This window comes from Centruroides vittatus, unplaced genomic scaffold (assembly GCF_030686945.1).
Source record: "Centruroides vittatus isolate TY-2023 unplaced genomic scaffold, ASM3068694v2 contig_799, whole genome shotgun sequence".
Taxonomy (NCBI): Eukaryota; Metazoa; Arthropoda; class Arachnida; order Scorpiones; family Buthidae; genus Centruroides; species Centruroides vittatus.
This window is the reverse complement of record NW_027122516.1, coordinates 1,141,318-1,250,076: the sequence shown is the minus strand read 5'-3', so window position 1 is coordinate 1,250,076 and position 108,759 is coordinate 1,141,318. Positions and strand designations below refer to the sequence as shown.

Here is a 108,759-nt window from a genome sequence, read left to right as displayed (position 1 = left end):
TGATATTGAGAAAGTATGCAGAATTTCTACTTTTCCAGTTTACTTCGACTGCTGCAATGAGAATAGTAAAGTTTACTTCTTTGTTGTTCACGCTTTAAAGCCTTTGGAGTTCGTTTACATTTGTTGGTTTTTTGATATTTTCATATTTTTCCAAGAAACGTTTTTGACGACCTACTCGAAGACGACAGTACTCAGGCAGAAACATTAGCTATATATATGAGTTTGGTCCACATTAGGCGTATTGTTTCTAGGCTCCATTGCAATAGGTACACAAGCATAAGGGATAGTTTAATGAATGGCGATTCTGGAGGGGTACAACTGATCTTGCACACCGCATCAACCTATCCAGACACAATGTACTAACACTTACTTTTATTCTCATCCCAGAGCTTCTTAGGGTTTGCTAGCTATGACTGGTATAATGTATTAGTTTTAAGCTTTCGTTAACAGTCGTTGGCATTCATCACTTTTCTTTTTTCTCACTTTTATGTAGCTGTACTACATATTGGCAGTGGCGTAACGTGGGTGTCAGCCGCCTGGGGCAAAGGAAAATTTCGCCGTCCCCTTATTTAGGTATTATTATTATTTATTGTGAAATTTTGCCGCTCGCTTAAAGTGCCGCCCCCACTACGCTACGCCACTGCATATTGGTGTATGCTATAACTAAGGTTCCTTTTAATTTGGGACAATGGCCTTGCAGCCTAAATACTGCAAGCCAACATTATATGTAATGGGAATCCTTCTTTTCTCTTCATCTTCCTTCTTCCCTTCCTCTTTCTTTCCCATAAACACTTCGTGTACGGCCGTAGTCTATCGTAATGTAATGTAATGTATGTGTACGTACAGTACATTATAGGAAGGTGTACTGTAGAGTTTCGGAGTTCTGGCAGATGGAACAATTATCCGTAGAAATTAAACGTTTATTTCATTACACCACTCACCCTTTTCACATCGTTGGGGTCGGATTTCGGGTTGGGGAATACAATAACTGCAAATGAAAGAATTACAAGCATTTAAAACAAGCCAAGTTGTGTTTATGTAAATATGACTTCAATACGACCGTTGATGACCGCTAACTATGCAACTAGTTAATTAAGCTTACATATGGCCTGTATTTAAATAAGCCTATTTTTGACAAGTCGGCCCCACTGCAATACCGAAGATACACGTATTCCGAGACTTAACCTGAACAATAAAGCAGTCAACCGATAGCAGGATCGCAGTTTACATTCGTGTAACAGCGGGAAAAGATTTAGCCTATAACCAGTTTTACAATGGAGTTAATCATATGACCAATTGTTCTTTTGTGGAAATCGGAGTCGATAAATTGTGATTTGACACATTTGTAAATCGAGAGAAAAGGGGGTGTCAAGTAATCAAGAATGCTCTCCGAAAAGAAATCTGAGATTTAGACTGAGAAAAGCGAAGTGAAAACATACGAATTCTCCATCTTTGTTGTAAAGTGCTCTCATAGTCTAATTAATTACATCCCATCGAATCTCCTTCGAAGGAAAACAGGAGAAATGAATGTTTTTGAAATTCTGGCAATTCAGGTAATGAACTCTCTTTCGACTTATGGAATTAGTAGCAACACTTAAGGTACGCTTAAACTGAATAATGGCTTAACTTTCCGTCCTGTGGGCAATAAGGCCTTTTTTTAGCAAGCCCTTTACGAGTTAGACCAGGCCTACAATGGGGCCCGACATATCCAGACGTACAGTACGTACCATCTCCCGAAAATTCCCGCGATTGGTACGGATCGGCTTAAACTTTCGGGGGAGGGGTTGATCCGAATAACTGAGCCCCGATCAATAACTATGTAGGCTTGGCCGAAGGGGCCTTTTAGTGCCCGGGTGGAGGCGTTAAAAGTAAACTGCTCGAATTTTTAAATCGTCAATAAGCTTATGGTTCTCGAATTTGAAAGAAAAACGCCTTTACGCTTAAAAACGTTGGAAATGATATTGATACTTTAACTGTTATGAAGATCGTATTAAAAATAGAACTTGATCCGGCCATTTTTTTTCTTGTCATTTATTAAATTCTCGTTAAGTAACGCGCAAGAAATAAATATAAATTATTTTCTAGTTATTTACTTCTTAAATAAAAAGTTCATCAATAATAATCATAAGCGTTTATATATATATATAATAAAAAAAAATTCACAAACCTAAAACGGACAATTATCATATACAACATCTAATGACAGGACATTTATTAAAATATTTACAGCCATTTTGTAGAAAAAAAGCGTATCCAAGATGCAGTCGTTCTGTACACCATCTGCAGGAAATTCTCTTTTCTAGCCCTGAGTTACATCAGCCACTATTTTACACCACATATTCCTTCTGATTCATCATTATCGTTCGGATTTGAGCTGTTTTTTTTTTTTAATATATCACATTCCTACCCACCAACCACACAGTCTACGGTTTACACATCTACTAGCATTGTGTTCCACATATGAACTGAAAGACAACAATACAGTGGCACCAAGAAGGATATTATTATTTTTTTTTTCTCTCGTACGTTCATCACAGTAGATTTATGTGCTGTGTACAGCCAGTGGAAAGGCCCTGGAACAGTAATGTTTATCACAATGAGACAAATAAATGTCACCAGAAAAGATAACTTAAGGGTGTTTCCTGCTGTAGTGTAAAATTTCTTTTCTTTTTAGATTCCTATCTTTTGAAGTGCCATTAATTTTAAGGAATTTTACCATTTTGGCCTTCATATATTTAAACAGGCTCGGGTATTAAAAAATGTACTAAGTACAAGTGCCCACTAATTTCATTATTATTTTGTTTGTTTTTTTTTTGTGTGAGCCTGTTAAGCCACTTTCTTAAACATTATCAATAATAATATTATTACTAAAAATTATTATTATTGTTATTATTTATATATATGTATGTATATATATATATATATGTATGTATGTATGTATAGACAAATTATGCAGTTTGACTGCATCCTTTTAAAAATTGCAAAAACTTTTTTCTTTCTGGATACTTCAATGATAAATTTCTTGAACTGAAAAATGAATTTAATTATTATTCTAAACTGACGGGATGATTCCATGAACAAAAGTTCATAATTTTTCTTTAAAGTTTGTCATTTTAAAAATCATAATATGCATATAACAACTTCAAAATTGTTTTTTTTTTTCCCTTCGCTTCTTACTCCAATAAATAACCGTGTATATTTTCTCCTTTACTCTTTTTTAAAACTACATATTTATAACTGTCCATTACTGCAGGGGCATATATATTTTCTTTTTTTTTTCTTAAAGGAACTTGCACATAGCTTAGAATTAAATGTAGCCTTGTGAGGACGGAGGATAGGCTACGTCTCATAAAAATTTGACACTATCTGCTTGGCTGATGATGCTTTTCTCTTTTTTTTTTTTTCCTCTTCAAGATTTAATGTTAAAACAAAATATATATTTTTATGTATATGTATATATACATATAGATATGTATCTACATACATGCATATACAATATATTAACAAAATATCAACTAAGCATAGAAAATTATGTTTTGAATTAATTTTAAGCACAGAAGTATTGTAATAAACATTTAAGTACTATTTGCGAGAAATATATTTACAAGAAATCTACATTGTGCAGTTTTATCTTAAGTGCTTGTTGTTAAATTAAACTAAAGCGTAGCTTGCATAGAACCAGTTTTATATATATATATATATATATATATATATATATATATATAAATAAAATAATAATAATTAAGACTTTGATAAATGATATGGCAAATGTTGGAATGTATGGTAAATCTGCAAATTTTTAAAATTTCATTTAGTGAAGTCTTACTAATTGGAACTATAATAAAGTCCCAAGGAAGCATTAAATTTTTAGATAAGGTTATTGACTGATAACTACAATTGTTGTAGTTTGTGCGTTTCAATAATTTTTTGTACTATTTTACATATTTATTATCACTTCAAAAAGAAAAATCAGGCATTTAAATTGGCTATCCAAAAACTGTTAATTTACCGTTAGATATATTTTCCGTATAAAATTTTGATATCCGTTCTTATTACTCTTAAATCTCATAGAAAAACAGAAATGCCAATTTTGTATAGATTTGTGATGAGAAATCATAATTTATATGAATAATAGATTGAATTATTGCTTTTGTATCTTATTTATAATATAAAAAGATTTAAGGTCATCATCATGCTAGCAGATAGTTGTCAGATTTTAAATAACATTACTTTACAAGAGTATGCTTCTTACTGCTTCATTTAACGCTGCATCTACTACCGATTCACTGTCTGTATCAAGATTTTCTTCAAAGAATATAGGTGACTGATGATTTTCATGCCTTTCTAACTTATATATAGAAGATGTAAAATTTTCTTCTCCATCTGTATAACAGGAATTATTTTCTGTTTGCTGTAGTTCTAAAATACTTTTGATGGCACTTTGAACTTGAGCTGACTGCTCAAGTTCATTTGTTGAGTGATCACTGCAAATGTCAATTTTTGAAAATTTCTCTCTCTCTTTGTGTGTCCGTAATTTCTGATGATCGTATTCATTGTAATTTACGTAAGAATCTCTTGTTTCCTCTATCCCGTTATACAGCACCTGATGCCGTTCTAGAGTTTCGTCCAATTCTATTCCCGATAAATCGAGATCCGAATCGCCTTCTTGTCCTTCTAAAATGCTCTCCACCGCGGCTTCCGATTCTGACAGTGTTTTCCTATTGTGATTTGTATAGTCTCCTATCCATTCTGCAGTGTCACTTATGATATCAAAATCGTATTTCATTTTAACAGCCGTCCTTGATCCATTTGCATAGGATGACACTAAACTACTTTCTTCTGTCCTTGCCACTGGAGGCTCAAAATCGGCTAATCCTCCTGTATCATTTGGTGTTTCAAAATCTACTTGTGATACGTCTGGTTCATCATCTTCGAGAGGTGACATGTTTAATTCTCTCCGAAGAGTTGTCACAATATCTTCTTCTTTGCTATTATCATTTTTATTAGGTTCCTGTTTCATTTCAATATTTGGAGATATAAATAGGTTGCATTCACTTTCACTAAAACTTTCCGATTTCACTTTATTATATTCATTTTCTTCAAACACTGGCTTTTTGATGTTCTTTGGAAACTTGACTAAGTGTTTATTAGTAACATCATTTAATTCTTCATTATCACTAAATTTTCTTTTTGACGAAATTCCTTTAACTTCAATAAGTTTCAAACTTGTTTTTGATGTATCTTCTTGAGTAACTGTAACAGGAATTTCTTCTTTTGTAGGATTTTCAAATTTTATAATATCACATTTCACAGCTGGTTGAAGTAGTTTTTTCCAACTTTCTGGTGGTGGTGGTAAATTCAGAACTGTAAAATACAAATAAATATATATATTATAAACAAATAGATAAATATATATATAGTAATAAGTACAATTTCATTTATAGAGTTAATAATTAATATAATGCAAAATAATTTATTTTAATTATGTCTACTGGAATAAATTTTTAAGTGAAATAATGTTGACTATTCTTTAAGAACTCATTTTTATCACTTTCTTTAACAGAATAAACTTTGATTTATGCCAGAAAAATTGTATTTTCAATAAACAATGATCATGACTCAATTAAATATTCTTCATGAACTTAAAACAGGCCAAGTAATTCCTAGCAATTATATTAAAACACTTGCTTCTGGATCAAGCATTTGACAATAAGGTATTTTAAAAAAAATATGTCTGGATGATGAATGATCCTTTCTTAAGTGGCCCACTAATGCAAACATAATACAATGTATTCATAGCAATTGATCATAATTATTAAACTATTCTTTAAGTAAAATTATAATCTTATGTAAACCGTACATTTTACTTAAAAGTACTCATCTATGTGAATTTCACAGATGAATTTTTAAGTTTAATAGTATGTCTTATCAATTAAAAAATTCAATGATAAAGAATGCATTTTGGATTAAACAAAATCATCAATAATACTTTGAAAATTAGTTTATGGAGCTGAAATTAAAACTAAGGTACTACAAAAAAAATTTGTCAGTTAAATAAAGGCTTTTTAAATATAAGCTGATTTTTAAGTTTACTACTTTTGGTGAAAAATTTTATAATTGAATATATCATACAATTAGAACTATAAAATTTTTTACTAATGCTTAAATCATTTTAATAATTCTAAAAAATTATCATATTGAGCAAAATTATATTAAAATTATGACATTTCTATATATTACTTCTGTAATGTTTCGTTGAAGACAGAATATAATAAAAAAATTAAAAAAATACTTAACAAACAACATATTGCGCATCACATAGAAAAGTGACACAACTTAAAAAAAATGCAATTTTTCAGAAAAGCAACAAAACAAAATCAAGTGGCATTAATTGCAATGCAATGCAGAGATTGTCAGTTAAGAAACAATTTTAACTGTAAAGGTAGTTAAGTAACATTATTCCTGAGAATTTAAATAAAATTCAGGACAATTCAATCGTGGCATTAACTGAAATTTTAGTGATTTTGAGTTAACCTTTCAACCGTCGGATAGTCAGGTATGGTGCTGCCCCAAGGTAGCAGAGAATAAACGTGGGAAATTTTGAAAGTATTTTTTGACACGTTTTTTCTCATTACCGTTTCGGAAAAAGATTTTGTAAACAGTTATGTCCAGTAAAGAAAAGTCTTTTTTTATTGTTACATAATTCATTTTTTATTTGAATTTTTTTTGCAGTAGTTTTTGGCGATACCCCCAAAAAATTTAACGTATATATACGTCCCTCACCACTGCCACACGATCGCCCTCAATATATATATATGTCCCCCACTGCTGAGTGGTTAATATCATACTGGAATGATCACTTTTCTATGTGATATGTGATATATTGAATTATTGAAAAAATATTCTATTCTCTTTCAAAAAATTATTATTATTACTATAAAATGTGAAATATTTTACATTTATGTCATTACATTTTTTAATCTTGATTATGTTTTTTCAAAAAAATTTACATTATATAGTAACATTATTAAGAAAATAAAATCACCTTTGCCATTTTCAACTAAGCGTTTATCTTCTTTCAAAGCTTCTGTTTCCTCTTGAATAAAAAGTCTTTCAAGCATGACACTCTCTGGAGTTGGAGAACTTTTCTATAAAACAATTGAAAAATTAATTTCCTTGTTGATTTCTTTTCTTAAATATTATCACGAAATTGTAACCTTCTCCAAGAATAAGTTTATTCATTAAATATTTTGGAATTTCTTAGGCTTTAAAATCTTAAATAATGATGATAACTGAATACAGTTATGTCTTAATTTATTATTTATATATACAAGTAGTGTCTACCTTACAAAAGAGTATGGTCTGTGTGTGTGCAAATACAGTAGGATCTTGTTTCATGCAAGACTGATACATGTGAATTTGTGTTAGGGTAGAAGACAAATTTATGTGGAATTTTGTTTTATATGATATCTGTGGTAATTGCTGACATGCAATCTCTACATAAAACAAGACCATACAGTATATACAAGGGTTGGAATTTTAATAGTGGCAAATAGTAAAATTACAATCTGTACAAAAAACATACATGTTTCGGATTTTTACTGTCCTTCAATGTAGTCACCAGCAGTGTGGAAGTTGCAGAATGCCATTGGCAGAGCCTGTTTCATTGATCACCCAAATAGAGTGGTTTACTGCCTGAAAAACATCTGGAATAGTTCTGAACCACCTTCCATGCAGTGGTTCTTACATTTTAGGGATCAAGTCAAAAGGGTTTAAGTCTTGAGAATACGGTGGATGGTAGAGAACTTTCCAACCCCAGTGACTGAACAATGTGGCTACACATTATGCTACACGTACTTGATCATTGTCATTCAAGATGAGTGAATTCTGAAGAAAGTGTTTAATCTAAGCAGCATTAACTGGTTGCATTGCATTGGGTTTCTATAGCACTGATACCACTATGAAATTTCCAACCCACATATACAGTAAAACTTCTGTAACTTGAAGCTCCAAGGGGCAGGAAAGAACAGAAAGTTACAGATGATTCGAGTCAGAGGACTAGAGTAAAAAATTCCGATTCTGAATAGATTTATACTTTTACCTCTCTTGCATTACATAAAAAATCCTTGATAATTTTTTTTGTTTTAAACAGCCTGTGTAATGTCTTTCAGAAAAATGTTCAATGTAACCAATGAAATTGAAGAGTTTTGCAGATATATCTTGTTGAGATAAAGTGAAAAGACCTCTCTCTTTGGACTGAAACATTGTCAGAAAATTAATGTTGGAGAGTAGATACAACTAACTGTCTGAAAATTTCATGGAAATTCATAATTAGCATCACTTTGGATACAATAAACATTAAAATTTGAATTGAGGAAGTTGAAAGTAACACAAATCTGTGTCAAGGAAAAAACTTGAAGAAAATTCAAGCTAAGACATTCAAAGTTGAAGATGTTAAATCCCTGTGCTATTCCATTGAGACTTACCAAGTGAATTGCTTTGTTTTCTTTGAGTTAAAGAAATATTCGAGTTATAGATGTTTGAATTAGAGAAGTTTTACTGTATATATGTATCCATCCTTTATATGGACTCATAATGGATTCAATCCTCCAATTTTCATGAAGCAAATATTATACCATGCATAAAATTTGCTATAAGCAACACATATATGTAGATGCTGATTTTGCAGCCCAAATCAAATTAATTTAATTTTAATGTTTATTTAGTATCAGCTTGATAAGCATTGTAAACCTTCCTAATTTTAAATATGTTAAATTAAATAAAATACATTACAATTAGATTAAATTTATCAAAATTTCCTTTTTATCTTACCATGCCTTCTTTCAGCAGTAAATAATGATACTTGTTATGCAATCTTTTGATTCTTTCTAAGCATTTATGAGATATTGCTTCAAATGATTGATCAACTGTAAAGAAATATTATAATAAAATGTAAAATTCACATACTAGAAAAATTACATGTGAAAAATAGAAATTCAATTCTGTTTAAAACTAACTTTATTAATAAAACATATCATATATATAGTACATGTATAATAAAATTATCATACTCAATTATTTAATGTATACAAAGAAAGATAAAACATGTTGAGATAAGAAATACATTATACATTTGAAAATGTTGGATAATTTATAAATAAAATAAAATACATTTATGTTATTTTATTTATAAAATTGCTAAACCTTTCAATAAACTCTAACAAAACAAAAGTTATGATTTTTAGCCTTGTTAGAAACACTCCCATTAATAATTTTTTCCTTAATAGCCAATGTCTAGAGCTTGTTAATAGTGTTTATGATTTTGGTGTCATATTCGATAATAGACTTTCTTTTTACCTACATGTAGAAAATCTAATCAAAAAGAATTCCATCCATTGCAGAATGCTTTGGTGAAATTTTAAAAACATTTCAAATAAAAACACTGTGCTATTTTTTTTTCTTGCTAATTTCCAATCTTTAATTGATTATGTGTTACCAATATGGGCCTCAGCCTCTGCATTAAATAAACTTAATATAGAGCTGAACAAAAGTTTTTACCCTCAACAAACTATTGCATATGCCATCTACTAACTTTTCTGATGTGATGCAAATGTGTCTTGGCCCTCCTAACTTACTCCAATGTATAGATTACTTTGATCCCATTTACACACACAAATATTTTAACAGCCTTCTTCCTGCTAGTTATATCTACATCCACATTCCTACATTTAAGAGTAGATTATTAACTTGTATTCATATGCCCTACTGTCACCTGAATGTAACAATTAGATCTTTTATCTACCACTATTGAAAAACCGCTACAAAATCGAAGACATTGTTCCTTGACTTCTATAAATTTAAAGCCATTTATAAAAAGATAATATACTCCAAATAATTTTTCATTTGTTTTGTTACTGTTGTGTTGTTTTCTCATTTTAGTTTACCATGTATTCTTTTAATTAATTGGGATTGCTGTAATGGGGGTGGCAAATATTGTCTGGGAGACATCACCAAATTCAATGTAATAAATAAATAAATAACAAAAATATCTTTTTATATCAATTTAGATTAATGCTTGTAATTAAACAGTGTCTTGATTGAAAAGAAGAGTATTTTAAATAAAATAAAGCAATATAATAAATCAATTTATTTATTGTTTTTAAAATAGCTAAATTTATGTTTATATTCCATTTTCATTTCACACAATATGCATCTACTAAGACTGTACTGCATTCTTATTGATTGAAAATTAAATTTCTTTACATTACAGGCATAACATATGTATATAAATATAAAAATGTATATACATTTCAATAATCTCAAATTCAAACATTTTTCTTTTAGTATGCAATACTTACAATTAAGACAAACAATTGGAGATACGCGCAACAGTATACAAAGTATTAATGAACATTTTCATATCATGTATTCAAGTATGTTAATAATGCATATTTATAGTGAACATTTAAAAAACTTGAAATGATATTATCGGTCAAAGATTTATTGAATGTAGCCCTGAGTAATGATCTGTTATAACTAATGAAAGAAAAAAGCCAAATGCTTATTTACAGTACTTTTTTCAATGATTTGTTCAAGCAGACATCCACTGGTTGCAACAGAGAAGTTGAACCACCTGGTATAACAGCAATTTTAGTATTATTTTATGCCAATAGAGTTTTAATGTTATTGGTTACATGACTAAAACACATCCCAAACTAACAAACTATGTTTTTTAAACATACTGCCTGATCACTTGTTCCATACAGTATTTATAGCTCCAAAACCTTCTAAACTCCAACCAAATGCCGAATTCTATCAGGCTTGATATGGCTAAATACTAAATAAATTATGCAACCAATTTGGCACTAGAGGGAGGTGTTAGGCACCATCTCTTATTAGGCATTACTAAACTCCAACCAATTTGGCATTTGGTTGGAGTTTAGCTTTATAGTATATTGGGTCTAATGATGTTATTTATATCCAAACCTTCTTTGTAGTACCTTCTAAACAATTCTGCAGTAGCTTATTATCTTGATAATGACTAATGTTTTTGATCCTTCAGCCAGATCTTCTTCAGATTGAGCATAAACATTGTGTTTTTAAAAATGTTCTGTTAGTCAAATGTGTCTCCAGGTTAAATTCGCTGTGTGATGTCATTGTTATAAAGTTATTAAACACAAGATATTAAACCCATTTCAAACTGTTATTTCTTTAAATTTTTGAATTTTGATGTTATAAAAGGATATGGTTTAAAGTAATATCTTCCATGCATAGGAGAAGCATTTTTCATTCTTGAAATTGATGTTTCTTCCTTGTTTTTCAGCTTTATATATTTCCAGCGATTCCAAAGCTCTAATGTTTTGGCTCTCCAAATGATGGTGCCATTCTGTAGATCAGCTTCCTCACATCCACATTTACAAGATACATGGATGACATTTTGATCATCTGGAAAACTAAACCAAACATAGAAGCCTTTGTGGAGGCCATGAACAACAAACTGTTTGGCTTGAGTCTCAAACTGGACCAATCCAGCGATACATGGGCCCACTTCTTAGATCTATAACTATTCATTCAAGAAGACAACATCTATATGAACATTTATTACAAACCAGACCATCTGCAAATGTTTATACCAGCATCCTCCTGTGATCCATATTCATATAAAGTGGCAAAGAGGGTTTGTATGCACTGCACTCATCATAAGGACACATTGAGGGATATACATTGCCTGGAGTGTATTGTGACCAAACACGATTACAAAACAGATCTTATCCAAACATTGGCCAAAGCATATAACAAAAATACCAATGGAAGGGATAGCAGAAATAATGGGCGTGATGCCAATAATTGCCTTATAGTAGTGTACAATCATATTATGAAGAATGTATATAAAGGGATAGCAGAGTATAAGAATGCCAAAACAGTGTACATATGCAACCCTACTATATATAACTTGTTATGTAACAGCAAAGATGCGACCAATCAACCATGCTTACTGGGAGTATATTGTATTCCAGTGACAGACCACAGAGACCAATTGAAATTGGAGTATATAGGCTCCACCACATGCTCTCTGCAAAAGAAACTGACTAAACATAATTATGATATCAGCCACAAGTTGAGCCATAAGTGCCTTGGCTACTTATGCCTCAGACAATGACATCCAGGCTGATATACAGAATGCTACCATCATTAGGAGAGCCAAACAATTGGAAAACATCAAGGCTTTGGAATCACTGCAAATATATAAAGCTGAAAAACAAGGGAGAAGCATTGATTTCAAGAATAAAAAATGCTTCTCCTATGCATGGAAGATATTACCTTAAACCACACCCTTTTATAACATCAAAATTCAAAAATTAAAAAAAATAACAGTTTGAAATGGGTTTAATATCTTGTGCCCCGTTTTATAACGATGACGTAACACAGAAAGTTTAACCTGGAGATGCATTTGATGAATGATTGATTTATTTGATTAATTTTTAAAAACTTAATGTTTATGCTCAACCTAAAGAAAATCCAGCTGAAGGATCGAAAACATTAGTCAATATCAAGATAATAAGCTACTGTAGAATTGTTTAGAAGGTACTACAAAGAAGGTTTGGAGCTAATTTAACACCTTTTTCAACCATCTATTTTTTTGTGATACTGTACATCTAAGAGAAATTTTATTGGGCCACAATTTTCAAATTGCAGACCTATACTTTCCCACTGTTGTTCATCTGTCCTTTGTTAATCTCAAGAACACAATTAGATAGATGAAAATTGAGACCAGATATGGAAAGCTTAGGGCCTTAGGCCCCAATTTAATCACATATGACTTCCAATCCAGACCAGAAGTCATGTGATTTTTTAAATTAAAATAATAAAAAATTGCAGCCTAGCATTGTGATGTTGTAACAATAATATACAACTAGTTTAGGTTTAGTTTTACACTTGACAATGATCATGTTTTTTGTTTCATTGGCTAAGTGCAACACCATTGTAAATCTGGTTCTCTCGTGGTCTGTACTCTAGACGAGCAGAATTTTCGTATCCTTAGAGTCCACTGTTTTATTGCATTCCATGTCAAAGTTCACGGGTGTTTTGTCGATATTTCCAATATTTGATAATGGAAATTGATGTTTCTCTTCAATCAAATGATAAATTGGTGAAAATTGGTAACTTAACTTTATGGTCAAGATCTGCTTGTAGTTTCTAAACAACTTTTGTTCTTTGTTGCATTACTAGAGTTTTTCGTGTTCATAAACTGGCAGTACCATTCTGAGATTGCTTTAAATTCTCTACTCTGCTTTATTTAATTTTCTTGATCACTTCAGGGCATGTATATTGATTATATTTCTTGTGACAATGCAGTTTCAGCATCTATTCTTAAAACAACTTTGTGAACACGTGTTGCCAACCAACTCAGGTTAGGAAGTGTTGTCAGTCAGACTTCAAAATCTCTGGCCATCTTCTTTATATTCCTAGTCTCTTACTATCTTTCTGGTTATATCAAACTTTACTGCAGAAGCATTACTCAATTCCTTTGCCATTTTAATCATTTTTAATTTAAAAAGCACTTCATACTTTCTTCATTTAGTTTGTTTCTTGATTTCGAATAATAAAATTTTAAAAACTTATTTAACAAATTGAAGTAATTCAAAGTTTTTAAGCTGGCTTTTAGAAAAACAGGAATCTTCCAGAACAGTTAATTACTTGAAACTTCTTACAACTGAAATAATGGCACAAATAACTATGAGATAGCTAATGGTCAAAGTAAATAAATCCAAAATATTTTTATATCTATCATCCAACCAGCATTACACTACAGTTAATATATTATCACTTATTGATATTCTATTTTCATTTCATTTCCCTGCACTAGATAATAAACATTAATATTAGTAAATGCAATGTACTATGAATTTTTACGGTTCGTAGCAATATTTTTTGCAGGGAATGAATTTATAGCTTCCTGTTCTTAACATGTGAAGATTTTCTATTCTGAAATTTGGACTTCATATTATATGCCAGCATACAAATATTAGCTTAGATGTCAAAGTATTTCAGAAATTAAAAGAAAGTAACTCTAGCAACAACATAGTAACTATTTAATAAAAAATAATACCATTTGGAAAACTGTAAAAACATATATCATAATGGAAATACATAGATATATAACAAAAATAATAAATAAATTACAACAAATGCAGAACTTAATGACTGTTAATGCATTATGTTTGCTTTGTTATATTTACTCTGTATAACCATATGCATTCAAAGGAAGTTGAAGATGTTAATGAAGTATCTTCAAAATTTTCAATCATTATTAAAAAAAATTGCTTAATCTTAATGAAAAGATAATATACCTTTATTTAAATCTTCCTCATGAAAATTTTGTGAATTAAATACATGATATGGTAGGAGTCTTCTACATGCTTCTTCATATGAAGTAAAAGGCTGTTTACAATTTGGACGAAGTACTCCATTATGATCACATCTTAACTGTTGCTGAAATCTAAATAAAATTATATAATAAATATTTGATATTTTAAAACAAATTTTTTAAATATAATTTTCGATATATATTAATAGGTAAAAAAAAAATGCTTTAATGGAGCATGAAAATTCAAAGAAACATGGAATAAAAATGTTCTAGAACTTTGAGCTTACTGCTCATCTTAGAAAATGCAACCGAACAAATTAATTCTGTTGTTATGGAAGCAATGACATCAACAACACAATGAAGAAAATTGTGTTCAAACAACTCAAAATTACAGAAAATAAAAATTAAACTTTAATTCAATGTTTGAATTTTCATACTACATTAAATACTTTTTTTATTCTATTAAAATATTTTTGTGGAGTTGAATTTTGTATTATAAAATACTTTATTATGGAACATATATATTTTTGGATTTAAATAAAAAATGTAGAATATGCAGTAGTTTTATATAAATAAACTATCATTTTCTTGAAAAAGGTCTAAAAATTTTCAATTATCTAAATACATTTAGACTTATATAATTCATTTTCAGAGAAAATTAGTCATTTATATATTCTAGTTTTTTGTATTATTTATATAAATTACATATTCCTGACTCAAGTGACTAGAAGAGAAATTTTAGACTTTCTAATAACTTCTTTGAATATGGTTTTTACATTGTTCCCGAGAGAGTAAACCAGTTTAATTGACATGAAATATAATACATATGTAAATTTATGCTTCTCTCAGTTTATTCCAATAGAATATATAAGCATAGTAAATTTTTCTTTGTAAGGTTTGTTTATTGTTTCATGTACTATATAAAATGTAAGGAATGTACACAAAATTGTTGTAACAAAATAAAATTCGATTTTGCTAATAAAATCTGATCAATTTGTTATAAGTTCTGATAAAGTAAGCATTCCTAGCACTTTCAAATTTGTAAAAACAAAGATGTAAGAAAAAATGAAACAAAATTAATGTGTAAGGAGTCGATTATTCTATTTATTTTGGGGTGTTTTATTTTGTTGAGGATAGACACCTCACCTGGGCAAAATTCAAAATTAACTCACCTTATGATGACAACTGCTGGCAGCAACTTATGGTGTCATCAACCCAGAAATGACATCTCAGGGGAGACTTCCACAAGAAGTTAAAAGAATGATCTCCCACCCCAAATTGTCACCAGAAATGCAATAAAAAATTATAAAACTACTTGTAAGGGAGATGACATGAATTAACAAGACTGATTACTAGAATGAATGAAGTGTTAACGAGTAAGTATGTAAATAGGGTCAAGTGGTAGTATGTTTCTAAATGCCACCCCAACCACACTATAAGGAGATGAATTGAAGAATGAAATGAGGTAGTGCTAAGGGTAGAATGAAATTGATGAAAGGGGCTTTCCAGTTCCAGTGACAGAATTTCTTGATGACAGTTAGACAAATTAGCAAGATTCATTGTGCTTTTTTGATATTTTTTCCCTATTTTGCTTGTCAGTTTTTGTGGAGATAATTCTAAGATAGTTGTAGCTTAATTTGTAAGTCCCCAATTGTCAGGAAAGTTTTGTATATATTTGTTTTGGTTTTTAATAAATTATCTTTATTTGCAAGTTATTCTCTAATGTTATTTTCTTGATTGTAATATATTCAGGCTTTTACTAGTAAACAGAATTTTTTGTATAGTAATTATTTTGGGTTTTGACATTAATAACAATTTGCATTCATTTTATTGTCCGTGCAAAGTCCAGGCCTGGCACTTTCAAACCCTTTGTTTATGTAATGCACCATTAGAATATTATCGAGGCTTTTGATTCGATTAGATAAGACGTTACAAATGTGTGTTGAATTTTTTGTAATGTTATTTGACTACTGAAGACATAAAATGTTTCATTTTCAACATTTTAATAATGTATGAAATATAATTTTGAAATTCATATTACTTTGGGTTAATAACTTAGAAGTTATAAAAATAAAACAATTGATACATACTGACTTGCTTTGGATACTGGAACTCCTATCCTATTTAATTTATTCTGAAAAATGAAATAAATTTTAATTTCAGCGATAATTCCAATAGCCAAAATGTAAGAATGTAGAAATTTATTTAAGTATTATTTTATAAATACGATTTCTATTGACTAAAATATTATATTTTGGAATAGATGAAAACTTATTACAGAAAAAAACAAGAGAGAAAAATAATGAAAATATTAAAATTACTTCACAGTAGGTTCTTGATTAAATAAAAATATATTATATGTAAATATCGGAAATTTACATCCTGATTGTATAAAAAATTACTCATTTCTGATTAATATCTTTGAATTAATTAATTACACAGAACTGATAAAAGTTTTACATTCAAACAGCTATCACAATTAATACAACTGATCACATAATCATTCAAAAACTGTGATAAATTAATCAGTACATCATTATGAATTTTTCGTTTCAGCAATATAACCATATATTGAATATTGACAGTTATCTTTCAGCTATTATGTATTTTAATTTCCTTGAAATCTTTTATCATCTTTTCTATCCTTGATTGCAATTACAGTTAATAATGAAATTAAATTTGGTTGTAATAACATCTACCTGAATTTGTATAACACCAGGAACTGTAAGAGTGCTAACTGAAGACTGCTGTTTTTGCTGCAATTGTTGATTTTGCTGTATTCTTAAAACAACTTGCTGAGTTTGCTAAAAAAAATTATAGATATTTATTAAGTTTTTAATAAAATAAATTATAATATAAGTATAAACTGACTTCATAACCAGATATATATATATATGTCTGCTGTGAATTCAATATACATATTATATAATATATATCAAACTCCTAATATAACTTGTATTATGTTAATAGTACAAGTATTTACAGAAAACTATGTTCGAAGATAAGCATCTTCTGCAGCTACACACTTTTACCAATGTTCATATCACTTATCAAAACAGTCTTGCATCCCTTTCAGCATTACCTCCTTAAATGTAATCATTGAAATATTTTTCATCTTTTCTGCTGATTTGAATCTGCAGCCTTCGGTGAAAACAAAAATCTGTGAGAATGAGGTCTGATGAGTAAGGAGGCTGACAGTAAAGTATCTGATGTTTTTCCACATATTCACTAACTAGGAGAGTGCTGGGATATTGTAGTAATGACAAACACAGCTTTTTGCTTGCCAAAGAGAGGTTGTTTTCATCTTACTGGAAGTAACTGAATGTCAATTTCCTATGTCTCTGTATATAGATATAGATACAGAACCACTTTATGTCATTCATACACTTGTGTACAGGACATCATGTCAGTATCATATACTTCTTTAATGTTCATTACCATATGTAAATTTAATGTTTTGGTAAAGGTTTTTCCAAGTTTGACACAGAATTAAAATGTTGATTTTCTGCTCATGATACATCATTTCAGAATTCCAATGGGACATAACTACATATTTCAGTACTTTGACACTTTTACACTAACTTGTGTTAAAGTATTATGTTCTTACTTTTTCAAATACAAGCATCTATCACACATTGATCCAGTACTGGACATATCTAAAAAAAATGTTCAAATGCACATGTGCTCATAATTACAGCCATTGCTAGGTAACATCAAAAGTTTGGTTTATTTGTTCTCTACTCTTCTCTAAACAGTAGAACCCAGATTATCTGAGATAATCTACATCAGATATGGATAGCCACAATCATTTTAAATTAAAAATTTTGAACATAGAAGCATATTATACAGCTAATACATAAAATAATTTTAAGAATAAAAATGTGTATTATTGTAGTTACATTTTAATATCAATGATTTGCTTCACATTGAAGTTAAATATTAAAAGGTAACAGAAACAAATCATTTTCTAACATGTGTTATTGTTTTAAACTTTCTTTTATGAATTACAGTGTAAGAAAAGTAGTGTATTCATTTATTAGTTAGTCTCAGATAACAGGATCTACTATATATCTATTATATATACAAACTATATTTCCTCAATTCTAATAAGCGTCATAAGTTCTGAATCAAGATATTCTTCATTTTTGGAGAGAAAATTTCTAAATAATCAATTTCATTTATTTATAAGTTTAGGTAACAATAAGTTATAAAAATAATACAGATTCCCCGTAACAAGTAATGTTTAGTAACATTATTTCCAAGCCCTTTTTCATATACAATAACTTTTAATTCTGTACCATAATACTGTTTTGAAAGATGATTTGAAGCATTAAAACTTTTAATTAATTGTTTGTAACCAGCAAACTCATTTGAACCGATATAACTTAAAGTAGTATAACTGGAAACATCTGTTACTGGCACATAACACATCACATGGTCCACTTGCAATGACTTACTATTGTTTTGGAATGTGAATGTAGATGTGATTAATTCTAAGATACACCTCTATTTTAGAACAAGCAGAAATGGGTAAAATAGTGTATGTTATAATCAAGAAAATACGGCATATATGAATTTTTAATATTATTTCCAGAAATACAGCTAATTATGATTCACAATTATTGTAAGAAAAACATGTTTATAACAGTCAGCACAGTGAAAGAGTAGACACAGGTCAGTCTGATAGGGAAGAGTGTATGTCAGATGAAAGGGGTGAAAGAAAACATGTGGGAGTTGGTACATGGATCACAATAACAATGTTTGTAAAAAATAAAAAAATAAAATTATTTATGATAAAGATAGTATAAAAACGTTTAAAAATGTAAAAAACAAAACAACTGAAAGAGATCAGGGGCCGTATTCTGGTCACTTATCTCTCATCTCTTCTTTCACCAACAAATGATGTCAAAGCGAGAGATGAAATTCGTCTCTCATACACAGTGGCGATTCTGGTCGTTCGTAATGAACTCGTCTTTGTTGTTGACGTCACAATTCTATTCAGTTGATTATACATGTTTGGGTTATCTGCGTGTGCAACACGATACAGAATTTTAACCAATGAAATTGTAAAATTTTCAAAAATGCAGAGTACGTAATCATAAATCATGTGGCAAGGAAAGCACGTGTTCAAATAAAGCACGTAATTTCGATAGTTATGTTTTTTGTTTTATAATGTTTTTACAGATTGTAATGTCAATTTGTCTCTTAACAAATAAAAATTTTAATAACCTAAGTTAGAAAAGAGTGCATACTGAGATATTTTTTGAAATATTACCATCTAATTTCTCCTTAATTATCTAAAAAAGATTAACATCATATTCGCTAGTTCAGTAATTGATGTAGGATAATTAAAAAAAACAAAAGGAATCAGTGTAGGTACTGGAAAAAAATCAGAAGCGTTTTCTCTCTCGAAATATTTTTTCCCGAGATAGAGAACGTTCTCTAATACAATTGTACAGCACGAGTAGCATCGAGTCATCCATATTGGATATAACTAAATCGAGGCGAAAGACAAAAGACAACTATCCGCTCGTCTCTGATAAAAGAGAGAAACAAAGAGAGAAAAAGTTGTCCAGAATCGTGTTTAGAGAGGCGTGATGATCTCTCGAGATGTAAACAAATGATTAGCCAATCAGCGACTGGCTTGTGAGAGACGAGAGACAATGACCAGAATTGGGCCCCAGATCATGTCGACTTTCACACGTCCCCTTTATCTGACACAAATCCTTCCAGCTCAGGACTCGTGTCTACTCTTTTGCCATATCTGACTGTACTAATGATTAAAATAAACTTTAATTTTAAATTCTATAAAAAGTAACAATTATTAATATTTATTTATTCATTATTATTAAATTTAAATTTTATTTCATGTTAAATCTAACGTTATGTTTAAAAAATATAAATGACTTATTTTTTGAAATATTGTAAATTTGATTGCTTTCAATTAAACTTCATTTAAAGAAATTCAAATATTTTCAGATTACGTGTATCATAATTCATCTTCAAATGATCTTTTTTATAAACAAAATTTTTCAAATGTAAATCATTGCATTACAACAGAAAACAAAATAAAACAACAAAAAATAATAATAAATTCAAAGTATATAATAACCTGTTTTATAAACATTTATAAGCAATATAAATGAAAAAAATTTAATTACTAAATATATATTCATATTTAATTATAATTTTAAAAATATTAATATATAAATAGCTGCAATACATACAGGAAATTGTTGCTGATCGGCAGAAAAACTACGAAATTGATGTTGTATTCCTTGAACTGTATGGGCTTGACGAGTTGCTAATGTAAGTATCTGATTACCTACCTGTAAATTAATAAGTTCAATAAACTAAACTTTTTCAAAATGGAAAATTTTAAAATATTGTATATTTCTAATGGCAGAATAGTTGAAAATAAAGTTTCTGGTTTTTTTTATTTAATTATAACACTATATGTATATTAAATATAAATGCATTATTTCTTTAAAAAAAATAAAAATACAGTAGAGAGTCGAAAATTGGCACCCTGGTAATCGGAATCGCCCGATTATCGGCACGATTTTCAGTCGGACTGCGTCGTGCCGAATCGAACGTTTTTGATACTAAATTTACTTCTAAAGTATAATTTTCATGTTTTTATATTCTTCAATATATTTATTTTGTTTGTACAAAATAAAGAAATAATTTTTAACGATACGATAGCCTCAATTATTTTTAAAAAAATTTTCGTTATGCTTAAAATCGACGAAAATTCAATGCGAAGCGACATGCAACGGAGAAAAATTCAACAGGAAGCGACACGCAACGAAGAAAAATTTGAACATCGGACAGGTTAATATATTTTTTCGTACATAGACCGTAATCGGAACAAATCCCTAATCTGAACAACACCCAACTGATGCCGATTTTCGACTCTCTACTGTATTTATATTTATATAATAAAATGTTTATCTACAAATATCTTATAATATATTTATAACATTTATATAATACAACAGAAACCATTTATTGTAATCACACATTTAGTGTTATCAGAATAAGCACATCCCAAAACACACAAGTTAAAATACACTTATAAAACTTTGCATTTTGTATTCAGAGCTTCAATTATACTTATCATTATTAACTGCAAGTAAATAGATATTGTAATGTAGGGATAGTTTGCACCAATTTTTTCTGGTTTTTTTCTTTAGAAGCCTTTGCAGTCTCTTATATTGGAGTTCTAAATGTGTTCTATTGCACATGTACTAAGAAATATCTACTGAAACCAAATCTCATTATTGCAGCTTTCTTAATTTATTTTTTTTACAGAAAATGTGGTGTAAATAATCCTCATAGAGGGAGGATACTTTACACCACTTTAAATATTACATTGATAAAAAAAAAAAAGGTTAATGTTACCTATGGTTCCAAAATGGCGGCTCATCTCTGATTCCAGCAAATAGAAGAAAGGAAACAGTGGGGACACACGTTCTAACCTATTCTAATAATTTTGTTGGTAATAATTATGGTAATTTATTAGAATAGGTTAGGTTAGGTTAGAATGTGCGTCCACACTGTTTCCTTTCTTCTATTTGCTGGAATCAGAGACGGGCCGCCATTTTGGAACCATAGATAACATTAACCAAAAAAAACAAATGGACATAGAGCAATGTTTTCACTTGAGAATGTTACTTTAAACTGTACTCATGAAAGTAGACTATTTGAAATACGTGCAGTAATTTATTAACCGTATCTAAGTAACATATAAAAGAAATACAAAATGGGAAAATCACATAATTTAATCATGACTGATATACTTGCCTTAGAGGCACTGTAGACATTTTCTAGATACTTGACACCTTGTTTAGTTATAACTCTTTTGGATCCTAGGTCATTAGTTAGGTTAGTCTCATCATAATTCCAAATGTTTTCAGGGAGTACCCCTCCAAAGTTTATTTTAAATTTTCTATGTAATCTGTAAGTGTTTCCTTTTGTTATTGATACCCTAGCCTTCTTTATGTTTGCAGCAAAACGTAATGTTAATTGTGGTTTCATTTTTTATGGTATACAGAGACATTTTTGAATTATCCATGTTTTCTGATCTTTTTTGCACATCCATGCATTAATTACCACAGATAATCAGAAGTTCGATGTATTTTCACTGTACTCTTTGTGTCACTTCACATCTACCTCATATTTTTTGAAACGATAATCTCCTTCAGATTTTGTAGTAATCAAAATTAAATGTTTCCAAACTATCTTTACTTTTAATTTTATAAGAGTTTTGAAAATTATAATATTTTGTATAAATCTTTTCTATGTAAGTGGGGATATGTAAAATTGTCAATACACATAATGCAAGTGGAGTTTTTTGAAAAGATGAATTTTAACATATTTACATAAAAACAAGTGAATATATACTTACTCTGACTTGAGTTGGAACTGCTATATTTGTAACGGTACTTAAAGTTTCATTTGTGGAAGATGTTACAGAACATGGAGCAGGTGCAATAACTCTTAGTGGAATCTATAAAGAAAATAAAACAATATCATCATTAAAATTGAACAAACTGATTTAATTAACTGAATAATAATGCTGCATCAGTTATTTATTAAATAATGCATTTCTCAGACCTATATTTTTCATTTACAAATTTTTATTAATTTTAACAAGTAATTAAACTTAAATAAATTAGTGGTATTATATATAATTTCTGTCAATCTCTAATTTTTTGATGACTTTTGCAATGCCTTGCAACTGCTATCATGAATCAACTTAACAAGAAAACAGTAAATATTAAAATACTTGTACTTTGTTAGGAGAATTAATATTGAACAATTTATATAATAATTTTTATAATAAAAACACTGCTGGATTGAAATCCCTAGCCAGGTTGTGCAAATTGGGCAAGGATACAAATGAGTATGATGTATGTAAGTATGAAATTTTTCTTCATAAACCCGATTATTAAAGCCAAACGAACTGCCAAGTTATCAGGCTATAAGCTTGATGCCGCTATTAAAGGAGCCGAGGTGGACAAATCAAGAATACTAGACAGCAAAAGAAGCACTGCAACGCATCTTGAAAATGAACTAGAAATCTTTGAGGCTACAGGTGGAAAAAAAAAAAAAGAAACATAACAATTGTCTTCTCTTAAATGCATTAAAGACAATTCCACCCACATCAATTGAATTGGAAAGGGCATTCTCGGTAACAGGACTTTTCATTACTAAAATAAGAACTGAATTGAGTGATTGGAGTATTGACCATCTTTGCTTTTTAAAATCTTATTATAAAAATCCCGGGACAATGAGAAACCCTAATTCCAACAAAACCACATTATAATAATATTTAAATTATTAATTATTTAATAACATTTTAATTTCAGAATTGCATTATATCCTTTTATCATAACTAAGAACTAATATTACAAAATTCCAATCTGAAAAAAAAAACCTGTGGTTAAGTAATTTTCTTATCGTTTCAGTTTACCCAACACATTGAGAATAAGTTAACAGTTTGTTGTCAGACTCCTGTGGAGTGTCAAATATATTTTGTAAACAAATTTACTAGAAAGCAGTAATAGTATGTTTCTTTAAAAATTCTATAAATAAATTGAAAAAATTAAGTTTTCATTGATTTTACAATTACTGTTAAATACAATTTAATATCATCAGCACTTAAAATTTTCTAAAACAATTTTTTTATGTTTATTCAAGTCATTCTGTATTTAGGCAATCTAAAAGATGATTTCCAAAAAGCAAAAAAACATCTATAAATATGCATTTGTTTATATTTCTTCTCTTTTAAAGAATTTAAAAGCAGAGCTACATCTAGAAAATAGATATATGTTCCTTTATGTTTATAACATGATTATATTGAAATAAAATATACTTTTAAATGTGTGAAAGTGTTTTTAAAATATTGTTTAATCTTCATTGTGGGTAGAAAAGTAGCATTTGTCTAAAAGTGGCATGTATCCTTATAGCAGCCCTGCCCTTACAAAATCATGTTCACGTGAAACCATTAAATGCTGCCCATACTACGATTACCACCTGCAAATGGTCTCTTTCCACAATGTTCATAGAGCTGTATCAGTTTCTCACTCCCTCCAGATTCTAATCCAATGAAAATCATTCTGTACACTCCCACCTAAGAACTGGACAATTATGTTTATTTTTTGGACAAGTATAAAATGAATGGAATGACAAAGTCACAAATTTACAAGTTAAACCCAATGAATAAGCGATATTCTCAAATGACATAGTCTTAGTAGTTTTTGATATTTTTCATTAGTTGCATGACAATGTACATTCATATAAGGTGTATGAAAAAGCACAAGATATAATGTTGATATTCATTATCCAATCTGCTGAAACATTTCTTATGAATTATTTATTTATTTACTTCATTTTATTACACTAATGAAATGAAGCATTTCATATTACTTTGAAGTAAAAAACATTCCTGCCTTTTGAAGAATGCTTTATTTATGCCATCACAAAGCCATAATTTCCTTAGATTTATAATTAAAATTATTAACACCATCTATACTTACTGACTGAACTGGACCTTGTTTCAGTAGATTAACAAGACGTACATTCTGACTGGTAGAAGAATTTGGTTGTGACTGCACTGGAACTACTGATGTAGCGACAGATTGTAAGTGTAATTGTGATTGGGATATATTTCTATTTTCTGTTTCTATCTACAAAAATAAAATAAAATATTTTTTCTATATCAAAAATCTTTCATTTGATTTACTAAAATATTTGTCAAGTTATGAAAAAAAAACTTATTTATTTATTTATCTACTTTAATTTTTTATATAAGTTAAAATACATAAACAATAATTAAAAATAAATAAATAATAATAATAATACAGTGGCTCCTTGTTATATCACAGATTCAGATATATCACGTTTTTAGTCCTCCAAATATTAAAAGCACTCCAGTCGATAAATTTTAAATTATCAATTTCCATTGAATTTCTTTTTGCAACCAAATACCATATTTTATTTCTACCATTGTCCTTGAAACCATCACTGCAGGTGAAACGATAAATTCATCACGATCTAAACAAACAAAACAGGTGGACAGATGAATTATAATTTATGTTTCCTTTTGATATTAAAAGCTGTTTATTTATTGGTTTTAAGTACTGTGTCCTCATTTACAAGTTTCTGTGAACTGGAAATTTCACACTTTTGTGTTAATTTACGGTATTGCCTCAGTTCACATAAAGGTGTAAAATTTCATAATGAGTAAGAAAAAGATTTCCTTATTTCTGCAGAAAAGTTCTAAAATTTTTATACAGTAGTAACTTTATTTTGCTTTTTAGAGAATTTTTACTCTGTAATTTTATAAGTTTTGATATTCTGTTATATGTTCAATATTTATTTTTTAAATTTTCAATTACTGTATTTATAATTTCTATTGAAAAATATATTACAAGAATTTTTAATAAACAATTTATTATGAAATATAGTACTGTATAATAAAATCACAACTGATATTTTGTTTTTATATTGGCAGTATTTGTCTTTAAATGTCATTGTTAAAGAAAGAATAATGCAAAATGGGCATTCATGGTATCAATGTTTATGTAAATGTTACTTAATACAATATAACCACAAATAAAATTCAGTATTGAAAAACTAAACTTATTTTATATCAGAAACACTTGCTGATGAAAGAACAGAGGATAGATGTTCCATAGCATGTATAATCTGTTTAGTAAAAGCCCAGAATTTTTAGTACTCAAATATATTGTGCTTTTTCTTTGTTTCCTGAAAAGCATGATATAATGAGGGGCTATTGTATATTTTTAATGCATTTACTAATACAGTAGAATCCTCATTAACCAAGGTTCCACATTACTGAAGGTGATGTGAATGTGACCTGTTATGTGAATCCATTACTTTTTTATAATTCATAAAAACTTTGCTGTAATTGCTCCAAGCATGTAAATACTGCTTAATTCAACTGTACCACAAACTGGATGGCCAAGGCAGTTAAGACATCAGCCTATTACCTCTGGGAGACCGGGGATTGAATCTGAGCAGTCAAAAAACCCAAGAAAGTTTTCAAGGGTGGTCTGTCCCAGATATGTCAAGGCCCTGTGTCTTTCACCACCTGGTCACTCCCCATTGTGAATTTGGCTGAACCCATAAGCCTGAAAAAAGACTCTCTTAGAACCTACAAAGTGGACAGAATAGAAGAAATAACCTCAACTATACTGAGTAAGTAGCTGATGCTAAAATGCTGTTTGGAACATCAGTGAAATCATGCTTGATGTTCCAAATGCCTTTGCCAAACTTCTAGGCTTACAGGAAGGCGGTGTTGAACATCCAAGCGTTTGCATTTTCCTGATAAAAACATCATCCACAACCTCTCTAATGCATAGATTTCAAGCTAACTTCTGGCCAGTGACTTCTTGCAAAGAACATTTTCAAAAATTCATAAAATTCACTGAATGGCAATTTTAAGATTAATTAAAAATCAATAATTGACATTTCTTAAACTCTGTTCTGTGAATACTGTCAGGCAAATACATTTTTACTCTTAAAACTATTGTACACATTAATTGTATAATAAATGATCAAAATGTTCTACCTGTTACCGGTGTGACTTCTCAACGAAATCAACAACAATAGTTCGTTATAATACCAATGCCAATATAATAAATGATGTAAAAAAAATACTATTTTTATATGATTAAACTCATAAAGGCATAAAAAGCATTACCATATTAATCTTTTATATTTGTAATTTTTGATCTGAAATGATGTGGGTAGGGATATCAATCAAAGTCTTCAAAGCTTCAAAAATTTTGGCATTTTTAGGCTTCAAAACTTCAGGAAAAAATAAACCAATATTACAAAGATTTTGATTAATATTCAAACAATAGTAAAAGTAAACTTCAAAGCAGATTTTCAATTTTCTTCATAACTATATTACATTCTTGATTGAGTGGACATCTGATAAACATGGAACTTCAAAATAGGAAGTTATCAAATGTAAAAATTCTCAACCAAAAACAACAAAGCATTGTTGGATTTCTTCAAAAGGAGACATTATCTGAAATACTTGTGTCAAGTGGTGCAAGTTGGGAGTCAAACTGATATGTTCAGATACTGTTCATTGTTGATACCACTCCGTTTGTTGATGTTCATACTAAAGGCCAATTCATCTTTAAACAAAGACACATTTTCTTTTCATTTTACATCATAATAAGCCATTATGTTCTTAGTCACAGTAACTAGACTTTTGGGTACTTCATATCCTTTGGTCCTTGCAAAGCTGTTCATCAAACAGGATTTTGGAATGTGTTTTGAAGAGATACCATCTTCAACTGCAGTTGTGAGAAATTGTGCATCTCTCAAAAGATGCTACTGGTCAGCTCATTGTTGAAGCCATTAACTCAAACTTTATGATTTCAGAATTGATTCAAAGAAAATATTTGGAGTCACACATAATGCTGGTTCAAACATGCAATCTTTTTCTTCCATCATAAGCAATTATTCCAATTGGAAGGAACAGCTTTGCTACAATCATTGGATTCACTTGGCAACAAAATGTCTTTTCTCAAAAAATTATGCTACCATTTGGTATGATTGATTTCAATGTTGAACCATCGAGCTGTTCACATTTGACTTTTTTCAATGAGAACTTGGACAATAAAGACAAAGATGACCAAGAAAGGCGAGAACAATCTGCTGATAAACAAACAGATATCATGTCAGAGTCTGAAGAAGATGGATAAATAGTATAAACTGTGTTGACTGAAGATATATATTCATACCATGATGACCTCTTCAAGGTTATTGAATGATGTCACAAATTGATCAAAATTTTTGAATAAAGAAACTAAAGCAAATTCTAAAAAACTTTTCGCTTGAAATCATTGAAAAAAAAATCTGAAACTTTTTCTTGATTGCAATATGCATTGGAATTCATTGGTACTGATGTTTGAGTGGATTATTTTATTGGAAAAGCCAACCAAATTTGCTTTACTTGAGCTGGAAAAGCTGGAGCAATTCACCAAACAAAATTTTGCATGTATTAGGGAGTTGACTTCTTTGCTCAAATCAATTGAGATTGACAACAAGGCACTAAGTTCAAGCAGATTGAAAAGATTGACTCACATCTAAATCACAAATTAATTGATAGTCTTTCCAAGAACATTTCAAAGCATCAGGATATGTTGCTTGTTTCATCACTGTACTATTTGGAACACTTTAAATTACCAACACAAATACATTATCTATTGCAATGTTCAACAGAAGATAGTTATTTGTTTTTTGGATCAGCTTTATGCTCATTTGTTTTCTTCTGATATTAAATCCTTATTAAAAGATCTTTCTTTAAGCACTCAACTTGAAGAATCAATTGATGCAACACCAATTGTAATGTTGACTCAAAGGTGCAGGGCACCCAGCGAGACTAAAACTAATTTCATGTAAGAATTAAAGTCTTCCATTTACTTTGTTACAACTCCTTCAGAAAAAGGCAGTTTTTGTTTGGTTTTAAAAGAAATTAAAATGTCAGTATCAGCAGGTAAATGCAATGAAAATGTAGAGAAACTTTACTTGATGCTCAAAACCATCAATCGTATATCAAGCAATAGTGAAAGGGTTTTAAATCTTCAAAGTTTTGAAAATTATGTTTCAAAACTTTGAGGATTTAAAAAGCTGAAGATTTGTTAAAGTTCAGACTAGCTACTGCTTAAGATGCTGCTCTGCAGCACTACAGAAAATCTTCAACATAAGGCTTGCTTGCATTTCTCTTTAGTACAACACAGAAGCTAAAGGACAGCAAGATTGAGACTTTTCCACAGTGCTTAACAGTACTGCGGGGCAGCATCTTAAGGGGTAACTAGTTTGAACTTTAACCCTAGTGCTATCTAGGGTTAAAGTTAAAACTAGTTACCCCTTAAAATGCTGCCTAACAGTACTATCAAGAAAACAACTAACATATGCAGATATAATGAAAAAAATACCAAATCCAAGCTTGACAACAAAATGCATCAACAAAGTAATGGCTAATAGCGAGGGAACTGAAGGAGGTCCCGCCCTGATCTTATACCCAAACACCCAAGAGGAAGTGGATGTTGACATGAAAAACATCACAAAGGATATTATGAGAAAAATTGAACCTAGCAGATTGAAAATTAATGTAAGAGCCATCTGCCAGGTAAAAGGCGACGGGATATGTTTTAGAAATTAAATCTATTACACGCCTTTAAAGTATCCAGCATACTGTTAAATTATCATAAGAACGTTTTTGATCACTTTTAGAGATCTTCTTCAGTTACCCACTAAAAAGAACGAACAAAATTCGAATTAATGGATATGTTTTAGGGTGGAAAATTGGAGAGAAGGAGGAAACGCTGAAACAAGCAATAAAAGAAATCAAAGATATACAGCCAAATATTAAATATAAGATTTCTGAAGGACAGAAACCGAAAATGATCCTAGTCAATGTTCCTAACTTTATTGAAACAGACCAGGTCTTAAACATCCTATACAAACAGAACCAAACATTGCAAAACATTGACAAAGAGGAGTTCAATATAATGTAATTCAATATAATGTAAGAGGTAAAGTGAAAGAGAACTGCCGCCATCTGATACTTAGTGTTACCTCAAAAATTAGAAAGGAATTAATTAGCCTGAAACTCACAGCACTTTCATGGGCCCAAGTAAAGATAGACGATTTCCTGCCAACAGTTAGGTGCTACAACTGTTGTGGCTACCAACATTTTGCACGAGAATGCACAAAGAAACAAACATGTAGCCATTGTGCAAACGAACACAGTTTCCATGAATGTGAAAAAACAGGTAAACCAACATGCACCAACTGTGTACAGGAAAACAGAAAGTTACCGAAAGACAAGAAACTTAGAATTGACCATAATGCATTCAGTTTACAATGTCCCACGACTCAAAAAATCAGGTATCTACTCATACACCAAACCAACTATGGACCTTAATACAAACAGTAACTTCAATCAGAGTAGCAGCGAAAGCAACGCAAATAAGACACATCTTAGAATACTACAAATTAATACCCAAAGATGTAGAGCAGCGACATCCTTGACAGTCAAGATGGCCAATGATTTGAACATAAGCTTAATCACTGTACAGGAACCATATACAAAAAGTAAGAAAATTGTGGGATATGATGGATGGAGGGTAATGACCATAGGCAATGAGATAAAGCCAAAATGTGGGATCATTGTTAGAGAAGAAAATCTGGACACTGCGATAATACCCCACCTTACATCACAACGAATAACGACAATAGTACTGCATCAGGAACCACAGCTCTATATTCTTAGTTTGTACTTCACACCAGAGGATGAGGATAGTGAATGTATCGAAGAACTAGAAAAAGTAATTGAGCAAATTAACAGACAACTACCTTCTAATAGGTGACGCTAATGCTAAATCTCCCAATTGGTTCCACCCAAGAGAGGACAATAGAGGTCGACTAATCAACAGCCTGATGGACAGCCGGGACTTATACTCCGCCAATATAACGACTCACTCCACTTTCTTTACAGTCCATGCTGAGGGCTGGAGTGATATCTTCCTAGCCCCGATCGGTATGAGCAGTAAAATCACTACCTGCAAAACACTTCTCCAAGATTCTGTGAGTGATCATAGATACATTTATGCAGAAATTATTAGGACTGACAAGACTACAGGAAATTACTGATATATTAAGAAAACAAATTGGGACCTATACAAAAACCTCTTCGCAACCTACTGGAGAAATTACAAATTCCAAGAAATTGACAATGAAGAAAAAATGAACAAATATGCGGAACACATCATAAATGCTATGCAAGCAGCGGCTAGACAGTCAACCAGTATTAATAGAACGGAACAGAAAAGAACTATTTGGTGGACACACAGTCTAACAAAACAAAAGAAAATTGTAAGAAAGCTTAGGAAGAAAATTGCACGAGCCACTGATGAAGAAATGAGAAATATGCACAGAAACGAGTATAGGAAAGCCCTAAAAACATACAAAAAAAACATAAACAACACTTGCACAAGAGCCTGGAAGGAATTTTGCGGAAAAGAACTGAAGCGAACACCATGGGATGTACCGTACAGAGTGGTATTCAATAAAAAGAGAAAGTGTCAGATCCCAAATATAACTAAAGAAAATGGAAATAACTCGGAATTAAAAATCACAGAAAACATTAAAAGAATATTACAATACCACTTTCCACCAGATGACGAAACTAACGACTTAGAAATACACAGGGAAATGAGGAGGACAGCACAGAATCAATCCTCACAAGATCAAGACGAGCCTTTCACATTTCAAGAAGTTCAGGGAGCTATCCTCTCCTTGGCTAACAAGAAGTCCCCGGGTGTGGACGGTTTGACAGCAGAGTTAGTGAAAGCCGCCTTCAAAGAAGTACTCATGGCTTTTGTCTATTTATATAACGAAATTCTAAGAACGGGATTTTTCCCGAACGCACGAAAAATCACAAGTATTAAGCTAATTCCCAAAAATGGAAATGCCAGTGACCCAAAAGATTTCCACCCAATTAGTTTGCTTCCAGTTGCAGGTAAAGTTCTGGACGGACTTATCATCAAAAGGATAAATTGGCATCTTAACAAAATTAAAAGAAACAGTAGTAAACAATATGGATTTAAACCAGGCACATCGACAATACATGCCATCTTAAATGTCACTGACTTTATCTTCAAATCTTGGGAACGAGGCTGTCACGTCATGATGATAAGAATAGACTTCCGCAAGGCCTTCGATCATCTGTGGTGGACAAAGATAATAAATCGTCTAATAGCAACAAAATGCTCAAATAACATAACAAATTTAATAAAAAGCTACCTCTCTAATAGGAAGGCAGGTCTTTATACAAATAATATCAGAGTGGAAACAAATGTCACAAGAGGATGTCCACAGGGGTCCAGATGTGGACCCGGACTTTGGAATCTGGTCCTAGACGACCTTCTTGAACAACACGAGGACACAGAAGAAATAAAATTACAGGCATACGCGGATGATACCCTGGTTTTAGTGGCACACAAAAATTGCAACCGTGTGGCAGATATTGCAAATAAAACGTTGTCAAAAATTGGAGATTGGAGTAAAGTACACAAACTACCAATCAATCATGGGAAATGCGAGGCAATAGTTTTTACAAGGAAAAATAAAAGAGAGCAGTTGAAAAGAGCAATTAGGGTGAAAATAAATGGCCAAACTATTCGCAATGTACAACAAATGAAATATCTTGGCATTCACTTTGACAGAAGTCTAAACTGGCAGTTCCATGTGAATCAAACCTGTAACAAGGCCATTGAGAAAACCAACCTTTTAAACAGTACAACTAAGAATACCTGGGGTCTAAACCCAAAACATACAAAAATGATATACCTACAAGCTATCAAACCAGCTGCACTTTATGGGATGCAGGTATGGGAAACAGCATTAAAAAAGGTTCACATAAAAAGAAAATTACTTTCACTTCAAAGAAGATCAGCCATTAGGATCTGCAGGGCATACCGAACAGCACCGACAGATGCCCTGCTGGTTATAGCCAATCTAACACCGATACATCTGAAGGCCAAACAAACAACATGGAATTGGTTCTTGCTAAACAAAAACTTCACAAATGACTTGGCAGATGAATGGTGGACACAGGTGGCCAGGGAAATATGAAGGATTGCAAAGGAACTTCTGGGAGAAACAAAGTCAGTTAGGAAAATAGAGAAGGAGGTACGGTAGTGAAATGAAAAAGTAAAGAAAGGTATAAGAGAGAAGAAAGATGCTTTTAAAAGTTGGCAGGATGAGAAAGGAGATGATAGAAGGGAAGAGAAAAGAAATATCTATGTGCAGATAAAAAGAAGGCAAAGACAGCGGTTGCCATAGCTAAGGCCCAAGCCCAAGACAAAATGTATAGATCACTCATAGGAAAAGAAGGTAGAAAAGTCATATATAGACTTGTGAAAATGAGAGACAGAGAGAGTAAAGATATGACCTATATCAAGTGTATAAAGGACACAAATGGCAGAGTGCTAACTGAAAATGAAGAAATTAAGGCCCTTTAAAAACATACTTTAAAGACCTTATGAACATGGAGAATGACAGACAAACTAATACTGAAAATGTAGAGCCAAATATTGGCCTAGTAGGCATAATAGAGAAATGGGAGGTAAAGCTGGCATTGAGTAAAATAAAAAATGGGAAATCAGTGGGCCCGGATCAGATACTAATAAAGGTATGGAAAGTCCTAGGAGAGGAGGGAAGAGACTGGTTAACAGAGTTGTTTAACAAAGTATTGTTAGAGGGAACTATACCTAATGAATGGAAAAGCTATTTAGTACCCATCTTTAAGGAAAAAGGGGATGTGCAGGAATGTAATAATTATAGGGGGATAAAACTATTGGCTCACACAATGAAACTTTTTGTAAAGGTAATTGAACGGAGGATTAGAGAGGAAACTAGTGTCACTGAAGGCCAATTTGGATTTATGCCTAGGAGAAGTACTACGGACGCCATATTCGTGGTGAGACAGGTGATGGAAAAGTACTGATCCGTGAGGAGAAACCTGCATATGGTGTTCATAGACTTGGAAAAAGCATATGACAGAACCCTGAGAGAAGTCCTTTGGTGGTGCCTTAGGAAGAAAGGTGTGCCGCTTTAGTACATTGCAACAATTGAAGATATGTACTATAGAGCCAGTACGCAGGCTACAACTGCAGTCAGATTGACAGACATGTTTGGGCTTACATCAAGGGTCAGCACTCAGTCCACATACCTCTTCCTATTTGTTATGGATGCAATGACATCTGCTTTACAAGAGGATGTACCCTGGTGTGTGCTGTTTGCAGATAACATAGTCCTCATTGATGAGGGCAGGAAAGAACTACAGAGACAGCTAAACAAATGGCAGCACATGCTGGAAAATGAGGGCCTAAAAATCAGCCAAACCGAGACGGAGTACACGTTTTGTAATTTCAACGGTGTCCCTGGTACTGGTACGTTAAAACTAAATGGAATACCATTGCTGGAAAGTACTGAATTCCATTATCTGGGATCTCTGCTGCAGAACGATAGCAACATTGATAGGGAGGTTACTAGGAGGATCAATGCAGGGTGGTTAAAGTAGAAACAGGTGACAGGAATAACTTGTGACAAATGCATGCCACTTAAAATAAGAGGGCTAATATATAAAACTGTCATCAGACCCGTGCTTATGCATGGGTGCGAGTGCTGGTTGATGACAGCCACTGAAGAGAAGCAATTGCATGTGGCAGAGATGCGAATGCTGAAATGGATGTGCAGGGTTACGAGGATGGATAGGATTAGAAATGACTACATCAGAGGAAGTTTAAAGGTAGCACCTATCTCAGAAAAAATAAAAAGCCACAGACTGACATGGTTTGAACATGTGGTGAGAAGGAATGAGGAACATGTAACAAAAAAGGCACTAAATATAAAAGTACAGGGATATAGAGTCTAGAAGAAAGACTTAAGAAGAGATGGATTGAATGTGTAAAAAAGGATATGCTGGACTGTGGAGTGGATGAAGAAACAATTAGGGATAGCCAATGTGGCGTGAATTGACATTCCAAGCTGACCCCAAATAATTTAGAATATAGGCCAGGACGAAGAAGATTTAATTTTAAAATGGTTGCACCATTAACTTCTACTCTGATCATTTCCTGTATTCTTCTATTTATAATCTTGAATTACCTAACAAAATAAACATCTAGACCACTGCACTACCAGCACCATTTTTCTAAATGAATTACATTAGAATGTTTTAGCATCCTAGTTTTCATAAACAGCTGAACCTTACAGATAAAAAATATGGATCTTCTTATTTTTTCCAATATCAAATGATATATATTTTATTAAAATGTAAGACTGACATAAAAAAAGCATTCCTTGTTAGATCCCAGAAAAATAAAGTTTGGGTGCTTTCATTGTCCTCACTATTGACAGCCACTTACATTTATCCATCACCTGTTGTGGTCTTAATCTTTGTTTTCTTGATGTTAAGCCATAGTCCCATGTTTTTGATCTTTTTTTTGTACTTTTGAGATCATTTGTTGAGGTATTATTCTGTTTGATCAAGCAGGGTTAGTGCATAGTGCAAGTTGCTGATGGTTCTGCTGTCCCTACTGATACAAATTTATTTTGCATCTAGCTTGTGCATAATAGATTCAGCATACAAGTTAAAGAGGAAGGTTGGTGCAGAAACTTGAACGTTGAGATGAATTTTCTATATACAGTAGAGCGTCGTTTATCCGAAAGCCGATAAACCAAAACGTCGGTTAACCGAAAGCTTTCCAGTCAGATTGTGTTGTGCTGAATCGAACGTTTTTGATACTAGATTAACTTCTAAAGTATCATTTTTTTGTTTTTATATTTTTCAATATATTTATTTTGTTTGTACAAAATAAAGAAATAATTTTTAACGATACAATAGGCACAATTATTATTATAAAAATTCTCATTAGGCTTAAAATCGACGAAAATTCAACGTGAAGCAACATGCAATGACGAAAAATTTCAACATGGGATAGTTAATATATTTTTTCGTACATAATTGGTTATCTGAAAAATAAGTTATCCGAATAACCCCAGTCCCCAATTGATTCAAATAAATGATGCTCTACTGTATACAGATGACCATCACTCTGTTGTTGGTAGTGTCAAAACTTTCCACTGCTTTTGCTAATTTTTTGCATGGATAGCATTTTTTAAATGCTATCCATTTTGTCATGGCCAGAGCAGTAAAGTATAAAATAGGTTGAGTGAAAAAGCTGTCACCAATCCAATGTAATTTGCTTATTCTGAGGACATCAGCATTAAGCCTTGTCATTTCATACTTGACAATTCTTTCTTACACGAAAAACCTTGACGATCCAGTGTTTTTATATACAACTGCTAACGTTTTCAACCCCTTCGGGGTCTTCATCAGGCACAGCACAAAGGTAGTTTCAAATGCCCGTGAATGGAACCAAGAAACCAAAGCGAGTTCTATTCCAATTTTTGAAATCAAAGAAATTGGAAGATAAAAAATGTTAGCAGTTGTATATAAAAACACTGGATCGTCAAGGTTTTTCGTGTAAGAAAGAATTAAGTTTCATCCAGTCTACAGGAAGAAGTATAGTTGTTATACTTGACAATATTGTCTTCTTTGATTAATGCCCTAAACATTCCACATTCCAATCTTATAAAAATTTGTGAAGTGCAAATTGTTTCTTTGTTGGTAATGTCAGCTGATAAAATTACTGAGATTTGCCCTATCTGTGTCATAAATATCTCAACTACTCAAAACAGGTTGTTGTTCTACCTCAGCACATCCAGTTCGGGGACTCTACCTTCCAATACAGTAATACCTCAACTTACGTGAACCCGGAGTTACGCGATTTTCAAATCTCGTCGATTCGTCTTTTGTTTGAGTGCCACGCAACTCTTGATTACTCACTCCCCCACACTAATATTGTTCAGCTTACATGTTTGGACATGTCGTGCGGAATTGACGAATAGCTACAATTTATTTTGTGTTATTTATTTCTGTGTTTGTTATATCTACGGAGACTTTAGAGACTCCACTATGTCATCCAAACGAAATAGAAGTGATTCCTCTGCATCAAACAAGAAAAGAAAAACTTTATATTTGGAATGTAAAGTTAACATTATTAAAGACTTCAATACAAAAATGAAAATTTGTGAATTAGCAAAGAAGTTTGATCTATCAGAATCGACGGTCAGAACAATTATAAAAGGTAAAGAAAAAAATTCTTGAAGCTGTGAAAACTTGACAGAAGACCTCAGTTCAATTGAAAAGGGGTTACAAATTTTAGGAAATATAGACTCCAACGAAGAGTGCATTTCTTCTACAAAATGAGAAACAAAAAAATTATTAGCCCGCTACAAGAAAGTTTTGCAGGAGGAAAAAAAAATCTTTCAGTCGTCAGACCAATTTGTTAGATTTTATGAAGCCTTCTACATCAAAATAACTTCGGTTTACGATTTTAATAATATAATTTGTTATACATATGTATTATCTACAATTTTATTAAACATTTTTTTCTAAATTATTGTTTTCTTTTGTCTCCGGCCCCAATTAATTAAAAATAATTTGTATGTATTTATATGCGAAATTATACCCCAACTTACATGAATTTGACTTACGCGGTTATCGCTTGGTCCCACCTATTGCGTAAGTTCAAGGTATTACTGTACTACATTTGGAACATTTTCAAGAAAGTCTATGAAATCTTCTAATGAAGCTTTTTATGAAACAGGCCACCAAGTCTTTCTCTAACCCTCCCCATTTATTCAAGCTTGAAACAGGCTGATAGTTCGCCTTCAAAACCATAGTTTATATGGTTTTACAGGCATTAACTTGTATAACTCTATAGTTTTTTTTAATAATTGTATTGTAGTGATATAATTTAGTTGTTTTAAAACCATATAAATCTTTGGTAACTTTTAAAACCATATAAAATATGATTTTAAAGTAAGTAAAAATTATTAAGTGGCATTATTATGTAGAAAATCTAGTTGCCAGAAAATAAAAAACAATTATAAATTCAAAATTTCCAGCAGACTATAATTAATGTTTTAAATTTAAAATTTAAATTATTATAATTTCAAATATGATAGAATAAGAATTTGAGTTGAATTTAAGCTAATAACAAGACTATCTAATTATTGATTGCAGCTTAGTTTGGTCATATTCTAGTTATTAATCTAGCAAAATTTGATTACGTAATTTAAATTTGTATTTACTTACTTGTTGATTTGGCACATTCAGCTGAATGTTTTGACTTGGAACTACTGTAGCTTGTATTGTACCTATATTGCTAGCGGGAAGTCCTTGTGAGATATCATGAGTAATTTTAGTTGGAATTCCATTAGATTGTAAATTACTAGTTAAAGTTGATACAGGTGCTGAATTATCTGCAACAGTATCCATAGATGAAGTAGCAATTATATGAGATGTTTGTCCAGAATTAACACTTGGTAAAGAACTATTTTGAGAAGTTGCAACTTGTACTCCTACTATAACATGATTTATTCTTGATGATGGTACTACATTATCCAAAGATGAGTTTGAATTTACAATGGGCATACATGAATCCTGAAATATAGTTTCTTGCGTAGATAAAGTCGTTGCCGGTTGAGTAGTGAACTGAGCACTTGTAATTGGAACAATTCCATCACTTATATTTTGTACAGTTAAAGGAATTAATGGTGATATGGTTGGAGTTGTTGTAATAGTGGAAGTGACAGTTGTTGGAGTACATATACTTCCAGCTAAATTCAAAGATGTCATATCAACTGCAGGAGCAGCATTTAGCCTTGCCAGCAAGGCTGAATGATTCTGCGTAGTACTAGTCATAAAGCCTGCACTCGTAGTTGCTGTACTGATAAATGGTGATACTGTTACTGTGCTCGTCTGAATGTCTAGACCCTGAGCTTGCCCTTGAGGAACATTTGAAGACGACAAATTATGTGACTGTAAAATCACACTTCCATCATGGGCTAAGGTTAGCTTAACTTGAGGCACTGTCTGATTTGGCTGAAAAAAATTTAACAGCAACAATTTATATTTATTCTCATTAACAAATATGAAAAACTATTAGAAAATAACATTTTGTAAAATACAATAATAAATTAGATTTAGAGTATAAACTAAGCTGAAAATTATAAACCTATTAGAAATATACAATTATACTCCTACTAAATAATAAACTCATAACTGAACAATTTTGCACCTTTAAATGATGATTAAATACATTTGGTTTCAGTGCAATATACATATTCAATTAGAGACAAAAGTTTTTAGTTTATTTTTGTTAAGAAATGACTCTTAAAATTTTCCAAATGAAATTTCTTACAATCCTATCAACAAACCATAGTTTATACATTGAAAAACTAAGAAATATAGCAATTATATTCAGCCTAATATCACTATTAAGTACCACAGAATATCATCTTTGTTTCATAAAATAATAAGTTAGATTAGTATATATTATATCACAAATCTGACTGATATCTTTATCATTTTTAAAAGTTAACTTACAAATTTGATTTTTAAAACTGTTTAAAAGTATTAATAAACTATTTATTGTTGTTGGATAAATCATATTTATACTAAATAAACAATACTGTCTTTCTGTGTTAAAATTCTTTAATGATAGTACAATAAACACAACTAATAGTTACAAAGCTTCCCTTTTACTACATTTTACTACACTCAAACCTGTTTTTGTGCGGTCTTCTTTTGTGCAATTTTTTTTGTGCGGTATACGAATTTCAATCAAATTGGTATACCGCACAAAAAAAGACTGCACAAAAACAGGTTTGAGTGTATTGCAATTAGCCAACTAAAAGTATTACATCACCCCAATTGTATTAACTAACATACCATTATTTAAATTTATATTATTCTTGTTCCATAATTTCAAAATGTTCTATAAATTTCCTTTTATAATTGTTCATTTCCTTATGTAATATTTTAATGATCTGTTTAGCAATATCACAGGTGTTTTCTTCAATGTGTAAATATAGGGGTGAATTCTCATGCTTAAGTTTTATTGTCGCTTTCATGTTCTTTTAACCTACATTCAAAAAACCCTTCCTGTTTGCCCTACACATTTTTTTGTTTTTACACAAATATGGAATAGTGTAGACCAGTGGCGTGCAGTGACATTTGATGATGGGGAAGCTATGTTTCCATACAAATTTTAAACAAATAGTGGAAATGACGAAAATAAACAATTTATTTATTTTAATTCTAAAATTGATACATTGACATGAAATGAAGATATAAGAACTTGGTTTCATTATTTTTTTATAAGCTAACTCTATTTGGCAATTTTTTCCGCAAAGTCTTTATTTACTTTATCATAAAATTCACTTGTCGTTGATTTCATCAAAGTATTTAAAAGCTGTTTTTCTATTGAAAGCAACACTAGTGATGACAATCTTTCCTCTGACTGAATGTTCCTTGCAAATGTATGAATTCGCTTCATGGTTGAAAAACTGCACTCAACAGATGCACTCATAGATGGTATCATAAAAATTAATATTAAGTCATATAATTCTTTTAGTACATCTTTGTTCAGATCGTCATTAATTATAATACTTTTTATGTCTAAGAGTGACTTGCCAATACAGTCTGAAGACACGAATATAAATATTGCAATTCACTCCGTAATATTTAGATAAATCAAAAAATTCTCCATAAAATTTACTTAATTTAAAGAATTAAAACTTGCTTCAGAAAATTGTTTTAATAATATTTAAAATTATTAACATCTAAAAGTGATGAAAAATTCTAAAGATTTTATGTCTGAAAATCTGTTAATATAATTATAATTAAATATAGCTTTGTAAAGAAATGTACATAAAAATAACATAAAATATTCTTTTCTTTTTAAATCTTAAAACAATGCACTTAGTCAAATAGCTCCCAATGAGTAGCTAATGGATAGAATCATTGGAAGCATTATACAATATTTTGGTGTGTAGCATCCACCAGCTAAACCACGAGAGGTTGGTGACCTTCATATTTCTTTTTCCAAGATTATACCTATTGGTGGAGGCCTTCTAATCCTTTGATAAATGTAAAATGTAAAATGGTGACCTGTAAAGAGCATGCACGAATGTCTGTAATCTGGCTGCTTTACACAATTCAAATATTTTTGCCATGGAAGATATTTTGTATTCAACAATACAGTGCTTCCATTGAGAATATGCATATACAAATTTATATTCAAATATACAATAGCAATCTTATTATTTTTCACATGTATAGAAATTTGTAATAAAATACATAATGCAGTTATAATAACATATTAAGTAATTCAAAGTAGGTTAAAGTAGGTTAAAATATGAAAATAATCGCACAATATGTATTTATATTCTAGAAAATACAAGGGAAGTGGTGCTTCCACAGCGTCCATGGACAGTATGCCACTGGTGTAGACCAATTCCATGACTTTAAAACATGGGTAAAGTCATAGGAGTGATCTATAGTATCCCATGTTTGTGTAAAAACAAAAAAGTATATTTATGTACTCTGAGACCGTGTCTTCCTTTTATTCTTTTTATCTTCACGATTAGGTGCATTAATAGACACATGGCATTTTTACATCATCTTTATTCTGGATCTTCTATAGGCCGATACGCGTTTCGGGCAAAGGCCCCTCCTCTGTCGGCATGACTTGCAGGATTTTCCTCAGGTGGTGTTGACACATTCCGTTTAAAAATTACTTATTTACAGGTAAAAATTTTTTAAAATACCATTGCAGTTTAAAATATATCTACAATGTTAAATTACTATTACAGTGAAGACTTCATGGTTTAACATTGAACATCAACCCTGAGATGTAAAAAATGATGTAAAAATGCCATGTAGACACATTGCATTTTTACATCATTAATTAATGCACTTAGTCGTGAAGATAAAAAAGGAAAAAAAAAAGTATATGTAAGAAAAACAGGAAGGTTTTTTTGAATGTAGGTTAAAAGAACATGAAAGCGACAATAAAACTTAAGCATGAGCCCTATATTTACACACTGAAGAAAACACTTGTGATATCGCTAAACAGAACATTAAAATATTGCATAAAAGAATGAACAATTATAAAAGGAAATTTATAGAACATTTTGAAATTATGAAACATAAGAATAATATAAATTTAAATAATGGTATGTTAGTTAATACAATTGGGGTGATGTAATACTTTTAATTGGCTAATTGGAATAGTAAAATGTAGTAAAAGGGGAGCTAGTTGTATGTGTTGTCAGTTTAGAGTAAAGAATGATCTGGCATACTTTAAGATGTTTAAATATTTTTTTCTTAACAAGCTCAATGCCTTTCAGTTACAAAGTAAAATTTTTTGAAAGTAAAAATTTTGAACAAATTATGTTATGTAAAGGAATGTAGAAGTTTGGATGTTTGTTTTATTTTATGTAGTTGATTCAGTTTATTGTATCATTATAGAATGGGCTAAAGCCCATTAATGCATATACATTAATGCATATACATAAGAGGGGCTAAAGCCCATAATGCATATACGTTAAGAATGGTTTTAAAATATACTGGATGATATTCTTGCCTGATTATTCCTCGTCATTCGGAAGAAATGTGGCTGTTTACATTGGGAATCAAAAAATACGTTATTTAGTTTTCCAAATTTATGAAGTATTTCTGGATTAATATATATTTTTGTTATTTTACATTTATGTTCATAAGTATTATTTTTATTTTATATTTATTTCTAATTTTGCTTAACTTTTTTATTGGTTATTTTATTTTTATTCTTTTATCCGCTTTTCTTTTTAAATCATTTTAATATCAATATCTTCCATTTACATTTATGTTTGAATTTTAATATTTGAAAATTTAAATGCATGTTCTCTTTTGCTCAAATTAGAGTATTCAAATAATATTTTTTTATAATATTCTATATTTCCTGAAGATGTCCATATGGTGTCAAAAATACTTGGCAAATTCTTGTAATTGCTAAATTGTTAATTCCGTTATGGTTAAAGTGCTATTTTTACTATCATTATTAAACAATTTTAATACCAAAAAGCAGTATTATTTTATATTAGTTATATTCAATAACTATTAGCATGAAGTATATAATTTTATTTATGAAATCTTATTTATGCTTGATGCATCTTTTAATCTAATCTTTTTAATACACAATATCTGTTTTGTAATTAATTTAATCAAAAAGTTTTCAAAACATCTGCATTTTTTAAAAGTTTACTTGAGTTCATACTAATAATAATAATAAATTATGAAATTTTATGTACTTATTCATATTTAACAAATATGAAAAATATATAAAAGTATATGTAAATAATATTGTAATATTAGATTAATTGTTTTCAATCACTGACTGACAATTGACATATTAAAGTTCTCTTTCACCTTTAGAAAATCATTATACTTTTAAGATTTTATAATTTTAATTCAGAAATATTTGTTTGACTTTGGTCATAATTGTAAATTATATTATACAGTAGAGCATCGATTATCCGACCCCCGATTAACCGACTTATCGGTTAACCGACCGCGTTCTACTCGGCAAATTCAAATGTCTGCTAGTGATGTGGCGCTACAATATTTGGCTATGTCTTGGCTACTTTAATATTATTTTTGTTAAATTTTTGCATGTTTTAGCTGGCAGCACTGGCTCGACCACAAAAGGGAGGCTAGTATTTAAACCAGGCCTAATAACACTATACTAATAATGTATTTTTTCATACTTTTCGGTTATCCGACTTTTCAGTTATTCGACCAACCCCAGTCCCCAATTAAGTCGGATAATCGATGCCCTACTGTATTTGTAAATTTCGGATGTGACTTCGATAAAGATCAAGACTCAGAGACCACTGGAGATCAAAATGTCAACCAAAGTCTAGTGAGTGATATGTATGATAAGTTTAACCAGGCTACCACTAACGAAATTTTTAATTTCTATAATGGCATTAGAAGACTTTTGAATGCAAAATCTTAAATACCATATGTTATTTCATAAACTGTAGATATGTTTGATCTTTTGTAATCGAATGTCTGTGTTCCATCTTATATTAAATGTTATGTACCCCCTTGTAACAGGCGACTGCCTATTATGTTAATAAACTGACTTAACTTAACTTAACTTATATTTGTAAATTCACAAAAATAAAAGACTACAATAAAAGAGTCATCTTTTGTCTTTTCTCACACCTCAAGAAATAACATTCTTTTTATATAATTTATATATTATAATTTTTAGAAAAAGCATAATAATGAAAAATATAACTTAGTCTATAACCAAATATTTCAAAATTAATCATCTTTTCTTTAAAACTACCTCAGAAATAGTGGAATCAGGTGCTAATAACAATTAATTTTTCATACATAGTTGCAGTTAAAAGTATTTGATATAAATATTAGAAAAGATCTACCAATTAAAATAAAAGCAAAACAAACTTACTTATATCTTTGCAAACTTTTTGCTAAAATTTGTTTAAAATATTGTTCCTTTTTTTATTCACATTATGTACCAAATCTTGTTTTAGGAAAGTTTTTCGCATTTTGTTGGTTTTAAAATAACTGGTATTTGGAAAATGCATTGTGATTGCATGATGTATTGATGCATTTAAAATATAAATATAATGATATGTTCTCAAAATTTTATTTTTACTAATTTTACTAACAACCTTTCTAATAATTTTACTAATTAACAAATTTTTTTTATTGATGATGATGTATGTCTTTAATAGAACAATAAATGATGCTATATATATATAATATACACACACACACACACACGCACACACACATGTACTGTACAGGACAGGTATCCCTTGTATAACATGATAGTTACATTCCAAAACAGTGCTGTGTTACATGAATCCTTGCTATACAAAACAAAAAAAAAGGTTAATAACACTTACCTAAAAATGTTTAAATAAACTTTACTAAATATGAAGATTAATCTATAAAACCAAAATACAGTGTCAGTCTTAAATGCTAATGCTAATGTTTGAAAGCAATGTCAACAATACCTAGTTTACAGGAAAGCTACAAGAAAGACAAAATTGTACTATCAGTTTTCATTAAAGTAAACCTGACAAAAGGCACAAAAGAAATTGAAAATTTCAATACTCTAAAATCCATGGCAAATTTGAATGACACACATACTTACTTTAATAAAAAAAAAAAAAATAGTCAAATAACAGAGTTTGCACCTATAAACTGCAAAATTTTGTACAGGAGGATTTTCCAAATTCTCAAACCATGCTGTACGGGGAATATCCCCAATTTTCCAACTGTGTTAGATCAAAAGCATGTTGTAGAAGTGCAGTGTTGTATAAGGAATACCTGTATTTATTAATTATTACACAAGCTATTACAATGCACAGACAGACAGCAGACGGACATATGTGTAATTCTGTATTGAAAATCAACAAAAAAAATTTTTAAATAATTGTCAATTTTTCATTTAATAGGACATCCTAATGATATTTTTTACATTTACTTTTAATAACTGAAATAATTAACTGACTTTGGATTATAAATATTTGTCTAATATTTAATTGATATTGATTCCAACTGTAGTGGAAAAATCTAAAATTAGTTATGTAGAAATAAGTTCATTATTAATTACTAATACAATAAAATGATAAATCTTACTTATTATTTTCTAAAATGTTTCATTTTTACAGATGAAAATTAAGACATTTTTCTGTATAAAAATAATCTTAATTTAAATTTCAGATCATATTATACATTCATATTTTTTAAAAGTGTTTTAAATTGGATTCTGTTTATGTAGTTAAGAATTATACCTAAAAGTTTTCCTTTAAATCTTCAGCATTATGTTTAATAAGATGATCAAATCACATTATAAAGAGAAAGAATATACTTCTTAAAAATACTTAATTAATAATACTTCTTAAAAATAATAAAATACAATAGCCCCTCATATTATATTGCAAATGTCAGGAGATAAACCAAATGAATGAAATATCAGACGGTGCAGTATAACTGATGTATCTATCTACCTGTTTTATCCGTTTTCAATCTCCATGCCAACTTGCTTTTTTTGTGAGTTGTATTTTATATATGGTAGTTTCAGAGTCATTGATTGGAATAACGTAATACTTCTTTGCCAGTAGAAATTCAATGGCAACCAACTTTTTAAAAATTAGTAAATAAAGTACTTTTATATATGAGGGACCAAAAAAAAAAAAAAACAAGCACAATATATCCAAATGAATGATATGATGAGACACGATAAAATAAGGTCTACTGAATATGCTTACTAAAACCATGTAGCTGTTTCAACAATTTTACTAAAATTTAACAGCTGCATTAAACCTGTTTAACAGCTTAGTGTTTCATCAAACATTGTTAATGTTAATAGTGTTAAACTGACAAATTTTTCCAATTCTGGTGTGTTGAAGTATCTAATGGCTCATTAAGTTTAAAACAAGATAGTTCATTATTTAATGCATAGCTGTTGTATATGGAGTATGTTGAAATTAACCTGAAATTATATGACCTTAGAACCATTAATCATTCAGCTAGAGCATTTTTGAACTTTTGGATGGTTAGTGCTTCATCTTACTTTTAATAAAATGTGTTTGTGCTAAAATCGAGTTCAGTGAAACTCCCCAAATGGCAATAAAATTTGTTTGTGATGAAACATGCGGATGTAGATTTTCTAAAAACCATCAGGTATGTATGCTCCGTCATATATTTATATCTTTTCATGAAATTTTTATATAATCTATCATAAAATATATTTCTGTAATTGAATTAGATCACCAAAAAAATTCATAAATTACTCTCTAAATTAAAAAATATTCTCATAATCTAACAACGTTATATAATGATGATAATACAATATAATTAAGTACTACAATGCTACTTGAACACTATCAATATGAATAATTGTGATGAATTAGGAAACCGACAAACTATTTAATTTTATTAAAGTTTGCAAAACATATCTGTACTTTATAGTTTGAGAATTGCCACAATCTTATATGTAATAGTATGCACAATGCACTATATCATACATTGTAATTCTATAAATACGTTTCATTATTTAAAAAACATATATTGTATGCATAAATAGAGAAAAAGTAAATGAGATAATGTTCTAAAGATAACCATTAATAGCGAGGTTGAGGCCGAAGTTTTAACCACGAAAACGTGTATGTCAGACGTTCGGCGCCACTTTCCTGTAAGCCTATAAGTTTGATAATGGTGTTTGGAATGTCAAGCATGATTCCACTGACTTTCCAAACACCATTGTCAAACTTCTAGGCTTACAGGAAATCAGCACTGAACAGCTGATGTACACGTTTTCGCGTTTAAAACTTCGGCCTCAACCTCGCTATTAACTTATATAAAACTTTAAGAAAATAATCTTCATAGATTCATTTGATAATTCTCAATAACTTTATCTATTCATAACAAAGTAATAAAATCTAATGTTTTAGCAAAATAACAATCAGGGCTCTAGAAGCTTTAGAAATCTATAGAGGATCTGATGGGCAATTGCATTAACTTTAAATATGGAAAAAGCATTTTATATGCTTGGCAATGCTTTTATGTAAAACCAAGCAATACCAACATAAATAGTTAATATGTTTTTTGGTATATTTATATATGATCATTTCTTATATTTCTATCTGTTTTAATTTTTTACATGTTAATTAAAGGTAGTTATTAATGTAGGTAGTCAATGTAGATAGGCAACCAGGTCTTTATTAATCCATTCAATAATATGCTTCTTGCCTAGTGTTGGATTAAATTTATAAGGCACTATATTGGTTTTGCTAGGCTTATTAAACCATCATTCAGTACAAGACCAGCTTTAGAAAATCACATTTTATTTTCAAGAGAATGCATTTTGAACAGTTAATCTCTCATCAACTCTTTTTGATGTAAATATTTATAAAATGTACAGTAAGGACAACATATAGGTACAAAACCAGTGTACAAATGATTGATTTTCCAGTATCTGGTTAAACATGTCGGTACGATACATAAAGTAATATAAATAAGATAAGCAGTGAATGACAAACAGTGTACACAACGAAGGACACTGTTAAAACTGTAACTGTTAAAACTACAACAAAGCCAACAGTTTTACTGTTAAAGCAATGAAAATAAAATACCTTTTTCACCGTTAACACACACCAAGACCATAAACAAGTTTATGGTGGAACTATGATACAATGAAGTGATTCATAGAAAAAATGTGATTTTCTAAAGCTGGTCTTGTACTGAATGATGGTGTAATAAGCCTAGCAACAAAGAAAAGCCGATATAGTGCTTATAAATTTATTAATTCAATTTTATATCTTTATATTTTACTTCAAAAATTTGAAAAATTTTGAAATTTGTTCTGCGCATTTTAATTTGGAACATTATTGACCTGAAGCAGATCTTGTGTAAGGTCAAAAAAGTTTATTAAATTTATATTAAATTATTTACTGGGATATAATACAACCATCACAAAAAAACTCGATAATTATAAATAACACAAAATTAAAACCAAATTCTACTTTAAAAAACAAGGTTAAGAATTTACCAATAAACAAATGTTTTCAACAGCTATCAGCTATCAAGCACCAGTGTTCAAAAATAGAACATAACGTTGAATGGTGATCTTTAAATGATTGTGAAGCACTATCTGATTGGTGATTGCAGTAGTGACGTAGAAAAATAAAATGGAGACTTGAGATCCCAAATAAAGATATACAGGCCTGATGTAGGGTGTTAGCTTGAGGTCCTGTCTTAATTTTCTACATCACTACAGCACAAACAATCAGACGGTGCTTCAAATCATTTAAAGATCAACGTTCAATGTTATGTTCTATTTTCAAACACTGGTGCTTAACCTGACAATGATAACTGAAAACAGTTGAAAACATTTATTTATTAGCAAATCTTACACATTTTTTAATGGAATTTGGTTTAATTTTATGTTATTTACTGCGATTATTAATGTTTTGATTGGTGCATTTATTACATTTTAAAAATATGTTAAATATTTAAGAAAAAAGCCACTGCACACCACTCATACTTACTCCAGCATATAAAATTTAATGGAAGCACAAACTTTTCAGCCACTTTAAGAGGCCTTCATCGGATGATTAATTTGTAAACTGTAATGAGGTCAGTTTACAAATTATTTGATATATGATCAGACACTGTTTCCAAAAATTTTAAATGACTCAAATACAAAGTTAGATATAGAACAAAATATTATAAAATAAAATATAAATAATAAATTAAAAACAATATTAACAACACTAAAATAAGTAATCAACTATTAGAGCAGGTTGCAAAGTCTTTGTTATGTGACCAGATGAGGTTTCAAAAAATTTTAAATTATAACTGATTACAATGCAACGATAGACAAATAGATTAAAATATTATCAAATAAATATAAATAAATCAAAATGCATGTAAATATCAACAGTCATATAAGAACCCAATGAAGTATGGATTATGTCTAATTGTCAGAATGATTGGAATATATAATATATGGTAAATTTTTGGAAACAGAATCTTACCACATATTGAATAATTTGTACACATATGAAATGTTATGTTTCTAAATATTTTTGTAACTTGTTTGATATAAAAACAGCTTTCTCACCTGATGAAAGCCCCTTAAAGTGGCTGAAAAAATTAGTGCTTCCATTAAATTTTATGTGCTGGAGTAAATATGAGTTATGTGCAGTGTTTTTTAATCAACTGTTCCAGCTTTTGAGAGTATTTAGTTGTTAAATATTTCTTTATTAATTTATTTTTATCAACATATATTTTTATAAATATAATATGTGAACTAAACTGAAGATTTTCAATTAAAAGTAAATTATAAATGTATCAATTTATTCAGAGTAGCCATTTATAATTAATTGCCACTTGCTCTCTGTCCTAAAAATAATTCCTTGATTAATGTCATCAATGTGTCACTTGAAAGTATCTCATTAAACAAAAAACACATTAATATAAAATCTATATCCTATAAAAATATAAAAAAGAATGAACACATTCCTGAGTCTAGTTCCATACAACAGAATTCACTTATTGTAATCACATTGTTACCAATAATTTAATGTTATTAAAATAGCATGTACCCAAATATATGTTAAAATGTACTGGTACCGGTACATATAAATCTTTGTTTACTATAGTCAGACTTTCAACTACAGTTACCACTATTGTCAGACAAACAGGCATTTTTTAGCTGTCTATTAGCTTCAACATGTGATTGACAACATGCAATTGTTATTAGTACCATTATCAGTCTTATCCAGTGCTTTAAATGTTAAACTAACCATTTTAATCATTATTTGTTTGCAGTACAATTCAAATATAGACTTTTTAATTATATTAACATATACTTTTAATGTAAGAATCAATAAAACAAGAATTTCCATAAACTGTAGTCATATTTACTCATTCCACTTAATATTATTGGTCAGTTATTGTTATCAGTACAGACTAGTTCTAAAGTGATTACAATATGCAGATTCTGCTGTATTTGAGATTTTTTTTAACTCTTGTTATTTGTTCAAGTCACAAGATTATGAATCATGCACCTTTCATCATGCAAATATTACCATAGAAACACTTAAAAATTCTCATAATGTGTGCTAAATAATTATCTTCATTATATAATTGCGCTCAATGACTTTAAGGAAGAGTTACATCAGTTAACAATAATTATTCCAGAAGATTACAGAGACTTCAAATAAATGCTACAACAATCAATTCAAGGCTGATTAAAACTATAATATGAATAGGATTTGCTTATCCTCCATGCAATGCTTACCTGTGACCTGACCTGGTACCATGTTCTACCAAAAAATGGCACGTAATACAAAAACTATCCAGCATTAATAAACCAAGTTAAAAATCTGTTAACTGAAAATGCATTAACCATCACAACCCTATAGATGTTATGATGTTCATTAATATTAATACATGTGATGATAAGCACTTCTAACAAATTAAAATTGGGTTTAGCTCATGATTTAAATACAGTCAAACCTGTTTTTATGCGGGGGATAGGGACCGCATTAAAAAAAACGCATAAAAAAAATCGCACGAAACTTCACGAGGGGCTATAAAAAATAGTTTTCGCAACACAATTAAAAAAAATATTTTTTTATGCGGTCAATAGGGACCGCATAAAAAAAGTCTCACATAGAAAATAACTCAAAACCGTACGAAATAGAATTTATTGACAACAGATGTCAGCACTTGACTGCATCGTCTGGTCTATCGTCTGTTTTACATATTTTTGTCCAGGTGGTGTTTTGTTGACTTAAAAAGTAAATAATTTCATTTTTCGCATATTCATGCAATAATATTACTATAATAAGTGCATTTATGCTATAATAAGTTTATTTAGCTATAATAAGTCAACGTGAGACATGACGAATCGCACGAGACTAGTCGCCAACTATACCGCACAAATAAAAAATCGCACAAAAAAAACCGCACAAATTAAAATTCGCATTAAAAAAATCGCAATCGCACATAAAAAGAGCGCATAAAAACAGGTTTGACTGTATTGCTCTTTATCAATATATTCAACAATTATCTCATTTAATAATTTATTGAAAAAATTCTTTTAAATTTAATTATTATAAAGCTTTATATTAAAAATTATTAATATATTTACCTGTGTAACAGTTATAATTTGTGGAGATGACTGTAGTGTGTCAATAAGTGTAGAACCTTTAGAAATATCACCAGCATTTATAACATTAGTATCTTCTGAAGGTGATGACTGCAGTATATCTTGATGGGGAGACTGTGTTGGAGAAGATGGAGGTGTAGTCTCAGGCACAATACCATGTTGTTTTAACAGTTCTGCCAAATTAACACTAGGAACTTTAATAGGTTTTGATGTAGATGTGGAAGAAATTTCAGACGATGTAGTAGTTTGGGAAGTTGTTGGAGTGGAAGTTATTGTATTATTAGATACTGTGGCTATCTGAACAGATGGCTGTTCTGTTTGGTTTTGAAATGTAACATTTGTACCTGGTATTAATTGTTGTTGAGTTGAAATTGTTCCTGCAGTTGGTTGTGCTTGAAGAGAAATACTTGAAATCACACTTTGTCCAGCAGTCATCACACCAGAAGCAGGAATTGTGCCAGCATTTAGATGTGCACCTAAGGCAGTATTTTGTAAGGCTGTTGGTAACTGTGGTAATGTAATAGACTGACTGGGTGCTAAAGCAACAGTAATAGGACCTTGTGGTGTTTGTATTTGTTGAAACTGAATACCTTGATTTGGGCCCATTAATCTTGGTGCTAATATAATATTAGGTCTTGTTAGTAATCCTTGTCCTTGTGATGCTGTAGGTACAACAGTGTTATTAACAGATGGATTTGCAGTAGCAGCTAAATTCAGATTCTGGGCAGTTAAACTTGGATGTGTGATACTACTAGGAATAACAATAGTCTGCTGACCTGGAAGAGATGCTTTAGCTTGTGTAAAAAGGGTTTGAGTTGTTTGACTCTGAGCTTGCAATGCAGCAATGAGAGCTGCATTATTCTGAGCACCACTCTGCGTTTGTCCTGACGAGGCACTGGCTGTGAGAGAAGATTGTTGGGGTCGCAGAGTAAATTGTACTCCTGGTAAATTTCCTAAATTTCCTTGAATTAAAATAGGACTCTGTCCAACAGCTGGAATTATTTGATTAAGTACAATCGTTCCTTGTGGTCCTGTAAAAACACCAGGTTGACCTTGGCCAATCACAACTTGTCCTGTATTTATTCCCATCCCAACAGTCCTTTGATTAGAAGCTACACCAGGTGAACCAACTTGTTTCACAACTGGTGTTGCAAACTGATTAGATGCAGTTCCAACAGGTTTAGGTAAAATTTGCTGTGGCTGTTTTGGCTGTATTGGACGCACAGAAGTTTGAGGATTACGTGTTGATGTTGATGTACTCTGTTGAGGAGCTGGAATAATCTGCACAACAGGAGGGGCTGCCATGGGAACATTGGTTGTTGATGGAATTACTGAAGGAGCTGCAACAGTAGGAAGCCTTGGCTGTTGTGACTGATGTTGAAAAATAACTTGCTGTTGTAGTTGTAATTTCTGAGCTATCTGCTGAGATACTGTTTGAACCACTTGTGTTACATTACCAGAAGTTTGAAGTAATTGATTATGAGCCACAGTTTGTGTTCTTCCCATAGCTGGTGACTGTACAATAGGAATAGGGGACCAAGCAGGAGCTGGTGATGGGGTATGAGATGGTAAAGGAGATCGAGTTTGTTGAAGAGGCGATGGAGGAGGCATACTATGTATTGACTGAACTGAAGGTGAACCTTGACTTGGAGAACGAACAGCATGAGGCAATGGTGTAGCAGAACGTGGAGTTGCTGGAGAAGGTTGAGGATGAGCTGGGGATGGAACATGATGTATAGTTGTTCCAACTGGAGAAGGTGTATGATAGGATGTAAAGGTAACAGGTGATGAACATACAGTTGAAACACCAATATTAGACGTTTGTGACAGGAGACCTGCATTGTCTACTTGACATGTGAATCCCAACTGTTCAGAGGACGGTTCTGGTACAAGGATGGTTGAGTTAAAATGATTAACATTTGTTACTTGATCTTGTCTAATTTGTGAATTTTCAAAGCTAGTATCAGAACACGAACCATCCTGTTGGTCCTGTATAAAAATTAATTAATTAAGCAAAGTACTTTAATACATTCTAAAAATTTTAAACAATAACTTACCAATGTGTTGGATAAGGCATTATGATGAACATTTTGTGTACTTAAATCCAGCTCTGGAACACTATTTAATGTCTGACAATGCCAGACATTTCTTTGTCCTGTAAGAATTTCTTGAACCTGAAAAGTAAGTGAAATATTTTGATGACAATAATAAATATTTTCTAAGTATAAAAAACTTCAGTAATTTGGATTAATTGAGGCCTAGTTCAAATCACTGAAAGACCAAATTAGTGGGGTTTTTAGACTCAAATGCATATTGTATTCTGAAAACTATACTTTCTTTAAAGTCAAATTTTATTGTGTACTTTAAATAAACAAATATAATGATTTGATAAATTTTTACAATGCAACAATAGTAGTAGCATATTTCTTGTTATTGCCAACATTCCTAATTTGGGATTAAAAAAGAAGTTAATTTTTGTTTGTAATTCCTTTTGTAACTGTTCCTTGATCACATCTTGGCACATCTGTCTTAAAGTAAAGTAATAGCTGTTAAAGCCCAAATTAGAATCAACAAATTCATTATTTAAAAAAAAAAAATACACAATGTGAAATAGTATCATGAATTCTGAATCAGTGATGCTTTACTTACAGATATCTTATAACAGTATACATTTAATTAATTTTTTTCTGAAGTATTTTATCTATTTTACAAAAAGAAGACTGATTTTAACAATGATTCACATGATTTTAATCTGAATTTCTATTAAGTTTCAACTGGAATTAATTTAGGAAAGTGCCAACTAGATGGATAAGAAAGAAAGAAGCTATTCTTTTAAACACTTGAATCATAAAATGATTATAAAATAAAAGTTATTGTTAATACAACTACCTTAGGAAAAAAAAAGAAAAATATAAGAAACTTATGTGGGTACAGCAATGAAAATATTTCCAAAAAAGTTTTATTTTACGAATATTTTCATATGTAAATACAGTAGAGCATCAATTATCTGACCCCCGATCAACCGTCACATCAGTTAACCGACCGCGTTCTAGTCGGCAAATTCAAGTGTCCGATAGTGATGTGGCGCTACAATATTTGGCTATGTCTTGGCTACTTTAATATTATTTTTGTTAAATGTTTGCATGTTTTAGCTGGCAACATTGGCTCGACCATGAAAGGGAGGCCAGTATTTAAACCAGGCTTAATTTTCAATTTTTTTCTTTATTTTTGTATTTATTTTGTGCGAAATAAAAAAATAATTTTAACGATACAATAGCGACGATTATTTTAAAAAAATTTTTGTTAGGCTTAACATCAATGAAAATTCAATGCAAAGTAGGTTAATAGCGATATACTAATATACTAATTACATGGGATATACTAATATACTATACTAATAATATATTTTTTCATACTTTTCGGTTATTTGTTTTTTCAGTTATCCAACCAACCCCAGTCCCCAACTGAGTCGGATAATCAATGCTCTACTGTATAGTTAAATGTGCTATTTTTCTATTATAGTAGAACCCAATTATCTGAGGTAACATGGACCAATGCTACCTCAGATAACCAAAAACTTGGATAAAACAGATGGCGACAGCCATTTCATATTAAAAACTAAAAAACAATAAAGATTTATATGATATATCACATTTAAGCTTCTTTTTATACCTTACTGAATTTAACGATATATAAGAGCAACAATTTTTACATCATTTATTATATAGCTAATATGCACAATACAGTAGACCCCCCCATAACATGGTAGATACGTTCCGTGTTATATGAATCCGTGTTGTACGAGTCACTTAAATACATGAGCCAATCACAGCCCAGCACGTGTGCAGTTTAGGGGCTACGGCTGTTTGAAAGGTTTTCTTCCATAAAATTAATCGATTCTAGCTAATTTGACTCAACATTTCCAAAACACGTATAACTTTTTGGAAATAATCCATATAAACTATGCTATAAACAAAAAATTATAGGATTACTTACTGAGTGTGCACTGTTCGACGACGCCATAGCTTAAGCTTGTTTTCGTCGTGGAGCGGCTAGTCAAACAGCGGGCACATGTTTCCTGATAAGTTATTTTTCTGCGAAAAATTCGCTGAACTTTGGAAACATCATTAATATAAATATAATTTTTATGGCCGTTAAATAATAAATGGTTTTTTAGTAGGTCCACTGCTCGTTTAAACTCAACGATTTGTACAATATCTGCTATTGGTCCAGATTCGACCAATCCTGTCGTGACATGAGTCGATGATGACGTTTTACCGTGTTATACGAGTCTCTTTTAGCGTGTTATACGAACACAATCACAATTTTTTAGCCGTGTTATACGAATCCATGTTATATGAACCCGTGTTATAGGGGGGTCTACTGTACTTTTAATAAGAATAAAAATACATATTATTGTATTTACATTTTATTAAAAATAATTTGTCTCATATTGAGATTAAATGATAAAATAAACAAGTTATTTCATAATATATGTTATTATATATTATAAATTACTTTCACATAATTTATCTGTTAGATACTGAAGTTTATCATTTCTTCATTAATATAATTATTACTATTAAACATAAATATTTTTAAATGGGTTTTGCAATTTAAAAAAAGACTATTTTACAAGTTTGTAACCAGATTAACTTTGTAAAGTATTTAGAAAATTACTTATTACAGTTGAATCTGATTAATTCATGTTATTAAATAATTCATGTTATTGAATAATTGAATAATGCTAGTATTCAAATATGCATTAAAAAAGTTATGGTTAATTTAGATTCTTTGAGTATAAATTTAACTAATTTAATAAGCCAATATATCTTATATTTTAAATATAAAACTTAAAAAAAGAAAAATTAATGTATAATAAACTGATTTATAAAATGTGCAAGTATTTCACATGTTCTGTATATCCTTGAACCATAGGCAAAATTGTTACCTGTTTCTGTATAAATGCTATTTAGCTTTATTTTTATTTAGCTATGTTTTTACAATGTCTGAGTTTATGACATACATAACTTTATTTTTAGTTTCAAGAAGTTAAAATGATTAAAAAGGTGAGAAAAGAAAGTAGAGAGAAAATGTGATACTACCAAAGAACAAGCAATGTTTAGGAACATTAGAAATGTGAAAACTGGTTTCATTTTCAAAAACAGATAACTTGAATTTTTGATAATTCAAACTTTTTACTTTTCCTCTTATTTCAATTAAAAAGACTCAGCTGTATATAGATATTATAAAAATACCATTTAAAAAGTAAATAATTAATTGTAGTTTTCAAAAACATTATTTAAAACAAATAAAATATAATTTTACCTTGTCACTTCCACTTTCAAGAAATGACCTCAGAAGATTGGGATCACTATAAAAGAATAAATAAAATTACTGAATAATTTCTTTAAATTAAAATTAATATATTATTTTATAAATTAAACCAATTATTTTCAGTTATATATATATATATATTTTTTTTTACAGACCTATTGTATGTTACAATTATATCAAAGTTATTTTCATTTTGTTTTAAATATATTGAAAGTAAAATCAAATATTTGATGGATACTACAGTATGAGAATATAGAAGCTGGAATAAGTAACTTACTAAAACTACACCTTTCATATACTTCCAGCACAGAAAGTTTTATCATCATGAACATTTTTGTCCTGTTGTAACCTGAAGCAGGCCCCTGAAAGAAGAGGCCAAAAATGTTCATGATAAACTTTCTGTGCTGGAAATGTATGAAAAGTGTAGTTTTAGTAAATGTTTGATTCAGTAGTGTAGTCATATCAGGGTGTACCAGGGCAATACCCTGGTACTTCTTTTTTTTAAGCAGGGTGAATCTCTAGTACTTTGTGAACATCTAGGTTGGACTTTAGACTACCGTATATTCTGGCATATAAGACGACTTTTTAACCCAGGAAAATCTTCTCAAAAGTCGGAGTTGTCTTATAGGGTGAGTATATCCCAAACTCTATATTTTAACTCTAAAAGTGGGGGGGTTGTCTTACAATGCCCAGTTGTCTTATACGCTGGAATATACAGTATGTATGGCACCTTAACCAAAATGCTGAGAAAATTACTTTTTGCACAGATTATGAATATATAGGTCATTTTTTGTGCATTTAAACCATTTTTCAGATATTGCACCACAAAGTTACATTTTGCCCATACAAAACCTCATAGATAGTGACAATTCAAACTCAGGGTGCCATTTAGTGCCCTGGGATTTTTTAATTTACAACTACACCCCTGACTTGATGGGTATTGTCGTAGATGTAAATGTATCCAAGCATATAAACTGGCAACACGGACAGCATGGAGATGGCAACCTTGTTGTAGACACTTATGAATGTATGGTGTTTGATTGTTGTTATAATAATTACCTTGAACTGGCTCTGTGTGTCCTATAAACAAGAATATAACAGATATTTTCAACATATTTAAAATAAAATACTCAATTATTACATTATCACAATATAACAATAATTACAAAAATTTTAATTTTAAATTAAAATAACTTATATACTGAAATTAACTTTACCAACTTTAAATATTAATTTGAATTTTATTAAAAACAATACTCTGTAAGTTAAAGTAATATATTGTTAATTATTATAATTCTTAAAATGATATGATACATATTTAATATTTAATATTAAAGCTTACACTGGATCATAATTTTGCCTATGTTATTTAACGATTCATATAATTTGGCATTGTAAGATATAGGCAGATTGTCATCTGTTGATAAGTTTAATGATAATTTAAAATAAGTTTAATTAAATTTAGAATTCTGGAACCATAACTAAAGAGTAATCTATAATTAATATATGTCTGAAAAAAATCCAATTTGAAATATTTAAATAACCTAACTAACAATGTGTTCAAATATTACATCAGACATCAAAATCATCCTCTAATCTATTCATTTTTCTCAGAAAATAAAATATTTTGTATTTTTATTCTTTAATTTTATTATTGTTTTTTCCAAACTTTTCTAAATTTAATTAAAATTTAATCTTTAAAGCTTTCAAAAGACAGTGGCATCAATAATACTAATTATATAAAATATTTAAAGTCTAATGTTAATAATAAGTAAGTGTTAATGTTATTATTGATAACTATGTAACACGTGAAAACTGGATTTAATTAAGTTCAAAGTACTTCACCATTCAGAAATATCCAGCACAAACTAAAAAATAACAAACCAATAAACCACATGTTTTCGGCAATTTTTAAATCACTATCCTCAGGTTAAAGACCATTGAACGCGAAAATTCAAATGTTACTTTAAAAATACAAGAAACGATTATTTGATTGCTTGAAAAATGCCAACATCAATAATGATGAAACCAAATATTTTCTATGTAATAAAATTTAACTTATAGTTGTTCTCCAAAAACAGATCTCCATGCTTTAAAGAATGCTTTGGCATCTATATAATTTATGGCCACGTTCTGAAAATTAGCTTTGTATATTTTGAGTATATCTATATGTTTCAGACTGGTCTAGTTCCTACTAGGGTATATTAATCTTGTGACATTGAAAATTCAGTGCTTAATGTTATTTTATGAACATGCATTAAGATATCAATACAAATAATACCATACAAATAAATGAACAAACTCATAATTCTCAATAAACTTATATAGTATAAAGTATACCAAAATTTAAAAAATATATTAGAATTTCAAAATTAAATACTAAATTATTAAAAATTTCACATATCATTTATTTTACACCACGTAAAATTTAATATCTTTCATAATCTTCATATACTTGTTTTAGTGATAAACTGTTTAGAAATATTAAACCAAATGACACAGTTAGGATAAGATTATTGCATAAAATTATAAAAAATTTCATAAGTATAAAAAAATTTCAAATATACATAAAACACGCTTACAAATAAATAGTTCATCTTCAGACACTATTCAAAATAAACAGTTACTAAATACAATTACCTTAATAATCCAACAGGAAAATTTAATTTAATTTTTATGTTGAATTATTTTAAAATATCTTTAGTTTTTAAAAGCTTTTAAACAGTTGATCATTAAAAACTTCAAATACTGACTAATATACTAATATTGGAATATAGTATTAACATTACTGTATTTTACGGACTATAAGACGCTACAGACTATAAGACGCACCTGAATTTTGGAGGCAATTTTTCGAAGAAAAAAGTGCGTCTTATAGTCCGTAAAATATGGTATTACTTGTTTGGCTCCAATAAACTTATTTTTATAAACAGTTACATCTGAAGACTTTTTAAATCATTTACAGTCTTGCTAGGATTTATCACACACTACTGAGAAATCACTTTAAGACTGATCAACATTAATTATTTATTTGTAACCATAATATGCATTTCGGGCAGACAAGCTGTCCCTCTTCAGCCATTACAATCACTAAATTGCATGCATGTAATCTATAATTGTAACGGCTGAAGAGGGACAGCTTGTCTGCCCAAAATACATACCATGGTTACAAATAAATAATTAATGTTCATCAATCTAGATCTAAGTGATTTCTCAATAGTGTGTGATAAGTCCTAGCAAGAGCCATTTATAGTGCTCAGATAATTAAATCAATAATAGTGGGACAATAAGCATAATATTAATTCATTTACAGTCGTGGTACAAATATCAAAAATAGAACTCCATTCATAAATGGTTTCTGTTGATCAATATAACATTTTTTTTTTATGACTCCAGTATGAAACTAGATAGCAAATATGCTGAAATGTAGAATATAACAAAAGTTTAAATTAAATAAAGGGAAAAAAATTGATGCTAGAAGACACTGAGTCCAGATTTATATAAGATTAACCATTTTCCATGACCAAGCCAAGCTATTCCATCTTCAGAATGTCAGAGAAATGTTAACCTTCTGAATGTGTAGAATACTAAGATTACGCAGCTTAAAATTTGAAGAAATAGTAAAATCAAACATAGTCAGTAAACAAAAGTATATAAACTCAGCAAGACATATGATTAAATAAAGTAAGTGAATTAACAAAAGTAACATGCTCGTCATGTTACTTTCCTGGCTGTTATACATAACAGAGGGAAAGAATGGCAATCAGTCAAAAAATGACCCCCAAGATTTTTAGTTTTGGACTTGGGACCTTGAAATGCCAAGAGTCAAAAAAAATTCGGGGGATATTTTCTGTATGTACGGATGTTAGTGTGTGTGGGGGGGACACAATTTTGTTCATCCTCTTTGAAGCTTAATAACTCCTGCACTTTTTGTCAAAATTTTCTGAAATTTTGCAGAGAGGTTTGTGTATTATGATGATTGATGCTATTAAATTTTAATGGTTAAAGGTTGACAGGATGGGGAGATAAAGGGGTTCATGTCGTATCTTGAGTAGGGTCTGACTCAATGACAATTTTACACGTTATTAGCATTTACAATTTTTTTTATAAAACCATTCCTACCCTCAAAATTAAGCTTTTTGCCATTTTATAATAATTAAAAATATAAAAAGTTATTTTTAATAAAATATCATAATAGATGGCACAACCAAATGTTGCCGGAAAAGTTAAGCATCTCGTTGCTGGAATTTTTTCAAATGCTTCTCCAACATTCCATTTTTGAACATATAGATATAATTTTTTCCTTTATTATTCTAATGGATTTGTATGAATGTATAATTGTTTAAAGTTTCTTGTCTTTTTAATTCAGTTTCATCAACATAAAAACTGAACTGAATTATTATGTAAATTAGAAAGTTCTGTTGATTTAATTCATTTATGCAAAATACACTAGCAGTATATGAAAGATCGGCATCTTCTCTTTAATACAAGCTTGATGGCTTTAACATGCTGTGGCACTAGTTTTATATCTGTTCATAATTTTTTCTCTTTTTCAATGAACTTCACAGATATCTGCAGATTCATGCATGTGTGGTCCAGCAGCTGCACAAAACTTCAAACACTTGTAACTTCTGATAAGTGTATTTTTGAAAAATGTTTTAGATGTTTGTTTTTGATATGGAACCATAATATGCAATTAAAAGTAGGGGTTCCTATCTAAGAAAATGAAAACTGTTGATCTGTATTCACCATTTACGATGAAACCAATAGCCCCATCTTATAGCCCTATTGAAGTTAACATTTTTTGGTTTAATGATTCTTTTGTAGGATGCGTTTTTTTGAGTTACTCCAGTGGATTGATTAATTAAAATAAACTGCCCTGTATAGATATCTTTTCTAATAGTCTGATGGAGTAGCAATCTCTTATTTTTTGATGATAATGGGATTGATCCAACAAACAGAAATTTCACAATCTAATGCCTTCTGGGTCAAAACAGTATCATTCTCCACATTATTATTTTTACTATTGTTACTCCAGTTTAGAGCATATTATATATACACATATACACAAGTACATACATACATTTTATCTAGATACATTAGAGAGGTTAATTCTAAAGATTCATTAAATTGGATAGGAATTGGACTGTGATCTTAGATTCTGCAAACTTCATCAATCTAGTGGCACAATTTATTTTTAAATTTACATAATTTAATGCTAGAATTACACATCCTTAACAACTTAACATTACTAATTATTTCTTGACATTAATTTGCACTTTCAAAATAAATTAAAATGCTTTGTTATATTTATTTAAAAAGGTTTTCTTATTAGGTTGTCATCATGTGTATATTTAAATAATATTTCTTATATACTTTTGTCAACTTACAAATTATAACTTAAGTATTGTTGTTCAATTCCTAATAGATTTTCCATTTTCAAACATTTGTAAATACACACTAAAGAAGGCCTGAAATAGGTCAAAAATGTTCTTTTATGCTAATAAGAAATTTGGACCCCAGATAAAAGCAATTTTATTTATAATAGTTTGCGAGATGATGCCAGAGTTCATACAATTCAAAAATAATCTATTACTTTTCTTTTCATTTATATTGAACAGAAATATGTCGGAGTCACATGTAGTTGAATCAAAATTTTTAAATTTTATTTAAAATTATAACTTACTTTATAACGTCAAGCAGACATCGGCCTCCATCATCCATTGCCGATCTGCCTATGTTGGTAAAAGAATGCAGAGCTTTGGAATTTTGAAGCTGAAAAATAGGATATATTTAATATTCTTTAGATACTTAGATAATCTTAAAGAATGCTTTGTCTTTGTTAAAGTAGAAAAAAATACAAATAAGCATTTTAAAACAAGCAAATAGATGGGGTTTAATAATAATAATTTTAATTTTAATTTAAACCTGTAATATAAACAATAATCTAAGACTAAATACATCACAACTTGTAAATTTGCAAAAAATTTCAAGATCATCATATATGTCTAGAAATGTGTGTTTTTTGTTATTGAAGCAAAGTTTGGTCAATTTTAACACCATCCACTCAAAAAATTAAGAATTTCAGCCTTCATTTACAAATTAAGACCTTTATCACTAATTGTAACGTAAATTTTTTAAATAATTCACTTATTTACAATTGATTTGGATTTTACCAATAGAGTATGGAGGGTAAGAAAAATTTTCTACGTGTTCATGAACAAATAAAATGAAAAGATGTTGGAGGTTGCTTATATAAACATAAACATTTTTCCAACTGGGAATGCAAGAACATGATCATTAATTATGCATTGTGTGTATATATATATATATATATATGCAGTAGAGCATTGATTATCCGACTCAATTGGGGACTGAGGTTGGTCAGATAACTGAAAAAACGGATAACCGAAAAGTATGAAAAAATACATTATTAGTATAGTATATTAGTATATTAGTATATCCCATGTAATAAGCATATTAGTATAGCTCTATTAACCTACTTCGCGTTGAATTTTCATCGATGTTAAGCCTAACAAAATTTTTTTTTTAAAATAATAATCATCGTTAAATTATTTCTTTATTTTGCATAAAATAAATACAGAAATAAAGAAAAAATAGAAAATTAAGCCTGGTTTAAATACTGGCGTCCCTTTCATGGTGGAGCCAGTGTTTCCAGCTAAAACAAAATAATATTAAATGCAAAAATAATATTAAAATAGCCAAGACATAGCCAAATATTGTAGTGCCACATCACTATCGGACACTTGAATTTGCCGACTAGAACGCGGTCGGTTAACCAATATGATAGTTGATCGGAGGTCGGATAATCGATGCTTTACTGCATATATATATATATATATATATATATATATAATATTACATACATACATACATACATACAATGCCTATATATATATATATATATCGTTTTGGTATTTTCACAAAATTCAATATGTTATATCAAATCTAAACATTACAGACATTATTATTGTTTGCTTCGTATCTAGTAGAATCCATTATTGTTTTGATGATGAATTTCGATTTCAATAAACGATATCATAAAGAGTAAGAGTTGTCTTCTGTATCTAACCATTGTGAAAAATCTAGTAAAAAAATTGGATTGAACAGCCAATCACCAAAAAGATAATTACAGACATTGTTGTACATTTTAAACCAGTGCATGTCTAATTAGTCTGAAGATAATATAGTGCTGTTATATTCTGCACATAACTGTGTGTTAAGACTAACTAAAAACTCTGATAAGTGGAGCAGATGCTATTTATCAGCCACCCATTCTGGATTGGATGCTGCTTGTGGACTCTTTCATTTTTCCTCATGGACCTTACTGGCATAAATGGCCCTACTCTATGGTTCATTGGAAGTTTGGAACTACTATGCTCTCCTTTCAACTTGACTAGGTAGTGATTATGTGAATGTCATGCTCAGCTGATACTGGTGCCAAATGCTATGTCGGATTAAAGTCAAGGCATAGCTACCCAAACAAGGGTAACATTAAGCTGCGTTATTGGTATGTTTGTCAACATCTAGAAACTTCCTAACAATGTGACATGTGTTCAATATTACATGTCTATGTTTTTATTAAGGTTTAATGTTTCTGGACTTTTGTGTAGTGTATGTGGTATAACACCAGTATAAGAGAGAGCCCACCAGTGACCGAGCAGTTCTGTCGCTAAACACTGGGAGTTCAGTTGCGGGTTTGCGCCACACTCGGACGGGCTGGCCATGTGGAGTTTTCCAGGTTTTCTCCACGTTTGTAACACCTGAATAGGAGCCAGTTTTCCTTACAAAACCTCCCGGAAGGCATTTCCCCTCATGTAACATTGTGCACCAGAGAAGGCAATGGGGAACCACTCTGGTTGTAACTTCCCCCAGGATACACCTTGGCGCCTTACTAAGTGCAAGGCAGAACCAAAGAGGATTCAAGGAATCTCCTTGAAAAATTCCTCGCTTGATGTATATTTGATTTGTTTTTATGTGAGTGTTATAGAGGTTAAAATGTAATGTTGTTCTCCAGGGAAGATTGATAGAACCAAGGAAACTAATGAGTTGGAGATGTATTTTGTAGATGCAGTGTGTGCAACAGCCAAGTGTGTGGACACTGTTGAATGACTTTTCTGTAATCAATGTATTTCATGTGTATGTTTCTGTGTTGCTTATGAACTTGCTGTAGGATAACAGAATCAATGATTAGTTGTTCTTTGCTACCTCTGTGTTTTTTATGGCAGCCTTTTTGTTATTCTGTAAGAATGTCATGTTCATCAATATAATTGTATATTTTGATTTGTGCAAAATAAGTAGCCTAAACTATCCATCAGAACATAAAACGAATATAATCAAAATTTCATCTGATTGGACAAAAATTGCAGGAATTATAAGGAATTCACACACACAAACACACACAGACAATGGCTATTATATTAGTAATTGTTCTTTTTTGATCAATAACCCTTTGTACATGACTGTATTAGGACATGAGATCAGGATAATGTTGTGAAAACAAGTGATGTAACTGTTATCTGTATGCTGTCATATCTGTTTTGAGTTTTGTGATGGTGAAGTAAGTACAGATGATAAATTTGTTCACTTCTGATGTCCATTTCATCAGTGGATGTGGCTTACCTGCCTTAGTGTTATGTGGCTGAAGTGCCTCAGAAACATCGAAAGTAGGCTGGTTTCCCATTATTATTATTATGTTGGGTTTAGTGAGTTATACTCATAAAAACAGCACACCTCTGAACCTTAAAAAATTCCAGGATATTTTAATGCAAACACAAACATTTTCAATCTGCACAGATCTTCAGATTAAAATGTTTTCAAATGGAATGCAGAAATAGAACATTCTTATGATTATTTGAAAAAATGTATAAATAAAAATCTTTTAAATTTTTAAAATAAGTTTTAAATCAACTGTTCCTGTTGATATAAAGATTGCCAGGCATAAGATAACTGCCCTTCTTCCTTGAAATTAATGCAACTTTTCCAATTTGAATATCTCAAGAGCTTCCAGTGTCCTAATTTGGTTGTTATACTTAGATCGTCATATAATGGAAGCTTTGTCTAGATAGGCTTGAACGTCGTTGTCTGTAGCATACCTGGCTAGGGTGGTGTTGTATTTTCTTTTATCAATATCATATTTGTGTTCAACAAGCCTTACTTTGAATGATCACGAAGTGGTGCCGATTTACTCAAGATCGCATTTGAATCTATTATCTCTCAATGAAATCTTATAAACTCCTGGTACCCTAAGCATGTTGGTTTGTTTTTTCCATTTCTGAGAATGTTATAGATAGCAGGATATATTCTAGTCTTACAGTGGAATATAAACGTGAAAATAAACCCCTTAGTATTTCCAGCACCAAACTAATTTAAACGATAATGTCCACGAAAAAACCAAAAACAGTGCATTAGACATTATTGTTTATTTATCATGGTGTGCAGTTGATGTTTTATAAACTAATTTAATAAAATAAGAATGTTTTTGACTATTTTCAATAGTCCTCTTCAGTTAAGCCTCTTTAAAATGGATTAGAACATAAAAATAGAATGCCAGCATATAAAAATAGAATGCCAGCTGTTATCTGTATGCTGTCATATATGTTTTGAGTTTTGTGATGGTGAAGTAAATACAGATGATAAACTTGTTCACTTCTGATGTCCATTTCATCAGTGGATGTGGCTTACCTGCCTTAGTGTTATGTGGCTGAAGTGCCTCAGAAACATCGAAAGTAAGCTGGTTTCCCATTATTATTATTATTATGTTTGGTAGTTATTATTTTAAATTTAAACGATGTTACATCGTTTAAATTTAAAATAATAACCACCAAAATATATACCAAAATAATAACCATTTTACGTTTATATTCCATTTATATTCCAGTAAGTTATTTATTTTATTAGTCTTACAGTGTTTGATCTAGAGTTATACTTGGTGGCTGTGAACTATGCCAGACCAGAGTCAAGGCATAGTATAACAAAACAAAAATTAAATAAATGTGTCAGTGTGTGTGTGTGTGTATGCCTGTATTCAGGAATTTCCTAATAATATAACATATATTCAATATAGTGGGCTTCTGTAGTGTGATGTATGTGTTTCTATTCAACCATAATGTTCCTAGGCTTTTGTGTAGTGTGTGTGGTATGACACCTATAGAAGAGAGAATGGCAGGTATAATTAGCACCCAAACCATCCTCCACAGATGACTTATTTCTGGGCAAATTCTGTGTATTTACTGATTTTTTTAGTGAATGTGTTTTGTACATTGTGAGTGTTTGGAATGAATATGTCTATAATATATGTGATTTCATTGTGTTTGTCAATGAGTGTGATGTCTGGTCTGTTGTGGTAAATTGTTTTATCTGTGATTATGGCTCTGTCACAATACATTTTGTGCATGTTGTTTTCCAATACTGTCTGAGGAATGTATTTGTAGTATGGCTCGTGGATATCTAATTTGTGTTTCTTTGCAAGTTCTTGGCGTATTATATTTGCTACTTGATTATGTCTATGTAAATAATCTGTCTGTGCCAAGAGCTTGCAACCAGAAGTGATCTATTGTATAGTTTCTGGCATGATGTAACATTTTTTACATGCGTCATTTGTGAGTGTTGTATCTTTGAGTATGTGTTTTCTATAGTTTTTAGTGTTTATGACTTGATCCTGTATGGCAATCATGAACCCTTCCATCTTCCCAAAGAGACATCCCCGAGCTAACCAGCTGTTAGACACAGTTTTGTTAACAAAATCCTGGGTCAGGTCGTAGGGATGTCTGCCACGGCACTCCATGCCTTTTGAACCCACGGTTGCTTAATGGTGTGTTATTTGAGTTTTCTAGTTACTGCTTTAAGTAACTGTAATGATTCTTGTTTTTTTGTAGAATAACTCTTGAAGTGTCCGCATTTATTTGTAGTGAAGGTTTTTTATGTCAATCAAGCCTGTCCGCCACCTTTACATGGAAGAGCTAATCTTTTTATGGCAGATTTAGGATGATGTTGTTTATGCTTAGTAAATGTTGTTCTTATTTTTCTTTGGTGTTGCTCAAGATCTGTGTGAGTACAATGTATAACTCCAAAAGAATATGTGATTACTGGGATGACATATGTGTTTATTGCAATAAACCTACTTTGGTATTCTTTAATTAATCTTTGCTTTATTTGTGTATGTTCTGTTAGTTTGGCCTGTTGGAATCCTAAATACTTGTAGAACTCGCCCTCTTCCATGGATTCAATAACATCTCCATTTCCAAGTGCAAAATCTCCTTTCTTTGGGACTCCTTTTTCTACATGAAGTGTTTTGCATTTATCTAGGCCAAACTCCATTCGTACATTTATCTAGACCTAACTCCAAAGTCCTTGGAGTATGAATGTAATTTGTAGGAGTTGATGAAGTTGTTTTTGTGTGGATGCATAAAGTTTTATGTAGTCCATGCACATGAGATGTGACAACATAAACCATGTTGTTTTTTTCATGCCTGTTGTTGTTGTAGTTATTATTATTATTTTCTTTCTTCTTATAAATTCAATTGAAAAAGTCCTATTTGAATATTTCTTTTAAAATTTTATAATAAAAGCTTTTTAATAGTTTTGCATTATTAAATTTGAAAGCCAATATAGGCTCTACAGTTCTTTTCAACTATCTGCATGTTTATTATTTTTGGCACTTACCTTGCTCTTAAGGTTTTAGGATTTATTTTATTTATGTTTTTACTTTTGAAACAGCAGTAGGCTTAAAAATGCAATTGTGATTTAAGGCTTACTAATGCATACGTAATAAATTATAGTGTAAATATGGTTTTAGTCTTTTGTAACAACGTAAAAAAACGATTGGAGTTTTGCTTTAAGGGTGCAGATAGACCAGCAAGTTACTTGCAACAAACCTTGTGCAAGCAACTTTCACATGAGTTTATACTTCTAACAATAATTGTTCTAATTATCTGTTGGAAGTGTTACATGAGTTCTGCTTTCCCAGAGTTCTCATAAAACTGTTTACTCTCAGCAACTTAGACTTGTGACAGTGTTATTTGTCAAGTGTTGATCCCTTTTTTTCATTATATTAACTGACATAGCACCAGTAAGACATTCACATTGCAGTGGAATGTTAGTTCTAAGTAACAATTACAATAAAAAGAAAATCAAGCACATTGGGTAAAAAATGAATATTAATAAGGGAAGATATAATGATTTGCTCAATGATATAAAAATTGAAGATCCACAACAATTTAAAAAGTTTATTTCGATGTCTGTGGTATAACATAACACAGAAAATACAGCCAAGTAGATATAAAAACATTAGTCTCAAAACTACTATTCTTTATTTTCATTTTCTTCACTTCCTGAATAAAACAGCTCCTTAGGTTGTGTAATTTTTGTGAAATTTTGTTGCAATTAATTTTAACATTTCTTGTTTGCTTCGATTTCTGTAACTTAAATAATGCACATAATAATGGTTTTTTTTATACAGAGATATTAAACAGATATTTAAATATTATAATAATATTATAAAGAGATATTTATACAGAAATACTACTTTTTGCATCACTCCATATCTATTCGCGTAGTGTAGTGTTACAATGTAACATATTCTGTCTTTTAGCATTAAAACCAATGTTTTATTCAAAAATTGCAAGTACTTTTGATAGTTTATAACTGTCCTCTTCGAGCTGATTCAATTAGACCAAATTGAATAAGGTTTTTTTTCCTTGTTCAGCTTGAGTCTAATTGAATCAGTCTTAAGAGGATAGTTGTAAATTATCAAAATATTTGCAATTTTTGAATAAAACATTGGTTTTAATGCCATAAGACAGAATTCATTGCATCATAACATTACACTAGATCATCATTTGGCATGAGATGAAATTACCTTTCTTATCTATTTGCCTTCCAACATGTTGAACTCTCACTGTTTAAATCACAAAATATTGAAACAAATTGAAAGTATTTCAAGAAATCAAATGACTACAGTTATGTCTGTTTAGACAAGCAAGCATTGGTGTCATAAAGACTTCTGGAAGTTCCAGAAAGCAACTGGTACAAATTTTCTCCTAAATGCACTCTAAGGCATTCACTTTACAGCAGTGGTATGGAACTTAACCTGCCATGTAAGGAAGATATATCTGTATATAATTTTTTATTTACAGTATTATAACCGAATACATTGGAACCCCGTTTATCCAGATCTCTGGTTTATCTGGAATAAGAAAGATAGACATACAGAAAACCTATATATATGAAAAAAATCTAAGAAATAACTTGTTAGTAGTACATTCTTGCCTGAGTATAATGTTGCAGCTGTAAAAATAGTGTTTTCCCTTGGCTCAATGCCAATTTTGAACACCTGCAACTTTATAACCAAGGATCTGGTAATAAAAATACAGTATAGCGTATCACAATTACTTCACTTCAAATTAGTCCTTTGGTTTCCCTATGGAGCACTAAGTCTAGTTACCAGTTGACCTTGAAAAGGGTCATAAAGAGAATTTCCACCCCACACAAATGGTCAGGAAACTTATGTATGTGTACTGTACCAGCTGACAGTAAACAACAAACTGGTATTTTTTTTCTTTATTTTTAACTGTTTCCACCCTGTGAGCACTAAGAGGGCCTCTTTAAGCAAGCCCATTATGGGTTCAGCCAAGCCCACAACGGTGCATGCAGCCAGTGGTGAGGGACAAGGGCCGACATATCCAATTGGATCACCCCCCAAAACATTCCTGGGGATTTTTCGACCTATCCGGATTCAATCCCGGGTCCCCCAGAGCGGTAGGCAGCCACCTTGACCACTTGGCCATCCGGCTGTCAACAAACTAGTACTGTGTGTAGATATGTCTTTTGCTTTATACTGTTACTATTGTTGTAAAAGTATATATAATGTACAATAAATAAAATAAACCGTGTTATTTATGTCATTAACGAATTTTCCAGATTATCCAAATTTTTGGTCATCTGGATCAGGCCTAGTCCTGTTCGAGCCGGATAAACAGGGTTCCATTATTCTTGTCTAATCATAGTTTGCAAGTGTTTATTCATTTTCAAACTGACAAACTATAATTATAACTTTTAAATACAGATAACCTTTGGGTTATCTGTATTTAAAAGACAATTTGAAAGCAGGTACGAGTTATATGCTGATATTTTAAATAGCAATTACAAATTCATCAGTTTTTCCTTTGTCTAAAGTCACTAAGAGCATCTGTAGATGAAATCCTTTGTATACTATATATATTTTGTATACTTTATATATTCATTTTCAATTGCAATTTTTCTCAAAATTACCAATGACATATATGTATATATTGTCTTTAGTTCTCTCACATTCATTTTCTGCATGCTCAATCCAGGCTCTAATTGATATTGAGACACTCCTATTTGAATTGATATCTTGAAAACTGACAAACTTCGAGTAGCTATCCCATGTATAAAGTAATTTCTGCTAAAGTAATAACTGGCTTTTAGGATACTGCAACTCAGTTTCACAGATTATAAAATTATTGTTTTATTTAATTTACCTGTACATATACATTTTAATATTGCGTTTCGGATTTGTTCGTCCCTCATCAGCAGATATTTATATAAACATTCTACATAAAAATTAAAATATAAATACCTGCTGATGAGGGACGAACAAGTCTGAAACGCAATATTAAAATGTATATGTCCAAGTAAATTAAATAAAACAATAATTTTATAATCTGTGAAACTGAGTTGCAGTATCCTTAAAGCCAGTTTAATAAGTCCTGTTAATAGATATGTACTAGTGGACAAAATAAGATTATAATAAGTTAAGGACATTGAGACATATTAATTTAATTTCAGATAACTTTGATGGCTAAGGCATACAATGTGATAATAGCTATCCTAATAATCTAACTTATTGCATTTTTCATTGCAATAAAAGAATTCTGACAATTAAAATATTTACATATATTTAAAATAATAGTCCTAATTGCACTAAATATTTCTGTTTTGTTTATACATAACAGTATTACTTTCTGCCATTCTGAAAACAAAATTGAAACTAAAGGTAACATCATTATAATTTTGGTGTATTTTCTTCATTTTTTTTAAACTAAACAATGTAGTAGAAATCTTTTCTATAGTAATTAAAGGATTTGTATACAATTTAAATTATTATTAAATAACTCAAGTTGGAAGACAATAGTAAAATAAATCTGTGTGTAACACTTTTTAAACAGTAACTGGATGAATAAAACAATTTAAGAATTCGATTCGATAGCTTGATCATTAAAATTCATCAAGTCTTTACCATATAATAGGGAACACCTTTCATTGAACAAGTTGGATGCCCAAGGACAAAGTTTTTTCATCATACTGCTTTGTTTCCCTCTATGAGTTGTTTTTTTTTTTACAAAATATAATAACATATATTAATAAATACATTGTTCATCAGTCTTATATATCAGTCCTCTTTAGTGTCCACAGGGGAGAAAGAATGAAATATAAAAAAATAATAATAATAATATTAAATATGAAAATAAATCATTCTTCATATTCTTCTTCCAAATTTACTTTGTAAATGTCTGTGTAAACTAAGTGCAAAATTCTCTCTAACAAATAAGAGCTGAATGGTAACTCTTTCAAACTAAAGTGAAAACATACCTACGTTAATGTCAATATTAATCACCAAGGTGGATGTATAGCAACATCAGTAAATCATAGACCAAAACATCAACCCCTCCATATAATGACCCATTCACATACAAAGCCTCAGCATTTACAGCAACGATCAGAAAGACATTCACCAAATGTTTTTAGTATCAAGGACATGCACAAGGAGATGAAATATGTTAAAAGGATTGCTAGACACCACAAATACCTAGATACCTTAGTGAACTGCTTTGTCAAAGCCTTTGTTACAAAGGATCCAAAGACACAGAAATAAAGGAAAGACTATAACCACTACTGTCTCCTACAATCCTGTGTTCAATCCATTATATAGAGTAGTAGCAAAGGCAAAGAATGCAACACTACTATACAGGAGGAACTCAACAGTATACTAATTCTTATACAATGAGAAAGATGCACAATAGATCAGTTTAAAATTCCTGGAGGAGAGTTTGTGTGTATGTAAATAAGGTATCACTACAAGACACAAAGTTCCACACATGGAGTGAATGCATTAGAGCAACTTCTCACTCCCCCTCCTGGAATGTTTAGAAGTCCATAAGGCCAGCATAAAAAATGATTGCACTCAACATCCACAACCTTTGCCACATATGCAGTCACTGAAATTGAGTTACTACTTAATGAAACCATGTTAATCCATCCAGTAAGGGAGGAGGGAATTTAAAATATTTTTGTAATAGAAACTTTTCTGAATGAAAAACCAATTGCATCAACTTTAAAGACTGTGATGTGATGTATAAGCTATAACAGATGATGACAGATTTATTCTTAAGCTTTATTTTCATTCTTGATCTCATCTTTACTTAGTTTGGGCTTTCCCTCAAAAATTTCAACTTACGAGAGTAGATTTTTCTACTAGTGCAAGCTATGTCAGAAAAACTCTGAGATGGTGTTCTTTTTAGTATTACAAAGAATATGAATTTTGAAAGATTGTTCCTTCACTGATGTTCAAAAATTGGAAGTAATGTCTGAATTGGAACAAAATGGTATCAATATGAATTTTTTCTCTTTAAAAGCTCACTGAAAATAAACTTTAAAAGACGGAAAACATTTTGGTGTTAATGCTGTTTGACTGAAGTTAAATGTTAGTGTTTTTTTTTTTTTTAAAGAGCTGAATGATCAACTTTCCAATTCATATCATTGGACATTGACTTCTAATTTTTTCTGAGTTTATTTTAACAATTATTACTATATATTAATTTATTTTTTTATAAATAAAACAGAGAGAAAAGCAGCAGTATGATAAAAAAAAAAAAAATTTGTTTCTAGGTAGCCATTTATCTTGGACGCACAAAGTCGAGACGATTTCTTCTCAGTATAGTTTTTTCATTTCACTTCATTTTATAATTACATCTACAATGTAAAGAAAGAACATATAAAAATACATTGAAATAAAAAAAACATTTTATTGTTTAACACAGAGCCTTATAAACTGAATATCAGTATCATGTCTTTGAAGGATGACCCAAAGGCATGGGTAATATTTATAGGTGGGTTATGCAAAGGTTTTATTTTCATTATAATAATTTTGTATGAGTTATATACTGTCAAAGATTTACCAGATAAAAGTTATTTCTTTCATACCATCAAAGGTTTTATGCACAAAATTACAATAATCAAAAATAAGGTTAAAAAATTATATCAGATTAAAAAGATGATAATTTCTGATCTATAGTCATATCTAAGAATCATACATATCTATAAATATAGTTTCCAATAATAACAGTGCTAATTAAAGGACCGAATAACACTATAACAGAGTTATTAATTGAAATAAGGTTAATTAATTGCAATTCCTAAAAATATATTGTTTGTTCATTTCTTTTATTTATTTTTCTTCTTAAATGAAATATCTTCTTTTATTCTCTATTTTTTTTTTTTTTTAATAAAGCAAAGACAATTATAATTTGAATCTTTACTTTTACAATAATAAGTGCAGAGCTGCAGCCAGGAAGTTACCAGGAAGTTACCAAGAAAGACAGTCTCCATTCAGAAAAATCATTTCAATCTCAAAAAGATATTCTTCTTTCTTGCTAAACTGATTAAATATTAATAAAAAATAGATAAATAAATCATAGTAATTATTTAAAATTACTATCTACCAAAAGAAAACTACAGTAGAGCATCGATTATCCGACTCAATTGGGGACTGGGGTTGGTCGGATAACTGAAAAGTCGGATAACCGAAAAGTATGAAAAAATACATTATTACTATAGTGTATTAGGCCTGGTTTAAATACTAGCCTCCCTTTCATGGTCGAGCCAGTGCTGCCAGCTAAAACATGCAAAAATTTAACAAAAATAATATTAAAGTGGCCAAGACATAACCAAATATTGTAGCGCCACATCACTAGCGGACATTTGAATTTGCCGACTAGAATGTGGTCGGTTAACCGATAAGTCGGTTAATCGGGGTCGGATAATCGATGCTCTACTGTAATAACAAAAATATTTTCATATTTTATTTTTTATATAAATAAATATATGAAATTCTCAAATATTTGTCAGAAATAAAGATTTAACAGAGATTTACAGATTTTAAGATGAATGAAATATTTTAAACAGCCATAATCACTTAGTATGGCTATAGTAGTTTCTACCCAATCTTTATCAGTTTCTTCAATTACAATTGTGTTTAGAATTGAAGTCTTGGATAAGACAGACATCAATATCATCTTACACACAATACAAATAGTATATATAAAATATCACAATCATAATACATAAAACAAACTTACATACATTTTAAGTAAATGCTAAATAAAAAAAAAGTGATAACAAATGTAATAATTCTAATCCAAAATACAATAAAGTATTCCTACTGCATAGTCATTAACTAGTAAGCTAATATTACTTTCAAAACAAAAAGTGAAAACATTTTTATTTCAAAAGAATGATCTAAAAAAATAATTAGCATCCAAGAAAATTGAACAGTCATAAGAAATATTTAATAATCATAATTATAAAATACCAAATTTAAAAATAGCATTTAATCAGTATCTTAAATTGATGTTTTTATTTTCCATTTTCAATTGTAAATAATTTAATTAAAACCACTAAAAAACCTAATAACCAGTAGAGTAAAAGAAATAAGTGCTAATGTTTTCATCTGTGTTGAACAGGCATCATTAGGCAAACTAATCCCCATCTGCCAAAACAACAGGGGATTGCCACACACCTGCAAAGAGAGGAGGTGATATAAAAACAGAGAAAGGGGAGGGGAAAGGATAGTAAGATTTATAGTTCAAAGAAAGACTAATGCTGTGGAGAAGGAGTCAACGTTGCAAAAATTAATATCAGTGCTCTTGCAAGTGGCCTTACAAATTTTCACCTGCTCAAGATGTTTGAGAAAGGGTTGCCGGGAAGAGCTAGAGCTATATAAGTAGCATGTATTGTGAAAGTCCACATCAATGTCTGGGTCAGAAGTAAAGATAGCCAATGCAGTGTTGGCCAATCCTTTCGTGATGGACGTCTGATGTTCCTCAAGGCAGGTGTTTAAAGGGTGCGCGATGTAGCATCCTTTATGTGTGTATTCTAAGTGATGGCTGGATCTATGATCAGTGATGGGAATAATGTAGATGCCTCGTTGAAAGTGCATGTCCGGATGGTCTTTAACATTATGGAGGGAGGAAATCGAGGGACTTCTATGGAAGGCTAAACAAAAGTTATTTTTCTTGGATATTTTCTTGTATAGGGAGGCTAGCTTCCTGTCATAAGTGATGGTCCTATAAACAGTGTCTTAGGTTCAACTTTTTAACAAGATGGAAGTGGTGGAGGAAAGACAACATATAAGGCCTTTAATAGTCTGTGGAGAATAGCCATGCAGAGGTGCATACTGAGTGATCATTAGGAGCTCTGCATTTCTGTCATGCATGTTTGACCAATGGGCGAAAACCCTACGAATTAAGACCTTGAACTCAGCCATCTTGGAGGTGAACGGATTATGAGAAGGGGCAGGGATGAAGGTTGGGTGGTGTGTAGGCTTCCTATAGACCTGAGTAGTGAAGAGTCCTTTAGATGAGGAAAGCTGGAGGTCCAGGAAATGAATAGTTTGACCATAGTCTTGTTCAAGACAGAGCCAAAGGTCATAGGGGTTGTTGAGTTTTTGCAGGAATTCCTGGATACAGGATTTGTTTTGTCAGATTATGAGAACATCAGCAATGTACTGTGTATATAAGAGCATGTGGTGTAAAGACGGGAAGGATGGCAGTCTCAAGCTGCCAAATAACTAGTTTGCACAAGGTGCCTGATAGGGGCTGCCCAAGGGACACCCCAATTTCTTTACTCTGCTGGTTATTACATTTTTTAGTAGTTTTAATTCAAGTATACCTTGTTTTTGAGTGGAAGTATTGTAAATAATTTATTCTAATGCCAAGAGCCTGATAAAATGTTATAATAATGTATTAATAAATTCAGCCCACCAGTGGCCAAGTGGTTCCATTTCCCGAAGAATGGGAGTTTGGTTGTGGGTTCGTACCTTGCCAGGACAAGCTGGCCATATGAAGTTTTCAGAGTTTTCTCCATGTCTGTAACAGGGGCTAGTTACCCTTAAAAAGACCTCCCGGAAGGTATTCCCCCTAGGCAGATCACCCAAGTGTCACATTGCCATAACTTAATAAAACAAAATTAAATTCTTAATTGCAGTCTCTAATATTCAAGGTGGTATTATTTAACAAAAAATAAAAAAATGAAGATTTTTATCATCAAATTTTGAATATAAAAATGAAAATAAGATATCAGAAGTTCAAAATCAGAAAGGAATTTTGCAAAATATATGAGTTAAGAAATATGTGACAATAATATAAGTCATTTATAGTAGGAGTATAGAATTTTTTCTGTATGAAAAAGAAAAAAAAACTACTAAACAGCAGTATAAATGATGTTTCTTATAAAGCTCTCTTCGAGTGCAAATACTGAAGGTATTTGTACTTGGTCAGTAATATCAGGTGCACTTGTATATACTTGCAAATACTGAAGGTATTTGCAGGTCAGTAATATGGTCAGTAATATCTTCAACTGTGATTTTTTATATTAGTTGTTTTCTAGCTTTGGAATAGATATTTTAAAAGACTATCTGAACTTGCTGATTCTGAAGTCTACCATTCTTCAGAACAGATTAATTCATATACATGCCAAACAGCATAATTACTTGATTTCAATTCAAATGCAAAAAAGATGATTTTTCACAGAAAAATTGTGCATGTAATTAAAGTTTCTATAGATGGCACATTATTTCTTGTTCTGTCATTAATAGCTTCGGATGACTGACAATGGAATCTATATTTTTCAAAAAGTAATTTGATCTGACTAAAAATAATTTTCATAGAAATGAAAACAAGAACTGGTTTAAAAAAAAAAAAAAAAAAATACAAATCCTCCACAGATTTATCAAAGCTGTTTTATTAAAAACTGTCACATTTTAAATCTTCAAAATATATTAAAAGAAATTTTAATACATCCTGAAAATTATTCAATATTGATGCATACGTTCGTGAGTCTCTGATTATAAACCAAAAAACTTCAAATTCAGCAATGTTTATATTAAAGTAATTATTACAAGAAAGATTGAACAAATTAAAAAATATTCATGTCTTATATTGTTTAAAATATTGTTTTATATTTTTATAAAGACAAAACAATATTATAGATAATTTCAAAAAATGGACCACGGCTTTTTTTACAATAAATTATTTATTTATTCCATACTATTAATAATTAAATGATGCATTCAAAGTATGCTCGACATCTCATTTATGTTTTAATTCAGAAATGGTCTTCTATTTGAAAACATCTTATCCTCTGCCACTTTTCTAACTGCTGATTTAACGTAACAAAATTTGCAATTTGTTTTGTCTCTCGTCTGTTTTATCTTTCTGTGTTAAGTTTAATCTTCCACACTGATGAATATTTAATCTAAAACTCAATATATATTAGGAAAATTTTAAAGAATTATTATAATACAAAATAGTTATATGCAAACAAATAAAAGAATGGCTTCAGAACCTTTCAAGAGAAGGGGAAATCACATCAAATTTTAGCATAAAGTTTTATAATCCAAATACCTATTATTATAATTTTCATGTAATCTAATATGTCTTAAATAATTTCACAATTAAGAAAAACAAAAAAGTTATATTGTCATTTAATAGCTTCAATAAATAAACCTTTAGTTATTAAATAACCCCTTACTAGTGATTTTATTGCTATAATATTTATACTCAATATTATTTAATTTAAAAATGGCCACTCACGAAACATATTATTGTTTTAGAGTAACATATGTACTGTACTGTACTTATACACTTTTAAAATATCCGCAATAATTATTAAGGAAAAATATAATAATTATAGTAATTTAAAAATAATACAGGTTCAGAAATAATTTGTTTTTCCTTTAGTATTTGTTAAAGATATCACATATGATTATTATTAAATTCATATCCTTATATTAAATTTCAACAACCATATTACTCCTGCAATTTTAACTGACATGAATTCTGTATTTTATTTCTTTTATATTAGGTGGTTTATTTACAATTTCGAATACGAATAACTAATAGACAAATTCAAAATTTTAAACACAAATAAATATTATACAATCTCATCACATTTATTCAAAAACAAGAAAGCATTTTTATTATTATTTAAAACAGTAATATAATTTAATATTAACTAAGTATAAAACATGAAACTCGACAGAATTACATTACGTCGCGAAAACAATTTCTATTAACGTGTAAAATAATTTCATAATTAATCGACATTTACTATTTATCAGTAAGAAAGACTTTTTAAAATAAAAAAATTAACAACAATTATAAAAATTCATTAACATTTACTATGCTTCATTTGATTTATAATCTAAATTGTCAAGGGAATTTTAAATAATTTAAAAATACACAACTGATTTTCATTATTTAAAATTAAATAATGTATTTTAAAAAAGTAAAATACAAATTAACAACTTTTCTGTTTAAATAGTAAATAATACGATTATTTGTTTTAATATAAAATGAATTACTTGTATGTGAAATATCAAATTACTAAACTTCTGAATAATAAAATTTTATTGATATTCTAGAAGATAATAAATGATAATCAGCCTTTCTTCGCATATTATAATTTTGTAAAATTCGATTACTGTAAATAATGTATACTTTAAAACAACAAAAACATTGTCGAAAAAAGATTTATGCATTTATGTAAAATAAACACAATTACCATAATATTTCAATACAATATTTCATTATAGACTGAACATTTTCTAAATTGAAACAGGAAAAAAAAAAAAAAGAAGGGGAGGGGGGAATTATTAAAACAATAGTCAAAATTTATGCTTCATAAAACCCAAGTAACGTGATGAAGGAAATTCAAATGCAAATTTTTAAATGATAGCTAACTATCAAGAGAATGTAGGATGGACTGTTGGATATTGTTCTTTCTGCAGTTGAACAGCATCCAATAGGAAGTAATCTAATTATAAAGTTATCCAATAAGGTTATTTGGGGGTGTGTCTCTAAATGCTATTGGTCAGACCTGTCTGTTTAAGCTAGTGACTTAGGTTGTATTCAATGAAATCAAAAGCTTTCTTCTATTGGGTTTAGTGTTATAAAGAATTAGTATAGGCTGTTGCTATTAATACAGATGGATACAGTACTTTGCATTTGTAGTTTGATAGCAATTTGTTTTTTAAAAGTTAAGTATTTTAAATTTTTCACTACATGCTTTTACTTGCTACTCATAATTATATGCAATTTTTGTTTTTATCCATTTCTATTTTGACTTTTTTTTTTTTTTTTTTAATTCAAACATAGTTCAGGGTCATGTTTTAATATCTATCACATTTTCTATGTTGTTTTCTTTTAAACAAATACTCCTAAAAATACTTTTAAAGTTTTTTTTCATTTATAAACTAGAACAACAAATACTACTGCTGTTCTGTTTTTAGAATTTAGAATATATTTTTAATTTCAAAATAAATGATTTTTGAATTTTGTATAGAATGAAACATATATATATAGGATTTCATTAATTAGGTTATTGAAATTTAATCTTCATAAAAATTACTAAGGTTTCCCTTTTAAAACAGATGAAATTTGTTAAAGTAGATATTTTTATTTTTACACAAGCAATTTTACAGTACATTTTTACCAACATTTTTCCTTATTTCTATTACATAACCAGTCATATCGGGAAGAATCAAGAAATCAAATCAGAATACTTATTTACGTGGACTGAAGAGTTTTTATACACTTTGAGAAGAAAAAAAAAGTTTTTTTTTTTAACTGGAAGTTTGAATCCATTATAAGAAGTGATTTAAAATTTTAAACAAGATAAATTACTTTTAATCACTTTTTAAAATCAAAATCAATTTAACATCATATTTATGATGCATGAAAAATTTCAATAGTGTCATAAATATGTTGAACATTTTAAGCAAAGATTTTTGACCTAATATGGTATAGAAGTTTGTATTAACTTGTGTTGTATATGGCAATTGAATTACACATGTAGGATGACGTTAAAAAATTACCTGTTTGATAGATGAATATGTGATAATTCGAATACATTTAGGTAAGAACGTTGACATGTAAGCTTGAGGAAAACGCTAGATAGGAAGAAGAGCCGGCACGTCTAGCCTCGCGGCGCATCACGAAAACTCGCAACTACAATAGAAAACGACGACCAACCAGTCAATCCGCCATTTTGATTACTAAACCGTCAGGAAGACGGCTGGCTATTGTTTTCGCGATTTTTCAGTATGTAAGAATAAAGATTTGGAAGTGACGAGGTTAAAATTTCTTATGTATCGAGTGATAAAAATGAAGTAAAATCTCGATCTGTTAAATGTAAAAAGTGTAATAAACGATGACGAAGTAAGGAACCGCCATCTTTGAGGATTTGTCCTATATCGATAAAGGAGGAAGATTTCGTCAGTTGGGGGATATTTAATCCTAACTCGAAACATTAGTAATCACATGGGAGATGATTTATTACGAGTACGTGTATTAAACTCGAGAAGTTTGGCGGTAACTTGTGCCTTCCGCCATTTACGTCTTTAGGAACACCTCCTATAGAGACGTAAGAGATGATGACGTAATATTTCGACTGTGATGTCTACAATCGGACGCGAAATATCCGTTTTAATTCCCCCCGAGCGCTCGAAGTTGGTATCAACGGTGGTCCTTCCCTTACCCGACCGATGGATGTCACACGCTCGCACAACCCAGCTCGTCCTGACCGCCACCCGAACGTGCTCAATACTATCTCGACACACCGCCTAACAAAGGTAATACAGACTGTACGTATCTAACCCAAGAAGGGGCATTTTCACACTAAAAGTGGTAAATTGAGTCGTTTGTGTGACTGCGAGCTGGTGTACGCTGTCTTTACCCTGAAAATTTTATCAGCAAAATAATATTCAGAAAACACTCACCCGTCATGTAACATGCCAATGTCCGACGGGGTTCCCATTGGCTGTTTCAGGGAATGCTTCAGCACACCAAACTGTGACGTCATAACAATTGAATACTGTGCTGGACCGAGTGAGATATACACACCTTGTCGCTTCTAGCAAGTAATGATAGCGGAATGGAAATAGAAAATATATATTGCCACTAGTCAATTTTTCGGTAATAACACGACGTTTATTGTTCGTAAAATTTAACGTTTTCACTTTTTGGTGGGGGGATAAAAAAGTGAAAATTAAATACGCAAGAACCGGTGACGTCACAAGGGGAACACTGAATTATATTGTTCGGTGCTAGTTGATTTGTTCGAATCTTTCGATAGGAAAATACAATGCCAGGTTAAAACGTGTAATTTACTTTAATAAATCTTTTTTCAAAATCGATTTCTACGCCAAAATAATTCTCCTACGCGTTAAAATCGTGTCTGAAGCATTTATTTTGGGAAGTAAGTACTTGTACGTGTATAATCCTTTCGAATATATCATGCTTTTTTTTCATACATATTTTTTTTTCCTTAACTTTTGTTTAAGTGTAAATGATTTTTCAATTTATGCATCAATAATTCTCTTATATATTAAAAAATTTAAATAATTCTTTATTAATTACCAGCTTGCTTGAATTAGATCAGTGATTTATTATTATTAAAATATAATTCAAAAACAAAAACTTTGCAAATGCAATATTAAATTTTAGTACAGTGACTTATTGATTTTTCTGAAATTAAAAACACACATTTTTTTTTTGTTTTAAATGCTAAATGTACAGTACAGATTTTCTACAATGATAGGTCTACACAAGCTAATTTTATTAAGGTTATAATTTAGTATACAGAACTAAAAATGTTATGCATTATTTAATAAAACTTTTTTTTTTAATTATAAATATTTAAAAAGTTTAAACTTATTATCTCTTGTTACATATGGCAAACTAATGAGCCTAGTGCAGTCATGTCTCAAGTGAAAATGAATGTTTATTGTACTATACATTAGTTCTCCTAATGAGTTTTGATAAGTTATTTTGAGTTTACTTATTAGAAAATTTATTTAGATTTTTTTTTATCCCAGAAGCTGATTTCTTTTGCAAACTTAAACGTCTCTTACACTTTTGTATACGTTCAGACGTCTGTTCTTGTTATAATTAAAAATTTCTTGTGTTCAGTTTATGTAATATTAATAGTTTTAAATAACTGTTTTTATTTCTACTGATTTCTGCTCTTAAATGTGGAGAATTTGTTTTAATTTGAACAAGTTGTTACAGCTGTTCATTGTGTAAAATGTCAAATGTTTTATTTTAAAATGTGTTTGTTGGTACTGCAAGTTTTAAAGTATTTTATTAAATTTAGATGAGTTTACTTTCTACATAACAAATTATTCCAAATTATATATTATTTCAAATAGAGTTTTTTTTCCCCTCGGTTCTTAAATAAATATCGATACAAAAAATTTGTAACATAATTTTCTGCAAGAATGACAGACTTATTTTAGATGATGATGATGATGATGATAATAATAATAATAGGCATTAATGTAACTGCCTGTAGTAGCCTTGTTTGCAATGCAAATTTACTAAACCATCATTATTCAGATTACATAAAAATAATAAGTTATTTTTCTAATCTGATCTATTTTAATGTATTAATATATCGCTTGCAGTGTACATGTAGAAATTAAATATTTGAGTAGTTTTATCTAAATAATTCTAATTTAGTGTGTTGTATTTAGGCACGTGTTTTTATATTCATTTAATAAATTTTGTAAATTAAATTAATCCATATATAATAAAGCATTTCCTATTAATTTATTGCATTTCAAAAAATGAAGCTAAGAAATTTCACTAGCATTTGACTTCATAAATAACATTTTGAAATTATTATAGAATGTTAATAATACTGTTACATTTCTTTAATTTGGAAATGTTTTTATCAATAAGTGTTAATTTAAAATACATTAGGCCCTTGATTTTAACAAACTTGATTTAATTGTCAAGGAATTTTTATTCTAAATAAAATCTAAGAACTTTTTTCCAATATTTGAATAGAACGTACTTGAATCAATGAGTATAAATTACTCAATGTAAACTTATATTTTATTCATACTTGTATAAAAATGTTTTAAGATGTAACTGGTAAATTATGTCTTATTAATAAGTTTTTAAACTAAATTTAAGAGCTTCCCCTAATTAGTCTGTTAAATTAAAGGCCTACTGTAATTTAAAATTTTATTATATATTGTTTTAAATTATAATAATAGCAAAGAAATTTTCTTCTGAATTTTAAATGTGTATGAATGTCTCAAATACTTCTAAAGTAAATTTGGCAAGATGATTTTATTTACTTTGACATTTAGTATAACAGAGTAATATTTTAAGCAACTTATTATATATAACTTTTTGTTGAAATAAAAAAATAATCTCTCCTGTTTAAATTTGATGTTCTGGAATTTAATTTAGAAAATACTCAGGTAAAAATTGCAAAATTGAAATATCTATAGTTTAAATTAAAAATCTTAAAAGGAGTTAACATTTGATATTATTAAACTTTAATTTTATTATAAGCTTTGGTTAAATGGAAACATATACATATATAATGAATTTTTAAATCATTTTCATATTGAATTTTTTAATTTTTGTGTTATAGTAAACATTTGTCTTCCAAACAATGAAAACAATCAAATTATTAGCAATTTTGGGTATATTTATTTAATGCATTTATAGTTAAACAAATGATGTTACCTTAGCTATTATTTCAAAGAATACAATATCAACTGCAATCTATTATTATTGCAGTTGATATTGATTTTAATACCTTTTTTAAATATAATAATGGAGTAAATTTTATATTCATTACATGTATTAATTTTTAATGAAATGTTAAGTTTTGCTTAATGATGACTGCTAATGTTATTGACAGTCTATAATAAGAAATCTTTACATTGTTCAGTGCTGTTTTTATTTGAATTTTTAGTATAAAGAATTTTTTTTCTTCTGAAAAATTTTTAATGATTACGTTCTGGTTCTGTTCATTTTTATAATAAAAAGTTTCAACCACAGTATATTGAAATGCATGTTGTTCATTTTAATATACATTTAATATGAATTGTTATAAAGTGATTTTAAGAATTGTAATTATAGAACAAGAACTTTATACTAATGATTTATTTTGTATACATTTAACTAGTCTAAAATCTTATATTTAAAACTTTAAAAATCTTTCTTTTAATAGGTTAATAAAATAGTTATGTACACTAAACAGGTAAATAATTTTGGTTTCTTTATAAGTTATATATATATTTAAATATTTCAAAAAGTTAGTTTTGCTTACATGTACCATTTTTATATTATTCTATTTATTCTATTATCCTATATTCTAAGGTTATTACATTCTATAACCTAAAATACATTTATTTCAATGTGTAAATTGTTTACACAAAAATATCTCTACTTGAAATTTTATATAAGGAAATTACTTTTCCTTTCTTCTCTAAATATAATCTGCAATTGTTTTATTATGGAAACTGACAATTATTTATTGTTAAATTTTTTTATTCTGCAAAACATCATTATTATATTTAAATTCAAAAACAAATTTTTTATTCAGGTTATATTTACATATTTATAATAGTTTGATGTGAAGAGAATTATTGTCTTCCTTCGGTATGATAATCGTATATAATTGGAAAATAATTTTTCTAGTATGTTGGGAATTTATCCAAACTTTATTTTTCGGCTTTCGTAATTAAACATTTTTACTGAAAATGGAAATGTCAAAATTGATTAATATTTAATGTAAGATCATGCTTCTAAAATATTTAAATTTTATAAATTTATAATTATGTTTTTATTTAAAAAGATTTAAAACAAATTCAAATGAAATTTAAAACAACTTAAATAACTTTGGTGCTAGCACATGAAGTTTTTTCTTTTATTGTTATCCTAACAGAATTGCATATAAATGATTATTATATCTGTTTAATTAGTCCTATTCAGAAGATTAAATGATACTCTAAAAATATTCAAACCATTAAGCTACATTAAAGTTAGCTTCAGTTGAAATTGGTTGTTACAAATAATAAGATTTCAAATTATAAATATAATAAATTTTACAAAGGGACAAAAAATACAATAATAATAATAGAGTAAATATTATTTTTAAATATTGCATAATTTAAACACATTTCATTGTTAGTTATTGTTAACTTTTTTTATCACCTGGACAACAACTCTTAATTTTAACACACTGTCATATTTTACACTGGAAAAGAAAATTAAAAACTTGATCCCAACAATTTTTAAGAAGACAAGAAAAATTTTAAGTTTTTGAAATACAATGATAGCTACATTTGCTTTTTATTAAATAGATTAATAACTTTACATGCTTTTTGGCTATTTTTAATTTTGAATATTAAATGATAACCATTAATGCATTAACATTAGATATCTATAATAAATGTTTGAAAGTTTTGAGAAAAACACAATAAAATAGGAATAATAATAAGTTACATTTCAGAGTGTAAATCTTTAAACTCTGGAATTGTCATTAGAAGATTTATTTTACTATTAATGTTAATTGTATGGATATGTCCATATATAACAATGGATAAATGTATATATGGATCACATTCACACAATAAGAGTGAAATTTCAATTGAATTCATCACTTTTATTGATAATTGATTGAATTAAAATAGCATTATTGCTGCAAAGCTTGTGGATCTTTAGCCTTAATATTGAATTTTTCTCTTGTCTCTGGACAACATTTTAGTCAAATGGATAAAAGTTTATCAGTATGACTTGATTTTTAAATTAATAATGCTGGAAGGAAATTTGATGGCTCTAGTTACTGTTACAATTATTACTAGTAATCCACCAATTTGAGTAAAAAGTTTTAGTAATTTTATAGAAAACAAAGACTGTATATGGCAAGATTACTCTAAATGTAGACATATCAGATATTATTTTTGTATACTTCATTATACATTAGTTCAGATTTGTAAATTGCAAATATTTTGGGTCTGGCCTATATTGAAATCCTAATGTAAAGATTTTTTTTCCCCTTTAATAATTTTATATTGACAAATGTAATGCTTAGCATATGATGCAAACTATATATATATACATATACACATAGTCATTATTAAAAAAAAAAAAACAAAATATATATGAACTTAGTGATATTTTTCTTTATTAAAAAAGAACCTGAAGTTCAGTTGTGATGTCATTTAAATTAAAATGTTTATATACATAAACTTAAGATATAATATGTACTATTTCTAATGAACTTAATTTAAAAAATTTATATTTGGAATTTATTTTGTTACATTATGCATCTTATATTTATAACAATATTTTAAAACTGTCTTTTTGGCTTTCATGAAATATTTAAGTGACAAGTTAAATCAAATGTCCAGACACTAAAATATGATATTGGGCCTAATCATAATTTTATATAATGGTACTTAATCTAATTCTTCAGCATTTATTCAGTTACAGTAACTAAATGAGAAATTTAAAATGTTTTAAACAATACAATTAAGTTTGTTTCTTTCAATCAAACTCATAATTGCTAAATAAGTATTTTCTTTAATATTATCCTAGCTATGGTTTGATAACAGCATATTAAACATCACATTTAAGAGAATTAGTTAAGAAAGTATCTATTCATAAAAATATTTAATTCAGTTCACAATAGTTTCAAAAATGTTTATTTACAATTTATTTTATGCTAAACAAAATTTCTAAATATTTGTTTTTTATTTTGTCTAGTTGTATGACCTGTAAACTTCTTAATTGGATATAGTACTATATAGAACTCAGATCTGATTGCAAAAGTTTGAAGTAAAATGAAGTAAATAGTTGTTTCCATTTCATAATCATTAGATGAAAGGATTTAATTCTAATGTGGTGATTTGTATAATATGAAATCATAAGCAATATAAATATATACAGTAGACTCTCAATAACTCAAAGTGGAAGGGACAGAAAATTTAAGCTATAGAAATTATCATTATTTTAATGCTCATAAATATCACAGTACAAACAATATAGTCAAATTATAAAATATTCTAGTAGACATTAATGGATAAGGTATTGATTAGAAAGAGTTAACTTTTGGTAGACATTAAATTCCAATTTTTATCAATAATCTAGACTATGTAAAATACATTTATACACCAACACTAAATAAAAAATAGATTAAAACCTTCCTTTGTATAGCATGTTTAAAGTGGTAAACTTTGATTGACCTTGGTGAACCTGACACGATTTGTTGCAAAAAAATTGTCAAATCCCTATACAAAATAAGGAAATTTCATAAAATTTGGAACCAGATATTCCCAGAATGGGTTATTGGATCTGAAAACAAAAAGCTGCTTGCACAGCTGTAGATACACTCCCATTTACCAACACCCAATTCATTCAAATCCACCTAGAAATCTAGGAGTTCATCTACCAAAGATCTCCTTAGCATTAACTACATATAATCTATGTTACATATGACTTAAGTATCATCATTCATTTTAGTTAAATGTACAGTGAGCTTACTACACATTTGCATGTAGTAAGCTCACTGTACAAAAAACATTGACACTATTAGTGAAAGTCTGTTATGCATGTTTGTCATTGGTAATTCATTGCTTCTTGCTGAACAATGGTATAGTTTCCTAGAAAGCCTCTTTAAAAGCTTGAGCTCTACTGGTTTCTTTACATGTAGGGAGAGCAAGATATTTGTCCTTGATGGGATTAGTTCATATTTATTGCTTCTTTCTCATGATTGGTTTAATTTAACACCGTCTGCAGACAGCTTGGGCATTGTTGACAAAATCTTCAAATGACACTTTTATCACTCATTACTGAAATGAGATTAGCCACATTTCTTTGATATAGTTAACAGACTGATTTTATTTGAAGCATTTGACAAACTGTTGACCAAAACTTACTTTCATAAAGCAATTTGCACTGGTGCATTGTGGAACTTATTCCAAGATTTGTTAAACATTCACATTTGCATATAGTAAGCTCACTCCAAACTGACACGATCCATCTTCAATAACATGCAACATCTTGAGTGATAAGCTTTCTATATTGTAATTTAACATTTTGAATGATTCCTTGATCTAAAGGCTGTAATCTAGAAGTTGTATTCATGGTAAAAATTGAACTGTTGTATCTTTTCAGAGTGGAAATCATCAAATGGGCACAGCAATTATTTAGAAAGAATAATAGCGAGGTTGAGACCGAAGTTTTAAATGCGAAAACATGTATGTAGGACGTTCGGCGCCGCTTTCCTGTAAGCCTAGAAGTTTGACAATGGTGTTTGGAAAGTCAGTGGAATCATGCTTGACATTCCAAATGTCATTGTCAAACTTCTAGGCTTACAGGAAAGCGGTGCTGAATGTCTGACGTACACGTTTTCGCATTTAAAACTTTGGCCTCAACCTTGCTAATAATTTGTTTTGGCTGCTAGTGTGTAACATTTTTAATCAGTTAGAAAGAGTTGACACTGTCCATAATTTCTTATTTGCTGCATATTATATAGATAATGTCTTGTTATTGTGAAAACATTGAGGCTTTAAAGATTGTCCAATTAATGATGGCAGTTTTTCATTGTCATGCTCATTTTTAAGAGTTGCATGCACTTTTTTTTTTTTTTTTTTTTTTTACCTCTTACTTGAATCATTTTTAAACACATTTTGTCTAGCAGACATTTAAAAAATAAGCATTTTCATCTGCATTAAAATTTGTCACTTGGGCTATAGTTCTGAATAGTTTCTGGCAAAATATTTTTACTACTACATGCAACCTGCCTGTTGTGCTTCTGCACTTTTACCACAGTTTTTATTGAAAACTATTCATGCCTCTTTAAATTTATCCAGCTACCTGTTTGCTTGCTTTGAATCTGATATTGTCCCAATTGTTTTCTCTCATATTTTCCATTGACAGGAACATCCTTGTATCTACACTATATAAACTACCTCAGCACATTATTTCAATCATTTTTATATTATCTATACTTTATTTACACTTTCTTTTCTATTCTGGCTGATTCCATTCATTAAAGGAAGCTTTTCAAAATCCTCCTTGTTTTTCAGATATGTAAAAATTGCACTCAATAGTATGTCAAATTTTTTTTCAATTGCTGATTTTCCTTGTTTACTTTCCTCTATAGTTTTTGATACCTTTTTAACTGCTGTCAACAAAGTCTTTAGTTTTCTCTTGGAATGAAAATAGTGACCAGTTAATCAGTATATTGACCATCAATAATTATAAAGCACTAAGATTTGACTTGTCAATTTGCATTTAAGTATAATGTTGTTACTTTATACTTAGAACCCGAGGAAGACCGAGTTAACGGTCGAAAACGTTTGTTTTCAATTACTATTACTGGTTTTTTAAAAAGGTTGTTGAGTGTGAATTCTTCGAGTACACAAGTCGAACCGTTACTTTAAGCATAGAACTTTACAAAGTTTCAAAATTTTAAGAGATGAAGATTGGTATTGTATAAAATTACAACTTTATATCATCATTTATTCTCTTAAATGCAAAAGAAAGTGCACGAAATTAGATAATGAAGTAATCTCCGAATCTTAAATTTCAAGTTAGCACAAAATGTGATCTCAAAACTACTTTGACTTATAGAAACACAATGTATTGAGTTTGTGGGAGTTAGTTGGAACAAAAAATAAAATTTGTGAAGTTTGACTTATCGAGAGTGTACTGTGTTAAATTTTTCTTTTTATGAAAAATAATAATTTTTAAAAAACTATTTCAGGAAGATATTCCCAAGACTATATCATATCTTTAGTAAGTATTATTTAAAATTATATCACACAGACATTTTTTAGAACAAACTTTCTTAAATTGTTTGTTTTTAACATAAAATATTTGTATTAAAGTTTAAGAAATAAAGTTTTTTGTTTATGAACTGTGGCATTTTTTTTATTTATTTCAAACACAGTGTGCAATAGTTATTTTAAAACCTGTATCATGATTTTTATATGAATTTTTGAAATTTGCGATGTATAATTTTATATCCTGATGCCAAATCAAAATCCGTTACATTTAAGTCAATAGCTTGTTTGTTTACGTTTAATATATTTATCTTAAGTTTCAGGTCTATAGATGTTTTTAATGTAGTTTCATCAAAAATATTTAAATATAATAATTCTGATAAACTTACATCATGTATTTAATCTTAAAATGAGGCTAAATTCTTTGTTTTTTGAAAATTGACACTTATTCGGTTAATAATTCTGAATGTTTGTTTGTTTTTTTTTTCTTTCTTTAGATTTGTATAATCGTCTTTTTCTGCCTTTTTAAAAAAATTGTGTACTGCTTTTATTACAAGTAATTATTATTATTACACATTTCAAGATGAAATTTAATACTTGAATTACCTTAATCACAGTAATCATAAATTCATTACTGATTATTAAGCTGTTTCTAATTGAACACAAAATTGAAAGATTCTAAATTTACATCATAAATTTACAACTTAAGTTGTAATGCAAATTAAATAACAATTTGCCAAGAATGTTGATTTTTAAATTTTAAAGACTTTTTAAATTTTTTTAACTTCAGTTTTTTTAAACAAGATTTAATTTGTAACCATCAATAAAGACATTTAAAAATGCATAAGTATGCATTTATTCTGTTCCTTTTTAAATTCTTAGTGCAGAATTTCTAATACGTTACTATATGACTTTGTATTAAGTTTTTTATAAATTTTTTTTTTGTTTGAATTCAATTAATAATTTAAAAATAGTTTAACAATAGAGAATTTTAAAAGGTGTAAAATTACATTTTATAAAGTAGATCAAATGACATTTTGTAGTAAAAATTATTTATAGTAGATTAACTTAAAATATATTTAATCATATATAAATAATTGTTTTTATTTTTTTGTTATATAAAACAGTGATGAGTGATCTTTCCCAGATATGGGTTTAAAGTGAACTTTGTAGGCTTCTGGCTGACCACATGCAATTTTTCTTATGGAGTTGTAGGCTTTAAGCCTTCTGAGTACCAATATACTTCATACCTGCAAGTATACTACGTACTAAAATAATATGATACTCGTTTGCATATTATTAGCATATAAGTTACTGTATTTTTTTTTCCTTTTTCCTTAAGATGCAATTTTTTGTACCTAAAATTCATCTGAAAATTAGGATGAATCTTATACTACTGTAAATTTTTTTGGGGGGGGAGAATGTTTGTGTGAAAGTCTGATTTATCTAATACAACAGTGTCCTAAAAGGCAAAAAGTATGGTGGTTTATTTTCATCTTTTTACTAGTCAAGTTTAATATGAATGTTTTGTTTCTAATAATTTTGGTTGCATAATGGTAGTAGGCAGAAAATAGGAAAATAAAATTATTGCCAGCATCCCAGGGACCACATGTGGGGTGAGGTGAGGGTTGTTCATCACTGCTTTAAACAGAACTATATTATATATTTAACATAATTTACTTCTACACAAATTTTAAATATTAATTTTTCTGAAATAACAGGTGTAGACCATTCTTGGAGATTAAAAATACTGATTATTGAACAGATGCGTGTATGAATAATGTATTTGAAAAATTTGTAATACCCAAGTACTGTTGTAGATAAAATTATATTTATTTTGAATTAATAACAAGTGAGTTTTTTGGGTCGGATGCTACTACACCGGATTGAACTAAAAAAACTTACTTAAAGCCTGTTACCGGTGCGCTTCACTTAAAACCGTTACAAACGTTTTCGGTCGTCAGTTACCTGAGGAAGAACTTAATAGTTCGAACGTTCGTAACGGTTTTTAAGTGAAGCGCACCGGTAACAGGCTTTAAGTAAGTTTTTTTTTGAGTTTTTTTGTTTTTTTTTAATTTGTAAAAAATTTATAAATTTTCTTTTAAGTCTTTTCTTTTTGCTTTGTTTTATGTTAATTTGCATCCAAATGGGCTAGCTGATACTGGAGTGGGCAAGGTAAGCAGATTGCTAGGGGTGGCAAAATTGGCCAAAGAAAAAATAAAAATAATAAAACATTCTTAATTTCAGATAATCAATTATTTTACTTTTTGAAAATAATTGAGAAGTCTGAGTTTTATTTTAAAATTATTCTATGCCCATATTTAAAAGGACATCATACGTCTTTCTTGCTCACGGTGGCATAATTGCTAGGTTGGCCCCTGCATCCAAATAGTATATAAACAGTATAAATCAATATGTAAAATTTTACAATTTATAAAAATTTTATTTCTAAATATGAATTAATATCACATTAACTTTGAAACTGAGTAATTCTTTCATTTTCATGAATAAGTTTAATTACCTAATCCTATTTGGTTGAAAATTTTCTTTGATTATGCATAAATAAATCAACTCTCATCATCAGTATTCAATAACATATTTAACAAATACATAATTATCTTTATTTTTTATTTTGAACCATGCATTCAAATCAAATGTTAAAACTACATAAAAGACAACCAAACGATTTGATTTTTAATTATAAAAATGACATCACTGAATGTGGGAATTTTGATACACCTGTATTTCTATTAAATATTCATTAAAATAAATTAAAACTGTTCATCCATTAGAAAATAGTAAAGAATTATTTAAAAAAAAAAATAAAAAAAAAAATTTTTTAAGATAAAATTTCTCTGGAACATTGTGTGGGTGTTTTGTTTCAATTTTTATAAAATTGAATGAGAGTTGATTTCAAAACACAAGCCTGTTAATTTATTTTCATTATATATATATATTTGTGCCATTTCTAGGAACAATATATAATTTTTATGTTCCTAGAAGGAAAATTTTAATTTTAAAAATGCATGTAAGCAGTAAACAATTATCTGAGAAAGTAATATATATATATTTTTTATTCACATTTTCCAGTATATTATAAAAATTCACGCATTAAATTAGTGTTATTGATTATTGTTTTTAGTAGACTTTAAACTTTCCTATGATTCATATTCAATCGTTAGTTTTTTTGTTTTTTTTTTTTTTTGTCATTCAGTACCATCATCAAAACTTACAGGAAGTTCGATATCTCTGGATTAAAGCCAAAGTTTTAACGTGAATCAAAAACATTACATAAATAAATGCTGAATAGACTATTACTCATTGATTTGTCCTCATCAAAATTATCTATTTATATACTTGAAAAGGAACTGAAATCCATTAATTTAATTTAAATCCTATTTGGTGATTCTTCATGTGAAATTAAACTATTTTTGAACTTTAGGGAGGGGGGGAAAAACTGTCCCAAAGTAAATGTATGTTATTGAGTACAGGCTATATTTTGTAGAAATAAGGTCAAAAAATACATCGGATCAAAGTGGAAAACATGAGTTTTATAGAAGTTAAAAACGTGGTTGTTCTACATCTATAAAATGTCACGCCTTCATGCAGTAAATGGTCTTCAGACAGATTATATACACACTTCTTTTTCTCTCAACAGCACGAACAATAAATGTAGTATGTAGCTTACTAGCTTTATCATTTACTATGTTTTGCATTCATTTTACCAAATGCATTTAATATTCAGAATGAATTAAGCGATGCATTTAATATTCAGAATAACCCTTAAGATTTGTTTCAAAGAATTTTTTTTTTACTAGAACAGAACAAGAGATGCTGTAGTTTAATTATAAACAGAAACGAAAGATGCGAACACCTTGACAGAGCATCCAAAGTTGCTGACAGTTCTGAAATATTTTCAACGTCACTTGAGTTTTCAAATTTTTAATTGCTGTTTTAGAACTTTCAGGCTTTTAATTTAAAAAAAAAAAATTAAATTTAAATTTGGAGATAAGTGAAAAACACTGTAATTTATAAAATGGCTTGTGTTAAAATTGAAATCTGAATTTATTTTTTTATAAATGATGTAAGTAAATATTTTTTTATTTTGTTGCAGTTTTCTGAATTAACATAAAACAACAGTGATACTTTAAAAATTTGTTCTATAATGTTTAAAAATCAAAACTTTTGTCGTTAACGTTACTAAGAAGTAACTTAAGGCAATTAGTAACTACAAAATATTAAACATAATAAAACAATGACAAAATTTTAAGCAGCAGAATCAACTTTATGATGATGATCTTATTAATTAAATCTGCTTTAATCTTATTAATTAAAGAAAATACGAATTCTAAAACTTGAAAAATTTCTGTACATCAGTAAAAAGAAATTATAATAATGAAATTTTTTAATTAAAAAAAAAAAACATGAGGAAAAGATGGAGGAAAGCATGCTTTAGAATGAAACTTGTTATAATTATTTTAAAATGTATCAATTCTTCAGTTCAAATGTATGTTTATAAGAGGTGGATTTTTGCATACCTATTCATAAGAACTTCATAAAGTACAAGTAGTAATTCCGGTTAAAAACATTTCACCCTTTTTTTTTATTACAATATATTAATTTTGTTTCAAAATATTCTGGATGATTAATGGATCAAAAATGTAAAATAATTTAACAGGAACCGAAGCACGTTCATTGACAGTCTGGAATGAATGGAATGTCGAACTATAATGATCCTTTGACCCAGGTGAAAAAGAAACATTCTTAAGAATTTTTAGCATCGTTAATAAACGTATTTACATATTACTTTTTCTTTTTCGTCGAAATCACTTTGATATTCAGATTCTTAAACATTTTTCTTAGTATTAAAAATTTTTATCACAAATTATACAAACTGATAGAGTGTGTAATTGGTATATTTTATATCATCTATGCTATTATAAAAATTTAAATATACAAGAATTAATAATAAAAAACTTAAGACACTCCAAATGCTTTCTAATTGCATTTAAAACAATATATTTGATGCTACACACTAATTTTAAAATTGTTTTATTGGTGTATCTTGTTTCACACCTTTTCAAAGCCTCTAGCCTTTATTAGATAGAAAGCTCTCGCCAACAAAGTATTAATAGAAAGTAATAATAAATAACTCTCACCAGTTGAGCCGAATAGTTCACGTTCTCAATTAATTAAACATATAATTTTCTTACGGTATAATATTTCCAATTTATTAATATATAGGCAATTTACATTATGCAGTAGTTTAAAAAATATATATAGTAAACAATGCTTTAATAAAGTAATAAAATTTTAACTTTTAATTATTCAGTTGACAATATTAATCTAACATTTACTGTAAATTCCTAGTTTGTAATATCTATATTAAACTAATTAGTATTTTAGAAATTGAATATACATCAATATAAATTCTTGATATTGTGAATTTTCATTATATATATATTTTTTTCAAAATAATAAAGAAAACAATTAAGTTTTTTTTTTCCTATTAATGCAGACTAAAATTTTAAATAAATTAAAATAGTAACCTTGGCTACAAATGGAATTTTTACAATATATAGTAACAGCATAAGAAAATTCTTGTATAAATAAATTCCGTATTTCATTAGACGTAACTCGTAGAAACGTTGTAGATAACGTCGGAAATAACGTAGAAATGACATTAATTAGTTTTAGTAGTGCTGTACTTAATTGTCATTTTTCATATAACACACTATGGATGTTATCAGGTGAAAATGATTGTTTGAATTGTTTAAAATGACTAGGATATTGTTGAATAAAGTCACTTTTGATTGGATCCTATCACTTAATATACACAAATAAGTTTTAACTAAAATTTGTCACTTCTAAAACAAATTTATAAATTTAAAGGAAATTAATTTTTTAATTTAATTTAAACAATAATTAATTTAAACAAATTTAAAGGAATTTAATTTATGAAATTATTAGTCTTACTATTTTTAATTAAAAAGTGTGTTGCTTCACATACACATTAAATCTATCGATTTATTACATTCATTTTTAATATAAGTCAAGGAAAATTTTTAGCAAATATATTTGGTTAATTTTAGATGTGTTAATATCTTGATCCTCTTAAATTAGTAAATGAAATTTTATAATGATTTTTTTTATATACCTTTTCGGGATTTTCGTAGAAACAAGTTTAAAATTACGTTCTTAGCTTCTTTTTTTTTTAAATTACGAAATATTTAAACTTATTTGCATCATTTAAACCCGTACCTTTTTAGCAAACAGTGCAATGTTATAATTTACCCGATTTTTATTGAATTTATGTGTTACAAATACGAATGTCCGTACAAAAGGGACGTATCCCCTTAATATTAGACTATTCGGAAATTGTCTCCCTCCAAAGATTCGGTACATATTTTTATTTTGTACCATACTATAAAAATTAGGGAGTAGAAACAAGTACACAACAGGTACAGTACTGTACACCTTTTTTTTTTTTTATATCCATTCAAAACTGATGATAAATCATCTTTGAATAAAACTGCTTTTCATATACTAACACACATACATATATATAAAAATTTCAGTCAATATAATCCTCGGGTTTCCCCTCTCAGCAAGTGAAAAGTATACCCCGTCTCCTGGTGAATCTCCGTATACAGTATATAAAGTTCCACGCTGGTGGTTACAAAATTTACAAGAGGATCCAAATAGATAACTGTAAAAATGTTTTAAGCCTCTAGATAAGAATCTCTAGTATTTATGAATAGGAAAAATAAAATGATTCAGAGAACACGTGTGGTATCCGTATGCTTGCTCATCCCGAATGATTGCAGATGTGTACACAATTTCTAATGTCTCAATTTGTTTAAAACTTCAAAAAAAAAAAAAAAACAAGTTAAATTCCGAAATTTTAGAAAAATAATTACACAGATGTTTAAATAATGTTCACTTGTCACTGAGAAAAACACGTTTTATAAAGTCACGTCTAAATGAAGCATGATTGATGTCATACCGAAATTTGATTGTGTTGTATTTTAAATGAAATATTAATGTCTTAATAGACAGCATACTACACATTTTATGTCTATCGTGTTAAAGAATCGATGTTTTCGGGTGTATGACCGATAGAAATATGTAAATAAAGTTATCGTTTCCGTATAAATAAATTGTGGCGTGAGTAACTACATCCTTATTCTTTCTATTGATACTATACAGGTACCGAGTATTAAAAAAAAAAAAATTATATTAAATTATCTAAGGAAGTCATCTAAAAAATTCTTAAGCATTTTTTTAGCGATGTAAATGATTTAATTACGATTATAGATGATCTCGTTAAAATGAATTTTTAAATAGACGTAAATCTACTTTAAACGTCATACACCGTAGTGTATGACGTATTAAAAATAATAATACAATTACTAAATGAATAAAACGATTTTCAACATAAAGTCAATCATGCGATTAATTTCCATTTTTCTCTAAAATAATTTAACTTTATTATTAAATTACTTGTTAACATAGATGAGTGTATTATATTTAAGACGCTCGATTGGTCACTTTATTTTTGAAAATTTAAATATCGCTACGTGATTGGTAGAGATGGTACGTGGATAATAATATTATTAACAAAAGTAATTAAAGTTTTATTTAAGAAAAGGTAGAAGAAATTAAACGAATTAAGCTTTGATGATAAAAAATATATTAATTATACAGTAAGATAATTGTCGTATTATCGAGTTTAGTTGTCGTATAACACGACGTAACAATAGTAATCACTGCTATTAATGTTATAAATATTTAGGGTTTGATGTTTGAAAAAGTAAGGGATTTTCTATTGTTAAATTTAATGACAAAATAATTATTTCGGTCATGCTCCAGGAGGAATGCTTTATGCCAGACTTGTCTGGAGTATTTCACACTTCACTTATACGAAGTTTAGGTCAGTGACTATTAACTAATTAATTTTCTTGTCCCATATTGTTGTACAAGTATTTAAAAGTTATAAAATATAATAGAGATTCGAATTTGTTTTTTAATACTTCATTAGTTTTTCCCCCTCTATTTAATTTTTTTTTAATTAAATGTTTTATTTACAACGCATTTCCGTTGTTTAGAAATGTCTGGATTATTTACTTTGCAGTTTGTATTCTGTTCCAGTTTTGCAGCTGTTGTTTGCTATCATATGGATATGTTTGAAACGGATTAGGAAACGTTTCGAGAATAATTAAATAAATATTAAAATAAATTAACATGGCACCGTTATTAGAAATCATTTTTCTTTTTTAAATTTTCGTTAGATTAAAGAAGATAGATTACAAAATATTTAAGCGGTGCCGAATAATATTTTTGTATGTTGAATCTATCTTTCTTTTCTACCAATTATCATCTGTTTCTAATTCAACCGATGTTAACAATTAGTGCATTCCTGCCGCACACCGTCCCACCATTTCCTGTTTGTCAGTACTAATTGGGCTTACTGTTCGTCTTTCTCTTCCATTTCTTCTGTTTTTATTTATTTTTCACATTTTTATTCACTACAAAACTAACGAAGCAAAAACTAGATTCAAGACTAAACTAATTTAAAATTAAATAAATAAATACTTTTATCAATATTTTATTTTTTCCGAGTACAGCATTCCGACTCCGTGCGTACTGTACGCTCGTTTATAACACTGTATTTCGTATAGAATAATATGCAGGATCGCGCTAAAATGGCGGGGACCCCTTTAATCTAAAAGATTATAAAGTCCAATAAATATGTAAGGGGATCTCAAATTCTTGACCTAAGTAACTTTTCATGATCCTTTATATTTTAGGTTTTATGTAGTAAAATGTTCCTTATATTTTGTTAACATTTAACTTATAGGATACCCGAATAATCTTGGATCCCCGTACCCGGTGTCTACATACGGCCAAATTATAATTAAATATTGTTACTGTGTTCTACAAAAATATAAAGAAAATATTTAAATTTAGAAGAGGTTTAAAAATAAAAGAGAACCTCCTGTTTATTTTTGATGATAACCATTTTTAAACCTGTCAAAACTTAATAGAACTACCTACTAAAAATAGAATATATTTCTTTTTAACATTTATATAATGAATATATATATATATTAAAGAAAAAAAGTAAAAGAAAAATCATCTAAATCAATTATTACAGTAGAGCGTCGATAAGTGGAACCAATTGGGGACTGGGGTCCTTCCAGTTAATTAATGATTTGTTCCAGTTTCCGACTTTGTACGAAAAAATACATTAACCTGTCCGATGTTCAAATTTTTCTCCGTTGCGTGTCGCTTCGTGTTGAATTTTCGTCGATTTTAAGCCTAACGAAAATTTTTATAATCATCATCGAAGCTATCGTATCGTTAAAAATTATTTCTGCATTTTGTACAAACAAAATAAATATATTAAATAATATAAAAAACATGAAAATTATACTTTAGAAGTAAATTTAGTATCAAAAACATTCGATTCAGCACGACACAGTCCGACTGAAAATCGTTCCACTTTCCGGCCATTCCACTTATCGACGCTCTACTGTACTTTGATTTTTCGAATCGATCGAAGCATTGAATGAATACTTACATCAAAGACTATTTCATTCAATAATTCACAATGTGCTTAATCTAAAATTTATAAAAGGGGACTTTAAATAGAAGTAATCGATCAAACAAATTATATTATTATTATTATATTTTTTAACCGATAACAAAGTGAATTTTATAGATTTATGATGTGTCAAATAATAATTCATGCATATCAAAATCAGATAAATTTATCATTTATTTCTCGACTAGTAAATTGAAAAGTTGCTATCTGTTATTATTATTTTTTACTAAGAAATGTGTACACGTATAGTAATAAGAATATATATATATATATATATCACTATACGGGATGATTATTCCACAGTTTTATGTAATAAAACTTGAATTAGTCTCAGCAAAATATATTTACCGTGCAGCAATATTACTTTTCTAAGTCACGATAGTAATTAAATTGAGATCACGATATGTTAATGGTTCAAGGTTAAATGTCCTAGTAAGAAAGGTCTGAAATGCAGGTGTAACTATATATCCTCTATAAATACTATAATACTAAAATATAAGATGATGACCCTATTATTTTTTTTGTAGTGTTCATTATAATATAATAGTTACGGTATATAGGATCAGGTTTACACAGATAAACGAAGTCTTGGATAATAATATAGTCTCCCCTTCTCTGTATACAAGTGTATATACATATACTGTACATAGATAAAGTTTCTAGAGTTTGGTTTTATATTCCTAAAATTTTACAGAATATTATAGTATTGAATTGCTATTTTTATCAGCATTTATAAAAAGTAAGCTTATAATAGTCTATAAAAGGCTTTGGATCTGGATAATAATATAGTATTTTGTGTACTTAAGTAGTAACTATGTATTCAAGTTGGAGATGTAAGCAAATAGTCTCCAGAGTTCAATTTTATGCTGTAAAAGCGAATAACTTTAACAGTTTAGAAGGATAGTGCTCTCGAGAGTCCTGTGAATAAGGGTCACGTTTGCATAGCATTCCCAATACTACTATAGTAACAAGTAAATCTTAAGCTCACATATGCTGCCTATTTAGATTTAAATTGTTGAAGTCATTAAATTTTACGCTAGAGCAATGCTGTCTGATTTATCTTTAACGAGCAACAACAAAAGAAGAAAAAAAAAACAAAACGGATGTGAAAGTAATGCGTCCTTTTTTTTAGTCCCCTTGGAGACTAAATTCTCTCTGGATAGAAATATATATATATATATAAAGTATAATCAGCCATTAGAGCATAAACCATTTCTCCCATAGGAAACGTAATAAAAGTCAAAGAGGCACTACAAATATTTGTACAAAAACACGCTTGACTTCGGATCCGATTCCCACATTCTATTCAATAATAGTATTATGGAGAAATGGTTCATTTTCTCAGAATCAATATACTTAAAAATTCTATGTAATTATCATTATTCCATCATATTCAGAAGAAATACATTATTTACGTGTCTGTGATGACTAAATGAGTTTTAAAAGTTCCAATTACACACGCTTGGTCAGTAATAAGGTTAAAACTCGGTGCCAGTTCCCATCCAGTTTTATTCTGTCCTACCCAAACAGTGGATAATGCACTTGACCGAGAGGATTAAATATCACGTTCAGATAATACTTAGACGACAACCGTCAGTGTCACGTGATTGTTATCTGATCATCTGTGAATTAGAACAGGCGAAGAGCATTGGTGTGCATAGTTCGCTTCGACTTGGTTATTAATCACTTTTGTGCAATTGCGCTCGATGACTTTCATCCGGTTAACGTACGAACGTTTCAGAAATTCTCCTTGTGTACCCGCGTATAAAAATCTCCGATATGGATCATTATAATTAACGCATCGAACAATTTTCGAAAATAATTATTATCCGCTTGTCCCCCCCTTTCTTTTGTGTGACGTACACAAAAATCCTCCACACTTTTAATTGTTTCTCTAACGGTCGAGAGAGACAGGAAGTCATCATTGAAAATAATGACCGAGAAATAAATTAAAAGGCGGAGAACAACAGGCAAACGAAGTTTAGTAATATTTATATAATCTACTTTTTTTTTGTTACCGTTTTTAGATGTGGAATTATTATTATGAGAGAGAGAAAGAGGAAAAACAGGAAAGATAGAAATTGCTAAGTTGGGATTCTGCAGACTGGGTTGGGTTAGCGATAAATCAATGTTATGTAGCTTCAATAATAGCATCTGCCGGATATGTTTCGTTAATGCACTTATACCGAGAATAAGTTTTGTGCGAATTTTTATGTGTCCTTGGTTTTAGGGGGTATGCATGAGTGACATTTTGGGGCGCGACTCTACTCCTACGTACTGCATTCGGTACAGACGGAATGATTCTTTTATACATTCAGCACGTTCGATTTATCTTTTTATTCGATTTAAAAAAAAAAAACACGAATAAAAGTATTAATAATGTATTCGAGATCGATAAATCAATCGTTTCAATAGAAACTGTTCTTTGTGTGACGTACTAATTATAAATAATTAGTCGTACAGTACGTGTAGTGTTAGTAAATAGAAACCTGCGCAAAAACGAACACTTGCTTATTGAAGATAATTCCCCCCCCCCTCTGCTACTTATATTGATTTCATCGTTGTCGATACATCGTCTTCGTTTTATAAATAGGATGATGATAACTATGGGAAATAACACAGATATTCTATGAGAAGACTTTTAAATTTATCTGCTATATAATTAATATAATCCTCTCTAAAATGGAAGCAATTTAAGATTCTTGATTACTTATTGTGGAGTTGAGTTAGAGTTTTGTTCTGTTATAGAATGCTTTCAAAGTTTTCTTATAAGCGTATTAATGTACACAATATTTAAATAAAAATTTCTACACGAAATAGATCTAAACTTAATTATTGACACGAATAAAAAGGTGTATTTTCTATACAATAATGTTTCTATGGATACAGATACGGTAACACGTAAAGTTGTTTATCCAAGACATATTCGCGTTTTGTCAATATACAATATTGAAAAAAAAAAAACAGATTTAATGCTTATTTCGTGCGTAAAATGATACTCCTTTTTTATTTTATTTATATAATAGTTAATTATTTCAATGTTTTCTGTCGTATAAGGAACATTAGATCAGTTCTCACTTTACACGGGAAAGGGGGGTGAAATACCAGTCTGAAGCTGGTATTGACAGGTAGTAATAGGACTCAACCAGTTCGGTTATTGACTCTCAAATTAAGAATTTTGAGTCGATTATGGAAATAAAAAGTTAAAATTATACATAATCGATTAATTAAATTAAATTTTTAAAATGTGATTTTTTTTTTCTGCTGTTAAAAAACAGAAGAATGAGCGAGTTTTTGTGTTAATATCAATACTGTATTTCGATAGACCAATAAACTCGTTTTTAACAAAAACTTATTTAAAAATCAGGAAAGAAAATTTACAACTACTACTCTGATTGGCTAATTTTGAATATTTGAATTGTAAATGTTGAAACGGCAGAAATATCCACTATATGAATCGATTAATTAATTTATGCGTCTGGAAGATTGCCAATATAATTAAACGTTTTCAATTGGTATAAAATTTAGATAATTACCGAAACTCTCGAGAAATTTCAAAGATCATTAAGACCAAAAACGAATAAAAATTAGTAAAAGGCATTAGTACTTTAATAGCGCATCTACTATCCTCCTTACAGATTTTAGTTTTACAATTGCAGTCCAGGATCAGAAAATTTTGCTTTCCACTTTAATGCTGAATTATTCATAGAAAGTCTCATTAACTGGTTCCTATTACGATCGGACGTAATGCATCCCTCTAGAATACGATTCATCATCATCTTTATTAGTTGTGCAATCAATTAATACTTCTACCTCGAGTCTAATGTGTCTTTTCTATCCCATTTAGTCATTAGCCATAAATAGACATTGTCTAAAAATGTCGTCTTTAGTTAAGTAAGAAACACAAGTAGATAAACTTTCCTACGCACTACGACATATTTGCCTACATCTTGAGGCTCTCAAGGTGGTTGGAGTTACCTTTTATCAGCCTTTTATACACCGAGGTGGAGCTGGAAATTTTCTGATACCACCCTCTTGTTCTTCATTACTTACTGAATGAAAGGAAAAAAAAAAAAAAACCTCTCTCTCCCCTTATTTCCTGATTGTATTTTTATTGTTTATAGACCTCCTTACAAAATATTAATTATAATTTTTTGTTCTGTTTTTAAATTCTTTTAACGAGGTGTAACTTTAAAGGTTAAATTCTGTTCTAGTTACAAATTTTACTTTAACTTAAAATTCAATAACTTGTTTACAATTGTTGCAAGGACTAGAAAATGTAGCCAGAACACATTGGCCACCTCCCATTTGTTCAAATTAACAATTTTTTTTTTTTCCCTTGTTTCTTCAAATGGTTTCACTCACAGAACAAATCAGTATTTAAAAATAAAGTAGAAAAAATTTCTAATACCATTTTATATTGTATAAATATATACATTCTTTATAAGCGTAAGCGCTTTTCAGTGTGCCCGTCCGTCTGTCACGCTCTATATCATATCCAAATAACTATTATTCCTAGAAAAATGTAGTTGATGGCATTTCGTTTCTACATTCGCAGACATTCTAAGAAAACCATCTTCATTTTTCTCTTCCGTTTTAAAACAACAGAGAGTTTGTTTTAACAAGGAAACAGATGTATGGTAGCGTTATTCTCGTTTAGAAATTAAAACAATAAGAATGTTGACAAAATCGAATTATATATATGTATATATATATAAATTTTTCTCTAGTTTATACGAAGTTTTTTTATTAAATAAATAATGCGTTGGCTCATGATACAACGCGAAAGCGAAGGTATTTGAAGACGTATTGATTATAGAATGCCCTTGACAGAATTTTGTTTGTGCATATTAAATAAGCTAGTTCATAATTGCTTTTTCCCCCCCTTTTTTTGTTTTTAAAATAATGGAAAGATACTCTCCATCTTTATTTCCCCTCTCCTTTTTAGGTAAACGATTATATTATATAGTTATAAAAGAAAACAGGCAGATTTAGACTTGCTGTAGCCCCCCTAAACAATAGTCCCTTTCCTTTAATAAAATTATAATAAAATACGAGGCTCTGAGTTTCAATTCTGTAGCGTGAAGCCCTAAGTTTGTGTGTAGATTCGGCTCTAAAAAATGCCCTGACAATTTCATACAGGTATAAAATAATACGGTATAATTTTTACGTATTGATAAACAGAAAATACTTTCTATATCATTATGATTTTTTTTAATTATTTATACAATAAAATAACTTTTATATAACTGAAGATCACGCTTACTCTCGTATTATAATTAATTTCATTTGGGTGTATATTAAATACTTTTACAGCTACAAAGTTTTCTAAAAGGCTAAAATTTGCATATAAATGTACCGAATTAATTACTTTAAATCTGATTTCTGGCGGAGCAGAAAGAGATAAAAATTATATTAATTAATTACCCATATTGGAGCTGTTATCAAAACTTCCCAATTTAGCTTTTAACGTAGGACTAGAATTAGTTAATTGAATTTTAATGCTTTAAAGCTATCTTTTAAGATGAAACTACGCGTTGTGAAAATGAAGATTAAAAATTAATCTACATTTTCTGTTAAATTAATAATAAATTATTATCAGAATAATAAAATACACTCCATTTAAATAAAAAATATATTAGAAAGTCTTAAAATTCTCCCTATAGACCTACACGTTTCTCCTACACTGCATTAATGATTGAGATTTTTTTTAAAAATATATATATATATAAATTCTTTTTAAAAATGGCCGTCGTAAACATTTCCTAGAATTGTTGGCTACAGTTTACAATTGAACTTTATTATATTTTAAATCAATTATTATTATCATCACGCATATTCAATCTTAAAATGGCACAGATTGGATTCAAAACAACTTTTATCCAATTGAGTGTGGGCTTTTTTTTCAGTCACGTAATATGTTAAAGGCGTGGTTTATCTTCTACAGATGTAGGTTTGATTGCCGAACATCTAAATATGGAAATTTCCCCCTTGAAAAAAAAAGTTTTTTGGGCGCCATTTTGAATTATAGTAACTGAAAAATTTCAACTTTTTTCAATATATTCTAACCTAGTTTTATGAGTTTTAAGTGTGTAAGAATTGTTTTTTTTTTCTTTCTTTTTTAATTGAATCATTTGTAAAATGAAGAAAATGGAGAAAAATGGCCACACCCTGATTATAAGAGGAGGGCGCGGTCCATAGGCCGAAACCATATTGAAGAATGATACTGTGAGATATTTATATATGCACGAATACCCTTACCTGTTCGCTATTTTTCAATAAAATACAATTATTTCAGGTTTTCTTCCTGAATAAATGTAATTTTAAAAAAGTTTTTCTCTTTTTTTTTTATATTTAAGTTTATAAAAATGTGGTATTGATTTAAATAAAATTTTTATTAATGTTTAATATATATATTTTTAAATTTAATAATAAATAAAATGATTTATTTAACATTCGATATTATATATTATTATTATTATATTGCGTTCGTGGTCTTATGATTTGTGTTTTGCATGTAGTGCCATCTGTTGGTGTTTAAAATAAGTTTTTAGTAAATATGTCAAAAATAGAAAATAAGATTAAAAGAATAAAGCGTATTAGAGTGTTAAAAATAGTAATAAATTTTAATTTTTAGTACATATTATTTATTCTTATATTCTAAAAAAATTAAATTTAAATTTTACTATTAATTAATATTAAATAATTATATATTTCCTTCACAGATGGCAGCATAGAAAATTTCAAATGTTTTAGAGAAGATTGGGATTTATTTTCAAGGCAAATGAACGACAATATATATTTAATAAAATGACGAGAAAAAGAAAAATAAATTTTTAATGTTATTCCAAATAAATTTATTCAATTGTGACATAAATTTTCACTTTATGCAGTTTTTCAGCTTGAAGATAAATATTAGGTGATGCTTCTATACACATTATACTATCATAGAGAGGCCTTCAAAATTATTTAGCTCGGGCCTTACATCTGTTAGAATTTTGCAAAAATCAAAAATTTTTAAATAATTTATTATAAAAAAAATTCAATTTTTAAACGCTGTTTTTTTTTTTTTTTATTATTAGTGGGCCTCAAAAACAAATAAGGCCCACTAATAGGTCTTAAAATAAACTATAAGACCCTTTATGTAAAAGTGTTTTTGTGTTTTTAATATTAAAAAAAAATAATAATAAAATCCTTACGAAGAAAAGCCTTGTTATTATTTAACAAAATCTCATGACAGATGGCGCCACGCACAATTTTATTTATTTTGCTTAATAATATAAATGTTTATTTAAAATTATTTCTATATTTTAAAGCAATGTTTATTTATTGTTTTATTAAAAAATCAATAAATGTAAATATCGGAAAAAAAGTTCGGAACAGTTCTAAAATATAATTTGTGAGATGATGCGTGTTTTTATAGCAGACGATCGTCACTTGACTGACTCCTGGTGGCCAAAGACGTTATTTTATAAAAATGTAAAATTACAAACTACTTCAACCGGTTATTTAATAGTAAATCATGTAAAAAACAAAAAATAGTTATTTTTAAAAATAAGGTTTTCTATACGATATAACAATCTTTGAGTTTTCCCGTTTCGTCAGAATTTTTTTTTTTTTTTTTTTTTTTTTACAGTTTCCGCCACCAGAGTCAAAAATGATCGTCTGCTCCAATACAAGATTAGGCCGCGTTTCTTTATGCAGCGAGTGTAGCGAAAATGACGTCACGAGCAGCTATCGCTACACGTCGCTGCATCATAGTTTAGAAACGCTTTCCGCTCGAGCTAAACATGGACGCCGTAATTTATCCTTTAATTCAACATTTACAGCCGAAAGTAGCACTTTAGTTAAAGAACTACAATATTTAAATAAAGAGATATAAAGAATTGAGCATTTCTCTTTCCGAAAATGTGAACAAAGTAAAGAGATGGGAGATGTATAAGTATAATTAAAATATAGTATTTTCTTATTCTTTAGATAACTTTCATTTTAAAAATTTAATCCTTCTTAATGCTTCCATAATATTTTTATCTTGAACATAAACGTACTCAGCAAAAATATATACTCCAGTTACCACAACATTTTTTTTTTTTTAATTTAAATATGTTGTGTTCCATTCTATGGAATTATTTTTGTTCGTCAGTTTAAACCTGATGATGATCTATGGAATAGATCGAAATTGAAAACGTTAGTTTTCTTAATTAAAAATTCCCTCAGCAACTTATAAGGTGGTGGTTACTGGAATACTTTTATCAACAGTCACTTCGACTTTTTTATTTTCGCAGCATAA

The 108,759-nt window shown here is 29.4% G+C and overlaps 1 protein-coding gene and 1 long non-coding RNA gene across 4 annotated transcripts; one reads left to right on the top strand and one right to left on the bottom strand.

Annotated features, from left to right (window-relative positions):
* Nucleotides 1–2,197: 2,197 nt before the first annotated feature.
* Nucleotides 2,198–82,189, bottom strand: LOC136981892 (uncharacterized). 3 transcript variants are annotated; one of them, XM_067278269.1, is made up of 15 exons: nt 81,805–82,189; nt 62,633–62,721; nt 56,938–56,983; nt 53,667–53,783; nt 51,592–53,598; nt 38,154–38,942; nt 24,913–25,062; nt 22,779–22,880; nt 20,596–20,697; nt 17,068–17,172; nt 16,459–16,502; nt 14,352–14,500; nt 8,833–8,927; nt 7,046–7,148; nt 2,198–5,364 (listed from the first exon to the last, which is right to left on the bottom strand). In XM_067278269.1, exons 2-15 carry the CDS (start codon nt 62,668–62,670, stop codon nt 4,232–4,234), a joined length of 4,980 nt encoding a protein of 1,659 aa, XP_067134370.1. In that variant the 5' UTR covers nt 62,671–62,721; nt 81,805–82,189; the 3' UTR covers nt 2,198–4,231. The 3 variants fall into 3 exon arrangements, with proteins under 3 accessions (XP_067134370.1, XP_067134369.1, XP_067134368.1); XM_067278268.1 differs by having other exon boundaries at nt 82,046–82,185; XM_067278267.1 differs by lacking the exon at nt 81,805–82,189 and adding an exon at nt 81,143–81,435.
* LOC136981916 (uncharacterized) lies at nt 79,823–107,325 on the top strand. The gene is made up of 4 exons (XR_010881807.1): nt 79,823–80,304; nt 87,840–87,921; nt 90,844–90,875; nt 107,195–107,325. It is a non-coding gene; the product is annotated as an uncharacterized lncRNA (long non-coding RNA).
* Nucleotides 107,326–108,759: the final 1,434 nt, after the last annotated feature.

Excerpts from the sequence above, each read along its gene's own strand:
- LOC136981892 (XM_067278267.1), bottom strand. The coding sequence starts at position 81,199 with ATGTCAACGTTCTTACCTAAATGTATTCGAATTATCACATATTCATCT. Across the intron at positions 25,063-38,153 it reads TGAATGTGCCAAATCAACAA|ATAGAAACAGAAAATAGAAA; the intron begins GTAAGTAAATAC and ends TTATTTTTGTAG. Across the intron at positions 7,149-8,832 it reads TACTGCTGAAAGAAGGCATG|AAAAGTTCTCCAACTCCAGA; the intron begins GTAAGATAAAAA and ends ATTGTTTTATAG.